Raw genomic sequence first — 144,179 nt, 5'->3', positions numbered from 1 at the left:
AGCAATTTCCCATAGTAGACAGATGATCGACACCCAATAAAAGCACCAGAGTCATCCCGCAGGACCATTCCCAATCCCGTAACATCTGCACCATTCGGAAAAGCCGCATCAATATTGCATTTGACAAACGATTCAGGAGGTGGATGCCACAACACACATTCAGTTCTGTTAGGAGATTTCCCATCATCAGGTTTCCTTCGAAACTTCACTGCTATCCACTCATAAAGATCATTCATGGCTGTATACACTGTATCCGAGGCATGAAGGTTGCAAGAATTCCACAACTTATTATTCCTTTGCTTCCAAATGGCCCATGCAACCATAGCAAACGTAGCAATGATCGGTTCTTGTAGCTTATCCAACATTTTAAAAAGCCATTCCCCTACATATTCAGATTCTGAAGCAGTGGAGTAAACCACTCCATGTAATCCAGCTTTATTCCAACAATTTTCAGCAAAAGGGCAGCTGACTAAGGAATGCCAAGTATTTTCAATTCCCGATCCACAGAGGACGCAATTCTGAGAGACGAGGACACCCCTTCTTCCAAGGTTATATCTTGTAGGCAAGCAATCAAATGGTTCGATTAGTCGTGGAGCCAAAGACAAAAACTTGTGTGAGACGGTATCACGGGTTGTATTTTGTGAGACGAATCTCTTATTTGGATCATCTAAAAAATTATTACTTTTTATGGTAAGAGTATTACTTTTTATTGTGAGTATCGGTAGGGTTGACTCATCTCACAGATAAAGATTCGTGAGACTGTCTCACAAGATACCTACTCGGAGCCAAAATAGCAAAATTTATTTTGGGTTAATCGATTGAAATGAGAACGAATTTATGATAAAACTATTTTTTTAAAAAAAAGGCTTTTAAATGGTTGAATTAATTATATCAAAATGAAAAAATCAATTGAACCCAAAAAGTATAAAATAGTTCCCCCCCGCAGGCTGACCTTGTTTGGTTAGCATGGTTCTAGTCAAGAATAACCCAAATTTATTATCATTACTAGTGTTTGTCTGCACGTGTTGTGTGCTTATATGTATCGTCTATTTTTTTACGTTTATACTTTTGGCAAAAAAGAATGAAGTGTTTGGTGTATTGAACAAAGAGTGACAATATATATTGGATAAAGAATAAAGTGTTTTGTGTATTTTTGTAAGAAAATAAGAGTAATTTAGGTATTCTGAAAAACAGATTCACTATTTTATATCTATCAGGTTCAGCTTTAGTTATAGTATAGTTTATTTTTTTAGTTGAATAGTGATTTGTTACAATTAGATCACGCTCTTAACTTAGTACTTTGGTGTCAAATGGACTACAATCCATTGACAAATTGATTCAAATTGTAAGTTCAATTTTCTTTAAACCAATAATCAATTTAAAAGGTACTATAGATGAGTGTCCGAATTGGTAGAGTAGGGTGAATGTTTTATCAATGATCAGAATTTCGATTTTTCCTATCAACATATTCTTGGACAAACTTGTCACAAATGACTTGCGCAATATGGTTTACCTGAGTCTGACTAATATGATTTGCGGGTTATTGTGTTAACCCAAGAGATTACCCAGTACATACCAAAAGATAATGTTTGCGGGTTCTAACATCGTCAAAAAAAATTCTGAACATTTTACACAAACATTATAACAAAAAAAAGAGCCTTTAATACATTGAGTGATTAATACTAGTGTCTCTCGATACACGATGCATGCATAAATATTAAAATATTTGTGTAAAAATTTAGAAATTATCTTAAATTTTAAAACTTTTTTTTAGAAAAATATATAACAGTTTTTTTTAACAGCTATTATGTTATAGTTTTTATGATCATTCAAAAATTCAAAACTATAGATAACGATGAATGAATTTTCAGTTGGGATATGATACTTATGAATGAAATTAAAATTTACTAAAATAGGATTTTATGATATGTTCTTATCAAATAAAAATGGAATTTTTTTGTGATTTAAGAAGATGCATTTTTTTTGTTTATCAAAATATATACATTGATATCAACTTAGTTATTATATATAAGTCTATCAACTTTAATCCTATTATCAAGGAGATAGGATAAGTAATTATTTTAAATTAATTATATTTATAAAAAAGTTATATTGAACACACAATTTTATATTGTTAAATACAATGTATGTATGTAATTGTGTATATTGATATTTGTTTATTTAAATTTTAAAATATTTGTTATGATAAGTCTATGTGGTCGACCGATAATGTCGACAAATAGTAACGATGCACATCTAATTATGAATGGTCACTCCAAAATTAAAATCCAAAATATCAACATGTCTTACAAACAATTAAAAACATATAAGTTGTGAGATCTTATTTTAAAAATAATTTTTAAAGTGTTTGGATGAAGTTATTTTAAACAACTTAAAGATAATAATGTTTTTGTTCTTATAAGATCTTTTTATTGTCAAAATTACCAAAAATGGAATAATACTATAAATTAATGTATGTGTATATATATATATATATATGTGAAAAAAATAGTTTATAATTTTTTAAATGTTAAAAAATCAATTTTATATTTATTTTTATAAAAATTGATGTTCTTTTAAAAAAATATTTAATATTATTTTTAATGTTCATAAGTAAAATTTTGATTAAAATATTTATAGTTAATAATTTACTCAATAAAATCTTTAACACTTTTCTTTTTATATCCTAACTGTCCAAACAAGAATTCTTGAACAGCGAACAACCAGTTCAGATATTCACGACCAAGAAGTGTTGGATTCTCTTTCGGATAGGCCCTGAAAGGAGAAGGAAGGATGGAATGCCAACAGGCGTCTATTATTGAATTGATCCGATAGTACCCATTTTTGGAACGTCCAGTGCCAAAGTCACTGAATGGGTAAGTCGTCAATCCCTGGACTATGTAATGTACTTTATCTGCTGGGTGACGGGTGGGCATTTTACCAGAGGTTTCTAATCTACCCTTGTGTGATTCCTGTTGAAGCATATACTCGGGGGTGGGTGCAGGGCGGACGATTTTAAAGCAGACTCCCCGTTCATTAGATAGAGAAGATCACCAAGATTGCGTGATCCGCTGCCGAACTTATTCCAATTCCAAGAGCTCGGATCGAATCGGTTTCGATCCGAGCTCTCTTATTGAATTGCTCATTCAACGAGCATTCTCAATATTATGCCTTGAAGAGGACTCGAACCTCCACGCTCTTTAGCACGAGATTTTGAGTCTCGCGTGTCTACCATTTCACTACCAAGGCATCTTGAAAGTGCATCCTATTCCATGAATATGATATCTATCTAGTGAAAATCTTATTGTAAATTCAACAAAAGTCAAATTGATAAAGTCGAGATTTAAGAAATGAAGATAATGAAATTTAAGAATATATGTGTGTGTAAAGATATTTTGAAGAATTGAAATACTAAAATAAGATCTTTTCAAAAAGATGTGGGGTATCACAACTTTTTTAAACACCTTGTTTTGAAGTTTGTTTGCAACTTTTTTTAATCAAACAAATTTTGAGAACTTATAAGTAATCAAACAATTTACAAGTTACTTGACTATATTTATGTGAAGAATTCATTAAGGAACACACCAAGTACATTATTTTATTTGATAACTTTTTTATAATTAATTTGATTTATATTTAAATTAGGGTTATACCGTAATTGTGAAAAATAATGAAGGACTAAATTACAATTTTGAAATAATAAATTTTAAAAAAGTGAAATGAAAACTGTTCAACTGAATAATAGGCATTTCGTAATAGAAAATTAAATGTGTTATAATATATAGTAAAAAAAAACAGACCGTGACATCAAATCTTTTGACACTATTACGGATTAACTTAATAAAAAGCAATAGATATGATAAACACATTAATTATAAAGATCGAGTGTTTAGCGCTTTATTAAAAGTTATAGGCTAGTAGTAATGGTGCAACTCAAATCTTTTAAACAGCACAGCAGCTCAAGCACCACGGTTCGATCGCTCCACCAAGCAGGGACAATTATTGCACCCAATAATTGCACTCCTTGCAATCAATGGAAATCGAACCCGTGACATTGGCTCTGATACCAATTGTAGGACCGAGTGCTTACCGCTTTACCAAAAGCTATAGCTAGTAGTAATGGTGCAACTCAAATCTTTTAAACCGCACAGCAGCTCAAGCACCACGGTTCGATCGCTCCACCAAGCAGGGACAATTATTGCACCCAACATATACATAAATATTTCTTCTGTCGATTATATAATATTATTACTAAATGGTAATATGTATATAGAAAAAAGTAAAATGTCGGGTAATTAATTTTAATTATGATATCTAATTAATTTTTTCTGGTCTAAACAAATGTAATTTTGGGGCGTAACATAATAAACTAAGCATATTTTTAATTAGTAAATGGTTTATAATTAAAATCATTTTTAGGTATATTAATATGTTCTTTTTTATCTAGCTTTAAATTATTTAAGTAAGTAAATGTGAAGAAAACTGGATGAATATATTTATTTAAAGTTCAACTTCAAATTAGGTTTGTTCAATACCAATAAAGACTCCATCCCAAGAAAAGGATGGTTCGTACATGTAGTTTATTTTATTTTTCTCAAACAAATATTTTTTTTAATCTATATATGCGAAACATTATAATATGAAAATCTTATTTTGAATAAAAAATGAGGCTGAAGAGAAAGCAAACATTTTGAGAGAAAATTATACATTTATTCGTATGAATCGTTTATAATTTTGAAAAAAAAAATTTGAGATGATTTTTTTAATCCATTATTATTGTTTCATATATTCTTACTATAAAATATTTTATATTAAGAAACTATTTGATACGAATGATGAGATATTAGTCGCTTATATATATTTGTACACAAAAACTCATATGAGATGATCTAACGAATCAATTTTGTGATACGAATATCTGATTTAAAATAAATCATGGAAAAAATAAAAAATTTGAAGTGAAAAATTATTACTTTTAAATGTAGATATGGATCGAGTCAATCAATCTCACAAGATCATACAACATTTGAGTCAAGTGCAACAAATTATTATAATTTATATATATGTCATATATCCTTCATTGTGTCATTCAAGAGCCAAATAATAATTATTTCATTATATGGTCATATAATCCGATCCACAGTCTGACAAAATTCAAAAAAAATTAGTATTGAATATCATAAATCTTATCTCAAAAAATATATATATCATATATTAGGATCGGAGTAACAATTTAGAGGAGGTGAATGAACTATTATAAAATTGTGACATATAATTGAAAACTCGGGTTGTATTAACAAATCAATTCAAAATTTCAATCAAACTGAGTAATTTAAGCTACTAAAATATCTAAGTGCATAAACAACTCAAGTTTCTAAGTAAATACGATATATACTAGTGCAACATATCAGTTCAAGTTAGAAGCTCAACAACACGGATGATAACAAATAAGATAAATAAAATAACTGAAAGTAAAGGATGACATAAGTTTGTTTATGGAAGTTTGGAGACTAAACTTCTATGTCTCTCTTTATTTTTACTCCAGAAGGATTCACTATAAGATTTGATCGGTACAACTTTTGTGCAAACTCAGTCCGACATATGACTTATCTCCTGCCTAATCGGATCTAGTACCACACTCTTTTCTAAAATTTTGTATTCAGAAACAAGTTTATGACATATACAATGATTCTCATAATATAATACAGCTCGTCTAATCAAAATAAATGAGAATACAAGGTGCAAAAAATGATTATTAATCGATCTGATAGAACTTTTTGTGTGTGCAAGAACAATTTATGAATAAGTCTAGTAATAGATGTTGTGCGAGTTGAGAATTCTTAAAGATCAACATAACATTTTTTCTTTGATGTTGATGCATCCTTCTTTTATAGGTGTTGTTCTCCAACATTAATAAATATATATGATACTCACTGATATATTGGATATCCGAAAAACCAGCAAAGAATGTCATATATCTTTGTCGTATTTCCAAAAATAGTAGCGCTTAATTCAAATTCCTTGTACAGTAGCTTAAAGTGGTGACCAACAGATCTTTATTATGTCATTATTGACAATTCTTGAAATATTCATGGAGATACTCTGTTCTTTATAGAATGTTTTCATATAAGTCCACAAAATGCGATCTGATATAACTTTGTGTGTGTGCAAGAACAGCTTATGAACAAGTCTTGTAAGAGATGATGTGCGACTTGGGATTGCTCGAAGATCATTGTAACTTTTTTTTCTTTGTTGCTGATGCATCCTCCTTTTATAGGAGTTGGTCTCCAAAATTAATAAATATATATGGTGTTGGAGTATTTCATGTTCTCAATCTTGATTTGATGTTAACAAAACTTGTTATTTTGTTTATAACAAATCTACCTTGCGTGCAGAAAGTTGAAACTGATCGGGTCGCAAATTGATCAGTTCCTGAAGCCTAAACTGGAGATGTTGATATGCCAATTGAAAGTGACAACTGATTGCCAAAATTGAACCTGTTCAACGGATTGTTCAAGTGATAGATAATTCATCAGAAGAACTTCAGAAGCCCGGCCAGCTGATGAAGTGTTCAACTGATGAAGAACTCAGCTGAACAAAGCAACTGATACAGTGAAATCAGTCCGAACTAATTTTAACAGACCAGTTCAGAGAAACAGTTCTACTAACCAGTTCAGAGCATCAGTTGTAACTAACCGTTCGCACATCACGACAGAACTATCAACGGATTACAGCCAAGCGCGAATATACAAGGTACATGCTCTAAGCTATCTCACAGACAAAAGTACAATAATGGATGTTGTAGCAAAGTTGAAAAGAGAAAAGCTTCCAGAACAGTTGTCAGAGTGACAAGACATGTCATAAGAAAGCATATGAGAATGCAACAGACATTATTATTGATTCTTCATGTACGGTCAGCGGAGCACCTATAAATATCAGACCAAGACCGTTGAAGATAACAAAACCAACATCGACAACAACAATAATACAAATGTGTGAAGAAAAATAAGGGCACACTTATTTCATATCAGCTTACTAGAAGCAACTAGCCCAGCTATGTGAGAACACCTTCGTGTTGTAATGATTAGATCAGTTCTCACATATTCACAAATAATCACTCACATATACAGAGAGTTGAGTTCATTGTTTAGTTGAGCGAGTCTTGCAAAGATGTTAAACTTGTGTCTGTAGTCTTTAACACATAGACGTAAAACAAATGTTGGCTGGAAGGTGTTGCCTTCAGTCTATACTAGAAGTTCAGGTAGGCAATAGCATAAGTCCTAAGCTGAGTGGGTTTGTACAAGGTATTGTATAAATCAAAGTCTTCTAGTGGATCCTACCGAGGTGGTAAAATGGGTGACGTAGAAGCAGTTGAAGTCTCCGAATATCCATAAACATATCTTCTGTCCCTAACTATTTAACTATTGTTTTAAAACTGATTTGATTAGTTCAACTGATATCAGCTCAGTTCTTCTCATAACTGAACTGATGCAAACCAGAATTGATCCACTTACCTCAGTTATTCAGTTTAAACACAAGCTAAAAGCTTAAAACTGTTCAGTTTCTTAGCGAATAATTATTTCGAGTATCTTCATCTTGATTTAAAAATCAAACTCGATTTAATTCATCGATGTATTCATTCTTAGAACACAAGCTATTACAGCTTATGGAGAATATTATGTTTGAAGTACCTTCAAGGGTGTCAAAACCGATCCTACATATGGTATTCACAGATATATTGGATAGCCAAAAAATCAGCAGAGAATGTCACATGTTTTTGTCATATTTTCGAATATAGTAGCTGTTTATTCAAATTCCTTATACAATAGCTTAAAGGGGTAACCAACATATCTTTATTCTGTCATTGTTGACAAATTTTGAAATATACTTCGAGATACTCTGTTGTCTTTAGAGAATGTTTTCAGATCATTCCACAAACTTATCTGATCTGATCACAGAAAAAATATTGACAGCTTGATTTCACTCGAGCTATTTCAGAATGCCTATCAAATCGGTTGAGTAGGACGGCTTGGTTTGTCTATAATAGTTTATCAGTCTTATCTTGTGCCAGCGTTGTTGAGCAGCATAGACGATGTTATTTCATCGATAGTATTGTCAGTTCAGTTCAATTATTCATGTATTTAATAATTTAACTTAAGTCACAATTAGTTTAGTTTTTATCACAAAACTTAGTTTCAAATTTATCTTAACAATTTCTTTTTTTTGGTGATGTCAAAACCAGACTATTGATTTAGGAATAAATACTTAACAAAATCTTAAGTAAACAATTGAACTATTTACTGATAAGATGCATAGATAACAAAAGACAAATGAAAATGATGAATAAATAAAACTCTATCGCCTGTTTTATTATTTTCTGAAAGGTTGATGTAAAGAATAGCTGGGTTTGTGTCTACTACTTGATCTGACCACTACCAGAATTTCCACCATGTGGTTTCTTGTGCTGAGATGAGAAAGAAGAAGGTTTAGAATGTTCTTTGGGATTTTTTTCCTTTTTTTGACATCAGCCTTGTCTCGTTGGAGAAAATCAACTACCTCAGAAATTTGTTTTCCCAACTTCTAAATATGACCTGTGAGCATATGTTCCTGATTGTCGATCCGACATACCGCATCAATATTAGATCTTTGAAAATCATTTATGAGCTCCGATAGCTTGCTTGATTTCATGTTCAACACTATGAGTACTTCAGATATTTGAGTGTCAAAGTGTGTTTTGAACAACTGCAAATCAAGTGAGGATGCCACTACGATCTCCTCTCAGGCCAGAAACTTCAGTCTACAATTGAGATAAGGACTGATGAACTAAGTTTACTTCGTGAAATTGTGGAAAGTTTGGTTCAAGCCCTTGATCAGTATTTTGAAATTGTGGAGGTGAGGTAGTGGAGAATTGTGCGGCAGCTCAACTTCTAACAAGTTCTGTTTTGTATTAAGTAGAAGACTAATATGTGGTTCAAGGTCATCTTAAATTTTTTATGTTGGAAGTTCTTGAGCCTTGGGAAAAACCTATTACTGGTTTCATGTGCTGTTAGTTTTTGAGGAGTGAGAATTGGAGGAGCTTGAAACATATTACAGATAAGGTCTTCAAAAGATGGCAGTTGCGGAGGAGATGTATCAGGTTTGTTCTGTTGTTACTTCATGTTATTGAGGAGGGGAATAAACATGATGTTGCTCTGTCGGGTCAATATGTTAAACGATTTGGACATGATGTATCTGAAGTAGATTCAACGACCACATGTTCTTGTTGAGAAATTGTTGTTGTGATTAAAAAAATCAGTTTCTTGTGGAATGAAAACTTGAACAAGTTCAGGAGCAATTATGTTGTCCGAAATTTGCAGCATCTCAACTGTTGTTGTCAATGGTATATCTAGAAGCTCGTCAAAAGAGTGTGAAGGCACTTGAACTTCTGTAATCTTTTCAACAAAAGAGATTTGTTTGTTTTCTTGATATAGTTCTAGTTCAGACATGGTTTGATCAGTGGAGAGATGTGATTTTTCGTGCTGGTCAATTTGTGTCAGCTAGTCTTCTTCTTGATCAAAATGTTGGATCCCGGTTTTCTACACGCACAAACGCACCGGAAGTTTTAAAATTTTTATTTATTTTGACAATTAAAATATGATTTGTTTGGGCGCTCGTATGATTTTAACATAAACATTCATAGGGAGTTGAAAATAATACCTTTGGTGATTAAATCACTTGGCTTCAACTAATCCGGTATTGGCGGATCTAGTTCAAGGACTCCTTTCTTCTAATCAGGTCCACGACTAGATGATTTGTTCCTCTTATGAGAGACGGCTCAATCCCTTTCTCAAAGTAAGGAGGCCGAAATTTCTTGCAACAGAGAAAAGGATGAATCTCGAGAGATCAGCAATTCTCGTTTTTTTGAAAAACAAAACCACCGAATTGCATTCTTTCACTAAGAATTAGAAATATTCTTATTTTAATACTAATCATTCATTTTACTTAATTAATTGAATTAATTAAGTTAATGAAAGATTCTTTAGGCATGAAAATCTTGGTAAATCTCGAATGAAAAACTCTGGAGAATTAGTGGAGGCTAGGTCAATTTTCTTTTCTTTTCTTAAAAACAATAGCCTTGATTAATTAATTGGGCTAGTCCAACTAGTTTAATTAATTAATCAAAGTCCACCAATAACTTTAATTATTTAATATGTTGGACTTGTACCCCTACAAGCCCACTAAATATATTTCCAATATATTTAATTTAATATTTAATAAACTCAACTTTTGAGCTTAATAAATTAAATGAATTATAATGTTGAATTTAATATTTAAATTATAAATTCAACTCCTTGAATTTATCACCTCCAAAATTTAATATTTAATAAATCCAACTTTTGAGTTTAATAAATTAAATTCTACAAATTAAACTCCTTGAATTTATTCTCTCCAAATTTTATAAATTCAACTTCTTGAATTTACTATCTTATAAATTCAACTCCTTGAATTTACTATATCATAATATAAATTCAACTCCTTGAATTTATTCTCTCCAAATTTTATAAATTCAACTTCTTGAATTTACTATCTTATAAATTCAACTCCTTGAATTTATTTCCTCAAAATTTAATTATCATAAATTCAACTCCTTGAATTTACTATATCATAATATAAATTCAACTCCTTGAATTTATTCTCTCAACGGGAACAAACGATCCAGTACTTATGTGACCCTCAATGGTTCAGGGATACAGCTAGCGTGGGTTCACAACTCTTTGTGATTCAGAATAATATTTATTCTTATTCGGGCTTACCCTAGTTAGCCTCATTCTTTTCATCAACACCTTGATTAAGAATGTCAGAATTCATTTATGATTGCACCCATCGGATCATGGTAAGAGTGTCTAGTAGCATCGCCCCATGATCCCCTAGGTATCACTGATAGTGCCTGCAAGAACCAGTCGATTATGATTAACGCACAGTACGGTCCATTCATCTCATATATCCCGATCGAATTTGCAACCATTGGTTCATCGAAGGTTGCATAATAATTCGATAACTATGTGATAACTATAATAGTGGCATCGCGTGTACTATTTGGAGAACTCCTTCTCCAACGTACATCTCGTACTCTGGCCAGAGATTCCATACACTATTATTTCGTTAGGTCACATAGGATATCCACACTCGTAGGTGAGCGGTGAATCCCCGACTACAATGCACTGGCTCCTATATGTGTCGCAACTGTACCCAACCTCGCCACCTGATGACTCTCCTAGAGCCGGTAAACGAGTCAAAGCACAGCCCTAGCATATAGAGCCTCAGTGTTGTCCCGGGTCGTAAAGACTAATGGTGTACAATCATAACCACGGACTTATCCTCTCGATGAATGATAACCACTTGGAAAGTCCGAGGGAGGGTTGTTCAGTATAATCATCATATGACTACCCATCTGCATGTTTGGACATCTCCATGCCCTTACCAAGAAACGCAGTACACAACATCACAGATGCTAGTCTCGAGCTCAAGCGGCCTTTATCCCTGTTTTAGGCGGCTGAATCGACTAGGAACGAATTTAGAATATGCAGTGTTTACAAATGAGTTTCAACATCGAATTACGATTCATTTGTATTAAAGAATAATTAAGGACTTTACAAGACCATAAAATGTTAAATTATATTAAAATAAAGATTGTTTATTTCACTTGAGTCAATAAATTCCCTAGCCAACCGTTGGCTTGCAGGGCATCTACTCTAACACAAAATTTTTGATATGTTCCTCGAAATCATTGTCTGATGGAATATCTTCGTTCTTCGATAGGAAAGGGTAGCTGTAGATCTATTCTCATAAGATTTACTCTCATTGACATCTCATGTGCGTCCATCTCCAACTGACTAATGACTGCAAAGTCATCGTAAGCTGTTGGATCCTGAGAGTTGAAATTCTGCCTTCTCTTGTTTATTAATAGTTTTGACCACTTTCATTTATCATCATTCCCAAAATTCTCCTCTTCATTGCTGCAGGAATCCATTGTGTCTCAGTCCATTCCAAAATTTGATTTTCTTACGCTGTCATTTGTTCCAATTTCTTCAAATTCTTGATATCTTATTAATTCCCAAACATTCTGTTCCTTGCCCACTTATCAAACTTTTTCAACTGAATTTTAACTCATTTTTTCACTTCTTGCATTGCCACATTGATTTCGTTGGAAGGTTCTATGAGGATCTGTTTTTCTTTGGCCTTGGGATCAATTTGAGGTAAACCTGATTCATGAGAAGTGATGTTGGTTTTAACAATCTTGATACCGAGTAAAACATTACTTAAAGCAACAGTTGGAATGGAGCTGGTCTGATTAGTTCATTGAAATTCTTTATCAGCTTGGTTCTTTTTCGAACGAGCTGGCGAGAAGAATTTGTTGAGTGGAAGCTTCTCATGATCGGAATCAGTCCTTTCTGGTTCAGATACTTCAACCACCAATTTTTGCTTAATTAATTGATGCCTTCTTTGAAGATTTTCTCTTTTTCTTCTCTTCGTCAGTTTCCTTCTTCACCTTCAACGGATCATCCTTTGTAATGATATTCTTGGATTTGTACATGACAATGAACTTTTTATTGAGAACTTTTTGGGAGAGCAGAGAAGAGGATGGTCTCATCTGAGCTCTACATTGTTCCAAGATACGTTAGATCATGACGACGAGTCGTTAGTGTTGTTATTTGGATGAGATATCATAGCCACCAAAATGTTGTATAAAACAACATACTAGTTGATCTTGATGTCGGAAGTAAAGAAAATCATAATTTATAGTCGTTCCACAGTGAAGGCATGAACGGATTCTGTTTTGGATATAAGTAGTTTGGCCACAATTTCATTTAGCAGCCGGCATTCACTTTTCATTTCTTTCTTCTTCCCAAAGGATTTGAGAGGAGCACCAGAAAGAGAGAATTTGATTTTATTTCTTCAATGGTTGCAGAGGGAACTTGTTGAATTCGATAATTCTTCTGTTGGCATACCAAAGGGGTCTATGAAAATATGTTGAGTGATGGGTACAACCTTTAGTTACAAATCCACTCCGACTTAGGACTTATCTCTTGCCTAATCGAAACTCTTAGCACGCTCTTTTCTTAAATTGATCTATTTAAAACAAGCTTCTGACAGTTACAGTGATTCTCACAATATAATATAGCTCGTGTAATCAAATAAGTGAGAATACAAGGTGCACAAAATGATCCTTAATCAATTTGATAGAACTTTGTGCGTGTGAAAGAATAGCTTAAGAATAAGTCTTGTAAGAAATATTGTGCAAGGTGAGAATGCTTGAAGATCAATGTAACAATTTTTTCTTTGTTGCTGATGCATCTTCCTTTTATAGGTGTTGGTCCACAACATTAATAAATATATATGATACTCACAGATATATTAGATGACCAAAAAATCAGCGGAGAATGCCATGTGTCCTTGTCGTATTTAAAAATTTAGTAGCGGTTAATTTAAATTCATGTACATTAGATTAAAAGAGTAACCAACAGATCTTTATCATGCTATTGCTGACATTTCTTGAAATATACTTTGAGATAGTCTATTGTCTTAAGAGAATGTTGTCAGATCAGTCCACAAACTGATCTGATCTCCTCACAAAACAAATACTGACAGCTTGATTTCACTCGTGCTATTTCAAAATGCATATCAGGTCGGTTGAGTATGACAGATTGGTTTGTCTATAATAGTTTATATGTCTCATCTTATGTCAGCACAGTTGATCAGCATAGACGGCGTTCTTTCATTGATAGTTTTGTCAATTCAGTTAATTGATTCATGTGTTTAATAATTTAACTTAAATCAGCATTAATTTAGTTTGCGAACACCAAAACTTATATTCGAATTTATCTTAACATAATAAATCTGAAAATTAAGAAATTATCTCACTTAAATATAATTAGTTATAAAAATCATATTTAAAATTAAATTAATATCTAAAGTTTTTACATAAAATTATTTAACAGGGAAAAAATATTGCTGAATTGTATTAACTTATACACTCGTGTATATGCAGAATTACTACTTTAAATAAATTGTTGCATATTTTTGAACTTATTTGAAAACAATTTATGCATATTAATTTTTCTTTAGCACTTGAAATTTATGATTTTAGTTTTGGAAGTTGGCTTTTTTTGGATTTTTATATTACAAATTTTCCAAGTTTGGTTTGCATTTACTAACTTAGATTTTTGTTTTGTTTTGGTCTCTTTCTCTTTAAACCATTAAATCTATCAAATGTTGTTTATTTAACACTAAAGCTCTTCTATGTGATTTATGTGGCAATAATAAAATATATATTGTACACATTAAAATCTATTCTAAAAAAATATAGGAAAACGTCAAAAAATTTTCCTCTCATTTTCAAATATTAGGTGTTGTTTTACTTTATTTTTGTTTGGATTTATTTTAATGTATGTAACATAAGCTTTATTTTCACCACATAAGCCATGCAAGAGATTATCAGTGTTAAATATAAATATTCGGTGGATTTAGTGACTTTGAGCGAAAGAACGACAAAAAAAAATGAAGTCAGTGGATAAAAAACAAAATTTGACAAGTTAAAAGATTAAAAACTCAAAACAGACCAACTTACGATACTAAAATCGTAATTTTCTCGCATTTTAAATAAGATCATATTTTATTTATTACTTTAATATAAAAAAAATTATGACCGTAAATCGTTGTAGTAAATTCAGGGATGTAAATGAACCAAACGGTTTGCCAACTATTCGAAGCTCGGCTCGATAAAAAGCTCGTTTGGGTTTGTTTGTTAATCATATCAAACCAAGCCCAAGCTCGATTTTGAGCTCGAAAATTTAATCAAACCAAGCTCAATCCTAAGGATATTCGGCTCGTGAGCTCGCAAACATGTTCGATAATAGGCTCGCGAGCTCGAGCTCGGCTCGATTAGGTTGCTCGTACTCGAGCTCGAGCTCGGCTCGTTTAGGTGGCTCGCAAACATGATTTTGGAATGTTCAATAATATACTTATTAATTTTTTTTTTTTTGCTCTTATTTGTGTCGTTTTGGTTATTTATGAATGAATTTACATTTTTATGTCTGATTTAAAATTAGTTTATAGATATATTTAATTTTTAACAAGCTCGATTCAAACTCAAACTCGAACTCAATTCTATGCTTATCGAGCTCGAAAACAAGACAAGCTCAAGACAGGCTTGTTAAACATGTTAAACGAGCTATTAATGAATCAAGCTCGAGCCTGGCTTGATTAACATGCTAAACGAGCTTTTAACGAGCTCAGTAATTTCAATACAAACCAAGCTCAAGCCTGATAATAGAAGCTCGAATCAAGCTCGAGCTCGAGCCTCAAACAATTTTAAACAAATCAAGCTCAAGCCTGATACTGTTTGGTTTGGTTTGGATCGTTTACATCCCTAAGTAAAATAGAAATGGGTTTTCCTTAAAAAAATTGAAATAGTTTTTAAAATATTAAAAATTTAGGGTTATTTTTGAATGGATGGATCTGAATCCCTTGATATTAAATTTCTTGATTTGTTCGATAGAGAAAATTCAATTGAATTTCAAATCTACTTTAATAATTACAACATATTTCAAATATAAATAAGATGAGTGTTATTTGAAATACATTGTTTAAATTCTTTTTTGGGTCAAATTTCTTCTTCCAAATCAAATCTCTACAAATTTCATATTGAATATTTTTTCCGAATTGTTAACGAATCAATACCAGATTACGAAAAACTAAAATAATGATTAAGATTAATTCAATCATCCGACAATAGTACCTGAGTTCCAACAAAAAAATATTTATTGTATTATATTTTATGAGTATATAAACATATGAAATTACTTTTTACTCCTTTTTATATATATATTTCTAAGAGATGGACCAAATCAAATTAGAAAAGGTAACCAACCTACTTCAAGGCAAGGTTAAAATAAATGGCTCCCCTATTTCTTCCAACGGCTAGTTAAAATCTACGTGATGCCCGAAATCCCGATCCTAACCGTTGATTCATCATGAATCCAATGGATTCTATTCAGAACTTGGAATATGACCGTTAAAAGGGTAGCGTCTCTTCAATTCCAACTTTTCATACCGTTCACTCTCCGCATAAACCCTTCTCCTTCATCACTTCTTGCAAAGAAAAAAGAGAGACAAGAATCACGCAGAAGAAGAGGGATTTCAATATTACATAGTGGCGATCGAAAACCAAGAAGGAGAGACACGAAACAGTCGTCTCCTAGGTGTTTTTGTCATCGGTTTGGGCTAGTGTGGGTGGAGTTTTTGGCGGTCCAAGAAATTACAATTCTGAAGAATTTGGACTGGGAGAGGTAGATTTAGAGATGGCTTCAAAAGCTGTTGTTCCGGAGCAACCGAGAGGTAATGTTTTGTTTGTAAGTTTGTGTTTTTGTAGTTAATTTATTTTTTTATTCTGAATGATCATGAATTCGGTTGATTTTGTAATGTGGTTGTGTTGAGTTTTGGTGATTACTGAAATGGGTCTTTGAATCTCTGAGGACCATTCGGATTTCCTTTCTCCGTCAACTTTCAGTATAATCTTGAAGGGAACATTTATGATCTGCGTGGATTTTAGTTTCTTGTGGTTCTTTTTGTTGTTTAGGAACTAATAAAGATGGATTCCTCGTTGACGGATATTTTTTTCCCTCTTTGATTTAGGATTAGGAGCAGCAAAGCAGAAGAATGGACAAGCCGAAGGCAAAAACCGGCGAGTTCTCAGAGATATTGGAAATTTAGCAATTGCTCCAGCTGTAGTTGAGGGGAAGGCCCAAAATCAAATCACTCGCCCTGTAATAAGGTCCTCGTATTTTTTACACATGTTCACACACTGAATGATTCTTGGCTCTGTGCAAGTTACATAAGACTGGAGAAAATTGATTCTTTTCTTTTTCTTTGAATTTTCAGGGGTTTTGGAGCACAGCTATTGGAAAATGCACAGGCTGCAACAGAAAAATACAACAGCAAGGTAGAATATTGAATTATATTTACATCTTGTCGGTATTGTTTATAGTTTCTTTTTCTTGAATCTTGAGTATTGCCACCATATATTAAGATTTGACTTTGTGCAGAAACCTGTGGTGGGAAAAGACTGTGCTGCGACAGCTGCTGTAGTACCTATGAAGGAACCACTCTTGCCAAAGCAAGAAGCTGTAATTGCCATCAGTTCTGATGAAAAAGAAATCTGCAAAAGTGAAAGGATAGTGAAGGAAGGATCATCAAAGAATCCCACCAAAACTCTGACTGCAATTCTTACTGCTAGAAGCAAGGTTTATAGTTTCGATCCAAATACCGGTTTCTTTATTATGTAATCGACAATCTACTATTCTCAACCCATACTTTTTTCAATCCTCTCTCTGACATGGACTGATTTGTTGATGTTTTACAGGATGCTTGTGGACTCAACAAGAAACCAAAGGATCTCATAGTAGATATTGATGCATCAGACGTGGAAAATGAATTGGCAGCTGTCGAGTATATTGAGGACATCTATAGTTTCTACAAGCTCGCAGAGGTGCATTTTATCTGTAGATTTTTCTAGAGAATATGGAGCCAAGATTTGGATTTAGAGAGCTGTGAATAATAGACAAAAACTCTCAATATTTCGAGTGTAACAGAAATATAGGATGATTAATAATTGCATTTTTTAGAAATTGTGAATCAAAGTTGGCAACATTAGCAAATATTCAAGTTTTTCCTTCCCGTGCCTTCTTTGCACATCTCATACTTACTGTTTTTCAACCAGGGAAACGCTCGAGTTCACGATTACATGGATTCACAGCCAGAAATCAACTCCAAAATAAGAGCCATCCTTGTAGATTGGCTAGTTGAAGTCCACAGGAAGTTTGAGCTGATGCCTGAAAGTCTTTATTTGACAATCAATATAGTTGATCGGTTCCTATCGGTAAAAACTGTTCCAAGGAGGGAACTGCAGTTGGTTGGCATTAGCTCAATGCTCATTGCTTGCAAGTATGAGGAAATATGGGCACCAGAGGTAAATAAATAAGTAAAATAACATAATCCAATCTTTATTATTTCTCATAAAATTGAAGAAAAAGTTGTACTTATTTTCTTTTATCCTTTTTTATAGGTAAGTGACTTTATAGCCATATCAGACAATTCATACATCAGAGAACAAGTTCTTCTAATGGAGAAAGCAATTCTTGGAAAACTTGAATGGTATCTAACTGTTCCAACTCCATATGTTTTCTTGGTTCGATACATAAAAGCTTCAATACCATCCGATCATGAGGTATAAAATTGTGTTTATCATATTAATATGTATCCACGCTTTGCCTTGCATCAAATTCCTAGACCTTTTCAAGTTCTACGTACGCCATTGAATTATTGTTTCTGGCGACTCAGGTGGAGAACATGGCCTTTTTCTTAGCCGAACTTGGTTTGATGAACTATGCCACCGTCATACCATACTGCTCTTCAATGATTTCCGCATCTGCAGTTTATGCAGCACGCTGCACTCTTAACAAGAGCCCCCTTTGGACCCCAACTCTTAAGCACCATACTGGCTATTCAGAAGATCAGCTGATGTAATGAACTTTACTATTTTTTCAACTTGTACACATATCAGAAGATGTTTTTCCCTACAATTTCATTGAAGTTGTTTAATATTTTGTTGTAGGGAATGTGCAAATCTTTTGGCCAGCTTCCACTCGGGTGTGGTGGAAAATAAACTTAAGGCAGTTGCTCGAAAGTACTCGAGCCCAGAGAGGGGTGCCGTAGCCTTGCTTCCTGCCGCAAAGGGACTTTTTTCCCAGCTTAAGAACACATCCGCAAACTAACTATTTTGGGTCGTGTTTCAGTAGAAAGATCACTTCTGGAATGATCGATCTGTGTTAGCCTCTAGTGTGGATTTTGTCAATTACTTTGTCGGGATTGAAATGTTTTTCTCAGGTTATTATGATCACCTGCTGTCCAATTAGATTCATCATTAGTTATGTCAACTGTAATTTCTTCTGCCTTTTGGCATCTGAACATGATATAATATTCTTCTTTATCTTCTTTCTACTATTTGATGCTAAAAATGCAACAACAAAATTTGAAGACAGCTCTGCTAAAAACTATTCATCTGTGAAATCTGAGCATATTTAAGTGGCTCATTCCCAAAAGAGCAACAATAAGAACCAAATTATAATGTTATTATATTCGTAAAATCAGACAACACGACGACCTGGTCTACTTACTAATGGGAGCAAGAACAAGTTTCTTCGACCACACCAGCTGCAGCTTTGTTGTAGCTATGTTCCCAAGTATTTGTTGGGGTCGCTTGTGCATGAGGAATATGCTTAGGATGTTTTTCCGTCTTGTCGCCCTTAATTTGCTTAAGTGCATGCTTAAGAGAGGGTAGCAACGCCTCCATGCATTCGGCTACCGCATTTGGATTTCCCGGCATGTTTATTATCTATTAACTATTAAATTCAGAAACAAGCAGAGAGAGAGAAGAAACGTGTTAAACTTAATGTAATTGATTAAATAGCGGGCTCTTACCAATGTCGACCCTCTTATTCCAGCAACAGAGCGCGACAACACTGCAAATGGTGTCACCTGGTGATCACATCATGGCAGTAAGAAAAGAGGGGAATGGATTTTCAAGGGGTTTTTGGCAATTTACACCCTAGAAAATAGGAACCTCAGCATAATGTCCTTTTTTATACAAATTCTACCCTAAAAAAAGGATATGCCTTGCACATTGCACCCTTCTACCAGCTTCCAGCTTTCAGGGTAATTTCATCAACTTACTCAAGTCCAAGTTCGCTATTTACCTTGTGAGTATCTTGAATCACTTGGAATTTTTTCATTTGCATTTACAGTGTTGGATTGAGTTTATGTTTTCAGTTTATCCCTGCATTGTCCTAGTCTTAGTCTTACATTCAAATTCACTATCACCTATTGCTACAGGAAAGTGACCAAAATAAATTACCTTGCCTCAAAAAGGCTGTTATAAATTGATATTCAGGCTGAAAATGCACAGGAGATCTGTAGAAGGGTGTTATCTTATATATATTTAAATTATAAGATAGCACCTCTAAAGGAAATCTATTTACCTTTAAACTCTCTTGCATCATAACGTGCTGTAAACCAGGTGTTTCCTTTTGTATCACTTCTTTAGTAGCTTCTGGTGTAACATCCCTAGGGGAGAAGCCAGTACCACCTATTTTGTTTTGCATGTTTTACTCAAAAATTTTCGGTGAAAAGTAACAATCCAGCAAAGTGTGTAGAAAGATAGATACACCAACTAGGAAAGAGTATCTATGCAATTACCAAGGGTCAGAATGAGATCCATTTTATCAACGTCGCTCCACCTCTCCAAGAATTCCTTGATTCGTGGAATTTCATCCAGAACGACAGCTGTTGTGATTACCTTTGCACCTCCTAGTTTTTCTGATGATGAATTCACAACAGATACCGCACGTGGACCACTAATGAAATTAAAAAAAAAAGTAACTGAGTCATCAGTGCTCAAAGCAGAATGGTGTGTCGCTCTATATTATTCACATAAAAGATGGAGTTTTCTAGTAAAATTATCACCATAGTAGCAAAAGTCATATCAAGGCAACGTTTCTCAATCGGCCGAAATTGTCACAAATTCTTCAGTACACCCATTATTCGCTTTCACATGGATGTAACTCAACTTGTGTAATTGTTCTAGCATCATTAAAGTGACCTTTCAGGAACAATGATCCAAAAAGATGTATCATGATGCACCTTTTTGTCTAATTCAATATTTATTGCTGAAGTGCCCATACAATAACAGTACGCTAGCAAGATCCAACATTGAGAGACTGCCAAGTAAATGATATACAAATAACTATCTAATTCAGCTTACATACTTGTAAGAATGACACGGTGATGCGAAATTACCTCCGATCAGGCCCTGCCCCAGATGCAACTGTATCACTCACTGTGAGGATAGCCACTCTAACCCCCGATTCTTCAAGCTTGCCAACATCTGCTTTGTTTGGAGCACTTTCTTGTGTTATGCACACTGAATTTGGCGTGGGTAAACTTCTGGTCACAGCAGTACAACTTAAATCAGAAATGAGAATTGCCGGTACGTAAGTTCCAGCAGGAATCAGGTTGCCTGTTGCTGGAAGCTCCAATAAGGCATTTGCAGATTTCATACTCAATAGTCGACTGCTAATTTGGTGACCAGTGCTCTCAGCAACAAATCTGTAACTCACAAAAAGAACAAATAATTGTTTTATCAAAAACGGTTATTGGACAAGGGTTAAGAACATAGGAGACTGCCAGTGTGTTTGCATAGAGAATCTTTCTTTGCCAAGTAAAGCAAACGCTCAATTAGACTTAATTTTGAAAGAGCTTTAAGAAAAAGGCAAAAGCAAGAAGTCAGAAAATATAGTTCTTATTTCTTCAACTTCAGTTTCTCTTAAAAACATGAAAAAAATATTTTTCTACCATCATATTCAAATAGAATATTTTCCACTATCATATTCAAATATAAATCAGCTTTTGTTTTTATTCAAGAAAGCACTTCACAAAACCAATCAACAAGTGTTCTTCAAGCTAAATGTGACTGTATAAAATACACACCCTTTACACCACCAAATACTTTTCACACACATCACACATTTACACGGGGAAAAACATATTCAGTACTCAAAATTTGCTCTCCTCACCCAGAATTTTTGGAACCATCAGATTCCCAATAAACAGTGGCGCGATGAAATTCTGGACGGACTGGATCTGCCTTTATTGACTGCTTAAGACGAGCATGTATTCTACCAAACAAGATCATCGACATTAAGAAAATTTCAGTTAAGTGAAAGATTTATAAATTAATAAAAATGATTAGTCGATACCAAACAGAAATATTGAAAGAGAGAGATCTACAATTCTTAAAAACCTTGGAAGGTGAGGGTGAGTCCATCCAAAAAGATGTCGAATTGTAGGAACCACAAAAAGATGGTAACAGACTAAACAACTCACTGGGTTTCCAGGCAAACCAAAAGCAAGAATCTTACTTCCAACACTGTTTTCAGTTGACCCAGGAAGAACCTCTGCAAATGTGATGGGCTTCCCAGGTTTCATGAAAACCTGAATGAAAAATCCAGTCAAAGAAGCAACTTTTATCAAAACCCTAAGGAATCATGAAATTAGGAAATATAAGGGGAAAATAAGAAACTTATATGAATTTAACTGCAGAGTACAATTATCAATTAATGCAAACCCCATCTCCTACAATTTCGCACCTATATTAAACCAAAGTAAAGTCAACTTCGAGCCAAACTTTGCATGGACTACCTTGTGAAAATATAATTTTCCTCTCTTTTCAAGTAAGGGTCTGACATAATCCCTGTCTCCCATTGAAACACCACCAGAAGATAATAAGATATCGATTCCAGAAGAAAATGCTTGATCAAAAACCCTCTGGATCTCTTTTTCATCATCACGAACTATACCAAGGTCAAGAACTTTGCACTGTTGATGTATTGCAGCAGCAAGAAGCATTGCACGGTTGGAGTCCCTAATCTGAAGAAGCACAGAGTACATTACGGCATAGGATACATTTTATGGAAAACCAATAGGGCCAATGTTATTTGTGAACTGTAACGTCTGGAACTTCTTTCCCACCAAAAAAATGGAGAAAGTAGCGAGAAGAAAAAATAAGATAACTACGGATAGATAGGACTTGGGAGGTAAATTAATGTAAATCAGACCATAAACTCGGGGTTTTTTCCTTAGAGAGTAGAAAGATTGGCTGTGACCATGTAGAGAGAAGCTTAAGCTGGTGAAACTTAAGACAACCGGGTGTTCTTAAAACAAAAAACAAATAATTGTCAATGGGCATGCACGCAAGATTGGAACTTTCACCCACATACATTAAGCTATAGGATCAAAGCATAAGCTAATTGATATTCGAGGACATAAGCAACTAATGTTTGTTGACTAAATTCATTTTAGAGAGGGGCAGGGGGGAGGCATAAGAAAAGGCATTAAAGGTAAGAAAACTTGAGAGGCGAAAGAATGATTGACAGTTCATTATGTGACCGTAAATGCATTTGAAGTTTGAACACAGCCTTTGTGAAAAGTCGATCACCAAAATGTCGACTCAAACACTTGCAAGCGGTAAATAATCACAAAAAGATAAAATTAATATGGAAACATTTCCACTACCTGACCACGATTTAAAGACTCATTTGTCGGCTCAACAAGTTCATCACCAGTCGAAAGCACTGCAATCTTGGGGGTTGGATATACCTGCGCGATCGAATTGTCAACAAGTTTTTAAGAACCTCCTCCTGTAAAAACAGAAAGTAATAGGTGGAGGAGGAAGAGAGACATGCACAGAATGGACTTAAATAAAAAAGGAATACCTTTACGTTTGTCACACCCAAAGCGGCCATTAGACCAATCTCCGCAGCACCCACTTGTTCCCCAGATTTCAACACCACTTCACCTTGAGCTATATCACTCCCCTAGCAAATGAATTTATGAGGAAATTTAATCATAAAAATATTCATATTAATGCTAAGGTTTGAATACACAAATGTAAGAAACAGCAAACATCTTCGTACCACTGGTCGAATATCACATCCTTGTGAAACTGATTTTAATATTTGTACTCGCTTTAAATCATCTGATGTACTCCCTACTATAGCGTCCTCTACTTGCACAACAGCATCGGAACCATCAGGAATTGGTCCTGGAAAAAAACAGGTTCAATAGTCAATCCAGTTACGCTACATGTCACCTTATTGGCTGGGTATTGGAAACAATGAAGCAGGAACTTTTGAAATCATTCTGAATCTGAACTAAGAACTCTGAACCTTGACCTCCAATACCACTTCACATGTCCAAATTCCATCCGGAATGTACAAACAAGAATTATTTGAAATTCTGAACAAACAATTTATGAAACAATAAAATGAGAAAATTCAACCAAAAATTGAACAGTCAATCTACAACAAAAAACTCACCTCCAGTTGTAACATATGCAATCGTTCCGGGTGTCACTGTGACACCAATTCCATCATTTCCAGCTCTTGACTCGGTAATTACAGGGTATTCACCAGGACCGTCTGATGCGAGGACAGCATATCCATCCTACATATATAACAAGATCAAAGTAATCAATTCCCAGAAGAACATGAAAGAATCAAATTTGAACATTCTCAACACCCGATGAATAACAATTTCAAGCATATCACTGAATCAATACCCATGATATGGTAAATATCCTACCAAATATCTAATTATATTTTAGAGATATTACAAAATATTAAGTGTGGATATGCGCTGATCCAGTTGCCATCATCATCCCACAAAAGAATTAGCGGAACAAAAAAGAAGCTCAGACACAATCATTTACAGTAGACAGAAACTGACCTTGATAGACGCCCGGTAAGGAGGAAGGGGGTCGCGAGAGATGACGTCCTGTGCCAAGATTTTGCCCAATGACTCGTAGATGGGCACCGTCACAGGCGGCCGCCTTTTAGCAACACTGAGCACTGCTTCAATGGCTTCCTCCACGGATATCATTTTAACATCACTGTCGCAATTCATCGCAGCTCCTTAGGAGATTGGGGTAAAAGAACAGCTGTTTTTTTCTTCTTTGACTCGGACTGCTCGAACTCCAAGAAAGATGCTCGTTTTCTTGTCTACTTCCTCAATTTTTTTTTTTTGGGAGAATTCTGTACAAGTAAACAAGTGGGATTTGGTGTTATTTTTTAGTGCTTTATTTATTTATTTAAAATAAACTTTGTGATTCCATCCATTTCATTTACTTCTTTGGAACCAAACCCAATGGTTTAGATGTAGTTCTGGCGTCAGTATCGGATGATTTTGGGGACGTGGGGTTATGCTTTGTGATTCACACAAAAATTCGTGTGACACGGTTTCACGTGTCGTATTTTGTAAGACGGATCTCTTATTTGAGTCATCCATGAAAAATTATTATTTTTTATGCTAAGATGATTACTTTTTATTGTGAATATCGGTAGGGTTGACCCGTCTCGCAGATAAAGATTCGTGAGACCGTCTCACGAAAAACATACTTTTGTGATTTTATTATTATTTAAATTTTCTGATTCAATCAATTTCATATTTTTTTATTGATGAATTGAGACATGTTTGATGCTCGTTCGAATGGAACCAAATCAAATGTTTTATATATAGTTTTGATGTTGGTATCGGATAATTTTGGTCTTGATTTATCACTGTTTGAACCAATTTGAACTGAAATTTAACCACATACAATAATTAAATTAATTAAAATTAATTATTTGATCCACGAACTAATTGTTCTACTATAAAAAAAATGTCATTGTATTTTGTATTAAAAAAATTGGAGCGGATTTAATAAATTTAAAAGTCTTATTACCAATAGAATGTAAATCTGAAAAAAAAAATTTAAAGAACTTTATTTGTATATGATTTCAGCTTCAAATTTAGTAAAAGATCTTGTAATTCTTTACCAGATTTCTTTATTATGAATATAAGTGAAAAAGTTTATTCAAACAGCTCAAGACTTCTAAGCCTGCTTCTTCATCTTATAAGATGGAATTACAAAGAGAAAACTTCGGTGAAATTTTAAACTAAACGTCCACTACTCGTTTTTTTTTTAAGTATGCTAGAGAATTTTTTTCTCTTTCTTCTTTATGCTTTCGGCCGAACTACAAATGTATACGTATATGTAATTTTTGTCATTTAAAATAAATCAATCAACCTATTATTTGAAAATCCAAAAGAATGCATTGCAAAACATAAAATCGTAAACCGTCAAACCAAACCTAAAACTATAATTTTTCAAAATAGCAAATATTCTTAAATCCTCTCAAAATCTCTCAAAAGCATTAAAGTCATAAAATCTTTAAAGTAATCTTTAAATCATAATAATGCGAAAAACTAGCAAAGGTCATCGGGTTATGTGCACTATCAGCCTATCTAGTTCACCTATCAAGTCTTCCATCATCAACAAAGTCATGCTCATCTGCATCATGTACACATAGTGAGTGTATTGACTCAGCAAACATTAACCATGATAACAAGTAATGCATATACATTCCCAAACAACAATGAAAGATACTTTTAATAAAATAGTTCTTCATGAACATGCATAAACTTTAAACTTTTTTTTTTCCTTTCATCATATACATATACCTTTCCTTTTCATTGAATTCAGATCGTTAATTGTGACTTTTGTTTCAGCTTTTTGTCGATGAATCCATCTACGTCTAACCATGGTACCAGGTGGCGAGGACATTTGCGACACTCTCACCCGTCAACTGAGCATTGGCCTTACATATTATCATATCGTTTCATTTTAGTTACAATCAAGTCACCTCCTTCAACCTTTCATTATATTCATCACTTATAAAAATTTCATGCTTATATATCATTTTTCCTTTAAATCAAGCATGCAACACATCTTTTAGCATTACCGTTTTCCATCATAAAATCCCATAAACTTTCAAAATAAACATTTTAACATTCATTATAGCATTCAGGGCACTATCAGGACGTCTAACATTTTTTTCAGGTGTAAAATCACCGTTTTTCCCCTGAATCCCTAAATTTCCCAAATTACCCTTGGACCTTAAAACGACGACCATAATCTATCCAAATTTAACATAACACCTTAAAATACACCCATAAATATTTCTTAGACATAAACTTAAGATCCTCGACTAATTTCCCATTCGTTTTAAAACTTGAACCTACGTCTCGATTTTAACCCGAATCGACTCGAAACTTAACCAAACCTTACCAAAATTGAACCATAACTTATTAACACCTAACCATACCCTATACAACCCAAATCCCCATTTAGAACCCTTAAAGACACCTAGAACCTTGCTGAAAAATTTTGCACTAAATCGAACCAAACCCTAGCTCGACCAAACGACACGTCCCTCAACTCCAGCCCTTAACCAACGTGACCAGCCCCTAACCAACCATACTAGGACAATGACCGGGCAAAAAAGCTGCTGGACCGAGCTTAGAGATGTTGGGAAATTACCCCAAAGCGATGCCAACCACGATGATAATAGCACCCAAAAATTCGGAATAAAATAATCAACAAGGACACAAAGATTTACGTGGTTTACCCAAGATAGGCTACGTCCACGGAGCACTGCAACTTTTATAACCGGAAGAAATATTACAACAAGTGTATACACCAATACACTAAATATCTCACACTCCCAAACCCGAGTATACCGAGAAAATAATTTCTCTAACTCACACAAGAGAATTCCCGCACTCAAGAAAAAAATACACTCTTTTTTTTCTATGCACTCTCTTTTTATCAAAGCTAAAAAGCTTTTGATTTTGGGATACAATAACTAAAAGAACTGAGCTCTATTTATAACTAATTCCTACGATCAGTTTTGTAAAACCTTTCGATGTGGGATATGTTTTTCTGAGTATTTTATTTTGACGTGGGCCCCACCTCATTAAAAACTCACCTAACAATTCTCCCACTTGAAGACTTGATTTCAATCATGTCTTCACACCATCAGTGCAGCAGCTCATACCTCCTTTGTTAGTTCAGGAGACCAACTGAAGTCAAACACAACTTCAGTTTTTCAATGATTACAGCCTTCGTGAGCATATCAGCTGGATTCTTGCTTCCAGGAATCTTCTCAAGCTTCAAGACTCCATTCATCCGATCTCTAAGGATCCTCATTCCAAGGATTTGTTTTGTAGCACCCAAATCCTTCAAAGCAAATTCCTTTGATAACTCTTTCTCAAGTTTATCAATCTCCTCCAGACAAGCTTCTGCTATCAACATATCATCTACATATATCAGTAGTATGATATAATAACCATCAAGCTTCACATAACAATAGTGATCAGCCTGATACCTCCGAAAACCATCATTATTCATTACACCATCAAACTTCTTGTACCATTGTCTTGGAGCTTGTTTGAGACCATACAAGCTTCTCTGAAGTTTGCACACCATTTTCTCTTTTTCTCGTACTTCAAAGCCCTGTGATTGATTTATTTCTTCATCTAACTCACCATGAAGAAACGTCGTCTTTACATCTAACTGTTCCAGATGTAAATCTTCTTTTACCATCAATCCAAGTACAGTCCTGATAGTAGTTAACTTTACCACCAGAGAGAAAATATCAGTGTAACCAATGACTTCCTTTTCACCTTTTACAACAAGTATTTCTTGTACCGCTTGCTACCGTCATGTTCTAACCGGTACTCTCACTTGCTATGTAAAATCTTTTTACCTTCAGGAAGTTCTGACAACTCCCACATGTGATTGGATGACAGTTAATCCATCACATCTTCCATGGCTAACTCCCACTGTTTCAAGGTCTCATAAACATCCGATTTATTTTTCACAAAATAAACCCAAAACTTCCTGCTCGAATCGTCAACAGTAGTGCCATAATATCTTGAGTGATCTACAAGGGATGTCACAGGAGATGGTCCACATACATCAGTACCAGCTCCAAATCCGCCGATTTCGGTTCTCTAACCTCTTTTGAAAAGCTCACATTTTTCTGCTTTCCAAAAAATACAGCTTCACACAGCTTGTGTTCAACGATCTTTAATTCCGGTAGCTTTCCGTTTGTAACAAGCATTTTCATTCCCTTCTCACTCGTATCCCCAAGCCTACTATGCCATAGACTTGAATTAGCTCCAGCATCCACAGCCGCTAATTTATTTCTCAAACTGGAAGTCATATAAAGTGTTCCAGTTTTCTTTCCACGAGCAACAATCATGGCTCCCTTTTTCACTTTCCAAGAACTATCACCAAAGGTCACCTTATGACCTTCGTCGTCAAGCTGTCCCACTGAAATCAGATTGTGTGTCAACTTTGGTACATGTCTTACTTTGTTGATTTTCCAGACAGATCCATTTGTCATCTTCATCCGGATATCACCCATACCAACAATTTCCAAGGGTTTTCTATCAGCCAGGAAAACTTTTCCGTAATCTCCCGCAATGTAATTATCGAATACATCACGATTACCAGTGGTATGAAACGAAGCTCCCGAGTCCATAACCCAAGAATCAACCGGGCTTTCCATGGATAGTAATAGAGCATCATGTACCTCCTCAGTAACAACATTAGCGTCGTTCTTTGTTGATTTGCAATTCTTCTTCAAGTGACCAGCCTCACCACAGCTCCAGCACTTCACATTCTTTTCAAAGTTGCTTTTGTCTTTTCCATTTCTTGACTTGGACCTACCATGCCATTGGTTAAAACTCTTTTCACCACTCCTGCCCCTTCCTCTGTTCTCGAGATTTAGAGCAGATCTCGATGATATTCCTTCACCAGAATCCATCTTGCGAACTTCTTCGGCAAGAATTTGATCTCTCACATCATTGAATTGTAGTTTTCTTTTTCCAACAGAGTTGCTAACCGCTGCCCGCATCGGTTCCCAATTGTCTGGTAAAGACGCCAAAAGAATAAGTGTCTGAATCTCATCATCAAATTTAATTTCAACCGATGTTAGCTGTGAAACAATCGTGTTGAATTCATTGATGTGTTTAGCCACCGAAGCATCTTCTCTCATCTTCAAGTTAAATAACTTCTTCATGAGATATACTTTATTATTTGCCGATGGCTTTTCGTACATGTCCGACAAAATGGACATCATCTCCTCTGTTGTTTTTGCTTCGGCCACGTTATGTGCCACATTATTCGTTAGGGTCAATCGTATTACACCTAACACTTGTCGGTCAAGAAACTTCCAGTCATCATCCTCCATATTTTCCGGTTTCTTTCCTGATAGAGGTTGATGCAACTTCTTGCTATACAGATAATCTCTAATCTGTAACCGTCAGAACGAAAAAATCTGTTCCGTCGAACTTGCTGATTCCCGGTCCCGATCCATCATCTCCGGCCATCACTTCTCTAGCCTTAGCAAAAAATCTAAAAAATCTTTTCTGATGTGGAAGATCAGACAAAGCTGCAACCACAGAGCATACTCAGAATTCTTAAGAATTTTCACAACAAGGCTCTGATACCAGTTGTTGGGAAATTACCCCGAAGCGATGCCAACCATGATGATAATATCACCCAAAAATGCGGAATAAAATAATCAACAAGGACACAAAGATTTACGTGGTTCACCCAAGATAGGCTACGTCCACGGAGCACTGCAACTTTTATAACCGGAAGAAATATTACAACAAGTGTATACACCAATACACTAAATATCTCACACTCTCAAACCCGAGTATACCGAGAAAATAATTTCTCTAACTCACACAAGAGAATTACCGCACTCAAGAAAAAAATACACTCTTTTTTTCTATGCACTCTTTTTTTCTATGCACTCTCTTTTTATCAAAGCTAAAAAGCTTTTGATTTTGGGATACAATAACTAAAGGAACTGAACTCTATTTATAACTAATTCCTACGATCAGTTTTGTAAAATCTTTCGATGTGGGATATGTTTTTCTGAGTATTTTATTTTGATGTGGGCCTCACCTCATTAAAAACTCACCTAACAAGAGATCCTATCACCCATAGCGCCCAAACCCGAGCCCTACATGGCTTGCGCGACTCCACCTAGCATCGATAGTCCTTCTCTTCACACCAGGTGCCTCTTGACCCATCTAGGACCATGACTAGCCCCCTTTAGAACCCCTGGACGTGATCCTACAGCAGCTAGCAGTCGTGCCCTTATAGGAACCCAAATTCGAACCCTAGTTTCACCTCAAACCATAAAAAGCATGCGGCCTTCTCCTAGCTCTGGTTCATCTTTGAACCGTGACCCCTAAGGACTCTTAAACACACTGAATTTCGTCTCTTTTGATGACCATACCATGGCAGCCCCTTTGTGCAACAAATACATGAATTTAAAAGCAATAAAAACCATGATTTTCCATGTATATGCCATAAAAAGAAAAATAATTGAAAGTGTATCATATTTTTCATGCAGTCATTTTAAATACACATAATATGGTATGACCAATGAGTGAAGGAAGATTAAAGCATGCTTTTACGTGAAAAATAATCCTTGACGCGAGGAAAGTTGACGGAGAGACAAGGGAAGAAGCTTGGTGAAATTTTCCTCAAAGTTCATGTGAATAGATTGAAAAGTGAGTGTGTGTGCGTGTGGTTGGCTGCTAGGGAGTGTCATAGTGTTTTTGAAGCTTGAGGCATGAGTTTGAGAGTTTAGGGCTTAGGAAATTCCAAAGCTTTGGTATATAATAATATGGTACAAGTTTAGGCGCAATAACCTAGGTATAGAAGGCCCATTAGACCCATTAGAATATAGGTAACATATTTTGTTTAGGATAGTTTTCGAAAATATTAGTCGAGTTCCCAAAAAGTCCTTATTTTCGTCAAAAATCGATTACCAGTTTAAAATACGACTTGACATGTAAAAACACCTCAAAATTTATCATTTTCGAAAATATCATATATTAAATAATTAAAAATAATCATTTAATAAAAATATTTTACTTTTTTATGGCCCCCGGTTCCCGTTCCTCGATCGCGTCTCGAATAACCTTTAAAACATAGCTTTATGCATTCTAGTAGAAAGCCTTCTTTTAAACATGTAAACATGTCTACTATGTTTAATTAATACAATTTACATAGTTAATTAAACATTTTTCATTTTCCTTAGATTTGCATGCACTTGGATTACATTATCGCATTTTGGACCCTACATAAACATTCTACATCTAATAAAAATTCATTGCGACCCTAATGAATATCCAAGTTGGTAGAGTAGTTGAGTGTTTGAATAATGACTAGGAGTTTGATTCCTCCTACCAACACCTTCTCGGACGAACATGTCGTACTTGATTTGCCCAATGTGATTAACCTGATTTCATTACCTCTTATTTTCGCCTTGTAATTTGGTCCGATATACTCCTTTTTGGTTAATTTTTCTTCTTGCTATAAGGACTACAAATACTTGTGGGATTAAAGGAACTACCTGTACTAAGGCGAGTAAATCTCTATTTCTAAAAGCTTATTTATACGCGTATTTTTTTTAATATTTCTTCAACAACCGTATTTTATATTTATATTTCTTTAATTGTGAAGAAATTTCAAGTACCAACCTTTCACGTAATTCTACCTGATCCCAGTAGATTATTTTTTGAAATTACTAAATTACTTCTAACAATATTTGTTAAAATTGAACTTGCTTCTTCATTTGGTGAATTATGAAGATGATGGGTCGGTAAAATGTGCGAATCTGAAACTGTCATTAAGTTATGGCAGGAGATGTCACAAGAAATATTGAGACATAACATGAATTGACAATAAGTCGATGTTAGAGTTAGACTATATTTTTTTAAGATAAATTTGCAACACAATGTACTTATGGAATACGACAATCGTCTTCCAAGTTACGAGGAATTATGTTTTGTGATAGGATAATTCCAAATCATAAAACCGGACGAACTTTTAGATGCTTTTCGAACTCTCTTTATGAGAAATATAAATATTATGCAACATTATGCAATGGACATAATATATGTATTCTGAAATTTTTGGTCGTCTAAAAACAATTTGATTATGAGATAAGAGTCTATTTTATACTTTTCTCGGGGTTGGAAGAGTTTTTAGAGAATAGATATGATTGTTGGCTTAAAATTAATATGATCTATCATATCTTAATTTAATAGTGTAGATCACATCACATTTGGTAAGCCATAACCATTTATCATATATCATGATCAAATTCAATCTGTTGTGTCCATTTTGAATTGGACGATCCAAATCACATCTCTTCAAGATGGATTACCTTCTTTGGATGCAAAACTTAGATCTAACAGATCTCCAATGCCAGGTGTCATCTAACAATCCAAATTCTATCTCCTTGATCTATATAAATTTAACATATTCGATCATCATCCAACGGTCGCTACCTAGTCCATGGCGCGATGGGCGAACTCACGTCCGTAGCTTTATGAGGCATGAAAGCCCTATAAAGAATTACTCAAGAGATTATCGAACCATAACTTTAAAGACTAAGTTCATATTAATTTTTTTTTTTTTTTGTAATGGGCTAAATGGACCATCAAGAATGTCTATGGGTGTTATTTCTGGAGGGAACATCTTTGCCAAATTTCCTGAGGATACTTATGAGATGCTAGAGCAGATGACTATCGACAATTACCAGTGGATGAGTGAAGGATCTATGATAAGGAAACTTGTTGTAGTCTCTGAGATAGGTTCATTCACAACATTCTCTGCCCAAATGTCAGCCATTGCCACACAGTTAGCAGCGACGAGCAAGGGAAATCAATCGACTAATGAATCAGCTGTAGTGGCTATCGAAATGACATCTGCTGATGAAGGTGCATTTATGGAGCAAGACTAGTATGTGATTAACTGTAACTTAAACAGCTATCGAAGTAACCTTTTACCCAATCATTATCATCTTGGTCACAAAAGCATGAATTTGTTTCTTATGCCAATAATAAGAATGTATTGAATCTTCCATCGAAGTTCAATGATCAAAAGAGTGAAGGTAGACAATCTTTATAGGATCTGCTGAATGATTTTGTATCTGAATCTTCAAAGAGACTCGAAAAGAGGGAGAATATGTTGGATAATATTGAGACTCATATGACCACTATGGGTGCCTCTATGAAATCTCTTGAGATCCAAATTGTTCAGCTAGCAAGTGCCATGAATAATTAGCAGATATTAGTTTTTCCTAGCAATGCCAAAGTGAATATGAAATAGCAGTGCAAAGCCATTACTTTGAGGAATAAAAAGAAATTGGGATTATGAACCCAATGGTGAATGATGATGAGAAGCAAGTGGAAGAAACTGAGGTTGAAGAATAAAAACCAAAGAAAGATGACAATAGTGAGCCTGTGATGCTGTTCAAGAAGCCACTGGTGCTTAAAGTTGTTCTACCCTACCCTCAACGGTGTACTAACAAAGCTTTGGATGAGAAATTTTTGAAGTTTCTTGATATTTTCAAGAAAATTAATGTCAATATTCCATTCATTGATTCTTTTTAAAAAAATACAAAAACTTGTGTGAGACGGTTTCACAGGTCGTGTTTTGTGAGACGAATATCTTATTTGGATCATCCATAAAAAATTATTATTTTTTTATGCCAAGAGTATTACTTTTTATTGTTAATATCATTAAGATTGACTCGTCTCACAGATAAAGATTCGTGAGACCATCTCACAAGAGACTTACTCTTTAAAAAATGACTAATTACGCAAAATTCATGAAGTGATTTCAAGGAAGATGAATTGGAGCTTGATATATTATTAATTATTTTATTTTTAAAACATAAAAAAATTTATGAAACAGTCTAACAGATCAATTTTATGTGACAAATATCTTATCTGAATCAAATGATGCAAAATCTTACATGTTATACAAAAAACATTATTTTTCCGTTCTAGATATGGACTGAATCAACTCGTTTGATATGAGACCTATTCGTTTTATAATATGTCGAGGTGATTATTAATATTTGAAGTTTGTCTATGATATTTTTTCTCTTAGTTAAATAGAATTAATTTAGTTTACCACATATATATTATCATCCCGATATAATAAATAATCAAATGTTTTATTATTATCATACATAATATTATATCAGTTAAATATTATTATGCTTAAAAATTTCACAAACAAAATTTAAAAAAATAAAAAAAATTTAAGTTGTAAAGGTGACCGAACACAAATTTAATTCGTCTCCTTTGTCAAGCCGATGATCAGAAATTCCCCAAATTCTTGTACAAAACCCTAGTCCACCTCCCTCAATCGACACGAAATCAATATTCTTTATCCTTCCGACAATCATCCACCGTAAATATTTGAGCCACTTTAACCCTGAAAATCGCAGACGGGTCCATTGATGTCAGTCGCGCCGGAAAAAATCCCGAATCAGAACTCTCTGATTTCACCCACGAGCTCTCGCTTCGTAACGGAGACGATTAATGGTTCTCACAGGTTCGTGATCCAGGGGTACTCCCTCGCCAAAGGCTTGGGCGTCGGGAAAGCACATTGCCAGCGAAGATTTCACCATTGGAGGCTACAAGTGGGCAATTTACTTTTATCCTGATGGTAAAAACGTGGAGGATAATTCTACTTATGTCTCTGTTTTCATTGCCTTAGCTAGCGATGGTACGGATGTGCGGGCACTGTTCGAGCTTACTTTGGTTGACCAGAGCGGCAAAGGGAAGCACAAGGTGCACAGCCATTTTGAGAGGTCGCTATAAAGCGGTCCATATACTCTTAAGTACCGTGGGAGCATGTGGTAAAGTCCTTTTGTATCCTAGGTCTTTTCTTTTCATTATTTGGCTTGTTGTTTTGTTGATATACCGTGGGTTGGGCAAGCTGTCGTTCATTGAATTTTCGTTTGGTTCTTGATGATGGTCTTTGTTTTTTATCCTGATTGTTTGTGTTCTGAACGATAGAAGTGTAAATTTTTTGGGATATTTGCTAAAGGAATTGTGTTTTAGATTGGCTTCTGTTGGTCTCTTGATGACCATGTTTTATCTTGACAATTGGGATCGGGGAAGGATTGTGGCATGCTTGGAATTCAAGTTGAGAAAATTATTGTATTCATTTTCTAAAAAATTTCACTGTAATCTATAGAGTTTAACTTTTGTGTTGCGCTGTTCTAGTTGATACCCTATTTGAAATATTGGACTCACCAACCAAGTATTTAGTGATTTCTTTACTCTTATGAAACCATATGAATGTTCAGTTTCACTATGTTGTGTCAAGAAAAATGTATTCTTAAAAAATTGGTAGATGTCATAACATTTATCAAACAAGCTCAGCGGAACAAGTAGTCAATCTATTTTTAAATGTGCTTCATCTGAATGCTATGGTTTGATTTTATTACGCTAAAAATTTGGAATAATCACTTTAGGAATTCATGACTTTGTGGGATTATAGTTTCTGATTGTAGGGTTAAATCATGGTTCTCTTTCGATGAAGTTTGTAGAACATGTGATTTCTGAAATGCTCGGCGCAGTTTCAGGTCTATTAATGTACCCTGTCTTTTTTATGGGGCTACCAAGGATGATTGCCTAGTTTAAATAAAAATGGGTACTTCTTTTCCCAACTCCTGTTGCAGTTTTTTGTGACAGCATATATATAGATTGTTCGGTGAATAATAATTAGTTTCATTAAATACTTCTTGATCCTGAAACCAAGCTAGGCAATAAACTCAATTTAGTTTTGGTGTTGTCTGCTAGTCACCCTGTGGCAGTGACTTGCATCTTCCATCTTCACCAGTGCAAAAACAATGTATGTGAGTGTAAACCAAAACATTCCCTGTGCTCCTTTTGGATATCATTGTCACTTTGGTGTCTGTAATCGTGTCATTATAGAATTTGGCATTTTATCCAGGTTAGATCAATTTCTGGATCTCAAAGCTCTTTTGAAAAATAGCTGGAGATCAACTTTTTTTTTAAGAATGAGCATTTGGACCACTTACTTTGGTTGTCAATTCTTGAGACGTGTTATATTTTGTAATCAGTACTAATGACTTGATAGATGCGGAGATGGTTAAGTTTTTTTAGTGAGTCCTGTAAATTGAAAATTTTGGGTGATACTCTATAAATTCCCTTCTTCGTTGCAAAATATTCGTGTGGAATGGGAGTCTAGATCACAAATAATGCGATAAGGATTGCTTTCTCTTGAAGAAAATGACGAGAACACACATTCTGAAACCTCGTTTGGAAGATTTTCCTATTTCTTAAATTTTAGAAAGAATTGTTAAGATTCTTAAGAAGTTCTCATATGTTGTGATTAATTTACTGAATGCAGGGGATATAAGCGGTTTTTCAGAAGAGCTTTGCTTGAAAGTTCAGATTATCTTAAAGATGATTGCTTGAAGATCAACTGTACTGTCGGAGTTGTGGTTTCTGCCATAGATTCTTCTAGTTTAAATTCGATTCATGTCCCTGACTCAGATATTGGGTCACATTTTGGAATGCTTCTGGAGAATAGGGAAGGTTCTGACATTGTTTTTAATGTGGCTGGGGAGAAATTTCATGCCCACAAGTTGGTACTTGCTGCATGTTCCCCCACACTTCGATCTGAGCTTTTTGATGGATTGGATAGCGACGAACAAGATATTATTGTTTCGGATACGGAACCTGAAGTTTTTAAGGTAAGGAATTATAACATTTTATATCCGTTGATGTGTTCCCAGTCCTGTTTTCTTATCTCTTACTCTGCTTTTTTTACTCGATGGTTAGTTGCTCTGCTGGAGGAGATATCTTTTTAGGATCGTCAATAACCTTTGTTTGTTTCTGCTGCTCTAAATGATTACTAAAGTTACATGATATTTTTAGGCTATTCTGCACTTTATATACCGAGATGCCTTGGTGGATGATGAGCTCGTTGCATCTAGCTCCTGTTCTTCTCCCTTGGTAATTGACACATTAACTGCAAAGTTGCTGGCAGCGGCTGATCGTTATGGTTTAGGAAGACTTAGACGGATGTGCGAATCTCATCTCTGCAAGGATATATCTGTGAATTCGGTGGCACAGATTCTTGCTTTGGCAGATCGTTACCATGCTTCAGAATTGAAAAGAGTTTGCCTTAGTTTTGCAGCCGAGAACCTGGCAGGTATAGGAATAAGCCCATTTTTGTGTATAAATCAATTTCCAGTAGTTTATGGTTATGAAGTCTTATTTGTCTGCATTTGTTCTGTTTTCGCTATGATAATTCCCATTCTCATCACGGTTGTTCCTGTGCTTACTCACTGTTAGATCCTGACTTCTCCAACCATTTAATGTAACTACAAAGACTACCTTGAATTTTTAACGATAACGAAGAGCACCCATAAATGTAACCAACATAAAAAGGGCTAAAGCTGGGGTGTGGCTGTGTAACTAACTAAATTTGATTGTAGTTCAAATTTATTTCATTTCTAAATTAAATGATTCTATTTGATGAGGTTACTTCTGTTGTTTGTAGCTATGTGCGTTTTAGTTTTAATTGTATTTTTAAAGTTAAAATCTTATAGGTTTCTTATTCATATTTACGCGAGCTCAAAATAAAAAATATAACTGGTTTGAAATTTAAGGTTAAATGAAAATGGTGCAATATTCATAATCTTTGGCTAATTTTTTTTACTGAAATCTAATTTTTTTCAGAAGCTTCAAAAACAAAAAAAATCCTGAAAAAATTCCTCAGTTTTTCATGTCCTCTTATCATACCTTTTCAGCTGTTATGCGTTCGGATGGCTTTGAAAACCTGAAAGAAAATTTCTCAGCTCTACAATCCGAGCTCTTGAAGACTGTAGCTGGCTGTGATGAGGATTGTGGTGGTGGTGGTGGCGGCGGCAAGTCTCGAAGTGTTTGGGCTCAGCTGTCAGACGGTGGTGATAACCAGTGGAAGGAGGGTAAGACAACGGAGTTAACTTTGGACTAAGGTAATGGATACTTCTTGTTCAGTAAATGAACGTTATTACTTGTGAAACCAAAAGGATGCTGAAACACAGTCCTCAACTTTTATAACAATACCAGTAAACTGAAATTTCCATATTTGCTGCAATGTTTAGAGATTCCGTACTTTAGCTGAGCAAAGCTCATTCAGGAACTGATTCTGGATAATTGTTGCTATCAAACTGTAATTGTATTTTTCAGGACAGCTTCAGAATCATCTATCCATGTATGTTGTCCAATCGATACATTTATTTACTCTTCTACCGAGGGCATTGTTTTTAATGAAATATAACTGATTTTCCTCTTCTATACTATTCACTTGTGGATCCTGATTTTGCTCTTGGCATTTCTGATGATCAATTGTGAATTCTCCTGTAATTAAATTACCAAATTCATTAGGTGTCGTCTTCGTGCATGGAAATTTGTTGTTTCCAATAAGATGCGTGTTTGGGTAATATTTGTAACGTTGTCTCATTTGATGAGATAATGCAATTAATGTAGTGTCATTTGGAATATGGAACCGAGTTTTGAGAAATATTTGAGTCCAGTGTGTTATGTGCTCGAAAGAATGTGGCATTGGTTCTTCCAAGTTTCTGGTTCATTCAAGCGCATGCATACCGTTCCATGGTTGTCATTGACCTGTTCTATAACAAGTTTTTGACACAAACAGAGGACCAGTGACCGTGCCCATGAGATGTCATGAGAATCAACGCGAACTGATCAATTGATAGCTCAACTGAAAGCAAAATTATACAAACACTGATAATATTCAACCAAGCTCCAAGAAATAATAAGACTCTGCGTGCAACTCCTAATTGCCCTTATCTTGGTTTCCGGATGACCTAAACAAGGCAACCAAATATCACGGAATGGTTCCAGATTTATGAAAAAACTGCAGTTCATAGCAAAATCAAGATGGGAACTAGAAAAGTGTGTGAGCAGGTATAGTAAGAGTTGCAGCAAATAGTAACAATAAAAAGTGACTAAACGGTGGGCATAGCATTCCATGAACATGAATCGGTCATATCCATTTGCTTGCAATCCTTGCTTAAATCATCACAAAGAAGTGTGCCTAGTGCATCTTTCAGCAAATAATGGTTGTTCGACTGATCTTTCTTAGGAGCAAAAAAGTCGGAAGCTAGCAAGAAATCTGGTGTGGAGAAGACCATCTGGTTTTTTACTTCAGTCATGTTGTGAAGTTTCATCAGAACCAGGTCATCCGCAGCTTCGTCCTTAACTTTACAGCATTCAGATCAACAGAAGAAGTAATTAGCATGATCACCAGAAAGAGAATAAAATAGGAAGAAAAAAACAAAACAGAAAAGAAACGAGAATTCCAGAGTCAGGGTTAACAATGAATATCAAGAAAATGCGGTATCAGAAATATTCAGACCTGGCATCGTCTCTGAAGAATGGAGGTCAGCAAATGAGTTTCTACTGATAGGGGTGCACTCACTGAACATGGACAACGAGGAGTAACATAAAGGAGAGATTGGCTCTGCGATTGCTTCCCATTCGGTTTCGTGGATATCATGATATGCGGTGTCCATCATATCAACTGGCATAATGGAAGCATTTGAAGCCTGATGGAAAGAGTTGTTCCTCGAGTTTTTCATACTATGTGATTCATACAGTACAGCATCCAACAATCCACTGTCTCGAGGTGAAAGATTACACGACTGAGCATTGTCATTTGGAAGAGTTTGGATCATAGTATCAACAGACTCGAGGGAAGGCAATGGGGACGAGGGTGAGCCCCAACTACCCGTATGAGTTTGGAGTGAAGGGAGCTCCAGCTTCATTGCCCAAGTAGGCTCAGAAGCAGAGGTGTTGCTATTTAAAATGGCATGGGTGACAGGAAGTGCACTTGAGGATGAGGCATGATCAGGTGTCGCATTATGATCATATGAATTATGATCAAAGGCGGAGGGGAACACAAAAGATTGAGAAATCTGCATAGAACCATCACTTTGATAATGATTTTCATCTGGTGCAGTGTTGCCTACAGTGGTATTCAAACCAGGGAACGAAGTTTCTGATCTTCGAAATTTCTTGGATGGATAAATCATGGAAAGGAAATATTTCTCAGGGTAAGCAGAATCGGGACCTTGTGATAAAAAGCTATTTGCAGGGACATCAAGGAAGCTTTCAGATGGAAGATCAAGAAATGCCATAGGATACAAAAGCTGATCTAGTTCCATTGTTTTAAATTCCACGGGAGGAAACTCCAAGTTGTTAATTGGCAAATAATCGGGATGATCGGCATCACCAGATGAGAAAGCAGTCATTTCTTCATTTTGTTCGTTCTCATTTGATGCTTGGAGACAGATATCAGGTGGATAGATCGGTAAGCCAGCACGCTGTCTTCTTTTGATTCTTGTATTCCAATAGTTCTTGATCTCATTATCTGTGCGACCAGGCAACTAAATAGAAAAAATAAGAACAAGAATATGAATGAGAAAAGGTATAACTGCAGGGCAGACAAATGTGCTAATGCCGTAAAGGTGTATCTGAAGTTGTAATATTAATATTTCGGTAAGCAGTAATACCATACACTATTGCCCACATAAAGCTGAAAATATATAAGAAAACCTAAACGTGCATTAACTTATTTGCCAATGATGTAACAAGTACAGATGGAGTTCTTAGAGTATGATCAGAACAGATGATTGGAATGTATCAAGCACATTGTCATGGAAACTAAGCAATGATAATAAAAAAAAGGTAATAGCAGACTAGCAAACTACAGTCGTAAGGAAAATATAAACAGTGAATATTTTTCTACCAAGAAATGAATGTTATAATTGTTACCTGGAAATGGACAAGTTATTTCATAAACTAGTTTAGAAAACACTAATGGAACCCAAATCAATAAACCCCGTTGTTTTGAGATCTAAAAACTGTAGTTACTTAAATTTTCTACTTACTTCTGGAGCTAGACGAGTGCATACATTTGAATTGAGTCAGATAACACATGTATTTTAGATATTACTTTTGACCAGCAATCTTCATTTCGACAGAAATCAGAAGTTATGATCGCCTTAACACTGTCACAATTTATAAAGAACTATACAGTAACATAAAGAGAGCATTTTCCTCAAAAAAATAGAGAGGATTTTAGCGTATAATCTAAGATCAATGGCAATTGTTATACACAATAAAATCATTAGTAACAAGTTCTTTAAGCCTGCTGCAATTAATGCAACACAAAAACTTGTATGAGACGGCCTCACGGGTCGTATTTTGTGAGACAAATTTTTTATTTTGGTCATCCATGAAAAAGTATTACTTTTTATGATAAGAGTATTTTTTTTTTATTGTGAATATCGGTAGGGTTGATGCGTCTCACATATAAAAATTCGTGAGACCGTCTCACAATAGACCTACTCTACATTAAAGTGTCTATTAATTTATGCAGTATCATCAAGTTTTCCTTGTAATCATGGGCTGTATTTTCCACCTTCCAAACAATAAAAATTAATAAAATCCAGGATATATTCTTTATTAGAGAACCTTCTCCCTCCCGTTCATTTGGGTTAAAAGATGCATGTCATGGACATCATGTCGTCTCATATGAACAAAGAACACATTTATACCAATGTTCCATTTCTTTCAACTCAAAAAACGTAAAAGCAGACCGGTTTGACATGTTTTTGGAACAATGTTTTTCCTATTATTAACAATATATACCTGTAATGCCTGTCAAAACGGTTTAACTCTGGTAAGGCCGTATGGCATGTATGAGATTAAAAGATGAAAAATGAGATCAGACATTTATCAGCTCACGAAAGTTACTAAATTTCGGGATTTCTTGAATTTGATTCAAGGAAACTGATCATCAAAGTTAAACAATTTATTTTCATGAAATAAGCATTACTATTTTTGAATATTAATGACACATGTATATCATTATAGTTTTCATTCCCAGACACATTTTAAGGCAACAAGGGAAATCTGCAACATGTTTTTACGTATAGATAAGATGATTTGAAAGGGTAGCACATACCTCAGCTGCCATTCGGGCCCATTTATTTCCCATCTTAGCATGAAGTTCAATGATATGGCGCTCCTCCTCCGGACTAAATGCACCTTTTTTAAGATCTGGTCTGAGGTGGTTTGCCCATCTCAAACGACAACTTTTTCCACAGCGGGCAAGTCCCGAGTGTTTCTGAACTGCATTCCAATTCCCTTCTCCGTGCTTGGTAACATATTCAACTAAAATTGCATCTTCTGCAGAAGTCCAGGGACCTTTTTTAAGTGGACCATTCGCTCCCATATTTCCACTGCTACTAATATCATCAACAGATGGTGAGTCCATGCCGTTCTTGGAATTCATCCATTCCTCACTTTCACTTGTCATACTCATCTTCAGTTCTTGAAAAAAAAAAACAAATAAAGAAAGAAAGTAAAAAGAAAATTCTAGTTTAGTACACAAAGCAGAAGAACATTAAAATAATTATTATAGTGTTAGGAAAATGATAGCGCGAGTGATTCCAGATAAACCATGACAATGGAAAACTGTTTCCCATCAACATAGAAAAAAACATAGCAACATTCTTTGGAAGAGACCATGCTAATAACAGACAAAGAAAATCAAAGCCAGGTGAAGTTAAAATAGATAACCGAGGCAGCACTTGAAGCCCAATTCTTTATTAAACCAATCGATTTCGAGAGATCTACAAATCACTAAATAATTCATCCACGAGTCATCAATCCCAAACCGAGGAAACAAACTTAACATAAACGTTTGAAGCCTTCAACTTAACTTGTTCACATGAGTCAAACTAATCAGATATATAAGAATCCAGAAAATGGTCAAAGTCAAAGCAGCTGTACTTGCTATAGCTACAGGTTTATTCCGGTTGTGTGGACAAACAAATCTTCATTTATTTCCGCAATTATTACTGCTATAGAACGACGACAACTCAAGCAATGCAAAAACACACACACACAAAGAAAAGAAAGAAAGAAGCTAATACTTAAAAAACCACCCCTTAGAGGTGACTGAATTGAATTATGTCCATCCTTTCCCCATTATCTCAACTAACAAGTTTAATAGAATCTGTAAAAGTTTTCATACATTCTGGGCTAAACACTAAATAAAGGACTCAAGGAGTACATATTACACAATGATTTGACAAAAGTCAGAAAATTTGTCAATCACCAACCTCTAAATCTACACAAGAACTCTTCATACTCTAGACAATAAGGCAATGCCAAAAAGCGAAGTCACATAAGAGCAATGCTAACAAAACAAAAGCACATCAATACTCACCGTTACATAACAAATAAGCAGTGTCGAAAGTTTAAAGATTCAAAAACAGCTGATAACGGAGTTTTGAACATAAGTATTGGCACATATACCATATAGATAAAAAAAACCAGTAAGAAAAGAGCTTGCTAAGTTTCAGGTCTATCATGCCCGAGATCTAAATGTCCAGAGCTGTGTTCTATGACTCTCTGTGCAATGAATAGTGGGTAAGAAACATGCGCAGTGGCAGACTTCACCAGACAAGCGGCAGTCTCATGAAAATAATTCCAACTTCTATATTTATTTTTTTCTAAAACTTCAACTTTCAACCCCATACTTATTTTGGGATTGCTCAGACTTCTAAAATACACAAAAGACAGAATTTATGAAGCCTATACCACAACACATATGTAAAAATATTAACTGTCATTAAACTCAGCAATACAGTTTACTCATTAATGCCAAATCTCAATTATGCCAACTACCTTGATGCGGAAAACTCTTGCAGGAAATGCAAGGCACTCCGCAGAAGCAAATGATCCGTCCCACAAGAACTCAATACAATAGCAAACAAATGCAGATCATTCCTAGAAGAATAATTTGTTAAATAAACGCTCAAGAAAAAGAAAAAAAGAAAAGAAAAGGAAACAAAGAAAGCTCAATTCTTTTCCTCCAAAAAATTAAGATCTCGAACACCTAGAAAGAAAAACAAAGAAAATCCCATGAGACGAAAATGTCACAAGATTCACTCATTTACCATGATGGAAAGAGAAACAGCGATGAAAACAAAAGGGGTGGTGAAATTTACAAAGAGGTGTCAGCTGATGGAATTGAAATTTGGGAAAGAAAAAAAAAAGATACAGAAGGCAAATACAGGGTGGGGCTAGATGGCAAGCTTGGAGAGAAAATAGTGGAGAGATTAAAGGGTTGAACAACAGCTCAATTGAAGATCAAACAACATACCAACTCTCCCAACCCAAAAATTTCTTTTCTAGTACCTTTACATGTGACCATTATCATGTGATTTATCAAGTAAAATTCCATTCTTGATTGTGCGTGTGTGAGAAAGAGGAGAGAAACCAGCTAGCAGTATGCCTAAAATTATGGACGACTTGTTTCACATGAGAGATGAAAGGGGGTATGACATTTGGGACGCTACCTATTTAAATGAACATTTAAAAATTATTATAAAAATATATTTTAATAAATCTGCTGTTTAATTATAACTATCGACTCCAATATATATTCAACATATTCTTGAAATTTTAGAAAATTTCGTTATTTTTCTCTATATTTTGTATTTATAAAAAAAATATAAAATATATTTAATTAATCATGAGTAATAGCTGAAAAATTAATTTAAGATTGGTAAATATATATATCAAGTGACCAGATGCATAGACTGCTCACAAAACTCACGATCTTAGATCCGATCCGTTCAATAAAAAATATTATTTTTTACAATATATGTGAATCAGATCAACCCATCTAGCAAGAGGTGTTCTCTAGGTTGCTCGTGTGTAATATACACACATATATATATTAATACCATTTAAATTCAAAAGGTGTTTAATGTTGTATTTATACAAATGATGGACAAATATATCTATATATACATCCAAAGTATTTAAATTCAAAACGTTTTTCATGTGATATTTAAATAAGAACTAAATTAATTTTATTTTTGAAGTGACATTAAAAGATATAGAGATAATTATTTAATATTTGAAAAAATGTAGATATTTATTTAATTGAGTAATTCTTTGATGAGACGATCTCACGGATTTATATTCATGAGATGGACTCACGTATTTATATTCGTGAGATGAGTCAACCCGATTCATATCTGTAGTAAAAAGAATGATTTTCGATATAAAAAATAATAATTTTCATGAGTCGAGTCAGAGATAAGTCTCATAAAAATTTGACTCGTGAGAATGTATTATGAGAATTTTTGTATTACTTAAAAATAACATATTATTAGAAGTTAATTAATTTTTTTTAAAAAAAATCATAAATAAAAAATTATACGTTAACAGTTGAATGATAAATTTTGAAATTTTAAAAAATATATAATATAATTAAATTTGATAAAAGAAGTTATCTGAACATTATGATTTTCCAATACATTAATTATTTGCAAGAGCATCTGTAGTTCCATTTAATTGAAGGCCATCTACCTAGAAAATTACCAGTTATATGTATTTTTAAAACTACAAAAGTTATCATTTCAATTTTTAAGTATTATTTTTTTGCTGATTTTTTCAAAAAAAATTAAGTAACTTCTAATAATATGTTGATTTTTAAGTAACACAAAAATTCTTATGAGACGGTCTCACAAGTCAAATTTGTAAGACGGATTTCCGACCTAATTCATGAAAAAATATTAAATTTTGAAAAATTATTATTTTTAATGTCAAAAATATTACTTTTACCAATTCTTTAGTTCTACATATTACACCGATGTAATTATACATAAATACATAAATACTACCGTGAAAATCACATATTCAAGGGGCAAAATGCTAATAAAAAGCTATCCATTTTTTCTCCAACTAAACTTTCTCAACTTCCATTGTTTACGTTTTTTTTTTTTTAGTCTTTTTTCTTTGTATTGATTTTGAAATTATGGGAGTACGTGTAGAAAATTCAATTAGATAATTCTATAATTTTTTTTGCCCAATAAGTCCAAAATCTTTGTATACACACGCATGCGTGTGCCGTGATTACTATTATATATAGATTGTGTCAAATGTATTTTATTTTTCATTGATTGGGATTTAGATATAAAAGAGATCAAGTAACGAATGCTAAACCTAAAAGAGTAAATTGATACGAATTTACATGATAATGAGACATCAAATAAGATATATGTTAATCGAAATTCGTCGAATAATCGAAAAGGAACACACATTACAAAATTTTTATGAGCTTAATAAATAAATATTCAGATAAATTAATTCAAATTTATTTACACACCTCTCACCTAATCATTGTTAATAGAGAAAATTTAATTTCTTCAATCAACACTTTCTAGAGTTAACATATCGTATAGGACTGACCCAATGCAATTTACTTGGATAACTTGATTTGTAAGCTATTCCGTTATCTCGAGAGTTTGCTATATATATATATATATATATATATATATATATATACACACACACACACACACACCCCCCAAATAAACATAGACATGATGTAATGTCCGAGATTTTATACTGTGTTAAATTACGATTATTGATTTTTAATCGAGATAATTATGAAAGGGCTAACCGGGACACGAAATGAGATCGCGTGTGAAAATTGATGTGCGAGGACAGTAGCATCAGGGCACATGCGCGACCGGATGCGCGCATATGCGCCAAACAGGCAGAAGACCTCGCGCATATGCGCGGAAGATGTCGCGCATATGCGCGGAGCCTATGCGAGGAACTCTAGAGAGTCTCGCGCATATGCGCGGAGATGAGTCGCGCATATGCGTGAGGCGATGTGCAGGATACGCGCGGAGACCGAGTGTCTCGCGCATATGCGCCGATTGGGGTCGCGCATATGCGCGAGACGTGGGCTGCAAAGGTTGAGCCACTCGTCCTCCTGCATGTACGATGTATATATAGTGTTGAAAATAAGAAAAGGGACGAGAGAATTGTTGAAAATCCTTACGCCTTTATATTGCGATCCGTCCGTCAGATTTTGAATCCGACTTCAACACCGTGTTCCTAGCAACGACAGCTACAACAGGACGTAAGTTTTGTGACATTTTGTTAAGATTTGAGATTATGCTATGTCCAGAATCAGATACGATTCATATATAGTGTTCTTGACATAGTAGACATCATAGAATCGAAGTCAGGTTAAGAAACAGATATCATATGGAATTGTTATGATTTTCAGAACGGGATTGACTGAGATGTGATGTCAAATTTATACGGTGGTTGATTATAATTATTGGAATTAGGATATACTGGTATGGTATCATCGGTATCGCAAGATTGTACTGTTGTACCGTCAAAATTTGATAAGACGGGGATGTTTTGATTTGAATAGAATATTGATACAGTATATTGATATTGTCATTGCCAGATTGAACATTGACAGGCTTTGAGTCGAGACTTCGATTATATCAGTGCGACAGAATAAAAGGTATAAATAAATGTTGATTCGGTATTGCACAACTCGAGTTAGGTTTGACTTGAGTTTCCCAAAATCACATACTTTATTTTATTGCATTGATATTTGCAGATTATCAGATTGATATGTTTAGTCTATTGAATTATAGTAGAGCCAGAGTTTGAGAGTAGGGCAGATCAGCCTAGCTAGGGCAGAACCGCCGAGTCTTTGTCAGAACCGCGAAGACTCTATACTTACGGTGTATCGATGAGCTTAGATGTAGATCGACGTCTATTGTAGACATTCGATACAGCATACCAAAGTCTAAATTAGATCGGGATCCCTAGGTTAGAAATAAGTTGAGATAAGATAATAAGTCATTGACTTAAATACAGATTCGTATTGGTTCATGTAGTCAGATTGGATACATGTTTTCATGATTTTTTATGCTTTTATATATGTTTTATATGATTGCATTGATACATTGTTTATACTGGGATATTTATATCTCACCGGAGTTATCTGGCTGTTGTCTTGTCTGTATGTGTGCATGACAACAGGTGGGACAGGTTCAGGGTCACAGAGGTGAAGAAAGATCGAGTTAGAGTGGAGACTACGGACTTGGACTAGAGTTAGGATTTAAACACTTGTTATATAGTTGTTAAACCTTAGTTGAGACTGATTGTATATAGTGCAAGATTTGTACTTTTAATACTGATGTGTATGTTAAGATGTATGCCATTACGTTCCGCATTTAAAAAAAATAAATTAGACCATGTTTATTATAATTAATTAAATTAGTCCCAATAACGATTAATAAGATGATTAGCGTCCGGGTCCCTACACATTAACTTTAAATCTATATGTCGAAGTGGATGAAAGTATAAAGACAATTTTTTAAAAATAAAATAATGAAGTTAGTGCATATGTATGCACAGATATGAGGATTTTTATTTAATTAAAAACAGGTTTTTTTTATTTTTAAAACTGAAGGTAAACTGCCTAGAAGAAATCTGGTTCCAAAAGTAAAAACCTGGAAATTGGAACTTGGAGGGTGGAAGGTATTTTTGGGATTAGAAAAAAAAAGGCTTATCCAAATTACAGTTTTTATTAGATTTTTTTCCCTTTAGATATAGTAATATATGTGTGTGTTTGTATGTATACATAAATATTAATTTTTGATATAAATTTAATTAAGATATTAAATTTTATATAAAATATAATTATGTTAGTAGATTTTTTTTTTAATATTTGCTTTTGAGATTTTTTTTTTTTTATATATAAAAAAAATATCTTTTCGATTTTGGTGGATGAAACAATCACTTTAGTTGACCCTTACTAGTAAATGACAAAATATGAAACAATATTTGTTGACCATGAATGTTACACACACATATATATATATATATATATTATGCTCATTTATATGAACATCGTTGAACTGTCACGCACATGTAATAAGTATAACAAATTTGTACATATACTATGCAAGTATATATATATATATAAACAACATATCAAATTGTATATCTATAAACACAAACTCCTATAAAGTCATATAACAGATCAATTTTGATATATACATGGACATAGCTAGCATGTGTATAGTTGGCAGCTACCCACATTTGGCCAATATATATATATATATATATATATTATAATTTTTAGACCTAAATATTAAATATTTATTTTTTATTATTATTACTAGTCTAGCTGCCCATATTAGACCCAAAAAAATAAAATAAAATTCTTTTATGATTTTTAGATTTGCTCCTAGACGTCTGTAACTTGTGTTTGTGAAATTTATGACACATCATTTCTGATTATCGTTTGATTGATGCCTTTTTTTGCTTAATTAATTATACTATATTGTTGCATATACTGAAAAAAGATTCTGGCTCTACTTCTAGTGAGATAGATCTTCAACCCGACCTGATCCATATAAAAATATTATCTTTTATGACAAAATTATTACTTTTAACAGTATGTATAGACGGAGTCAACCCGTTTCACGGACATAGCTATGTGAAATCGTCTAACATGATATCTACTCAATCTAAAAATAAAAGAAAAAGATAACGAAGTCAAGAAATAATCTAAAAGAAGGAAACAAAAAAAAAAAAGAAAATATTCTCAATCTCAAAAAAGGAAAATGAGAAGCAAAAAGTATAAATAAAATTCAAGAAGATACTGTCAAAACCACCGATCTTTATTATTTTTTAACCAAGACTCATTAAGATGGATGAGAACCCTCACAAAAAATGGGATGGAGGCTTTCTCACTATCTCTAAATATATATTATGATATTTTTTGATATCATGCATCATATATATATATTAATCTTGGGTGAGATTGAGATCACTCAAACCCAATAATTCTGGACCCAAGGAGTCGGCCGGGGTTCACAGGGTTCAGCTCGGGTATTGGATTGAAGGGTTTTTTCTCAAGTACCAACCTAAAGGGATGGATGACCTCGGACACTGGCCCAAGGGGTGTCAAGAAAGTTAAGTTAATGTCGTGGACAAGTATTTAAAGCTTGGAGTATTAGCGAATGAATCTTCATGAACGAAAGATGAACTCCACAAAACTCAAACCAATATATTGATGAATTTGCCACAAAAATACAACGGGAATGTACTATTTATAGTAAATGGACAAGAAGAAGGAAAAAGCGTATTTCCCTAATACAAAAGCGTGTAACAACTATTCTAATACTCCCCCTCAAGATGGAGAATGAATATTGTGAATACCCATCTTGGACAAGAGCTCTCGAAACCGTGTGGGAAGAAGAGATTTTGTGAACAAATCAGCAAGTTGCAAACCTGAGGCCACATATAACACTTTGATGATCCCAGCTTGTAACTTTTCTCGTACCACATGACAATCTATCTCGATGTGTTTAGTACGCTCATGAAACACAGGATTGGAAGCAATATGCAGGGCTGCCTAGTTATCACAAATTAAAGGCACTGGAGTATCACAGCAAACTCGAAAATCATTGAGCAATGAAAGCAACCAAACCACCTCACATGTTGCATTTGCCATTGACCGATACTCCGCTTCGGAAGATGATATGGAAACAATATGTTGTTTCTTTGACTTCCAAGATTTCAATGACTCTCCCAGAAGAACACAAAAGCCTGAAATTGAGCGTCTTGTATTAGGACAGGCTACCCAGTCAGAATAAAAAAAATAAACTCAGCTTGGGATTAGATGATGAGCTGTAGAACAAGCCCTGACCTACTGTCCCTTTAACATATTTCAGCACCGAATATATAGCTTGTAAATGTGTGTCTCTTGGCTTTGAAACAAATTGACTTAGCTTGTTAACTGAGTATGCTAAGTCAGGACGTGTGACAGTGAGGTAAAGGAGTCTACCAACAAGACGTCTATATACGGAAGGATCAGGAAGCAACTCACCCTCTTCTTCACTGAGCTTCAAGCCTACATCTAACGGCGTGGTACGTGGCTTACATCGAGTAAGTCCTGTATCAGCAAGCAATTGGAGAGCATAATGCCGTTGGCATATAGAAATGCCTCGTGATGAACGTGCTCCTTCAATTCCAAGGAAGTATTTGAGATCACCCAAGTCTTTTAGCTTGAACTGATTGTCCAGAAATGTCTTTAAATCAATGGCTTCTTCCTCATTGTTCGTGGCGATGACTATATCGTCCACATATACCACTAAGGCCAGAAACACATCTCCATGATTGCGAATAAACAATGAATTATCTGCATGAGATTGAACAAAACCAATACGAAGTAGTGTGGAAGAGAATTTGGCAAACCATTGTCTAGAAGCTTGCTTCAAACCATACAAGGACTTGTGCAATTTGCAAACCGCATTAGTAGGTAAAGGCTCCCCCTGTCATTGATATCCCGGAGGCAACGACATATACACTTCTTCAGATAAGTCACCGTGCAAGAATGCATTATTTACATCAAGCTGCATTAAAAACCAGCCATGAATGGAAGCCAAGGCTAACAAAGTTCTCACAGTTACCAACTTTGCGACAGGTGACAAGGTCTCAAGATAATCAATACCCTCTTGCTGTGTGTATTCCTTAGCTACGAGTCTTGCCTTATATCGTTCCAAACGACCATCAGCAAAAAATTTTGCTTTAGACACCCACCTACAGCCTACAACACGCTTGGTAGGGGGCAAAGACACAATGGACCAAGTCCCATTACTTTCCAAAGCTCGCAATTCCTCAGACATGGATTGCCTCCATTCAGGTTGGACAACGGCCTGAGAGAAGGTGTTTGGTTCGACAACAGATGATATAGTATGTACAAAGGATTTGTGAGATGGAGACAAACGATGATCACCAAGAGTAGAAGATATCGGGTGAGCAGTACAATTAAAAGAGGAGGAAACGGTGGTATAGCAATGAAAATCACTCAAATGACTTGGAGGTTTGATTATCCTATTGGAAAAATTTGAATGTATCGGGTCATGTTGAGCAGGAACATGAGAAGGTTCAAATTGTGTAGGTAAGACATTGTCAAAGAAGGAATCTAAATGTTAAATGAGGGATTCACTGTGAAAAGGAAAGCTGGTCTCATGAAAAATCACATCACGAGAAATGTATACTTCATTTGTAACAAGATTAAGGAGTTTGTATGCCTTAAAACCCAATGGATAACCCAAAAACACAGACTTAATGGCACGGGGTGAAAACTTAGTACGATGACTCAAGAGGGTAGATCCATAACACAAACAACCAAAGACTTTCAAATGTGAATAAGAGGAGGGTTTGAAATGTAATAGTTCAAATGGAGTTTTATGTGAAAGTTGGGGAGAAGGAGTTCGATTGATCAAATACACATCAGTTTGAACACAATCACTCCAATAAACTAAAGGAATGCATGACTGAAAAAGTAAAGCACGAGCCACATTGAGTATGTGTTGGTGTTTTCTTTCCACAACTGAATTCTGTTGCGGTCGTTCAACACACGATTGTTGAGAAACAATGCCTTCGCTGCGAAAGAAATTAGAAAAATCGAGCTCAGGCGCATTGTCTGTCCGAACAGCCTTGATCTTACGTTCAAATTGGGTGCTAATCATTTTGAAGAAAATGGAAAATATAGTAGAAACATCAGACTTAGCCTTGAGAAAGTAAAGCCAAGTGAATCGCGAATGGTCATCCACAATAGTGAGAAAATATTTATAGTCCTTCAACCCTTAAAGTGGAAAATGGCCCCCAAACTATCAAGATGTATGAGATCAAACAAATTTTCACTAACTGAATTGTTTGAAATAAAGGATAAACGTTTCTGCTTAGACAATGGACAAACATGACAGTCAAACTCCTTTGCGGGACATAAGGACCCAAGAGCTAAATTATTGTTTATGACATACAATCTGGAAAAAGATGGATGACCCATTCTAAAATGCCAAAGTTTACGTTGTGTTAAGAAAGCACTACAAACAGTAGAGAATGGTGGAGAAACTTGTGATACCAGGCTGGAGTTGGTCAATACATAGAGATTGCCAACTCGTCTACCCATCCCAATCATCTTGTTCTCGTTGAGTGCCTGAATTTGACAAGAGTCAGAAGAGAAAGAAACTGAGCAAGGGAGATTAGTTGTGAGTGAACTAATTGACAACAAGTTGAAGTGAAATTGAGGAACGAATAAAGTATTTTCCAGAACAAGATCACAAGACAAGCGAACTGAACCAATATGTGTGGCTGGTGCAGTGGAATTATTCGGCAATGTGATAGTGGAAGCAAGAGATGCATATGAAGAGAAAAGTGATAGAGAACAACAAATATGATGTGTTGCTCCAGTATCCAACACCCAATCACAATTCAGAATTGAAGTAAAGGCAAAGGATAAAGGATTTATACTACTGAAACAAGAAACAGAAGGCTCATGCTGTTGTGCAATTGAATTGGAGCCATATCCAAGTTGGAGTTGAGAACTAAGGAAGGCAATGAGTTGCTTGCAATGCTCAGGACTTGCTTGCAATGCTCAGGACTAAGTGAATCATTCAAACCATTTGAGCCTTTGTCACTGGAATGACAGACTGGAACAATATCATTAGAGGCAGAAGTTGAAGCTTGAACTTGATTAGCTCGGTTGCGATTATCTTCACTTTGCTTCTGCTTGTATTTGGGATGACTAGGTGGATATCCATGGAGTTGATAGCACTTGTCAGCTGTGTGTCCTAGATAGTGACAATAGGAACAAATCAGTTGTTTATCATTTTTATTGCTTTTACCATTTGGAGATCCTTTAACAAAAGCTGCAGCAAGAGAATGGTGCATAGAGGACTGTGGATTAGCAGAGACAGAACCACCATAAGCTTCTTTATGTATTGATCGCTGTCTTTCCTCCTGTACTACAAGTGAAAAAATCTTAGACATGACTGTAAGTGGATCCATCATTAAACTTTGAGCTCAGATTTGAGCATAGGAATCATTTAATCCCATCAGAAATTGTAAAACACAATCCTGATTTTGATAGTTCATCCATTCTTTCATCGAGCCACATGTACATACAGAAATCGGCTAGAAATCCCTCAATTCGTCCCAAAGAGTTCTCATACGAGTATAATACCCACTGATATCCATCGATCCTTGTAAACCATTCCGTGGAGCATTACTCTGATGAAAACGATCACGTAAATCAATCCAAATTTCATGCGTAGTATCTATGTACATTAAGCTATCTGCAATTTCACGGGAAACCCAATTAAGGATCCAGGAAATAACCATGCTATTACAATGGATCCAAGCATCATACAACAAATCCCCAATTGGAGGACAAAAAGAGGTTCCATCGACGAAACTCAATTTGTTTTTCGCCGTCAATGCCATAGTCATCGCACGACTCCAGGTGTTGTAATTGTTACCTGAGAGAGGATGAGACACCAGAACAAGACCAGGATTATCACCATTCTGCAAGTAGAAGAGGCTGCTAGAATCTTCGAATGCAATTCTTTGGCCCTGGCCTTGATTGGTGGTGGAACCTTGAACATTTGAGTTCGGAGCACCTCTCGCCATGGAAGAGAAGCAGAATTACTGCGAATTATTGCTCTGATACCATATTAGCGAATGAATCTTCATGAACGAAAGATGAACTCCACAAAACTCAAACCAATATATTGATGAACTTGCCACAAAAATACAACGGGAATGTCCTATTTATAGTAAATGGACAAGAAGAAACAACTATTCTAATATGGAGATTGCCCCAGGATAGCAGGGGTTGGTCATGGAAAAAGAGCTCCGTTGTGCGTCTCAAGTCAAGGAAGTAGAGACTAGCTAGCTAAGAAGTACCGATGTTGGATTTTTGGCCGAGCTCCAACTTGGGAGACCTCCTAAAAATAGATATCCATATCTCTTTGCAAGAGGATCTCGCAGGACAGTGAACTTACTTGAATTGAAGGGAGTTTGGTTCTCAGTTTAAGCATTGGTCTCTAGGATTTGTCGGGTTTAGTTCCACATTTCCCGGTAAATACTAGATTAATCAAACAATTTATCTAAAGTGGCTAAAATTAAATGTTAAAAATATAACATAATGGAGATGTTATTTATATTTTATTCCACATATTGTTTAAATGGACTTTATTTTGATCCTTAGCAAAACAAATGGAGAAAGTTAACGAAAAAAAAAACTTATAAAGACTAATTCCTAATTATTTTTTATTTTAATAAAAAGTCATTCTAAATGCAAACTATCAATATTTGTTCCGTGCACAAAAGCTTAAATACCTATTTCTTGAAATTGATTATTGAACAATGCAAGATAATTAAAAAAAATTAAAATGTAATATTATATGCCATAATTTTCAATATCACTTGAATTTGAATCCTGTAAATGCTATTCACACTCAGGGACTATCATTTTTTAGGAAGTAGATTATTTATTACATGAGAATTAAATATAAAATTTGAGTATATATAATTTTTTTTTTATATTTCCTAAACTTATGGGGTGGAGAGGGGTCGAACTTGAGGCACTAATATGGTAAAAGTAGGTGAGACCACTTAGGCCGAAGCCCGGTCTCAAATTTGTTTGTTTGTTTGTTTTTTTTCAGAAGCGCCCAAACATCGTTTGATTATTGGTGGATTTGTTTCGATTTTAAACCCGTGGATCATGAACTGGGTTGGTTATATTGAGACGTGTTATATTAGATTGTGATATTTCTATTAAGTATATAAATTAATAATTAAACTTCATTGCATATTTAGTTCAAATAAGGTTCCACAGATGTAATCTTGATCCACATTCACAAGCTGATTTTGGATTATTTGAGCGAAACAATTTATTTGATAGTAGTAATTTATTATAAATAAATTCATAAGATACTCGAGCTACATAAAATTTTCAATTTTCAAATAAATAAATAAATCACTTGACCATAATTTTTATTTTTTCTGGGGTTTAAATTTACCATTATTTTTATTTTGCCTCGTTCAGAGGGCGAATCGAGGCCGGGCCAAGAATTGATCGAAGAATCGAGGGCCGGAGAGAAAATGAAAAAGATACCAATTTTGTTGATGGGTATTGGCGGCGTTGGCCGTCAACTTCTCCGCCACATTGTTTCCTGCCGCATCATTCACTACAATCAGGTAGACCAGAGTGTATTTGTATTTTTTTTATATGTATACTTATTGATGAACTGTTGAATGCGTGCTTCTTGATTTTGTTGTGGGAGTATTCATTTGTTTGCTATGGTGTTGGTGAATTGGGAAATTTTAATGTTACAGAGGTTGAGGTTGAGTGTGGTGGGTGTGTGTGACAGCAAATCAATGGTGGTTGCACCCGATGTATACAGATCAGAATTGGATGATGAATTTTTGCTGCAAATTTGCGAAGTAAAGTCTAGTGGTTCTTCTTTGGAAACCCTCTCTGATGGTGGTACATTTTTTCCTTCTCTCCTAAGTCCTATCCCTGCGTTTATTGGGGGAAAAATGGGGACTTTTTTCTGTTGAAAATTCACCAATGTGTGCGCAGTTAGCTTTGAATATTGAGCATTAGGTGTGTGCCTTTGTGTTTCTATTCTTAGGTCAATGTCAAATATATTCAAGTAAAGAAATGGCTAGCAAAGCCATTGATATTGCTGCTTCTTACCGCAGAATGGCAACAGGTCTGTTTGCTTTTTTAGTTTTTGTTTGTTGATCTTGGTGAACAGTTCCACCGGTGTAGCATAGACTCTACCAAGTTGGAATGCATGATTTTTCTTTTATTAGTGCATTCTAATGACTTATTTTGTCACTTGTTTTGAGCTCTGTTTAGCCATAGCTCCGGCCGTCACAAAACATACATTTACTCGAAATGCAAGATATTTACATGATAGAAGGGCAGGTTAAGGGCGATCAAGGAATAGTGGATTGGTTCTTGTATATGCATTTTGTTTTAGCTACGGATTATACTTTGTGGCTGAATTCCGAATAGCGGATTGGTTCTTGTATATGCATTTTGTTTTAGCTACGGATTAGACTTTGTGGCTGAATTCCTTGTTGATGACTGATCAAAGAAATGATACGAGTTGGCACTTTTATATACCAAATTCTTTTACTTCCATTTTTCATTAGCTTGTTTGCTTTTCCTCTGTGTGCGTGTGAGTCATTGATGAGTGGGATTGGAAGTAATGTTGAAGATATAACTAAAATGCTTCACCCTTCTTTCAAGTCTTTTGTAAACTAAGGTACAAAGTTATAAGACTTTTTTCGCTGTTGCATTTGATATTGTGGATTATACATCAACATGTTGACTATAAGTCTGCATAATTTAACAGGACTGACATTTATTGACTGCTCAGCCAGCTGCAACACTATTCCACTGCTAAGAAAGGTTGTGGAGTTAGAATGTTGTGTGGTTCTGGCCAACAAGCAGCCCCTAAGTTCTTCGTTGGTACTGTGTATTTGTACTGGCTTAGCACATCTTTGGTATCTATCAGTCTTTTTGAGATCATAATTCGTTTAGATACTTGACAACTAAGCATTGACTTTTTAGTTCATCTTTCAATATTGTTGTTCAATGTATGTTGCAATTGTCAAGTAATCTGGGTGAGCTGTCTAATTTGCTACAGTATTATTAACCATGTAGTGATTTCCCTATTGGTTTGCAGGAAGATTATGACAAATTGATTTCACACCCTCGATTAATTAGGCATGAGTCAACTGTGAGTTACTTGGTTTCTCTTTCCATCAGCTTTAGTTTTATCTCAGGCATTGATTTGATATGAACAATGGAGTTTGTGGAATGAGGTTTTAGTTTCTTTACTAACTAGCGGAAAATTGACGAGGATCAAATCTATTTTGACCCTGATTCTAGCTTCATTTTTAAAATCCAAAATCTTTATTCTAGAAAAATACACATGTCCCCATGATGTCTTTTATTTGAATTTGAATAAAATCACTTTAGTTTTCTTCAAATTAATGGTGCAAGAAAATAATTTCTACTTTAAGGTATTGTTTACACAAATGTTCGTTTAGGGCACTATTACTCGGATAGTTTCCTTTCCTATTTTCTTGGCCTTGAAGTTTTTCATTAATCTCTTACGTGCCTTTAATAGTTAACGGGAGGCTGACTAATTATTTAATGTCTAGAATGAGAAAGTCAGATTATTATAATAATTCTCAAAAAATCCCTTATGTATCTGGTAAATATCAGTTAGTTTGTTTGGGGATAATTTTGCTTAATTGAGGTTAACATGGTACATCCCTTTTCTAGTGGAAATTTTGACAGGCATGTATTAAGATCTCCATCGTGTTTAATAGATTCATATACATTTTCTTTGTTAATAAATTTGAGTCTGTATTATCCACTATGTTGGCAATCTGGACTTCATTTATTACTTCTCATATAATGTGCTAGGTTGGTGCCGGTCTTCCTGTCATATCATCAATAAATCGTATGCTTTCATCAGGAGATGCCATTCAACGAATCATTGGAAGTCTAAGCGGTACTTTTTCCAACTTTACCAATATTTGCTTTCTTTTATTCAATTGAGGTTAAGATTTATAACCCTGCTTTATTTTGATCATCAAAAGATGCATATGATAATTATATAGTTCTTCTGATTCTCAGGTACACTGGGTTATGTGATGAGTGAAGTTGAAGTTGGAAAACCCTTTAGTGACGTTGTCAATGTGGCAAAACGCCTTGGATACACTGAACCTGGTAATGAAATGCAACCATACCATGCTATGTTTTTGTATTACTTTCTGTCAAACTTGAGGGCTTTAAACAATGTTCTGCACTCTGCACGGAGAAGAATAATAAGAACTCAAATTCTCTGTTATGCTATTCCTCTTGTCAGGTTAAGGATTTCTTTTTCCAGTTTGTTAATATGGACAAGGCTTTATTATGAGTAAGATAAATTTAGTCATTGTGTTTCCCCTATAGTGTAAAGGTCGGTGACATCTCACTTTTTGATATCTCTTGGACCTTGGTCATAGAAATTGATAGTGATTTGTCAAGATTTCTTGTGACAATGATACATTTTCTTTTTGTGATGTTTATTGATGGGGACTTTCAAACAGAAGATATTTTTACTCATTGGTCTTAGTATCTGGTCAAGGCTGCAACATTAGCCTTGAGTTGGATGACTCATAGTGCTTTTATTTATGAACTGATATGCTGCATTATGGTGGTTGTTTGGTTTTTATTAAATGAAACAAATGAACTATAAGAATTTCCCCTTTCAGAGCCACAGGTGAGTACTATGTTTTTTATTTTCTACTCAATATGAAACTGTTTGAGATCTTATGAGAAAAAAGGATTCAAATTGTATTTCTAATAGCATGCAGCTTAAAACAAAAATGAGGAACTAGTTTGGTTGTGCATTAATTGATTAGTTTTAGAAAAATGGAAAAGGGGCTCTTTTATCTCAGTTCAATTCCCCCAACAAAAACTCATATAACTGGATGGAAAAATTGGTTAAATCAATATATTTGTATGCCTTTCTATTCCTTGTCTTTTACCGTACATGGAATTACTTGGAGGGTTTGCAGTAACCAATATGTAGAAACCATACTAGAATCTTCAACTGCTTTATTCATATACGTTCGAAGGCATATCTTTGGGTTGATTTCTGTGTCTGTTTGGCATGTGACTGATTATCTAGTGCAATCAAAATATTAGAAAATAGAAACAAGAGAAGAAAAACGAAGCTCAAATAGTTTTAGATGCCAATTGCTAAGGTGTAAGAATGTTAGTGTCTACTATTCAAAAAAAAAAAAAAAAGAATGTTAGTGTCTAAAGGAGGAGAAAATGAGATTGTAAAATTCATTTGATGTATATGAATCAATCTGCCGACAGCTAGCAAGTAGCCGTACAAGCTGACAAATCAACAAATGAATTTTCAATTGTTGACTGGATCTTGTGATATAGGATTACGTAGTCACTGAACCTTTCTCAAAGGCTTCCAAGACAACACTGAAAAGACACAAGCCTCTGGGTTGGCAAATTTCATGCAGTTTTTGCCACATTTTTTTTTTAAAACAATGATTTTCCTGATTTTGAATTTCGTATTCGCTTTCAGACCCTCGAGACGATCTTAGTGGGTTGGATGTAGCTCGAAAGGTGTGGATGCCATCCCTTTTCATTTTGTGGACATTTGCTAATGTCATTCTTTTGATTTCAAAAAGTGGTAATTTTCTATGTTATCATAGATTGGTAGAATGATAATACTGCCTTACGCTGTCTCTCTGCCCAAAAATTTGGTGGTCCTCACTTTAAAATTTCATATCCTGAAACTCAGTGGTAACTCAATGTTGACTAAGATTTGGAACCAAAGGAGTTTGAACTCTTTTTCATCCATTAAATCAAAGTAATGGAAGTTTGAGGCTACTGTGATTGTCATCTTGCAGATGACCATGCTAAAAGGGCTGTCATGCATTTTCATTATTCTGTTTTTATTTTTTTTACAATTCAATCTACTTGATCAGGAATTCCTACTTGATGTATTTTCTTCAGATGCTATACTGACATATCCATTATTTTGGCTGCTAGGGCATTTGTGTTTGGTCTGCATTGTCATGGGAAACCATTGATTTACTTTAAGAAAATGTTATTTTTTTTGTATTTTCATTATAGGCTCTGATCCTTGCCCGCCTTCTTGGGCATCGTATCAGCTTGGACAACATTAAGGTTAGTACGTGTGGCATGTCTCCTGATGTTGCATTTTGTCTATCAAACTTGTCCACGATTAGATTTTTTTTGACAATAAAACCTTGTAGGTTGAAAGCTTGTATCCTATAGAAATGGGACCTGATTTGATGACTGTCGAAGAATTTTTGGCAAAAGGGCTTCCATTAATTGACAGAGAAATCAGACGTAGGATCGAAAAAGCTTCTTCAAATGGAAATGTTCTACGCTATGTTTGTTTGATTGACAAGTCCAGGTACTTCTTACTCCAGAGTGTTGTGCATAGCTGATTGTGGAAAATAAATACTGAGATCATACGTGTCATATAAGTCTTGATGCATGCATAGTTATGTGTTATTTGTTCTTACTTGGTAATTTGCTCGTCATCATGGCTTCAGTTGGTAATGATTAAAGTCAATACTTTGTTCATGCTGTTGCAATTAATTAGAATTCATCTGGCTCAAATTTAGATAAAACCAAGTTTGTCATTTGACATGCTGTTTTAAAACTGTAATAGGTGTGAAGTTGGCATACAAGAACTTCCAAAAGATTCGCCTCTTGGTAGATTGAAGGGAAGTGACAACGTGGTAAGCAAATTTTGTACCTTAACTTGCATGCCTATCCATGGCATTTTTTTCACTTGTCGTTTAATGTGAAAAGAGCTAGTCAATGTCATTGCACTCCAATTATAATATAATATAATGACAATTGATATCACGCTGTAAATATAATTTGACGTGGGGCATACCATGCGCCTGGTGATTGGTAATTAACTCCAACATTAGCCTACCTATGGGACACCATGATGTATAAAATTTAAAAAATCAAGTGAATCTGAATGGTTTCATCAAGCAGCCCAACTTGTGCTTTGAATACACTGGTGCTTCAAAGAAATCATTTTTTAATCTCAAAATCTATGTGCATTATCATACCTGCATAAAATTTCTGCACAATTCGCGATAACTTCTCATTTATAGAGGTTCTGATTTTGGTATTTTTCACCAATCTTCATGATAGTTTGGAGTTTATTTTTTATAATATGCGGCATTCACAGAGTGCTTTTTCTACATGCAGCTGGAAATATATAGCCGTTGCTATAGTGAACAACCCCTGGTTATTCAAGGTGCTGGAGCAGGCAACGATACTACAGCAGCTGGTGTCCTTGCTGATATCATCGATATGCAGGATATGTTCATATAATCTATCAGGTTAGCCTGATAAGGCAAATATGACTTTTTTGCTGTGAATTTTTTGGCAGGGTTATTGACCCTCTGAATGATGTAACTCTTGAATGTTCTTGTGAGTTATTATCCTTACTCCTCTGTACAACAGAATATACTTGCGTGGCTAAATTTGGAGTTGAATCATTTTTGAGTAACTAGCATGAAGTATGTACGACGAAGGTAGATACTAATTATATACAATAAAGGTTAAAAATTTAATACACGAAATCAAATACATGTTTAAATAAAATAATAAATGTAGTAGATGTCGAACAAACTCAATCACCAAAATTATAATTCTCATTGTCTATATAATCTATGTATGTCTGATGCAAAGTTACTTGAATTTAAAATGTGGTGTTATTAAATGCGTAAATTAGCATGATATCCTTAGCCATCCTTTGACTTAGTAAATCAGCCTCCATGTCGGATTTACATATTAAGTAGCATTAGGCTGTTGACATAGTGCAGAGATACCATTACAAAAAAAAATTCTAGTACAAGTTAAGAAAACGAGTAGTGAACATTTCAGAAATCATCTGTGCTGTTCAAGGAAGGAATCTTTATATCATCCAGAAGATATTCGCTGATTTGTTTAAACTACCGGCTGCTAGAATCACTGACTTTACTACTCTTCCAGAGGGCAACATTGAGCTTTGGAGTAGTGACTTCTCTCTCTCTGGCTTCCCAATTTCTTCTCCAACATGCCAAAAATGGGATCTGAAGATTGAATTCAGATTGATGACTGATATAGTGGTGAAGGGGATTCTCGCCAAGGCCAGTGCATATGACAAGATAACTCTGGAAAAATTTCTTGTTATGGCTACCATCACATCCAATCTTAAAATCAACCGATGTGATGTCTTCTTCAAGACATTCGTTGACATGATAAAAGAAAGAGAATCGGTCTGAAGGTTTGGCGGTTCAAATTTGCCATTTGCTAATTCAAGAAGGAGTCCAACCGGTGGGTATGGTTGAAGTTGGAAAGACCAAGTTATTTAACTGAACAACGGTTGAAAGGTTCATAAAGAAAAATAGTTCAACCAACGAGGAGATCCTTTATATCAAAACAGAGGCTGGGGTTGAATTTGTTAAGCAAAAGAAAATGGATGTGACTCCCAAAGACACTAAGAGAAAGCTGGCTCTGAAATCCAGCTCCGATGAAGAATCAAAGGATGATGTACCGGTTTCCCATGTTTTAAAGAAGAAACGATCAGAAAATCCCAAAGATTGTAGAACTGAGCGTTTGCCGCTTTACCAAAAGCTATAGCTGGTGTTAATGATGCAACTCAAATCTTTAGACCATATAACAGTTCAAGCACCACGGTTCGATCGCTCTACTAAGCAATGACAATTATTGTACTCAACAATCTCTCTCCCAATAATTGCACTCCTTGCAATCAATAGAAATCGAACCTGTGAGTCTATGACCTTGGCTCTTATACCAATTGGAGGACCGAGCGCTTGCCGCTTTGCCAAAAGCTATAGCTGGTGGTAATGGTGCAACTCAAATCTTTAAACTGCATGGCAGCTCAAGCACCACGATTCGATCGCTCTATTAAGTAAGGACAATTATTGTACCCAACACACACATAATTATCCCAAAAGTATAACTTAAAATGAATTTGGCTTTGTTCACCCTGGCAACAAAAGAGGAAGTGTATGAAATAATTGACCAATAATTCGAAATATAAATATCACGAGAACAAGAAGCAAGATCTTTATCTACTTTCACCTCAAATGAAGTGAAAGGGAAAATGCTATTATTATACATTCGTATTTTCCTTCGAAATTAAATAGTCATCAAAGAATTTTGCATTGAACACATTTAGTAATTCATGCGACATTGCTACTTAAACCAACTTAATTTTACCATTGTCAAGACATAATATTTGAGTTTCATATTCAGATCTTTTAGCACCACAATACCAACAAATAAGAATAGATGCTAATTGATGAAGTTCATCAAACTATAAATTATATTGAAATCCAGCCGCAACATCACACCAAAGGAAAAAAAGTATAACACATGTTACAAAGATCGTCAACTATATGGAAGACCAAGAGTTGGCAAAAATAGTTGTATATTTTATTCACAGATACCACGATGCATCGATGCTCTCAAAAATGTACTGTGTCTTTGTTTTTTTCTAACCATAACCAAATTCTAAACATTAACTTCCTCGGATGCATTACACCACTTTTCACTTACTTCTCTTTTCCTTTTTTGCTATATTACATTATCAATGTATTGACGTCGCTCGAGTATGTAGAAACCGACATATGTAGTATCCAAATTCTCCATTGCAAATTAAGCTATGAATATAAATCATAATCCAACCCAATTTGTCTAAGAAAACAAAAAAAGAATAAGAAAAAAAATATCATAGAAAGAATAAGAAAAAAAATATCATAGAGAAGAAAAATTTTATATTGGTATTGTAACATTCACATTGTTAGCAAATGCATTGAACCCAATGATGAGAAAAATCAATAAAATTGAAATTGAAATTGTTTCAAATAACCAGAGATAAAAATATCATTGAATAATTGGTTAAATAGTAGGTTTCTTGTGAAACGATTTCAAGAATTTTTATCTGTGTGACGGGTTAACCCTATCGATATTCACAATAAAAAGTAATACTCTTAGCATAAAAAGTAATAATTTTTCATGGATGACCCAAATAAGAGATCCGTCTCACAAAATACGACCGTGAGACCGTCTCACACAAGTTTTTACCTTGATTAAATTCTAATGTATCTTTTAATAGAACGTCTATGCCAAAGTATAGGTGCAAGCAAATTACATTTCACTCTATAACGATGACATAAGACATGAAAAAAAATGAAATATAACAATATAATAATCGCAAGCAAATAAAATTTGTAAAACTAAGAAACACAAATACAATACATATCTTAACAGGACTTCACAAAACTTCTTGAAAGATCCCGTCGACGATCTCCTATTTTTCAATTAGGACTAAAGAATTATATTCATTAATTTATTCGACAAAGGAAAAGAAAGAAGCCACAAAAGATGGCAATTGCATAGAGTACTGATGGGTTAAATAATATTTATAATTAGGTAAAAATTTGTGTGAAACGATCTCATGAAACGTATTTTGTGAGACAAATATCTTATACATAACTCATAGATAGATATAGATAATATATATTATAGACATAGAAAGGTGTTTGTTTTTTTCCGGAGCTTTTAATATTGTGGTCTGTTGGTTATTTGGCACTATCGCTCTGCATATTTTCTGTACGACAAATGGGATGGTAAGTGGTAGTGTTAACTGAATCTGAGCAGAAATTGACAAATACCATTGGAAGAGTAGTCAGAGAATTAAGTACATCAGAGCTGCCTCACTGATCCTGGAAAAGATAAGACGCTCAAATGATTTTCTTAAATGTGAAGTGATCAAAACTCAGCCACTTGGATACGATCGAAATAACAGCCGGTTGGACCTCCCTCGGGTAGAAGAGCCAGCATGACAGGGCCTTCGGCTCCCTCTTCCAGTGTCATTGTTCCCGTATTCCAATTAGTATCGGTTTTGACATATCCTGGATGTACACAGTTAATACACATATTTGGATACTTCTTTGCAAGAAGTCTAGTATATGCATTAAGAGTGGCCTTTGATATGCTGTAAGCTGGTAGCATCTTTTGCCACCCATTGACTTCAAGAGCATCCTTTTGGACATCTTGCAAAAACTTCTGCAGTATCACATCAATTTTCTCATCTGTTAGGTTATCAAGATCGCCAAGTACTTGTCTTATCTGCTCATTTGGGATACGCTGCATAATAACAGAGTAAAGATTAAAGATCAGTAGACTAATTTAGATTTTGCGTAGAAAACAGATGTCCAAGTCATCAAATTGATCTGACTTATGGCGAGTAGAGTATCTACGATGATAATATGATTACTTTTAGTTCACTCCTCAGGGAAGAGACATTCACGATTCTTGCACCCGTGGTTGAAAGCTCTAGTAAAGGAAGAAGAGCTTCGGTTACATTCTTGACACCATAGTAATTCGTCTCTAAGCATTCTTTTGCCTTTTCATAGGTTGTTATCATTGAATCTTGAACCATGTTTGTCGCCTTCCCCGATAGCTGCAAAGATAAAACAGATGCAAATCTTTTCATGTGAGCTAAATATGTCTGTAGATGAATTAATGTATCATCTAGAAACACTATTTTGGACTAAACATTTGGACTGTGTAGCGAGGATGCTTAAGCGATGTGCTTTCTATTTCTCACCCATGCTACAGGATCTATGTTTAAAGCCCTTAGTCTATCTATCAACTACAACTCCAGAAGCTCCAGCATTGTTCACCTGCAGAAACAGGTAAACTTGGATTAGTCTAGTCTGAAAGGGAAGCAGTTAGTCAGGGTTTGTACCAGAATTTTGTTTCTTGACGGGTTCAGAAACGCATAATTTGTGCAGTACTTGAGTAAAATAAATAAAGAAAAAGTCTGATATAAACTGTACAATGTTAAGATCAAGAATAGTTAGTCTCCATTAAGCATCAACATTAAATCTTGTCAACATTCTACAAGGAAAGACTGTGCGATGTACATGAATCCCATGTTAATACAGACATTGAAAACATATGAATCTATATGACTTATTTGTTGAGTTGATGTGGCATACATATATGATTGTTTAGATATTTGTGGTATATATTGTGGTTGTTTCAGACTGAGCTTTGCTCACCCCAGATGGGGCTGTTGTTGTCTTTGTATGTGGACAATGACAGGTACTCCAGGATATCAGGAGGCCGGAGATGTGCTTCTGGGGGAGTCACAGTTTGAGCTATGTATCTGGGTATGAGTTATTTGTATGTGATTGGTTTTGATTATGTGTGGGCATATTTTATGATACGAGATGAAATATTATTTTTAGTATTCAAATAAGTTACCTCAACCATAATTAACTCTACCCATGTATCTAGAAACAGAACTAAATTATTCTTGATTTTGAGTGGCAACTATTTAACATAAATCATTACACATACCAAGATATCAAGTCTTCCAAACTCGGTTGTTACGAACTTAGCCAAATCTGCGATGCTCTGCTTGTCTTGAACATCTAACTGATGGAATACTACATTCGAGAAACCCGATTCGATCACTGCTTTCGTGGCTTCGGTACCCCTCTTCTCATTTCTTGCTGTTAAAACAACAGTGACTCCAGCTTTTGCGAGCTGCCGGACGGTCTCAAAACCAATACCCTTGTTTGCTCCCGTCACCACTGCATACCTACGTGAAAACACAGTCAACCCTCAAAATAATGCTATCTATTGGTTCCGCAAAATGACTTCCAAGATCACCAAAATTATGGGATTCAGGTTGAATCAGAAATCAATCAAGTGGACTGGTAAATCAGAAATTTCAATAACATTTCACAAATTACTGGATCCTTCGAGCTGACTATGCTAGAAAATAAAGACCCATACAGATTCATAACATTTCAACAGATCCGAAACAAAGTATTCAATTTCAATAAAATCTCACTCTTGTAAACAAACCAAAAAAAAAAAACCATTCTTAATTCACTCGAAACCGATAAATTTCACGACCCCCGACGAATTTGAATCCGACTAGTACAGAAAATCGAATACATTTATAGAATTGGTCTTAATGGTGTTCACCTCATTGTTTGGTGACCCATTGCTGCAATTCTTGAATAGTTGCCGAGCTTCCAAGTGTGTGGCTGATGGAGATAATGGTGATTGGAGTGGCGGAGGTGCATGATGGTGACCATATTTAAATAATCTAGATACAACCCGACAATAGGGAGTGGTGGCTAATTTTATTTGTTTGTTTGTGTTTTTTTCTATCTATCTACACCGTATTATCAACAATGCGGGTAGAGATCTAAACGAATCAAATCGTTTGTGAGCTATTCGAATCTCGATTCGATAAAAGCTAGTTTGAGCTCATTTAATGAGGCTCGTTAAGATAAACAAACCAAACTCAAGCTTTACAGTATTCGGCTCATTAGCTCGTGAACATGTTCGTTGATAAGTTCTTGAGTAATCTTTTAGATGAAAAAATAATATTTTTGATATTTGATTTATTGATTTTGCATATTATTTATGAAATATATAAAAAAATCTATTAAATTTATTTATTATAATAAAAATAATATATTTTCTTTAAATATATAATTTACTTTTTAATTAATTTAATGAAAATTTAAATATATAATTCATATTTATTAAGCTTGTTTAGGCTCGATAAAGGCTTGAATAAGCTCGTGAGCCATGTATATATTCGTCAAATAAAGCTCGAGCTCGCTCGATTATAAACGAACCAAGCTCAAACATTCAAGAGTTCGGCTCGACTCGACTCGATTACATCCCTAAATGCGGGCGATGTCATACGGTTTCACATATCTTTATATATAATACTATCTTGAGAGACGGTCTCACAGATCTTTATTCGCGACTTACAATAGAAACAATATTTTTAACACAAAAAATAATATTTTTTTTATGGATGGACCAAATAGAAGACTCGTCTCACAAAATTAACTTATGAGTTCGTCTCACGAGAATTTTTGTGAAAGTGTTATTTCAAGATGTAGCATAAAAAAACCTAAAAATTAATCATAATACACTTATATTTATACATAAAATTTTAAATTTACTACGTTTAAATTTCCAATAGCATTGCTCTAAAAAACTTTCAATAGCATTACAATTATATAATAATGTACATTGTGTGTCATAAGTTTCAGTAATATATAATCTATTTTGTTTGGTCAATTGTTTTCTCCATTTGACAGATAAGTGAGATTTAAATAAATGATGAAAATCGTACGGGTTCGATTTTTTTTTTTTTCTGTGGGCATAATCGAAATATTTTGGTTCTTGAAATCTACAATACAGAGCATTTTTTTAGTTGTGTTGCGACAGCATATACGGAATATGCACCCCACCAGGGACCATAACTTCCAGCTATCATTTAGATCATATTTAAATTTGAGCGGGTATTTCATAAGTGGTCTCACGGATCTTTATTCGTTAGACGGATCAATCATGTATATATTTACAATAAAAATTAATATATTTGACATAAAAATAATAATTTTTCGTGGATGACTCATATAGAATATCCGTTTCACAAAATTGATCTGTGAGACCGTCTCACAGGAGTTTTTTACTTAAATTTAGGGTCTTAAATATTTAAAAGAATTTAATTATTTTTTACGAATAATATTTTATGAGTAAATCTTCAAATATAAATCGCTAGTACTCAGTCCTTGTGTCATGAAAATTATGTTGTCACTTCTTGATGTTTTTTTTTTTTTGCTTTGTTTGAATTCCCAAATAGAGATAATAACACAGCGATAGTAAAATTTCATTCATATCACGTTTATCATATGCTCATCATGTGTGTCGAGGAGTAATGTCTAATGCAACCATATATAGTGTCATCGTGGACCAATTGATGAAATTGTGATTGTTAGAATATAATATATTATTGTTAGCTCTCAAGGGTAGATTAGTCATTTATTCTTTTTGTGTTTACCCTAAGTATATAAACATATTATCTTTGTATTCTTTATTCAGTTTTACAATACTACGACTTGAGCTTTCCGCTCACTCTCTATTTCTTCATGGTATCAGAGCCTCCATCTCATGGATCTGTCAATCGTAGAGAATAACTGTTAATCTCATCCACAGCTTTCGCGGATCGAACTCCGCGGTGAGTTCGCTGGGGGGTGCGGGGGGCAGCGCGCCACCGCCCGGGGTTCGGGGCGGAGCCCCGATCGATTTTTTTTTGCTGTGTTCGTACAACTTTTCGTTCGTCTAGTTTCTCTTTGGTAATCGACTTCTTCTCTGCATCGTGTTTTGTTTTATTCGTTCGATTTTGTTTGGTTTTGGCATCATGGCTACTCGTAAAGACGATTCTCTTCAGTCAATTAGTGTTCAATTGGATGGAAAATAATTATTCGTATTGGGGTTATGTTATGAAGAATTTCTTGCGGGGAAATCGATGTGGGGCTATGTCACAGGTGTACGAGACAAGCCTACAGACCAGACGAACCCTGATTATGCTGTGTCATTGGATGTTTGGGAGGCAGATAATTCGAAGATTATTACGTGGATTAATAATTCTGTTGCGCACTCAATAGGTGCTCAATTGGCAAAATACGAGACTGCTAAGGAGGTTTGGGATCATCTGGCACGCTTGTATACACAGTCTAATTTTGCCAAACAATATCAATTGGAGATAGATATTCGTGCCCTTCAGCAGAAAGATATGAGCATCCAAGAATTTTATTCTGCCATGTCGTCACTCTGGGATCAATTGGCATTAACAGAATCTGCAGAATTGCGAGCATTCTCACCTTATATTGTTCGGAGAGAAGAACAGCGCTTGGTACAGTTTTTGATGGCACTTCGGAATGATTTTGAGGGTCTGCGTGGGACGATTCTTCATCGTAATCCTCTTCCTTCTGTTGACTCGGTTGTAAGTGAATTGTTAGCTGAATAGATTCGTCTTAAGTCTCACGTTGACAAAGGGACAATCCCGATTACACCATCTGTCTTTGCAGCTCCTCAACGACCTCAAGCTAATCACCAAACAGGTCAAATACGAAGGTTTCTCAAGATGAGTGTGCTTTTTGTAAAGAGAAGGGGCACTGGAAAGCTGCAATGCCCACTATTGTTGAGTAAAGGAAAAGTGCAGCCGCAACAGCAACAACAACGACCACACAACACTCCGTGGAAACCACAGCAGCAACATCAGCCATCTCAGAACAATCCATGGAAACCACAGCAGCAGCAGCAGCCATCTCAGAACACTCCATGGAAACCTGGTAATCCATCAAACCAGTGGACATATCGACCACCTCAGTCTAACAATGCAGTTGCTGCACCGTCTTTGGATCCGCATTTGTTTGAGCAGTTTCAACAGTTCCTCGCTTCACAGCCTCATGCTATGTCAGCTTCTTCACATATAGGTTTGTCATCCTCTGGCACTTCAGGTATATCTTCGTCCATCTGGGTCTTGGATTCAGGAGCATCTCATCATATGTCTCCTGATTTGTCATCTTTTGCTTCTTTGCCTCACAATTCTTCCATTGAAATTGTGACTGCTGATGGTACACCTATGCCATTAGTAGGTGTTGGTTCTCTTGTTACGTGTTGCTTATCTCTTCCCGATGTATACTATATTCCCAATCTTACACTTAATCTTGTTTCGGTCAGTCAATTATGTGAGTCTGGATACTTAGTCTACTTCTCTTCTTCAAATTGTTATGTGCAGGACCCGCGATCCCAGAGGCTGATTGGGACAGGCCGTAGACAGGGGGGACTTTATGTTTTGGATTATCTCAGAGTACTAGATGTTGCAGCATCTAGTGTGGATCTCTCTTCTTTTCGTTTGAGTCAGTCGTCTTCTGTTTTTTATTTATGGCATAATCGTCTAGGACACGTTTCCGCATCTCGTTTGAATTTTTTAGCGTCTACAGGAGCACTAGGAACTTTGAAAAGTCATGATATTTCTGATTGTAGTGGTTGTAAACTGACAAAATTTTCGGCATTACCTTTTTATAAAAGTCTATCTTTTTCTCCTACTCCTTTTGATCTTGTTCATTCAGATGTGTGGGGACCATCTCCTGTTCCCACGAAAGGGGGGTTGAGATATTTTGTTTTTTTATTGATGATTGCACTCGTTATTGTTGGATTTATCTGATGAAACATAGATCTGATTATCTTGCTATTTTCAATGATTTTAAAGCTCTTGTGAAAAATCAACATTCAGCTGTCATCAAGTGTTTTCGTTGTGATTTGGGGGGTGAATACACTTCTAATGATTTTTCGCGTTTGCTTGCTTCTGATGGTACCATACGTCAAACCTCGTGTAGAGAAACTCCTGAACAAAATGGTGTTGCCGAAAGAAAACATAGACATATTGTTGAAACAGCTCGCTCTTTCTTACTGTCTTCTAATGTTCCTAGTGCATTTTGGGGTGAAGCAATTCTTACTGCTGTTCACGTGATCAATAAAATCCCAACTTCACACAATTCAGGTTTGTCACCCTTTGAAAAAATGTATGGTCATGCTCCTGATTATTCTTCATTGCGTGTTTTTGGTTGTGCCTGTTTTGTTCTCCGACCGCAGATCGAGCGCAATAAGTTGTCTCCGCGCTCTGCTCTGTGTGTTTTCCTGGGTTATGGTATTGGTCAAAAAGGGTATCGTTGCTTTGATCCAATTAGTCAAAAACTTTATGTCTCTCGTCATGTTGTGTTTCTTGAACATGTTCCATTCTTTTCTATACCTGTTAGTTCGCATAATATGACACATGCAGATCTTATTCGTATTGACCCTTTCACCTCTGACACCGACGAGACTTTGCCCACGACCACACTAGAGACTCCTGCTCCTCCAAATCCCCCTACAACAACCCAATCATCTCCTGGCATCGCGGATAATCCTCCACTCCGTCAGTCCACTCGGGTTCGTAAGTCTACTCGACTACCTGATTTTGCTTATTCGTGTTATTCTAGCTCTTTCGCTTCATTTGTTGCCTCTGTTCATCGTCTCTCTGAGCCTTTATCCTATAGCGAAGCTGTTGGTAATCCACTTTGGGAGAATGCTATGGCTGAGGAACTGACTGCTCTTCATCATACTCATACATGGGATTTGGTTATGTTGCCACCCGGAAAGCACACCATTGGCTCTCAGTTGGGTCTACAAGATCAAGACCAAATCTGATGGATCTATTGAACGCTACAAAGCTCGTCTTGTTGCTAAAGGTTACTCTCAGAAGCATGGCATGAATTATGAGGAAACATTTGCCCCCGTTGCTAAAATGACGACAGTTCGTACTCTAATTGTTGTTGCTTCTGTACGTCGATGGAAAATCTCTCAGATGGATGTCAAGAATGCTTTCTTGAATGGTGATCTTCATGAAGAAGTTTTTATGGCTCCTCCTCCTGGTGTTGCTCACCAACCTGGTGAAGTTTGTAGACTTCGTAAGGCTCTTTATGGTATCAAACAAGCTCCTCGTGCTTGGTTTGATAAATTTTCTATAGTGATTACTTCGCTTGGGTTTATTCCTAGTCATCATGATTCCGCATTATTTGTCAAGTGTACTCCTGCAGGTCGTATACTTCTGTCTTTATATGTTGATGACATGATAATCACCGGTGATGATATTGATGGTATTGAGGCTTTGAAATCTGAGTTAGCTCGCTGCTTTGCTATGAAGGATTTAGGTTTGCTACGTTACTTTCTAGGAATTGAGGTTGCCTATTCTCCAAAAGGTTATCTTTTATCTCAGTCAAAGTACATAGCAGATCTGTTTGAGCGTGCACGTCTAACTGATAACAGAATAGTTGATACTCCTCTTGAGACCAATGCTCGGTACTCTCTGTCAGATGGACCTCCTTTGCCAGATCCTACCTTATACCGTACTATTGTTGGCAGCTTGGTTTATCTCATTGTGACTCGTCCAGATATTGCGCATGCTGTTCATGTAGTAAGTCAGTTTGTCACTGCACCAACTACAGTTCATTGGGCTGCTGTTCTTCGCATTCTCAGATATCTTCGGGGAACTCAGTTTCAGAGTCTCTTGTTTCCCTCTACTTCCTCCTTAGAGTTGTGTGCATACTCTGATGTTGATTGGGCTGGCGATCCCACGGATCGTAAGTCAACCACTGGCTTCTGTATTTTTCTTGGAGATTCTCTTATCTCTTGGAAAAGTAAGAAACAAGCTGTTATCTCTAGATCTTCTACCGAAGCCGAGTATCGTGCTATGGCTTCAACTACTTGCGAGATTGTTTGGTTACGTTGGTTGCTTGCGAATTTCGGTATTCTTCTTTGTCATCCTACTCCGTTATATTGTGATAATCAGAGTGCAATTCAGATTGCACGCAATTCAGTTTTTCATGAGAGGACAAAGCACATTGAGATCGATTGTCACGCCACTCGTCATCATCTCCAGCTTGGCACCATCACGTTACCTTTCGTTCATTCTTCTCTGCAGATAGCTGATATGTTTACCAAGGCACATTCCGCTTCGCGCTTCCATTTTTTGTCTGACAAACTCTCCATGCTTTTAGCTGTAGCATCGTGAGTTTGAGGGGGATGTTAGAATATAATATATTATTGTTAGCTCTCAAGGGTAGATTAGTCATTTATTCTTTTTGTGTTTACCCTAGGTATATAAACATATTCTCTTTGTATTTTTTATTCAGTTTTACAATACTACGACTTGAGCTTTCAGCTCACTCTCTATTTCTTCAGTGATGATTAAAAAACGAGAAAAACATGAGATCGATTAATTAAAAAAAAAGTATATATGATATCACATTCATCAAGTACACCAAACGATACCTTCTATATTTATATTATTGTATTCATCTCTCATTCATTCCATCCCTTCAATTAACAACGACAATAATCTAACATACAAATAAATATATGACTTTTAATTGTAAATTTTTTAATATACCTTTGTTCATTTAAGTTAACAAATTAAATCAGTAGTTTTTTTTAATGAGTTGTGAGGTCCAGGAATTTAATTCACGTAACATGAATGCATAATTATTGCATGATATGATTTATTTCATGATATTTTTAAAAGTTCATGCATTAAGATTTTTAGGTTTCATTTCGGGCTCGAACAAGAAACGGAAACCGGGGAGTTATTAGAAAAATTATTTTATGAAAGGAGTAATTTTTATTAATCAATATGGAGTGTTTTTAAGTGTATTTTTCAAATGTGGGTTTTTATTGGGTATTTTACCCACATGATTTTATTTTTATCCGGCATGCAAATTTTATCGATATCAAGGGAACTGGAGGTGCTGCACTTTGAGTAGGCAGATCTGGTGGGGTGACACGATCCGAGGACCTTATGATTTTCCGCACATTTATGATTTCATGTTATTGAGAGGATATGAGAATTGTATACACTGTTTTATTTTACTCGTTTTACTCCGATATATTATTATTGGTAATTGCTTACTGAAAATTTTTAAATGATGTTTTTTTTTAAGTAGGATTGCGTGAATGCGATTTATTTAAATGTTATTTCAAAAATGTGAGCTTTGTAAATAAAAAAAATTTCGCGCTTTTAAAATGAGTAGACGTTTCAGTTGGTATCAGAGCAAGGGTCCTGTATAGAGTTGTGTCACCCCCAACTTCTGCAGCTCAGTCTTCAAAGCCTCAAGTCTATAAGTTTTTATGTTTTAAATGTTTTAAATGATTTACTGTTATCACCTGCATGTTTACATGATATATGTTTTACGGGACATGTTTATCCGTCATTATGTTTTGAGATTAGATGCTTTAAAATTTTTATGCATGTTACAACATGAAATGAGAAATTATATGATTTTCATGCATGCTAGCTTTGTGGTAGAATTGGACATGAATAAGAATTTTGCTATTGGGCATTAGGAAAGGTTGGAAATGATTTGACTATATTAATTTCGATTAGTAGTACTGATGTTCTACTCGTGGGTCATATGTTAAACTTAAAAATTATGAATGACTTTGGGACTTGTAGATTTTCTAGGAAATTACTGATTGTTCGTGGTTGCTAGCCGAGTTAATTTTTGAGGAGGCTACTTGAGAGACCGAGACCGAGATGCGGAGTCGCTACCCGGAGTTATTCTGTACGTTCTAAATTTCGAGGATGAAATTTTATTTAAGGGGGGATAGTTGTGAGGTCCAGGAATTTAATTCACGTAACCTGAATGCATGCAATCTAGGATTTTATTTTAATTTATGTGTTTAATTATTTTTATGCATTTTATGCATAATTATTGCATGATAGGATTTATTTCATAATATTATTAAAAGTTCATGCATTAAGATTTTTAGGTTTCATTTCGCGCTCGAACGAGGAACGGAGACCGGGGAGTTATCAGAAAAATTATTTTTTGAAAGGAGTAATTTTTATTAATCAATATGGAGTGTTTTTAAGTGTATTTTTAAAATGTGGGTTTTTATTGGGTATTTTACCCGCATGATTTTATTTTTATCCGGTACGCAAATTTTATCGAAATCGAGGGGACTGGAGGTGCTGGACTCTGAGTAGGCAGATCTGGTAGGGGTGACACGATCCGAGGACCTTATGATTTTCCGCACATTTATGATTTCATGTTATTGAGAGGATATGAGTATTTTATACGCTGTTTTATTTTACTGTGTGATGTTAGAATTTTACTCGTTTTACTCCGATATATTATTGGTAATTGCTTATGAAAATTTTTAAATGATGTTTTTTTTTAAGTAGGATTGCATGCATGCGATTTATTTAAATGTTATTTCAAAAATGTGAGCTTTATAAAATATAAAAAAATATTTTCGCGCTTTTAAAATGAATAGACGTTTCATGAGTTCTTTTTTAATTCATTGTATATCTTAAATGAATTTGGACATTAATCCATGTTGAATTCATTAATTTATCAATGATTTTTCTTTGTTACTACTAAATTTGATTATTAAAATGAGTGGATTTCTTCATGGTTGCTAATGAATATTTAATTTTTCTATCTTATCTTTTCTTTTATTTTACATATAAATACATCACTTTTATAACAAATTAATTTTTAAATATGAACTAAGAAGCATCATACATGATGTAGATATTGAAATATGGTCAAGATTATTTGTAAGAATATTTTTTAACGTAAAATATTAATTGAACTATTCCGTGATTGCGGTTTTACAATAATTTCCTCAGAATATTTTTAAAATGAATTATTTTTAAATTGTGGTTTTGCTACTTGTACCTCTCATTGCTAAGGTAGAAAACATGATGCCGTATATGGATGTAAGCCACTTTATATTTAAAATATAACTGATAAAATTTGTGAGCTCTTCAACTCTATTTTTCAGTTTTTTCATACTATTATAAACACATTATATTATTTTTTATGTATTTTATAATTTATATTTATTAAATTTAAATTATTTTATTAATTAATATCTATAAATTTGTAAAAGTCTTGATATTTATATATAGATGGTAAGAAAGACTAAAAGTTGAAAAATTCTAATAAAATATTTACTATTTCATATATAACTAGTAAATTTTGTGACCTTTCAACTCTATTATATGTTTTCAACTTTCTTAGACTATTAGATTATTATAAAATATTTTTTTAGGAACTTAAGAATTTTTTATGTATTTTAATTATTTTTATTAGTTATTATCAAAAAATTTATGAACCCCTTGATATTTTTATGTAAATGATAAGAAATGTTAAATGATGACAAATTCCAATAAATTGATTTAAGTAATAATTAAATAAATAGTAGCTCAATAATTTAGTAATTTCACTAATGATTATTATGTATTATTATAATATTTTACATAATAATGTTTTTTCCTATTATTATATATTTTGTTATCTAATTTTCAGTTGCGTTCTAAACAAAATATAAATTATGATTGTATTAGCATTATTCTACTATGAAATCATCATATATATTGATTTGTTGTATTATATATATAAAAACAATTTTTCATTTTTTTACACATTAATTAATTTCTCATTATATTTGATGAATTTATATACATAAAAAAACTATTTTCCACATTTCAAAATAACAAAATTATTATTTAATATTACTCACTTATTAAGTTAACTAAGTTACCAATTCATTGTGCATTATTATTATGATTGCAACTTAATGGAGCTTAGGTGAGGACATAGAGTTGTCACCCCCTACAATTAATATTTCTGTTTAAATTATTATTATTAATTAAAATTACTTTGTGTTCGATGAAATTATTTGATTAGTGTGAATATATTTTATTTAGAGAAATGATTTATGAAATTTAAATAACATACATATCGGATTTGTTAGATGCAACAATTATCTATTCTAGGTAGAACAATCGAAACATAACGTTTGAGTTGCTTTATAATTTAAAATATTTTAGTTAACATTTCACTGTTATCATCGGTTATAACTTTTTTGTAAAACGACAAATGCATGATCATACAATTGGTATATATCAGAGCCAAGTCATGAGATCAATTCTCATAGATTTCAAGAGTGTAATATTGGGAGTGAGATTGAGTGTAATAATTATCCTTGCGGGATACATCGATCGAACCATGACGATTGTGCTACTATATCGTTTAAAATATTTAAGTTGCACCGTTACCATCATTTATAGCTTTGGTAAAGCGACAAATGTCTGGTCTTACAATTGATATCAGAGCTAATGTCACGAGTCCGATTATCATTGATTACAAAGAGTACAATTGTTGTGGTACAATAATTGTCTCTGCTGGATAGAGCAATCGAAACGTGATGCTTGAGCTATTGTACGGTTTAAAAAGATTTGAGCTAACGTTTAAATATTGTTATCACAAGTTATAACTTTTGGTAAAACGACAAACGCTATATCCTACAAGATTTATTTTTATCATGACTCAACTAATATTACATTAATTTAACTAAATAATAAAGTTTAAATTTGAAATTTTTTTTTAATATATTAAGTTAAACAATTTATGAAAATTATTCGAGAAAACTTTCATTGACAAAATGTTTCAGTAAACAAAATAAATTATTTAATTATTTTTTTATTTTTTTCAAACCCCGAATAATAAATTCTAAATTATAATTGAAAATTTTGAAATCTCTCGTCATTTTTCTATATCAATTCTTAATTATTTTTGTAATATATGACATTATTCACTAATAAAATATCTATCTGCATCCCTTACCTCGAGAGAGTTTTTTTCTAATATATTATATGCTCTTGAATTTTTATGTATTTTCTCCTATTTTTTATATCAAGTAATTATATCAATAATTTTAAAATTATTGATTACATCACATCTATTTTAATCACTCCATTTTTTTTTTCCAGTTTTTTGTATTTAATATACTTCAAAATTCAGACGTACATTCTTTCTCATTAACAATTAATTCACTCGGTTTCTCCACATTTTATATTACACACACACACACACATATGTATAAACCGAGTGATACTTAAAGAAACAAGAAAAATAAAATAGAGTTAGACCCGAAGCGTGAGCGACTCAAATAAACAAAATAAGAAGACCATAGGAAAAAAACACGCAAACATCAAAGAGATTAATCAAAATAAAATCCGACGACGAAAAACAAACATGGAAATTAATTATAATGATATGATTGCTGAATTTAATCGAAGAAAAAAGCAGAAAAAATAAAATAAAAAGATAAAAAAGACGGTGAAAGATTCGAAAATCATACAAGAAAAATATTAAAGAAACTAAATTATAGTTGTTTAAAATGATAGATAAGCTGTGAAATAATATTTGTTATTGAAATCAGCAATCGTTTGTACTCGAGCAAACGAAATGCAGAAGAATCGGCCGACAGGTTGTACCCATGATGTCAACCAAGAAGAAATCGAGCGACCCATTGATCGAAACAAGTGCAGCCAAATGATCTCATATAAGGTGCTTTTAACCTTCTTGATTGATATCTACTAAATTCTAAACACGGGGTTTTCGAATTTTGATATTTTTTTCGTTGGTTTGTTACGTATTTTAATTTTTGAATTGGGAATTTTCTATTAAACTTTGGGTATTTTTTTTATTATAGGAATTAAGGTTTTTAGGATATTTTCTTATGGGTTTATAATATTGATTCGAATTGGTTGAGTATATACGCTTTATTGTGGTGCAATAATTCCTAAGGTTAGGTAGAGAAATTGAAACGTAATGGTTGAGCTGCTGTAAGGTTTAAAATATTTGAGTCGCATTGTTACCGTCAACTATAACTTTTGGTAAAGCAGTAAGCGCAATCTCCTAAAAATGTTATCAGAGAGGGGTTTCTCGACCTCTTATATTCATATATTCAAATACGTATGTAGGCACATTCAACAAGATTTATATCTTCTCAAAAGAAGATTATAATGAGAGGAAAATACATATGTAGGCACATTATTCCTCCAAGACGATGACATGTGGAATGTCATCACAAAAGATCCAATGAAGATCCTCAAAGCAAACACTGCTATTGCTATCACTGAAGGTGGAACTCAGATGGTGGAAAAGCATCGGTCTGAGTCGACTATCGAGGATATGAAGAATATCAATCTAGACAACGTGGCCAAAGACATCATTTAGAAAACACTGGACAAGAACATGTTCATAAAATCAAGATGTGCTCCACGGATAAAAGAATCTTGGAGAAATTGACCCACTTGTACTAAGGAAATGACCAAAATAAGGAAAAAAACTCATCACTGCCATGCAAAATTTTGACAACGCCAAAATGAATCAGAGAGAAACTTTAGATGAATTTTATGAACGATTTAGTAGTATTGTTATTGAGCTTGTCGTTCTTTGCAAAAAATACACTAACAGTGAGCTTGCTTTGAAGGTAATGCGAGCTGTGCCCCAGGAGTAAGATGTAAAAGCGGTGGCCATTAGGAAATCAAAGGATCTCAACAAGCTCGAGCTGCATGATCTCTTTGCAGACCTCAAGGCCTATGAGTTCGAATTGGGTATCAGGATTGAAGAAAAGTCATCCACATCCTAGCCAACCAAGGCTCCAGCCGCGGTTGTTGTTGCTGTTGGAAATTTATATAGTCTTCGGAACTATTCCAGCTATAAAAATTATTTTGATCAAATCAGAAGCACAGCGGAAACGATTACATCATTTCATAAATTATAATCAAACATATGAATATAAATTAATGATGAATTTAAATAAAATTAGTTTCTAGAAAAACTAACCTTTTTGTAGTTTTTCTTTCTTTTTTTTTTTGTGAATCCGAGATCTGTAGAAACCACAGCCTTCCAGTATAATCTTTTCTATCGATACGGTAGTGTGTGGACACTCAGAAATATACAAACTTAGAAATCAGATTTTATTATTCTCTCAGAGAATATATCATGCTCGAATATATTTTCATCAAATGAAAATATATATATATATATTTTAAATGGCTTTTCTTCAATTGGTTTTTTTTTTTTCGTCTCCACCAATTTCATGAATTGTTCTATATATATAATTGTGATTCAGAAAACAATTCAACAATTAAAAACCATTTTTTATACGTAATTAAAAACCAATTTTTATACGTAATTTAGATTGCATTGATTTTAAATAATGAAAACATTTTACACATGTTAAATTCAACAATAATAATATACAAGTTATCAAATTTGATTTTTTTTTTATTCAATTGAGTTGATCAAATTTGAAAAAAACCTGTATATTTATGATATTATCACGATAATTAAATTTATAATTATATCATAATTATAATTTAAATATAATTAATAACTCATATTAAATTATATTTATATCTAAACCTTTGATGATATGGAAACAAATTTCCATTATCTCGAGTGATTTCTAAATTGCATTTCTTATCCGTCATTAATTTGAAAAGCGTACTGGGGACCATGGACTCATAATTAGAAGCTCCAATAAATTAGATAAATAATTAAACTCTTTAAATAATTTACCCAACTTATTAATTCCATAATTACTCCACTAAAAATATGAAATTGCACTCTTCTTCATTATGAAATATTTACTCTACAAAACGAGTAGTCCATTGATATAATCATTACATATGAATTAATCCTCCATAGACAATTCATAATTGAAGCTAGGAATTTTCCGTTTACCTCTTCAATTACTTCTTATCCTCATTTACCATTAATTCACCAGTGAGTGGTTCAATTTATAATTCAATTATAAATTAATTGGGCCCACACTCAGTTCTAGAATTAACAAATAAGAGAATTATCTTTCTGCTTCTCGCAAGAAGGAATGGATTCCATGTCTGTGAATTCATATTCCCAGCCATTAATTTCAAATGTAAATCTAAAATGCAAGTATTGAGAATGCATAATTGCAAACTTTAAACAAGCAAATCAAGAATCACATTGAAATGAACAGGAGTCTATAATCACTTCAGGATTCAGATTTATTCATATATGATCATCTTTGTGATTTAATTTAAATTTCATAGTAACGGAATTTATTATGAAATGTTTAATTAAACCAGTCCAAGTCCTACATAATCTCATTATATATAAATGTCTCCGTCTAGATGTCTCTACATCGACAGTCCGGATAAGACGGTCACATTCTTAATGTTCATGGGTCACATTAGTGATGCTTTAATTAAAGATCCCATAATTTAATTAATTTCATCACGGACTTAATTTAAGTTTATTATCCATAATTTTAATCCTCTTGTATATATAACTTTTATATATACTAAAATCATGGTTACATCCAATAAACTAGGGATTTTTCTATGATATTTAAGACAATAAATTTCATGTAAATATGTTCAATAATAAATGTCACTTTTATTAATAATATAAAAACATAGTCTAATAACAATGCTTTTAGGATACTATTCCAACAATCTCCCACTTGCCCTAAAGCATATGAGACATGTCTTTAAGTCCCATATTCATCATATGCCTCTCAAACACTTTTGCAGGCAGTGTCTTAGTGAATGGATCGGCGAGGTTGTCACCAGAGACAATCTTGAGAATGGAAACATCACCTCTTTTTACTATCTCTCGGATCAAATGATACTTTCTTTCTATATGCTTCGATCTCTTGTGACTACGAGGTTCCTTTGAATTAGCCACCGCACCACTGTTATCACACCACAAAGTGAGTGGATTATCCATATTTGGAACAACTTCCAAATCATATAGGAACTTCTTAAGCCATACAGCCTCTTTAGCAGCTTCAGAAGTAGCTATGTATTCAGCCTCCATGGTCGAGTCAGCTGTGCTGGATTGTTTTATGCTTCTCCAGATTATGGCACTGTCACCAAGAGTAAACACTGATCCAGATATCGACTTTCGAGAATCTCTGTCTGATTGAAAATCAGAATCAGTGTAGCCGTCTATTTTAAGGTCTCTACCCGAATAAACAAGCATGTAATTTCTCGTTCTCGAAGATACTTGAGAATGTTCTTTACCGCTATCCAATGATCCATACCAGGATTAGACTGAAATCGACTGACTATCCCCACAGCATAACATATGTCTGGTCTAGTGCACATCATTGCGTACATAAGGCTGCCTACTGCAGAGGCATAGGGAATGTGTCTCATGTCCTCAACTTCTTGCGATGTCTTAGGACACTGCTCCTTGGAGAGGATGATTCCATGTCGGGTTGGTAGATAACCTTTCTTGGAATCTTGCATTCTATAACGCAATAACATCTTATCAATATAAGAAGCTTGAGACAATGTCAACAATTTGTTCTTACGATCTCGAACAATTCGAATTCCAAGAACATAATTTGCTTCTCCCAAATCTTTCATTTGGAATTGCTTGGCTAGCCAATCCTTTACTTTAGACAATTTTTCTACATCATTCCCAATGAGTAGAATATCATCTACGTAAAGCACTATGAATACCACATTTCCATCTTTGATGTGTTTGTATATACAAGGCTCATCAACACTTTGATCAAAACCATAAGATTTAATTGTTGCATCAAATCTATGGTTCCAAGATCTTGAGGCTTGCTTTAGTCCATAAATGGATCTAAGTAATTTGCAAACTTTTTGCTCTTGACCTTGTGCTATAAAACCTTCTGGTTGCCTCATGTAGATTTTCTCATCTAGATGACCATTTAGAAAAGCTGTCTTGACATCCATCTGCCATATCTCATAATCAAAATGAGCAGCAATTGAAAGTAAGATGCGGATAGATTTAAGCATGGCTACAGGAGAGAAAGTCTCTTCATAATCGACTCCTTCTTTTTGGGTATAACCCTTTGCAACCAATCTTGCTTTAAAAGTCTCTACTTTCCCATCTGCACCTCTCTTTCTCTTATAGATCCATTTACACCCAATAGGTCTAACCTCTTCAGGTGTATCTACAAGAACCCAGACAGAATTAGAGTACATCGACTCCATTTCTTGGTTCATAGCTTCAAGCCACTTTTCTTTGTCAGGATCTTCCATTGCATGTTGAAATGACAATGGATCATCTTCCACCCCATCAGTGACTGCAACATTTGCCTCTTCGTCTTGACGATAGCGGAGGGGTAGTCTCACTACTCTCCCACTGCGTCGAGGTGAGATTATATCTTGACTTGGTTTAGTGGTATCGTTAGTGGTTTCCTTAACAACATTTGTTGTATGTGGAATGATCTCATCATTTAGTAACTCCTCGAGTACAATCTTACTTCGAGGTTTGAAATCGGTCATATAATCATTTTCAAGAAAAATGGAATTTGTCGATACAATTACCTTTTTTTCTTGAGGATCATAAAACCAACCTCATCTCGTTCCCTTGGCGTATCCCACGAACAAACACACTTTTGAACAGTGGATGCAATTTCCCAGTCTTTCCTTCCAGCACATGTGCTGGGCACCCCCATATGCGAAAATGAGATAAACTAGGTTTTCTCCCGTTCCACAACTCTAGAGGTGTCTTATGGATTGACTTAGATGGCACTGCATTCAAAATGTAAGTGGCCGTCTCTATTGCATAACCCCAAAACGAGATTGGCAGTGAAGAGTAGCTCATCATAGATCTCACCATATCAAGCAAAGTGCGATTTCTCCTTTCAGCAATACCATTTTGCTGAGGGGTACCAGGTGCTGTGAGTTGGTATAAAATACCATGCTCTAGCAAATAATCTTTGAACTCAGTATCAAGATACTCTCCGCCTCGATCGGATCGAAGACATTTCAAAGATTTTCCTAGTTGCCTTTCGGCTTCCACATGAAATTCTTTGAACTTTCCAAAAGTCTCAGATTTTCTATGCATGAGATAAATATATCCATACCTTGAGTAATCATCTATAAAAATGACAAAGTACTCATAACCACCTCTAGCTTGTGTAGTCATAGGACCACATACATCACTATGTATAAGCTCTAGTGGTTCTTTGGCCCTATTGTCCTTTGCAGAGAAAGGTCTCTTAGTCATTTTTCCTTCTAGACAAGATTCACAAACAGGAAGAGTGTCAACATTTAACTCTCTTAAAGGACCATCCTTTACAAGTCTGTTTAATCTTTCTAAGGAAATATGTCCTAACCTTAGGTGCCATAAATATGTTTTATCTTCATGAGAAACCTTTTGCTTTTTAGTTTTAGGATGTTCTACTTTAAATATTTCGACATTAAGCAGTGGTTGTTCATTTAGTCTTAGAATATATAATCCATTTTCCATTAATGCAGTACAAATCATACGTCCATTTCTTAAAATAACAATCTCATTATTATTAAAAGAAAGCGAATAAAATTGTTCATGCAATTTTGATACAGAAATCAAATTTCTCCGAAAACTAGGTATAAAATAAACATTATTCAAAACCAAATATTTATTATTAAATCTGAGTTTAATAACTCCCACTCGTGAATGACCCATCGACAAGCTCTTCATAAGAACTAAGTATCTTTCTTCTTCTCCTTTAGGTCAGCGAGATACTTGGGACAATTTCTCTTCCAGTGACCATCAATCCCACAGTGAAAACATTTTCCTTTGGGCTTTGCAGTGTTGCCTTTCTTTCTGTCATTGGAACTCTTCTAATTCTTTTGCTTTTTCTGAATTCCTTTTCCTTTCCTTTTATTCTTCCTTTTCAAACTAGATTTGGAGGAAGATGACTTATTCTCGACAACATTTGTCTCACCTTCTTGAACTTTTCCAATGGAAATAGCCTCAAAGGTTTGCAACTCGTTGAGCAATTGTGTCATGTTATAATTGAGCTTGTTCATGACATAGTTGCTCTTGAATTGCAGGAAGGTAGGAGGCAATGATTCTAAAATCATACTCACTTGTGTACCATCATCTATAGTCGCACAATGAGTTTCAGCTTCAGTGAAGTAGTTAACCATGTTCAAAACATGCGCACCAACTGATTGCCCTTTTTTCATTTTAGCATTCATAGCATTCTTAATGGCCTCATGCTTAGATTGACTAGATCGCTGGTCAAACATTGCTTGTAGAGAGTCCATTATCTGATAAGCATTCTCTACATGCTCGTGCTTTCATTCTAAGCACGTCATTCATTCCAGCTAACAGGTAGCCTTTTGCTTTATTGTTTGCCGCGATCCATCGATCATAAATTTCTCGTACACTACGAGAAGCATTCAAAGAGGGCTCGGGAGGACATTCCTCCGTTAAGACAAACTTGAGGTTCTCACAGACGAGGGCAATGTTAATGTTACTTTTCCATTTTAAAAAAATTTTCACCAGTCAACTTTTCATTAAGTAAAGCAAGAACGGGACCGGAAGTCATGATTGCTGAAATATAAAAATGACATTTAATCAATTGAACAAATATCATATAAATTTAGGAATAATAAATATGATGTACGATACAATATATTTATTTCACCAATTCCGAGGAAATTTAATCTCGCATTTAACAAGTAGCCTTAGGGTCATACAAATTAAATGATGATTAAATTGAGACTATCTCTATTAATAAATAAAACACTAAGATATCTCATATCTTCACTTTTATTTATTAATTACCATTTAATTTAGCCTAGATACATTTAAACAATTTAATTGCATCTTTATGAGTGTAACCCACAATTTCAGATTTTAAAACTCAATTCATAATTGCCACCTTAGGGTATGTAAAGTATGAATTTAATTAAAATCTTATCCTTTCGGAAACTAAGCCTTGAATTTTGATTTAAATGAAAACCTTCCTTAGGGAGGACGTCTTATGCGTCACTAGGCGCCATTTAAATCTCACGTTGCTTTTGTTAATAGTGGAGGCCGTAGAATTTATTGTCATATATTCTTCTCCCACTCATTATAATAATTAAAGTTTCTCAAACTTTTAATTATTTAATTAATTAAATCATCTAATGATTTAATTAAAAATTACAATCTTCATGTTTTTTTTTATTTAAATACAACATGTGTACATTATCACATAATGAATATATAAAATTTAAATCTTATTTAAACATGATACAAGATACAAAATTAGATAATGTTGAAACTCGTAATTTTCCTTATTATCATTAATTGAAAATAAAATTAACAAATTAAATAAACCGTTTATTTAATTTCAAATTAACTTTATAAATCAATTAATTGTAAAATATTTTAAAAAAATAATAATGATGTAATTTAATTGGGCCCAAAAACGTTGCATCAAGTTAACTTCTTGACCCACAAGTTAATGATGTATTTATAAATCAAACTAACTTCTTGACCCACATTTTTTTTTATTTAAACAAAAAACGTTGCATCAATAAAAAATTCAATGATATAAATTAATTGGGCCCGATATAATTATTATATTAAAAACATGCTGGACCCAATTATTATTATTATAAATTTACGTTTACGTTGCAACAACCTTTTGTCAAAGAAGAACTATTCTTTCTTCTGTGCAAAAAAAAATCTCTTGTTCCAACTCATGTAGGACACGATAATATAAATATATATTTTATCATCTTATTTGATTTGTTCTCATAATTAAGATAATCAAATATCCTCGGCAATTAAAATTTTAACAACTAAATTTATAAGCTTCAACAATAACTCATTATCATAAATTTAAATTCTCGTGATTTATATTCATATGAAAACAAAAGCTCTGATACCATTTGTTGGAAATTTATATAGTCTTCGGAACTATTCCGGCTATAAAAATTATTTTGATCAAATCAGAAGCACAGCGGAAACGATTACATCATTTCATAAATTATAATCAAACATATGAATATAAATTAATGATGAATTTAAATAAAATTAGTTTCTAGAAAAACTAACCTTTTTGTAGAATGTACATTAAATGAAGAAAATTAAAGAATTTCCATGTTATCTAAACAGTGGTTGTTTCGGACACATGAATGGAGATTTCAAGCTGTTTTCAAAATTCATTTAATGCAAATAAACCAAAGATCACTTTGGTGACAACTCCAAGGGTAAGGTTGTAGGTAAGGGTAATGTTATCCATGAACAAAGTTATTATCAAGGATGTGCTGCTAGTTGAAAATCTTTGCTACAACTTGATTAGTATTATCATGTCGTGTGATAATGGTTATTTTGTTGAATTCTACAAGCACACATGCGCTATAAAATCTAGCAATGATGACATCATGCTAACCCGACTAAGAGAACAAAACGCCTATAAAGTTGGATTGATGAACAAATTGTTGCTCTTACATGTTTTGTTGCTTTAAATGCTAATAAACATTGGTCGAACGATACATATGCTTGATCGACACAAAATGATTGACTAGAAACATAGAATTAACTTCAAGAGCCAGTACACTAACAGGCCAGTGTCCAAATCTGGGTTAAGAACTATACGAACCGCCTCCTTGGAATCAGAATATATACAAACAGAAGAAACACCCACCTGTAGACAAAGATCCATACCACAACGAATAGCCAAAATTTCAGCTGCAAGGACACTACCGGGATTACAAATGATAAGCGCATGGACACCTCTAGTTATACCCTGTGAATCTCTAATTTTCGCTCCAACACTGAATTTATTAAGCCTAGTATCGAACCTCACATCAACATCTAGTCGAAATAAGTTAGGGCTAGGCGGATTCCATAAATGATCTGTTGAGATTTGTCAAGTACATATTGAGATAGCATACTTTAATCTAGAATAGCGAACCGAATCTAGAAATGCATAAACCCAATCTACTCTAAATTTCATGTTGTTCTCGATTTTTTTTTTTTACCTCTTGGCTACCACACCATCAATTTCTCCCTTATGAATCTTTAAACATTTTACGTTCATGTTATTTCAGCTCTTTCTTTCTTTCACGGACTTAAATCAGTTGCGCACATTGAAGAACACCTAGGTTTGTCTATCGATGAAAATAAATTTTGCTTATTTATTCATTCGTTTATGCATATGTATATATTGTAGCTAGAAATGAGTCAGTTTTAAATAATGGCTAGAGATTACTTGGCATCTTAACTCAAGTTAAAATAGAATTTGGGTACAAAATATTAAGTTTTTTTTCATATTATTTGAAATGTTACGCAGAACACCGAAATTCTAATTTTACTCCACAAACCATTACAATACTGAGGTCTCCATGTGAAGAAGTACCATACATAAATTTAAATTTGGTGTTAATCACTAGACCCACTACAATCTGACAACAGTCATATTTAATTAACATTATTATTCATTGACGCATATTTGAATGTGTGGACGAAACCAAATTTATATCCTAAAAAGATCACGCTATGATATAAATTTGGGGTTTTGGCTTTATTGTAACGATCCATTACAGGCTCAGTGGACCGCCCATACGGCCCACTGCCCCGATCGACCCAAAGCTATCCCGATCTTGGGCTCCCTCAAAGGGGCATTTTTCCCTCACGGGCTTTCCATAGGCATCGTACGGGTTACTCATAGAACTCCTCCAGCTCATGAACTGGAGTCTGTGCCTTCCCAGAATCGAACCTAAGACCACATGGATATATAGGTACTTAGCACAATCTTGGTACCAATTGAGCTACTTACTACCTATATAAAAGAGTCAATATTGAACATTGTGAATTATCATTTATGCCTTTTGACTTTAAATAATTACTATTTACTACCTATATAAAAAAGCCAATTTTAAATATTGTGAATCGTCATTTATGCCATTTCACTTTTAATAATTATTAAAGAGCCAATATTGAACATTGTGAATTGTCATTTATGCTTTAAAAACTAATAATAACATCCACGTTAGGGTAACTAACAACTATGGATATTTTTTAAAATCGATTTACTCAATATAAGACTTCGGATTTCTCCTGAGAGTGTAATGAATTAATAATTTCACTATGGCATTTTATTCCTTTTTCGTTTCCTTTATTATTTGTGTAAAGTTCTTGGTGCTAAAGTTGCATCTTGTATTATAAAATTTATTTCATCATATGAACAAATGTTATCATATTATTTTTTATAAGTCATTCAAAGAAAGAATCTTATTATTGAGTGGTTGTTTTTATCTTTATAATTTCGGCTCTTGATATCCTTATTTAATTTAATTTACACAGAAAATCCAAATATTCATGTTATTAAATTTAATAACCATCTTTGGAACTCAAATAAATTTAATTTTTGAGAGAACAATTTTTCCCATATATTTACTTTAAACATTTCTTTAAAGTTATTATTAATTACATGCATACTTAGAAATACGTGATGTTATCTTGTTTTTGTGTCTTTTCACATTATTATTACTAATACTAATCATATGTAAAAAAAAAAAAAAAATCGTTCTTCATTTGATAATTTTCATAGCTTAGACATGTCTTTGGAACATTGCATTTAGTCTGAAGTAAATAACTTATTGATATCTGGGAATTGTGCATATTCAACTTGGAAGTTTCTTCGTATCTGAAATGGGTCGGAAATATTCCGAACCATACTAAAAAAGGCAAGAATAAACTGAGTATTGATCCATTCATATGTTAATATCAACCACCTTATTAACATTCTTTTTGTATTCATCATGTTTTGGTTTCAGCCGGTTATTTACTCACCCCCGTTTCACTTGGTGATGAAGATGCTCGGATATTGGTAATTTATCCTGTTGTTTTATATTACAAGAATAGTAATTTAATTTGAACTTGTTCTCTGTGCAAATTTTGTAACGTTTATCAGGAAAAGTAATATTTTAGATCTTTATGTTGGTCTGCTTTTGGTTTTGATCCCGTATGTTCTCGTATTTTTGTAAAAGTACAATGACTCGGAGGATTTCAACTAAAACGTGGCTGCTCTCTCGAGACCCGGCGACTATTACTAAATCCAAATATTCATCCAAGTTATTGTGCATTTTCCAAAACATGACAACACACATCACTAAAATCAAAAGGCAGGCAACATACAGGATGAAAATGCTAATTTTTCCAATATTTATCGATCTTATCTTTAAAAAATTCTAAATTTCATTTAAAGTCATAAAATGTTGATCGTGTGCAAAGCAAAGCTAGAACTAGAGGTTGTGTAACTCAGTATACCACAAGCAAAAAACGTAGAATATCTGAAACGAAGCTCGGCACGTTTGAAGAAGCTTCGCGGCCGAAAGCGACTAGACAAGATGGTACGTACATTTGTACAAAAATGGTTATTACTTAAATGATATTTTTTGGGATTGAAAATACTAATCTATCTGAAATCCGTGTGTCATGCATTGATATTTTTTCCTCCTCTATTATTTTTTTAATTCAGATAAAACAGAAGTCCAGGAATTGGGTTCAATGTTGACATGCCAATATTGTGATGCAAAAAAATTCGAATTTGAAAGCGTAACATTTTGTTGTGACAATGGAAAAATTAGATTGGCAGAAACAGACATACCAGATGAGCTATATATGCTCTTTTCCGATAATGTCTCAAGAGAAGCAGTTGGTTTTCGTAAAAAAACTAGAGCTGACAATAGCATATTTGCTTGCGCTTCTTTTGGAGTTATCATGGATAAAGAATTAGTATCTTCCATTCTGTGGTATTTACACGTTCCGGGGTCAGATTTTCCACACACTTCCTCCTTTGATTCCTCATGATGACAGACCATCGTATTTCCAACTGTATTTCTGGGATAATACGAATGAATTGAACAATAGATTGAATGTTTTGGACAATGCAGATCTCTCAGGAGATACTATGGAGCTGTTGATTGGAGTTATGGAAAAGAATCCATATGCTCAATTATTACGAAGAATAAATGATTTTCCTTCTGTTAAAGATTTAACTCTTCAGATCTGTAAGGATGCATGTTTATATCCACGATGTTATAATACTCCTACTGCTGATCAAGTTGCTGCAATTTGGGTTAACATATTCCTAATATATTATAACGTATTGTTATAATACGTTGAAGGAAATAATCCTAATATTCCGTATGACGGAGATATAATCATCCACGGTACAAATGGACGTCAACATAGAATCAAACATTATTATGGGTGCTATGATGCATTACAGTACCCCCTGTTGTTCCCAAAAGGAGAAAATGGTTGGCATCAATACATCCCCAAATTCAAAGATGGGAATGCAAATCTTCAGCATCAACAAGAAATTTTGCAAGGGGAAGATTTCTCATCATTGGATTCAATACTAGGAAGAGAACAAACATGTATAATTTAACACTTTTTTATGCGTATTTCTCATTTTGTCCTTTGTTAAAAATATTCCAAAGCAAGCCATTTTCGTTATATTGTTAATGTATTTTTTGATATTTCCATTTTTACTCAGAATAACGTAAAAATTATTTGTGTATAAACTTAAATATATCCAACGCTATTTATCAATTTTAATCATTCTATTTAGCATTGCTGCAAGAATTTAATTTATGAAGCTGAAGGTAATTTCTTTCGAAGCCAAGGACTTGATCTCATGGTATAATCTATAGTAAATTTTAATCTACACTTCATTTATATTATCGTGAAATAATATTCACACCTTTAGAATGTCATTATTTTGTACACATGAACAGGTTGGAAACTGATCAAAATAACAACAACTTGGATATGATGTATATGGAAAAGATGGTATCAAGTTCGAAGACTGTCATTATTGCACAGTTACAAAAGGAAATACATACTTTAACAGAGGTATACATGATTTGATCTTGTCCTTATCTACATCATTAGCATATAAATTCTTAACAAGCAATAGGTTGCAGTATTTCAAAGATTGAGAACAAATCAACCCCATGGTATGAAGCATGTCAAAACTGTCTGAAAGCAATCACAAAAACAACTGAAGGAAACAATTGCGTCCACTGCATCGACTTCAACATTAAGATCATTCCAAGGCTTATAAGATGATAATCACTAGCACCATATAATTACAAATAAGATAATTAAATATTTACAACATACAATGAAATATAAACAGGTATCGTTTATCATTAACTGTACAAAAAAATGATTTGATGGCAAGGATTACTTTGTTTGAGGATATTGCTGCGATATTGATAAGCTTCCAAGTACGAGAGTTCATTGACAAGACATTGAAGGTAACATATTTCGTAATATAACAACAGTTCATCTTCAATTTCACATCGATAAAAAATAGCATTTCTTAATTTCAGGATGAAATACCTAAACAATATCTCCAACAACTTGAGGAGCAAAATACTGTCAGACACAAATTCTTGTTTAAGTTAGACAACAATGTAAAACAAAATAATGGTACAAGTGTCCATCATAGCGGAAGAATTGGTGACAGATAAAAAAATACAAGCCAACTCCGAAGATGTTAAGAAAAGGAAGAATACTTCAGTTTTAAGTTCAAAGGAAAAAAATAGTTCACCACATACCAGAAAAAGTAAGGAAAAAAGGTCAACATAACAAGAGCACAGAGAAGCTGAAAATCCAATCAAGTGACCTAGGAGATGAAGAGAAGCTATCAACATTCACTCACAGAAGCCGTAAACAAGCTAAAATCCCAGAGACACCAGAAAAGCAAGATATAAAGATAAAAAAGGAAAAACTATGAAGGGTTGTAATATTGTCTATTTATAAACTTTGAAAATAATCTATTTTGCAATAAAATATTATTATCTTTATTATTGTGCCTATTGTTTATATTATCGATAATATACGTTTACAACCTTACTTACTATCCCCACGTGCAACGCACGTGTCTTTACCTAGTTTTCTAGAAATATACCTAAGTGGATCCAGGAACTATTCATGAAATATGGGCAAACAACTATTATTTGTCTAGATGATACATTCTAGAGCTCTATTTTTTCAGTGCATCACCAAAACTAGTCGGAAAAGGTTCACACGAAGCTTTCCACGACATCAAGCTAAGTAGACCATACATGAATATTCAGAAGTTCATAAAGGATCCTAGAGAATGAAACACCTCTTATTTCATCACTCACTGAAGATATTACCTCCACCAAAAAAGCAAGAGGACTATAGATAGGCAAAAACTTGTGTGAGACGGTCTCACGAGTCGTATTTTGTGAGACAGATCTCTTATTTGGGTCATCCATGAAAAAATATTACTTTTTATTCTAAGAGTATTACTTTTTATTATTAATATCGGTAGGGTTGATCTGTCTCACAGATAAAGATTCGTGAGACCGTCTCACAAGAGACATACTCTTATAGATATGTGTCACAGAGATGGACAAAATCATGTTTTCATTTATGTTTTATCAAAATTCTGTAAATGAATATTTTTTGTTGAAAACTATGACATGAAAGACTAAAAGTTTGGCATAAAATATATTTGAAAATTTAAGAGACAAAATCATGTTTTCATTTATGTTTTATCAAAATTCTGTAAATGAATATTTTTTGTTGAAAACTATAACATGAAAGACTAAAAGTTTGGCATAAAATATATTTGAAAATTTAAGAAATTTTCTGTAGAATAGCAAGCTGCTGGGAGTAAATAAACTCTCCAAAAATTCGGTGACATAGCTCATGTGAGAAGATGGATATAAGAAATATGCCCAGAATGCCCGAATTAGGAAGAGCAAGAATTTTGTAAGGGTTTTCGGTCCAAATTTGACCGAAAACATACTACGGAGAAAGTCCAAGTGGTTAGAGACCATTTATGTGTATAGGGAGAGGGATCTGGGATAAAATTTCATCTCGATGGAATTCTCAACCTGACCGACTCGACCCAACATAATATTAGAATAAGAGATGCACTATGCCCTTCATTTATTTAACAAAATTTATCCTATAATTTGTAATTTATGTATTTTGTAATTTGTATCCGGAACATTTTAATCTCATGTGTTTCTAATTGAATGTTTTTTTTTTTTTACTTTAGAAATACAAGTTTCTAAATAGTATTTTTTAAAAATAAAAACAATTTTTTTTTTAGTTTTTTGAACAAAAACTCGACAAGGAAAAAATATATATTAGGATATCATCTCTCTACCCTACGGGATCCCCAATATTCTGGTCCCGACACGTGATGGGGATGGGATTGGAAGAAAAAAAACACAAGCCTACTAGAACCGTGCACTGTTTTTTTTTTATTGCCCTACTACAGCTATATTGGATTTCTGCTAGAAATATTTCACCGACATCGATGAAATTTCATCGATTTTTCCACAAACACGAAAGGATTTGATTCACTAAAGGAGATTGTAATAACTCAATCATATGTCTACTAACTAATAAGATATTACATGAACAGAACAGTGTGAACACCTATTTCCTCCCATGATAACATGGGCGAAGGCGAGGGCGAAAAATAATTCAGTAAATTTTTTGACAACGCCAAAAGCTCTAGCAAAATCTCAATAAATAAGGATTCAATAACAGAAGTATGGGAAGAACGGTGAGACGGGTTGCTTCCTTTTCCATGTCGGGATGACTTGAATCACGGCAGTTGATTCGATATTATTTGGCCATTGATTAACCAAATAGTGAATCTACAAACTCCTGTAATCAATTACGGTGACTTCGTCTTCAGGTGCATCCAGGTCATTATAGCTGCAACATTGTTAGATATGGGTAAGGTAAGAATAAAACGTAATTCAAAATCTGTTTTCGCTACTCAAAATCTAAACTGAACCTTCTGAGACGTCGAGGATCCTGTCGAAATGTTGGGGGTAATGCAATTATGGGGCAGGTCCACCTAACTGGGGACCTGACCTTCCATTTCTACCACCTTCAAATGGGGATGGGCCTCCATGGTCTCGCAACATGCGCATCGCTACTTCAGGAGGGGCGGGAACAAAAGGCCCAAGCGGACTGCAATCCATTATTATATATACCCGCAAACAAAAATATAAAAATGAAATATGAATGTCATGATAATCATTTCGATTACAAGGGAGAATATATAAACCTCAGAAGAAAGAGGGAAAAATGTAATTTTCATGGGGCAAGGGGAAAAGGCCTTACCCCGCACCAGGAACAGGCATCAATAAAGGTGGAGCTATGTCTGAAGGGAAGGAAGCCACAGCTATGCCTTGCCCTCCAAAAGCATCAAATATTGGTTCATCACCATTGCTTCCCGGGGCACCATCATTGTTGGATGAAAAATCCCCTGACTGAAGTTCGTCAGATCTATCAAAAGGATTTTCATCACGTTCTCGGCGGCCAGGTCCACGCCTATGAGGCTTCTCCTTCTACAAAGACATGCCAATAACTTGTGACAGTGTACCATAAAGGAATTATGGTGCTCATGAATAAATCATACCGGAAAAGATGGTTGCATGATAGGAGTCCCTCCAGGTGCATTTTCGTCACTGTAATAAATGACAGTTATAAACCTCAAGCAGATTGCCAAATAAATTGACACAGTACAATTAGTGCACACTTACTCCATGTAGTTCTGGAAATATAATTCTTCACGCACTTTTGATGTCAGTTCCATTACCACTTCAGGATGTTTTAACTTCAAATGTTTGTGAACAAACTCAGCAGCATGGAAGAGCTTTGTACAACCCTTTGCTCCACATCCATACTTCCATCCATATTTTTCATCTCTAATTTTGCGAACATGGGGATCCAAAGCTTCAGTAGCCGCAACATCTATCTTCTCCTTTGCAGTCATTATTTCCAATAGATCCAAACTCTTCAGTCTCTCTTGCCAGTGGGAATCCAATTTGTTCTCCCAATCCTTCCCATTTGCATCTGCATTCTTGCCATCAATTCTAACATGCCGGAGACCTTTGGCTTCATTTGATTCAATCAATCCATAATAATCAAGCCCATGAATGCGCCAGAGATAAGTGAGAAGAGTGTCTAGAAGCTCAATTCCCTCAAGACCCTTAATCGTACTTAAGCCACGTATAATAATGACTGGACCACTTGAGCTGCTGTGGGTTTTATCTCTACTCATTCTATCATTATCAGCTCGGCATAAAACATTATCTTCGATCCCCTTTTCTGCATCAAGCTTCCTAACAAGAGACTGTGTTCGTTCAACATCAACCTGTATTCTTCTCGGCTCAGAACTGATGGGATGAGCCTTTGGGGCAGCCAAGAGATCAGAATCCTTAGCACCAACCCGACCATGCCGTCTTCGTTTGCCACCCACATCTGCATCATCATCAGAATTAGGTTCACCGGACTGTTCTGCCCGGTTTGAAGAAGGATTGAAGCTAGGACCTCTGCTCACATAGAAAAGTTATTCACATTAATTCAACAAAACATAATAAGTAATGTGCCTTAAATATGGAAACATCATGAGATTATCTTACAAATCCAAGGTCCCATTCTGCAGATCAAGCTGAAAATCCTTGGCCAACTTCTTTGCAACTTCATTCCTCCTACGATGAAGATGCTTCAGAAAAATCAAATGCAAACCAGGAATACAAGAACTTAAGAAACAGGCATCTAGTAAGCAGTCCACAAGATTCATGAAATGTATCAAATGGCCTAAAGTAAACTTAAAAAAAATAAACATTATATGCTAACCGTTCTATGACAGCAAGTAAGTTTGTTGGATGATATTTATCTTTCAACCTGAACAAGCAAAGAGACTGAGAGAAGAGGCACAAAAAGCTGGATAAATATTGTAAAATGAAGACAAAGATTATCTGTACCATTCTTCATCTTTATGTGCATTAAAATAAGCTCTTTTCTGAGTTGATATGTACTCTGACTTGTATTCTTGATACCTGATCATGCTCAGCATATTAGTTTCATATTATTATTATTATTATTATTAGAAATAAAAGGAAGTGTAACAAAAATGAAAGGAAATAACAAGCATAGAATAAATAGAAAAATATGAAATAAGTTTGAACTGCCATAAAACCGACACATTCAAAGTCTGACCTGCGCTCAGCTTCAGTTGGCAGAATATCATCTTCAAGCTCCTGAATGAACTGCTTATAAGACATCATTCCTTCCCTGAAAAGACAACTCTATGTCATTTTATCTAGCTTAAGGTATAAAGCCATACACCATATCCCAAACAAATTTTCTTAAGAAATATGATTAGCTTAAATTCAGATCCACATGTATATCCAAATTGGCAAAGCTAAACCTTCTGAAACACCCGTTCTAAAGGTTAAAAAAGAGCCACATAAAATTTACGAAGACCTTGATAACAATATTATCAGCTCTTAATACAAATAAAGAATGCAGGTTCATACTCAAACAAAGTTCACTTCTTCAATTTTCATGTGTTAATTCAATTTACCAGTGTCATCTAGCTAGCTAATCAGCACTCAAGAGTCCACAAATGATAGAAAGACAGCAACTTACATACAACTGGACACATATTGAAGCTGAGAATGATGACGAATGCGCAAAGTCAGACAAATCAACATTCCAAAAGAATGTAATTATACCTTTGGGGTCCGCCAGCAGGGAAAGCATCAGCAAAACCTCCACGACCTGGATCCCAATCTGCAGGAAAAATACAGTAAAAAATGAAGATATGATCAAACCAATAGAATTATCTAGGAAAACCACAAAATATAATACACAAAAACCGACCCACAGAAACATGAATGGCCAAGGAACAAAACAATCTGTTGTTCTCGTAAAGAATAAAGGCAAAATTTTAAAGTCTATCACCACTATAGGACCACCTTGATAGCCTCCAGATGACCGGCCCATATGTCGTCCATGAGGCCTTTCATCCAAATAACCAGGTCTACCCCCCATCTCACGGTCGTATCCACCAGGATAATCATATGCAAACCTGAACAAAAAAGCTCTATTACACCCACACTAGAAATCATGATCAGAAGTCCCAAGTTGCAAAACAAAAGAAAAAACAATAAAAAAAAAGAAAGCATTTCTCAATCAAAAACATTACTTAGCAAGCACACACACAAAAAATATGCCAAAAACTGGATCCAGATATGATGACTATGCATGGCATCCGAATATCCAAATCATAATTTTCTCACGTAGGTCATTTAAGATCGGAACAGCTGAATTCAGTATTGATTGATGCCTCCGTTCCATATGGAGGCAATACGGACAAGAGTAGTGGGTTCTGATATAACAGTGGCAATAGCGAGTTTTCTTCCATCCGCCACTGGATATATGATACACATGAAATTCACATTGCAATGGCTATCATGTTATAACTTATTGCTAGCAGTCAAACCTGTACTTGTCTAGAGGAATAACGGCATTTTAACAGCAGCAATTTAACTACTATATTTTCTTATTATAGTACTTATAGTTAACGAATTCATGCTTGTCTGATGTTCTAGTTTATTAAAAAAATTCTGTTGCAGCCATCACCACGGTGCACTAAAACTTGGAACTCAGAAATTTCCCAGCAGCCTCCGCCCAAATCACAAAACAACAAGTTAGAAGACAACTAAAGGGGACACAGCTAATGCAATAATAATCAGGAACAAAAATGGCACCGACACCCAACTTATACCATAATTTCAAACCTAAACCAGTGACTTCACCACAAGAGTTACTATTCAATCAAAAGATCATATTTTTTTACCATCCAAAGATAGTGTGAATCTGCTATAGTTTTTGAAAGAAACAACTAAACTAGTATACTGACATGGCCCTCCAACTGTGCGCACAAATTTTATATCCGGGAAGCTCACCTTCGATCACCATGCCCAAACCCTCCTCTAGGACTACCTCTCCTTCCTTCATATCCATCGCCTCTCCTCCTTTTATACGGTGGAAAAGGAGGAGACCGCCGAGGTGGAGGCGAGTGAGGCCCTCCTCCACGTCGTTCTCTATAAGGGGGTGGTGGAGGACTGGGACTCGGCCTGCCCCGCTTGTGATAATCCCTCTCTCGGGGCGGCGGAGGCGAGCGATTCCGATCATAGAATTCACGCCGCGGCGGTCGATCAAAATCCCTGTCTTCGCGCCGTTCTCGAGAGCTACGGTCACGCTCTCTAATGCCTCTGCGCGGCTGCGTAGGAGGAGGAGGAGGAGGCGATGACGCGGCGTCCGCGGTAGCGTCGGGAAGGTCAGTGGTGGTGGGTTTGGTGCTGTTGGTGGTGTCGGGGTTCTCTTCTGGTCGATGATCGAGGTTTTCTTCGGTAGCATTCAAGACTTCAGCCATGGCGATCAGAATTGCAGCAAAACCCTAATTCCAGGACCGCGAAGAATGCGAGATCTGAGGTCTCAAGAGATATGGATAATATGTTATCCTGTTAAATTACCTTTATAGCCTTCCACTTGTCTGCTAAAATATAAGAACAGGGGCATTCTTTTTATACAAAAATGTTCAACATGTTTGAAACAAAATAAGATTTATTTTTCGAATAAGGCCTGATTTTATAAGAATTTGATATATTTTTACCTTCACAAATCGTAAAAAAAAATTAGAAAAATATTGCATATTGACAACCGATGCACACACAATAATGTATAAAATATGGAATAAATATAATTGTCTTCAGGGAGTATGTTTGACAGGTAATAAGGCTGCAGATCAATTGATCTGGCACACAAATTTTTCGAACCAGCTTAGAAAAATGTTTATTTCGAATTCGAGTCGAACTCTGTTTAATTATTTTTCGAGTTGAATTCAAACCCAAAATATTTGCTCCATTGTTCACGTGCTGCATTGTAAACTTTTATTTAATTTTTTATATTTATTTTTTATTATATTACACAATATATGTTAGGACCAGGACCAGGACCATATATGTTTGTAGAGGAAGGTGAACAAACACCTAAACTTTTCTGTTTTCTTCTCCGCGATGTATAACAAACAACTAAAGGAATTTTAATTGAGTAAGTCTCTTGTGAGACCGTCTCACGAATCTTTATCTGTGAGACGGATCAATCCTACCGATATTCACAATAAAAAGTAATACTCTTATCATAAAAAGTAATATTTTTCATGGATGACCTACATAAGAGATCTGTTTCACAAAATACGATTCATGAGATCATCTCACACAAGTTTTTTTCATTTTAATTTTGATGGGACAAGTTCGTATCACTGATTAGTTAGCTTTATATATAATGGATCACACATAGCACACACATGCAGAAATAAAATAATAACGTGGAGAAATCCCCCTCAGATAGGTCCATAGGAAAAGAAATACAATATAATCACAATACAGATAAACAGTGAATAAATAATGAAATCTATATATATATATACGAATTGGTGTGCAGGGTATCATGAGCACCGCCTACGTGGCGGTGCATGATTGGTCAGCCTTTTTTTAAAAAAACAAAACAAAAAATTTTGTGTGGTTGTGGGCGTGTCACGTAGGCAGGCGCCCACAGGTGTGCAGGAAAAGAGTGTGCAGGATATCATTGCTATATATACATATACATATATATATACATGTATATGTATATAGCCTAGAGTCTTCTAAATATTCTTTTCCCTGCCATCAAATCTTCACATCTCCAAACAAACAATCCCCACTGAGGTCGAGGAGTGAGGAAGTGAGCCAACGTCCAATATGTTTGAAATAACATAAATCAAATGATTTCAACAATTATATTGCACGATAAATGTTAGGATCATATATGTATTTTGAATATATGAATAAACAGTTGAACTTTCCTGATTTTTCTTTTGTGAAATATTACTCAAGTTTTTTATTGAATGCTAGGTACAACAAATAACTAAAGAAATTTGAATAGTACGGGAAAAAATGTATTGAACTTAGTGAACTGATATAGGCAACTGAATGGATGAATAGCGATGATCATCAAGGAATGACAGTAAGTAAATAAAAAGAAAGTGCACAAATTTGTTTCTGAAAATTCGAGGACTAGGACGTCTACGTCTCTCATTCTTCATTTGCAGGAAGCATTCCACTAGAATATTTTGATCAGTACAATTTCTTTTATAGACCCACTTTTGCTAGGTCTAAAAACCCTAAAAATTAAGTTGCAACTTCTATTAGACTTTATACACGGTTATTTTTTTCTTTCAAAATTAGGCTTCTGACAGCTTACAAAAGACTCACTACAACAAATAATCTCGATTACAAAAAAATGAGTGTGTAAAATAAGGTGTACATAATTGATCATTTATGATCAGATAAGTGGGTTGTTCAACGTGTGGTGAAGATAAATCTTGAGAAAGATTGCAAATTCTTGAGAATGTCTTTGTGTGTGCAAAAGATCGGTAGACTGAAACGAAGAATGTTTTGATCTCTTTATAGACGATGTTTCCAATTTTAACATTTTCTTGAATGGCACACAACTGTATTGATTAGCCAAATTATTTTCGAGAATGACATGTGTCATTGTCTCCATAATAAAAACTGTGTGAGACGTTAAATATCCTTTAACGCTATTTGGATTCGACAATAAATTACTCTTTACATGTGTTAGATGCGAGAGAATGATATTTTAATAATTTGTCTTATATGGGAACATTCTCAAATTAAACTCTAATATATCTGGTCGGTGTCCACAGAATGTTTAGCTAGCAAGGTCTGAAGGTACCATAAAATCATTCCGGTTGAATGCATTCTCTAAGATAACCAAACCAGACAGCTTGAGTTCTTCTAGAGTTGTAGTCCGGATGAATGTAAAAGTACAAGTTCATGAGAGTCCGGCTCGGACTTTAATTAGTTATATGCAACTGGCAATATGTTTGTTATCACCAAAACGTGCTCAAATTTTATTTGACAATAAATATACTATTAAGAATAACACTCTTACTCCAACTTCACTAATCCTAATATTTTGAATGTTACTATTTTATTGAGTCAGTGATTTCTATAAAATCGATGCATATAAACGTAAACTCTCCTTTAGCTCCTCGATCTTTGATATTTCAGACACTCCTATCATGGGGCAACTGTTCAACGGAAGGCTGTGCAATTGAATTTTAGATGATTTATAAAAAAAAATGAGTATATTCTCTTTCTTTTTTTCTAGTTTTATTTATTCTATTTGTTTTTCATTTCCATGGTTTGACTATTGAAGACTTAATGGCTGCTGTGGGGGCTTTATTGCCTGAGATGTGATTTTAACATTTTATTTATATTTTTTTGAATTTTTTTTATCTTTATTTTTAATTTTCAATATGTTCTTCGAAGAAAATAAATTGCTGAATATTTATTTTGAGTGGAATAGCTGTTGAATTTGTGCAATTTTTCGTGGGGTTTACAATTTCACATATTGAATACAGGAATGTTTTGCGCCTCCTTGGTCTTGAGCATAAATTGAATCCAAAAAAATACCATGTGTTGGAAAATAGGCTTTGGCCCAATTAATATTCGGAAAATAATCCATATGAGCTCTGTTTGAACTTTATCAGAAAATTAAAATCTATGTTTTGAGTAGATAATTTTAGAATATTAATTTGGTCAAAATCGATTTGATATAAATGATAAATTAATTTTCGAATATATCCCATTAAAGGCCCAACAATAAAATATATGGAATGTGTAGTTGTCTTTTGTGAATTTGTCGCACATTGTGATTTTATAGAAAACGACTTGGTTTTTGCATTATAAAACATAGGCTTTGGGTGGCTTGATTTGTTTGTTTATGTCATGGCTTGATTTGAGATTTGAACCCTATTGATTTGGCTTTAACATTGAGTCGTGTTTGAGAAAATGTGTCCTTGAATTAGACCCTAAATTAAATTTATAGTAATCGCCATGTAGGTGCCACATGGATGTGAACTGAAAGGCACGCGAGTGCCACATAGACAAATTATGCTTGTGTGGCCATGTGATCCACATAGATGCCACATCTGCTCTATGTGAAAATCCACTATGAAGGTTCATAACCCTTCAATGTAAAGACATGAATGAAAATGGCTTGTCTTTTCATGTATGTCATATTATCTAAAGGTTGTAGGCATTCATAAAAAACACACGACTTTCCAACATTTATTACCTCTAGCCATTGAACTTTGAAGGACGCATTGAAAAGTACTTGAATGATCTTCTTATGCTTGAAAGTCTTCCAAGCACTCTAGACATCACTATAGATTGTGTAAGTAATTTTTGGAGGTTTTGGTGCTTAGGGAACCCAAACGCTATTATTTATAGGCAACTCGTAACCACCATCGAGTAAATTTGAATTGATTGTGGCTTATCAGGATGTGATTCTTTATCTTTCAAAAATATGTTAAACTTATAAAGATAGAATTTTGCACATCTAATATTTTCAAATTTATGAACATTAGATAATATTAAGGGTTTGCATAATTAAATCTTAGTAATTATCATATGGGCCACTTGATATGATAAAATTTGGTATCAAATTAAAATCTTTTTAGCATTCTTCCATTTGACCCATATATATCTCATCATTCACTAAAGAAGTAAAAAAAACACATGAATCAAGGCGATGGGTCCCATAAAAGTGATTTTTATATTCTACGTGTCACAATATATCGCGTTACTCAACAATATAATTTAATGAATAAATCTTGTGCTTATTCAAGGTCCATCTTTATTGATATTTCTCAAATCAATGAATGTGTACACAATAAAAGAAAAATGGCAAAATATCATAACGTAGTTTCATTAATAACAGAATTGTTCTTACAACAAAAATTACATAGAAGAATGAAGTCTCACTCTTTCTACATGATCATTAAATTTATATGGTGGCATGTGTTTGGTCACTGGATCATCAATCATCAATTCAATGTTAATGTTTTTAATAACAACTATCTTATCTTTAACATGTTCTCTTATGACTAAGTATTTAATGTCGATATATTTGCTTCGATTTTCACTTTTGTTATTCTTAGTAGTAAAACAGTAACTAAATTGTTACAATATATTCTCATTAGCCTAGAAATAGAAATAGAATCCACGACTCTAAGCCTGAAGTGAAACTCTCCATTCATACATGTGAAGTAGTCTCAAAACAATATACGAACAAAGCCTCCATAGGGGAAATAACAGTCAAATATTTCTCTGCACTTCTCCAAGACACATCTCCACCAATTAGCAAGAAAACATATCATAAAGTTGATTTTCGTGAATCAATGGAGCCAGCATAGTCTGAATCAGGGTAACCAGTCACTTTCAAATTATCATTTCGTAAAAATATAAACATGCAGTCTTTGGTCCCTATAAGATACATCGTCACTTTCTTTGCATATTTTCAGTGGTTTCAATTCGTCTTACTTAAGCATGCATGTCCGATATCTATCCAATGGAGTAAACACTTACACCTGACTGGAAAGAATCCATCAAATTTGTGGGCCCAGTCACAAGTGGTCATCCAATGATATGTCTAGTATCTAAAGAGTTGGAGGACTCCAACATGATACATCCACTACTCTGATCCAAGAGGTGGGCCGAGATACGCCAGATGTCGAAGCCATTAATATCACAGTGAGTCAGAGGCTAATAATCAGAGTAGAAAATCCAAGTGTAACAACCCTCTCCAGAATCATCTCAAAATCATACATAGAATTCGGCATGACGCTAGATAAATAAAGGCGAGAATAACCTCCTCAATGTCGACAAAGTTAATTGGTTGTATTGATGGGTCAACAAAGTTGAATAATAAATGCAGTGTACAAGATTGACATATGCAGTGGTTGGGTAGTAAAATAATAATTGTAGCTGAAAACGAGTATACAAACGCGTTTTCACACGGACGAGAAGTTCGTTCTGAAATCATCACATTTTCAAGTTCTTATCTCAACTCAATACATTCTTATTTGAGTGCTTAGTTCTATAATATTTTTGAGAAATTTTGTTCTCCTGTATTAAGAGAGTGTGTATTCTCTTTGGAAACACAATGAGTGAGTTGTAGACCATAAAATATTATAGTGGAATTCTTTTCATCTTACCCATGGTTTTTACCATAATAATTTTAGGGGTTTTTCACGTAAATCTCGGTGTCCAATTTATTCTTTATTTTCATATTTATTATCTCAAATTGCCGCACATGGGACCAACAAGTGGTATCAGAGCTTTGTTTTAAAATTTCTTAAAATTCTGAGTATGCTCTGTGGTTGCAAGCTTAGACTGATCTTCACATCAGAAAAGTTTTTTTTGAGATTTTTTATTAAGGCGAGATTATTTTGTCCAGTTTATTAAAATTTTTATAGACATTTTAAGAGTTTGAGCGCAATCAAAGATCATATACTTCATCGCTCATCAAGTATGCATTCAATAGAAAGATATCCGATCATTTGAGATCATCGTGCTGCTAAATCATATTGTTTTATTTACATCAGTAACATGTTGGTTATTCAATTAATACTGCTGTCTGGTGAACCGAGGGTTCTTAAAATCCAAAAGTTTAAAGTGATCACTAAGAGTTTTCCATGACAGGTAGTGTGATAAGTCCTATTGGAGTGAGCTGTTGCAAATGATTTTGTAAAGCCAAAGTCTTTTAGTGAAATCCTTCCTGCAGAGGAAGAAGGGGTGACGTAAGAGTGTTTTCTTCGAACATCCATAAAAAACTTTGTGCCTTTACTTTTCACAAGCTCTTACATTTCTAACCATATATTGTTGATTAGAATGCCAACCGTTTGAAACTATCATTAGAAATATTGAACCGTTTTTCGCACTTTTCAAGTGGTTCATATTTCTTATCGTTTGAGAAAAACTTTCAACCGCCTAACAACGGTTGAAAACAAATTTAAAAAGCAAATATTTTCAAAGAGTTTATTCACCCCTCTAAACTCTTTCAAGATCCCAACATTATGGATTCCGGTGCGACATGGCACATGAAGTCTCAAAGAGAATGGTTTGATCATTATGAACCAGCTCAGGAGAATCTGTATTTATAGGAAATGATCATGCCTTGACAATTATTGGGGTCGGTACTATCAAAATAAAAATGTTTGATGACACCATTCGCACCATATATGAGGTATGACATGTGAAGGGACTAAAAAAAATCTTTTGTCCTTGGGCAATTGGATGATATCGAGTGCAAAACTCGTATCGAGAACGAGATCATGAAAATTATAAAAGGCGCTCTTGTGGTTATGAATGCAGAAAAAGTTGCTGCAAATCTATATGTACTTTTGGGAGAAACACACAAAGAAGTGAAACTAGATGTTGCATCAATTGGTTCAGGAGCATAGAAAGCTCGGGCATATGTCAGAATGAGGGTTGAAAATTCTCTCAGAATGGAAGCTGCTTACGAGGCTTACAAAAGTGTCATTATCTTTTGTGTACATTGTGTTTTTAGTAAACAACACAGATTAAAGTTTGACACTTCCAATGCCCAAAGAAAAAAAGCATATTGGAGCTTATTCATTCGGATGTTTGGCAAGCACCGGTTGTATCCCTAGGAGGAGCGAGATACTTTGTCTCATTCATTGATAATTTCTCTAGGAGATGTTAGGTGTATCTAATCAAGAAGAAATAAGATGTTTTCTCGATATTCAAATATTTCAAAGCGTGGGTTGAACTTGATTATGAAAAGAAAATCAAATGTCTGAGGACTGAAAATGGAAATGAATATACCAGTGATGAATTTGATGTATTTTGTCAATACGAGGACATCAAAATATAAGTGAAACATGGGGTTGAAGCAGTTGCTGACATTCAGAAATTCTTTTACGTGTGATTACTCGTGAGATTCGTTCCGCCTAATGGGCCAATTGACATCACAGGGTACTGCGTTGCCCCTTGTGTCCACTCATCGTTCAATATGTGGTTTGATCCGTTGTAACATCCATAAATTATATTGTATACAGTTACTGACATGATTCGTCCCTTCTAAAAAAGCGCGACCCATTGACATCAACATGGTACTTCCCATTATGTCCACCCAACGCTAGAGTTGGCGCTTTTGTGACATCTATAAATTCTTTTGTGTGCGGTTACTCACGAAATTCATCCCACCTAAAGGATTCACAATCCGACCCATTGACACTAGTAAAATATCGTTCATGAAATGAGACTCGCGACTGCTATATTATCAAGAAATAAAATTACATACGGGAAATTACCTGCTCCACCTAATTTTTCCAAAATAAAATAGAACACACACTTACCAATTTGCCTGTATTCAGATTTCTCTCCAAAATCTCGTACATACCTGAATTATTTTTCCATATAAAATGTATAAATTTATAATTTGAAGCACCTGAAAATCCCTAGCAACCGCTATAGTTTGTTGATTCGCGGATAATTGGATCGGCGAGTAAATTCAAGAAAAAGCGGGGAATCGGCAATGGAAGCTGGGAAATTCAGTATAACTGCCGAAGATTTGTCGACGATCGGCGGCATAGCTACGGTGTCTCTGCTGCATTCTTTCATTCCAACCCACTGGCTGCCATTCTCCATTGTGGGCCGCGCGCAGAAATGGACCCTTTCTCGTACTCTCCTAGTCAGTGAGTAATGCTTTAATTATTGGTTTTGTTTTGGTTATTTATGGAACTTAGGGTTTTTGTTTATTTTATTTTTGCGAAGAATCTTGAGAAATATATGATTTTGTTAATGTTAGGGAAAAGGGGTCTTCTGGGTTTTTGATTCTTTTGTAAAATCTGGTGGTGTATTTCTTGGTTATTCGAAGGAGAAAAGGGTAAAAAATGATTTCTTATAAGATTTAGTTAGTACAGGGAAATTGTGAGCTGTTTTATGTTCATGGACTTCTTTTCTTGGATTTTTGGTGTGTGCATGCATGTTGTTAACGAAATCTGAAAATATGTTCAAATGGGGAGATCCCCCTGCCGCCTACGGGCCCAACATTATCGAGAAGCGGTCGCCTCTCCTCTTTCCTCAGATATAAACTTTGGACATGCGTGATGTGTAAGCTTCGCCAAGAAGAGCATCGAGGGGAACCGAAATTGAAAATTTTGGGGAACTATTCTCGTTCTGCCACCGGTTTGGCAAACATTACATCAAGCTACCATTTCAAGAAAATTTAAGGAGTCGCCCGGCTTGTCGTCTACCCGCACCAGACATTTATTGTATGGAAACTAGTCAGTCATTGCTATGAATGCAGAACTAGTGTCCACTGTCCAGTTTAGATTGAATTTGATGTTCTGAAATAATCTGGATGATCATGTGTTGTTTAAGCATGGGGTTCTTGTGAAAAGTAACATACTTGTAGATCTTATGCTTTTATTTTCAGAAATTGTATCGGTGTTTGCTTGTATCTCGTGCTATTTTCTGATCACTGAAGCTGATCTTTTCACTCTAATTCGCTTTTCACACACAAACCTTGTTGAACTCGAATCAAGACCCAGGTTTTGATGAACTAACTGCTCTACTATTTGGCTCTTTGCCATATTGGTGTAATTTTTGTTCTTCCTCAAAGAGATTTATGGAATTGCATTCTGTAATTTGAAAGATAAGAAATATAAGGAAGAACTAGCAGCATAAACGCACTTCTGCTAGAAATTATATTATGAAAACCGGTACTTCGTTTAAAATCAGTTGATAATAATAGCAAGCTTTTTACTTAAGCTACAAAGTTTTGATGCATCTAGAACTTAACCTTCTTCTGATTTAATGGACAAAAGCTACACATTCTTAAAGACATGTAGGCAGACGACAGGAGCATTGAATTAGTTAATCTTCCCTATGTGGTATCTTCTAAAAGTTGGTGATGAAATGCCACAATTTTGCTGGACCTCGCTGCATTAATCTTTCTTATTACTTTGATGATGATTATATAGTTGGTTTACGACAAAAATATACATTTACAATCCTCAGTTTCGGTGCTCTTATCACATCTGACTAGTCATTATTTTTCTCAGGACTAATCCTTTAATTGGGATGATTTCATAAATATAATCCCGATTATGCCAAATTTTGATATATAATTAGGTTTCATAGTTTTAGTGGTCTGTTAACCAGTTCCTGGTCTGCAGCTGCATTTGGAGCTGTATTACATGTGATATCCACTTCGCTGCTTGGTATAACAGCAATCACCATATCAAACACTATAGCAGGAGAGGAAACCTGTGCATAAACTTGCATCTTTGTTACTCGTTATTCTTGGTGGCAGTTACATAATAATGTTTCTGTCTGGAAAGGGTGGTCACAGTCATTCTCACAACCAACCTATGGAAAAAATGGCGGTTGCCGGTCTTGTTCTTGTCCCTGCATTATCTCCTTGTGCTACCACTCTTCCAGTTTTCCTTGCTGTTGGAAACTCATCATCGATGATGGTACTTGCCATCATTGTTCTGTTATTCAGGTATCATTTTGCTTTTTAATTTGTAGTTTTTGCTTACATTGTTAAACTTTTTTGTAGTAACCGCACGAGCCTATGAGTCTGCCATTAGAAAGATAAATATACTAAAAGTATGACAAATACCAAATAAACTATTTAGTTGTGGCTACTACAATAAATGGTTTATGGTCATTTTATTACATACTTATGGCCAGTTTTTTGCCTTGCAGCGATGATCTGTTTCTACTGGCTCTAGATCTCCTTTTTCAAATGTGTTCCGATGTCATTTTCATGTATTTATTTGAATGACTGCGTTTGATCATGCATCTAAGTAAATGACACCGTAGAGCTATTGGTTTCCAGGACATTTGCCTTGAGGTCAAGACACACTGTGGTCCAAAAGTGTGCATCAGATTTTGATTTATAACAGGACCATGAGATTTGAAATGTTTTTCCTCCTGTGTGATCAATGACTATCGTTTGGAGACGATCTTACCTTTAGTCCATTTGTATTTGTGCAGGGAAACTATTGTTATTTTTCTGTCTTTCATAGCATTTAATTTTTAAGGTTATCATGGTAACACAGGTGTCTAAACAAGTTTCGTCAATAACCTGACGTATAGATTTTGATGCTAAATTTGGCAATATTATGACTACCTATATAACTTGGTATTATCTTGTCACAAAAACGCTAGGCTTACTACATTATGATATTGTTTTTGCAGCACGATTATGGTGATGACCTCACTAGTCGCACTCTCGTTCTATGGTGCGAGTCAGCTCAAGTTCCACTGGGTAGAACGGTATGACAAGCTTCTTTTAGGTTCAGTTCTCTGTCTGGTCGGAGTTTTGACCCTTATTTTCCATGATCACGATGGAGATGCTGGACATCATCAGCATAGGAAACTCATCACTCTGTGAGCGTTACGATCTCTTATTTTGTCTTATTCTGTTCCAATTCGCGAAAAATACAAAGAATGTTATGTTTTAGGACCGAGCTAGCAATGTAAAACTTCCTTTCTTGATATACGGACCACACTGTGATGAATATTAATTTCTTCAAGTTCTTGCTTTTCGTTACCTATTTCATGTTTTATATTGCAAAAATGTCATTTAAACTAGCGATGAATCATATGTTTAATAATGATCAAGGCACTTTTAAACCAGGTGACGATGTGAACATAATTTTAAATTTAAAACAATAGCTTCAGTGTTTATGTCATCACATTGCAGCAGCTCATTCACATGAAATCAAACATCTAGACATATTCGTAAGTTTGCATCGGTTCTATTAAAAGATATCAATCTCGGTCAAAAATTGAAATCAGAGACATAAAAGGAAATACAAAAACATACATATCCTTAAAATCCATAGGGAAAAAAACATATTTTGTCTCAGTTGACTCTGAACATGAGAAATTCTAGAGGGCCACTCTTTGGTCTACATAATTTCCTCCAACTCTCCCATGCATTCCCCCTCCACCAGCTTTCGAAGTTCACCAGAATTCAGCGCAGATTCGCTCCAATTCTTGACATAAAAAGATTGACATTTTAAAACTAGATGAGATAGCTTGCAAAACCGATTGATCTCCGGAGAAAAATCTGGATTCCCATCCACTGATTTTTTTGAGTAATCTTTCTCGCAAACTATAAAATTGAATCTGCTTACTCCTAAGAGAGTACGTGAGTAGCCCCCATGTAGAGACATTCTAATTTGTATATATATATATAAAAATCATTTTTTTGCAATATAATATGCACTAAAATATTATTATACATTCATCATATCGTACTAGATTATATTATATTTTCCATAATTTTTTACTTCACACAACTTTCCATACGTTTATTCTTATTTATCCTTTATTTAATTATTTTAACTATCATTAACATTTTTGCAACTTACTAAAATTTAATTATTGAAACATATTTCATAATTAAATATAGGCAAAAACTTTTGTGAGACAGTCTCACATGTCGTATTTTGTGAGACATATATCTTATTTGGGTCATCCATATTACTTTTTATACTAAGAGTATTATTTTTTATTGTGAATATCGGTAGGGTTGACCCGTCTCACAGATAAAGTTTCGTGAAACCGTCTCACAAGAGACCTACTCTTAAATATATTATGTATATGGATTGGATCGTTTGTATTTTGCACGTCTTGAATAATTTTGTTGTTGTCGAAACGCCGTATTGGGAGTTGAAAAGTGTAACAAACCAAAACTAAAATAAAATACAAAACAATATTTGACAGGTGGGGATATATCTAATAAGATAACAATGATCTAATTGCTGCATAAAAGTGATAATAAATAGTAAAAATTAATAAGGATGCATTAATATTTTTTTTAAAAAAAGACACGGTTTCGTCAAGCATAATAAAATAAAATATATGCTTACACTCACACGCTAAAAATAAATTTGGCGTTGGAATGATCATACCACTCACGGTGTTTCCAAAGAGAACACACACTCTCCTAATTATACAGGAGAACAAACACCACACAAACGTTATAGAACTAACCACTCAAATGACATAAGATGAGAGAAAACTCGATGAAATGCTAATATGAAATAAAATAAAGGAGTTCTATTTATAGAGTTCCCTCATTACCATGAAACTCGTTTCCATCTTTTTCCCAACAAGTGATCCGCAACCACTGCATTAATTTTGCCGACATTTTTCTGGCTCATTATATTGCGGTAATAAGAATGCTACTTAGATAGTAAGCAACTTTGTATTTTAAGAGTCAACCAAACATGTTGAGGTTGATCGTCATATTACTCGACATCATGACTAGAAGTAGCATCTTTATTTACAATTTGAACGATCTGTTTTATTATGATCTAGCTTAATTCAAACTCAAATTATTATATTGATCCAGTTTGTTAATTGGATTTACTTAATATATTGTTTCACTGCTGTTTACTTTGCTAAAAACTAATAGAAGTTTATTTTATTTTAAACAAAATCTCAATACCCTTATTTCCCCCCTTTTTTATATAAAAAATACAAGAAAATAGTGATAGCTTACAACCTCAATCTCAACGCCAAGTATGTAAAAGTTTATTCATTTATTTTTCAAAAAACACACTGAAACGCATATTTTTTTATCCCAATATTGTTCAAAAAACTCGTGTGGATATTCTTATGTTTCCCATATACATGCATGTCCTCTCTCACTGTGTGTGTGTATGAGAACATTTTCCGGTAAAGGATTGATTAATACGTGATTTCTCAATGTGGATAATCCATAATTAATTTTATCCAAAAAAACATTTAGTGGAACATATAATTCTAATGTACCGACTTTAACGTCTCTGATGCTATAAATAACCCAAACTTTGCACGACTAATCTTCACTTACTCCTTTTTATCTTTACGTTTTCTTTTCTTTTTTTCCTCTCAGGTGAGTATTTGCTCTTACTTTCCCCTCAATTTGTTCTATCTTTTTATAAATATTAATGAGTTTTGCTTCATTATCCAACCTTTCCTTAATCAGCTTGTGAAATCATAAAATTTTAAAAACTAGTTTTAACTCAAACAAGATCGTTTTGCTCGGGCGAATCCGAGTTTGCGTTCGATGTCGCAATATCTGAACCTCAGAAGGGTTTCATTCCATGACAAAAATCTGTCGATTAAAATTTTGAAGTGCTATATTTATTACACTTTCTTTCAGTTTTTACGTCCACATATTGTGTCTGAAAATATGTATTATGTTTATATAGAGTGCACTTTCTTTTCAGTTTATTAATAATTTTAAGAAATAAGATAAATGATTGCACGTAAGGTTTTTGGATGTTATTATATTTTTATTGTTAATTCTATATGCTAAAATTTTTAATTGAACTTGTTTTTTCAGAATTCAAACCAGGTCAACTAATTCAGACCAATAGGAACATAGTTAATTAGTTGACCTATCGAACAATGAAGACAACATTCATATACCTCCCAACACTGGGACTCCTTGCCCTCCTCCTCCTCCTCCGGGTCGAAGCCACGACCCGTGGACCGAAACCGACCCCCGTGTACAAGGACCCGACGCGATCCATCAAGGAGAGGATAGAGGACCTGATGAGTCAGATGACTCTGAAGGAGAAAATATCACAGATGGCCCAGATAGAGATCACAGATCTGACCGCGGAGATCATGCGAGATCACGCCATTGGAAGCGTCCTCAGCGGCGGAGGCAGCACCCCTCGGGAGCGTGCCACGGCGAAGGACTGGGTGGATATGGTGAATAACTTTCAAAACGGGTCGTTGTCGAGTAGGCTTGGGGTTCCCATGATCTATGGGATCGATGCTGTGCATGGACACAATAATGTATATAAAGCAACTATTTTCCCTCATAATGTGGGACTTGGTTGCACAAGGTTGGTACATTAAATTTTATTTTAAGTATTAGTTTATAAATTATTTGAGATATTATTCTCTCTAAAATATAAAAAATTAAATAAGTTATTTGACTATTTCTTATCCGTTTAAAATAAATTTGGTTAATCATAACTTATTTTTTAAAATCTTATTTTAACATTTTAAAAATATCTCTAAACGTTTTCAAAAAATATCTCAAAAATTTTTATTTGCATCATTTTTCATAGTTCCACATATTTGTTTTAAAAAAATATGATAATGAAAAGATCTTATAAATGCTTTATCCTATTTAATGTATATATTTTTACATCTTGTTTTTAAGACAATGACTTAGGTTGCGTTCAGATCGATAAATTTCAAATATATTCAAGTATATTTTTTGTTGTTTATAGAATTAAGATAAGAAATTTCAAACATGTTTATATAGTATTTTATGTTAATTTGATTTCAAAATCACCCATCAATAAAGTCGTTTGAAATCCATGCTTAATTTTTTCTGGTAACTGGACTCTATGTATTTCAATCAAATATCGTCATGTTTTATGAATTTCTATATTCATATAAAGTTTTCAAAATAATTTGATCTGTGAATTTAAGCTAAATGGTGCATGTGATTGATGATGTAGAGAGAGCCAGAGCTTGTTAGGAGAATTGGCGCAGCCACAGCCCTTGAAGCTAGAGCCACCGGAATTCCCTATGTCTTTGCTCCTTGTATAGCCGTATGTATACTTTATCGATGTTTTCAAGAAGATTAAACGTGAAATTTGGATATTTTTTTACGTTTTTTCTGATATTCCCATCGTGGTTTCACAAGAAATAAAATTTAAGCTAACTAAGTTTCGCTTCGAAAATTATGGTTTTATAGGTATGTAGAAATCCAAAATGGGGCAGATGTTATGAGAGTTACAGTGAGGAGCACGAGATTGTGGAACAAATGACAGATATCATCAATGGTTTACAGGGAGAAATCCCTCCCCATACCAAAAAGGGTGTCCCCTATCTCGGTGGCAAGTAAGTTTCTTAATCATGTTTTTCGAGCTATCCGTCTATAAAAAAGAATTTTTGCAGCTCGTAAGCTCCTAAAATAGTTTATAAGATGTATGAGTTTATAACGATTTTCTTGCTTACTTGGCTAATCTGTGGTTGTTTTTTGAAAATAGAGACAAGGTTTTGGCTTGTGCCAAGCACTTTGTCGGTGATGGAGGGACGGTTAATGGGATAAATGAGAACAATACAATCATTGATTGGCAAGGATTACTCAGACTTCACATGCCCGGATACTATCAATCCATAATCAAGGGTGTTTCCACTATCATGGTCTCTTTCTCAAGTTGGAACGGAGTGAAAATGCACGCGAATCGCAATCTCATCACTCACTTCCTCAAGGGCACTCTTAGATTCAGGGTATGTATAGTTTGGGATGGACTCAAGGATCTATTTGAATCGTTTAATCGTCTTGTGCTAATTTTGCGATGTTTTGGAATTTACCAGGGATTCGTGATCTCAGATTGGCAAGGAGTAGACAAGCTTACTTTTCCCATACATGCAAATTACTCAGACTCCCTTTTGAAAGCAGTAAATGCTGGCATTGACATGGTTAGTGTGACTTGCTTCAATTCAAAAAATATATCACAAAACTTGTTACGTACCTGCATGTGTTTTTATAGGGAAGAAATTTGTAGTTTAACATCGTGATCGATGCAGTATGTTGAAGCGATTAAACGTGGATGTTAATGTGTCGAAAAATACAGGTGATGGTTCCTTACAACTATACCGAGTTCACCGACATTTTGATGTCCCATGTGAAGAACAACCGGATCCCGGTGAGCAGGATTGATGATGCTGTTAGAAGGATTCTGAGGGTTAAATTCACTGCGGGGCTTTTCGAGAACCCTATGGCTGATTATAGCTTTGTTCAGTATCTTGGGAGCCAGGTGACCACTTTATTCCCCTCTTCTTCAACTTGTTCTCTTGAGATTTATTGGAGAAATTGCCAATAGCCCTTTTCTTCTAATCCCCAAGAAACATTAAAAACTACAATTTTTAAATGCTTTTTTACTACATAATTGGGCAGGCTCATAGGGATTTGGCAAGAGAGGCAGTAAGAAAATCACTGGTTCTCTTGAAAAATGGACAAAAGGGTGATGGCCCTGTAATTCCACTCCCTAAGACGACATCAAGAATCTTAGTTGCTGGAACACATGCCAACAATCTCGGACTTCAATGTGGTGGCTGGACTGTCACTTGGCAAGGACTTAACACCACCAATCTCACAGCAGGTTAAATATACATACATAAATATTGTCGTTTCGATACATAAATCGAGCTAAGCCAGACATAGTCCAACAATGATTTCATTCTTTGACATGACAATCTTCTCTTTTGAATTAGGGTCCACCATACTAAACGGAATATCGTCAGCAGTCGATCCCAGTACTGAAATAGTGTACTCAGAAAACCCCGACATCGATTTCGTCAAGGAAAACAAGTTCTCATATGCCATTGTTGTTGTGGGAGAGCCACCTTATGCAGAAACAGCTGGAGACAACACAAACCTAACCATTCCTGAACCAGGACTAACTACATTAAAGAATGTGTGTGACCATGCCAAATGTGTTGTCGTTCTGGTTTCCGGTCGTCCTTTGGTAATCGAGCCTTATCTTGGAACGATAGATGCTCTGGTGGCAGCATGGCTGCCCGGATCCGAGGGCCAGGGGGTGGCAGATGTGCTGTTTGGGGACTACGGCTTCACCGGAAAGTTGGCGAGGACTTGGTTCAAGAATGTGGATCAGCTTCCGATGAACGTTGGGGATGAGAATTATGATCCATTGTTTGGCTTTGGTTTTGGAATTGAGACTGAACCTGTTGGAGCAAATAATTAGATAGGGTTTAGTGCTGTTTCGAGGTTGCTTGTATATCTTTATGCAACTGAAGAACAGAGTTAAATGTATATTGTAAAAAGTGTGTGTATATATATTGTATAAATAAATTGTGCTAACACAAATAGTGTTGTAAATATCATTCATTGAATTATATAACAAAATTATTATGCAAATTAAATAGCAAAATTTTTTCTTGCCTATGTTATTAGCGGTGCTTATTAATAATTTCATAATACCTTGAATAATTTTAAAATATATCATAAATTTTTAAATGAACTAAAGAATTCACTGAAATTATTATTTATCGGTGTAAATACAGTCACATGGTATAGGAACGAGTGCTTACTGTTTTACCAAAAGCTATAGTTCTTTTATATCGTACATCAGCTAAATTAGTACCAAGTTTCGATTGTTCTACACAACATAGAGTATTATTGCATCCAACAATCTCTCTCCCAATAATTGCACTCTTTGCCATCAATGAGAATCGAACTCGTGACCTTGGCTCTGATACCAATTTTAGGACTAAACGTTTGTCGATTTACCAAAAATTATAGTTGATGATAACTGTACAACTCAAATCTTTTTAAATGGTACAACATTTATGTGAGAACCTGAATTTCCAGCAGCTGCTAGCAATATTCAGTAGCAAAGGAAAATTTCAGCAGAAGCTAACAATTCCAGCATCAGCTAATATTTCAGAAGCTGGTATTTTTCCAACAGATAGAATCCAGCAGCAGACAGAATTCCAGCAGACAGTTACTAATTCAGCTTATGACTTTTAACTGAAGCATTTAACACAGAATAAAGGCTGTTAATGGCAGATTATTGCCATTAATTGAGAGGCTAACAGTCAGAAGTTTGCCTATAAATAACACCCTCAAACATCTGAATTGATGTTACCCAAATCTTGAGTTATCATTCGAACTAAGAGAGTGTATTTTCGAGCTGAAAAATCTATTAGCAAGAGCAAGCAGATTCCAGACTTCAACAACCGAAACTCTAGCAAATTATGGTAAGTGGGCTTATGTATATATATCTTGAATCCAGTTTGATGATTTATGTTTTAAAGCAAAGTTTCTGTCTGTTCGATTTCTGATATTTGATTTTTGAAGCACTAAAACTTAGTGAACTAATGGTAGGAATATATATTCTGAACATTACTGATTACTAATTACTGATTACTGGCCTCACCCCTTAGAGAAGAGAACATATATGAGGCTGATATCAGTTTAGCCATGAAATTCACAAACGTGCTCAGTGCTTACTTGATAATTTCTGATTACTGATTACCGAATACAGATTTCTGATTACTGATTTCTGAATACTGATTTCTGTTCTGAAAATAATAATTTCTGTATATCATTCGGATTATTGTTTCTGTTTAAAAATGGTTTTGAAAACTGGGAGTTATTCCCGCCCCCGCTTACTGAGTGACAACCATATCACTCACCCATCAAACTCATCTCAGATAAGAACGAGGAAGAATTGTTAGAAGAGGAAGAGCAGACTCAATTCTGGGGCTGGTGAAGAAGACTGTTCTAAATTATGTTTCCGCTGTACCTGTTAAAATGATGTTATGTTTGGTTTTACATTTCCGCTGTAAAACATTTGCTTTTTGAGTTGTATCAGACAATGAATATTATGAATAAAAGACTGGTTTCTGGGGAGGAGGAACTAGAAATAATAAGGTCCGATAGACTTCTGAAAATAACTCCTGAAAGTTACTGAGATAGACTACTGAAAATAAACTACTGTAATAGACTACTGAAAGTAAGCTACTGTAATAGACTACTGAAATGAGTAGAAAAAAAAAATCAGTAGGCCAAAATCAGTGGACCGGAACCAGCAGATAACGAAAAACAGTAGCATCAAAAACCAGTAGTCTGGAACCAGAACCAGCATATAGAAATCAGTAGAATCTGAATGCAGAAGACCTGGTCATTAGACCTGGAAAGCAGCAGACATGTTCTAATAGTGCTGGAAAGCAACAGACACTGCTGTAAAAGCAGCAGACTGATTGCAGTAGCATCAGAATTGCAGTAGACAGTGAATTCCGGCAAGCGCATGCAGTAGACCTTGCAAATGACATGGAAGTTGAGGTATTTTTCGCGCAAACTTCAAACGGCTATAACTTTTGATCCAGAAAGAATTTTGACTATTAAAAGATACCGTTGGAAAGTTCTCGACGAGGAGAACCTAACCTAGAACCAAAATTTTGTTCTAGTACCGTCGACGAACTCCAAAATCCTTTGTTTAGATAGGGATATCATCATTTCCGTAAAATTTTCCAATTTTTCGAAACTTTGAGGAATTTTCATTTCCAAACGGCTTAGTATTTTGCACCAAACTTGGTACACTTCATGTCTTGATGTGAAGGATTTTTAGTAAATTTTTCACTCAATTCTAATACCGAAAAAATTTTGAGCTATTTCTTCTATTAAATGTATAGGCAGTACTGATTTTATTCATTCCAGTATTCGTCTATAACTTGATCTGTATTTTTGAGATCATTTCTGAACATTCACTTCCATGTTTTGGATGTAGGATATGACTGACCAGAGTAATTACATTAAGAGCTTAGAGAGGAAGCTAGGGAATCTCAAAGAATATAACTACTGCTTATAGCTGAACAAAGATGAATTAGAGCGTCGAGCAGAACACTTAAGATGTGATGTTCAATGTTATGCTCACTATCTGCATGAAGCAGAAGAGAGAAATAGGAAGGCTCAAGAAGAGTTTGAAACCTCCAAAGAGACTGTTGCAGAGTTCATCGAGTTACGTGATACATTAGTTGAGAAGATCCAAATACTTAATGATCAAAATCACCAACTCGTACACCAGCATAATTAGTATAGTGAACATACTGATGCTCAGATTCAAGAGCTGCAGGACACTGTTGAAGTTCTTAGCGACCAGAATGCAGGTCTGCATGGTCATATTGAACATTTGGAAATAGTGATAGCCAACCATCAAGACGAACCTGAGGAGGATCCCGAAGAAGATGGAGTCGAAGAGGATCCAATGGACTTGGGATTAGGAGAAGTGATAGATTAGACATTCAGTAGTAGCTTTTTGTAATAGCACTTGTTCTATTTGCATTTTGTTAGCATTTTCAAAGGTTATTTGTACTTGCACTTTCTTGGAAAATCAATAAAAATTATTTCTATCCATTGGTTTCATATTTAAATTTTGAAGCAATTACTCGATCATTGTGATTCCTTTGTTTAGTTTCTTTTTCTGCCATCAACCTTAGAACTTTCATATTTTTAGGAAATGGACGAGAGACTTGTGAGAAACAACCGTAACCCTCGTTACAATAACCGCAGCAATAACCACAATGATGAAGATGCACAACAACCACCACAACCACCACCAGCATTTGGCCTCAGTCAGGTGGAATTGATGGCTATAGCCACGATTGTGGCAACCACGCTACAAGGGTTAGTGAACCCTAATGCTAATCAGCCACCGCCACCACCTCCAGCTCAGAATGAGACTAAGCAACACTTTGAGTCTCTACGAAGAGCAAGAGTCCCAAACTTCGATGGAAGCTACGATCCTGAGGTCGGACAAAATTGGATGAAAGAGGTGGAGAATCATCTTCGACTACTTGAGGTTCCACAAGGGATCAAGGTAGATGTGATTACACCTTTTCTTGTGCATAAAGCAGCCAAATGATGGGAAGGAGTCTCACCAGCTATGGTAAGGGCGGGACCTATCACTTGGCAAAGATTCCGAGAGGCATTCTGAAGCAGTACTTCCCGACAGCAGTTCGAGTGCAGAAGCTGTCAGAATTTGAAAGCTTGGTTCAAGAACCAAACATAACAGTGGTGGAGTATTCATCTAAGTTCCACTCATTGGGAACCTACTCCCCAACCATCATGGGAGACGAGGCTTTGAAGATACATCGTTTTAAGAAAGGATTGAACAGCCGCATTCAATCTACTCTTGCCGTTATCGAGCCCAATAGTTTTGATGAATTTATGGGAGCCGCCATCAGGGCTGAGAATGACATCAAGAGGCGTGAAGGTGAGAATAAACTCAAACGTCCTCAGTCAAGCCAATACCAACCAGGACAACAATTCAAGAGGCCTAGGTTTTCAAGCAATCAATTCACCAGTGCTCCAGCTAAAGGAACCATTTCTTCTCCATCAAGCAAAGAAGGAGTCAAGTGCCAAAATTGTGGATTCACTCACACTGGTGAATGCCGTAAGAATTCTGGAGCATGTTTCCGTTGTGGAAAGATGGGCCACCGCTTTGCTCAATGTCCTTTTCCAGATCCAAGTGATGGTCCAGTAGGTGGAACAACTCCAAACAAGCCTAAGGAGAACAAGCCAAATGCTCGAGTCTATGCTTTCACTCAAGAAGAGGATGACAACTCAAATGATGTCGTAGTTGGTACCACTCTAATCAATAATATACCTCCTTATGTGTTATTTGATTGTGGTGCTACGCATTCATTCATGTCTAAGAGATTTGCCAAGAAATTATGAGCTAAGCCTGATAACTTAGAAGAACCATATAGAATAGCAATTTCTGCTAATCGAATTTTAGAAACTCGCACTCTATATCGGGATATTAGTGTTCTCATAGAAGATCAGAATTTCAAGGCAAACCTGATTCAACTAAACATGGTGGAATTCGATGTAATTCTTGGAATGGATTGGTTAGCCAAGAATCATGCTTTAGTAGACTGTCATGGGAAGACGGTAACCATCCAAGCTCCACACCAAGAGAAACTTTTATTTCATGGTAAGACAAAAGAACGAAAGACTCTTCTTTCTGCTTCTCAAACTTGAAAAGCCATGAAAATGGAGAAGAAATTTACCTAGCTATGTTAAGTGAGGTAAAGAAAGAAACCACACTTACACTAGGAGAGATTCCGGTAGTACAAGAATTTCTGGATATCTTTCCTGAAGAACTCCCTGGCGAACTTCCCGACCGCGAAGTGGAATTTGAGATTAATTTATTGTCCAATGCTACACCAATCTCAAAAGCACCGTACCGAATGGCTCCAGCAGAGTTGAAAGAACTCAAATAACAACTTCAAGAATTGTTGGAAAAGAAACAGATTCGACCAAGCGCATCTCCGTGGGGAGCTCCTGTCCAATTTGTGAAGAAGAAGGACGGAAGCATGAGATTGTGTAACGATTACAGAGAACTGAATAAGATTACAATCAAGAATAAATATCCACTTCCAAGGATAGATGAATTGTTTGACCAACTCAAAGGAGCTACAGTCTTTTCCAAGCTCGACTTAAGGTCAGGCTACCACCAACTCAAGGTGAAGACAGACGATATTCCGAAGACAGCCTTCAGAACAAGGTATGGACACTATGAGTTCATGGTGATGCCGTTCGGGTAAACAAACGCTCTGGCAGTCTTCATGGATCTCATGAACAGGGTGTTCAAACCATTTCTTGACAAGTTTGTTGTGGTATTCATCGACGATATTCTGGTATATTCGTCAAGTGAGGAAGACCACAAAGAACATCTTCGTCTCACCCTCCAGACGCTGAGAGAAAAAGAACTTTACGCCAAATTCAATAAATGCAAATTTTGGCTAGAGAGCGTCACATTCTTGGGACACATAATATCAGCAGCAGGAGTATCTGTGGATCCTAAGAAAGTAGAAGCAATCTCCGATTGGCCTAGACCGAAGACTGTAACAGAAATTCGAAGCTTCTAGGGATTAATAGGATATTATCGAAAATTTGTTCAAGGATTCTCTTCAATAGCAATACCTATCACCAAACTCACACAGAAGAACTCTAAATTTCAATGGACTGAAGATTGTGAGAAAAGCTTCGAGACTTTGAAGAAGAAGCTTACCTCCACACCAGTGTTGGTATTACCTACGGAAGACAAAGACTTTACTGTGTACAGTGATGCATCTAAAGGAGGTTTAGGATGCGTACTCATGCAAGATGGAAGGGTGATTGCATACGCGTCGAGACAATTGAAGCCGTATGAACAGAATTACCCAACGCATGACCTCGAGCTAGCAGCAGTGGTGTTTGCACTAAAAATTTGGAGACATTATTGTTATGGAGCCAAGTGTGAAATTTTCACTGATCACCAAAGTCTCAAGTATTTGTTCACTCAAAAAGAACTAAATATGATACAAAGACGGTGGATTCAACTCATGAAGGATTACGACTTGACGATAAGCTACCACCCAGGCAAAGCCAACAAGGTAGTAGATGCTTTAAATCGAAATAATACGAGTAAAGTGATCCTGACATCACTTTCAGTACAACCATGTCTTCAAGAGATAATCAAAATAAGTCAAGATAGAGATTCCGTTTTGGTAAAACTAAAAGAGCAAGTTAAAGAAGGAAAAACACCAGATCACGAGACGGATAAAAAAGGAATCTTGTGGATGAAGGGCCGATTGTGCGTACTAGACATCGACAACTTTCGACAAGAAGTAATGTCTGAAGCACATAAGTCAAAATTTTCAGTCCATCCTGGCAGTACCAAGATGTACAGAGATTTGAAGAAAAATTTCTGGTGGAGTGGAATGAAGAAGGACGTGGCAATGTTTGTTTCTAAGTGTCACGTGTGCCAACAAGTCAAAGCAGAACACCAGAGACCTGATGGACTTCTTCAACCATTAGAAATCCCGGAATGGAAATGGAAACATATTTCTATGGATTTTGTAGTTGGTTTACCCAAGTCGAGACAAGGTCATGATGGCATCTGGGTAATCGTAGATAGACTCACGAAATCTGCGCATTTCTTACCTGTCCGTATGAACTATAATTTGGACAAGCTAGCCACATTGTACATGAATGAGATCGTACGATTACATGGAGTTCCAGCTAGCATACTATCCGACAGAGATCCTAGGTGTACATCTCGATTTTGGAAGAGTTTTCAACAAGCTATGTGGACAAATGTTACTCTTAGTACGACGTATCACCCTCAAACTGATGGCCAAACTGAGAGGACAATACAAACTCTAGAAGATATGCTGAGAGCATGTGCTCTAGACTTCAGTGGTAATTGGAGCGAACATCTGTTCTTAATTGAGTTCGCGTACAATAATAGTTACCACAACAGTATTGAAATGGCACCATACGAAGCTCTGTATGGACGAAAGCGTCGATCACCAATGTATTGGGATGAGGTAGAGGAAAAAGCCATTGTTGGACCCGAAATGATCCAAGAAACAGTGGATAAAGTCGCTTTGATCAAGGAGAGATTAAAAGCTGCACAAGATCGACAGAAAAGCTGGGCTGACCTGAAAAGAAGACCCGTGGAATTCGAAGTTGGAGAAAAAACGTATGTGAAAGTGTCACCCATGAAATGTGTAATCCGATTCAATAAGGCTGGGAAATTGAATCCTAGATACGTCGGACCCTTTGAAATTCTTGAGAAAGTGGGAACACTTGCTTATAGATTAGCACTTCCACCCGACATGTCAAGAATTCACAATGTATTCCAAGTTTCCCAGCTGAGAAGATATATTTCCGATCCAAGTCATATTCTAGAAGTTGGACCACTTCTGGTTGAGGGAAATCTAGATGAAGAACTGAAGTATGAAGAAATTATGATTCGAATTGTGGATAACAAATACCAAATACTGAGGCGACGAACTATTCCATATGTCAAAGTACAATAGTCCAACCACACCGAAAGAGAAGCTACTTGGGAGTTGGAAGAAAAGATGCGAGCACAATACCCTTATCTCTTTGAGAATCATGTATAGCCAAGTTTCGAGAACGAAACTTCTCATAAGGAGGGAAGGATGTGAGAACCTGAATTTCCAGCAGCAACTAGCATTTTTTCAGCAGCTAGCAATATTCAGTAGCAAAAGAAAATTTCAGCAGAAGCTAACAATTCCAGCATCAGCTAATATTTCAGAAGCTGGTATTTTTCTAGCAGATAGAATTCCAGCAGCAGACAGAATTCTAGCAGACAGTTACTAATTCACCTTATGACTTGTAACTGAACCATTTAACACAGAATAAATGCTGTTAATGGCAGATTATAGCCATTAATTGAGAGGCTAACAGTCAGAAGTTTGCCTATAAATAACACCCTCAAACATCTGAATTGGTGTTACCCAAATCTTGAGTTATCATTCGAACTAAGAGAGTGTATTTTCGAGCTGAAAAATCCAGTAGCAAGAGCAAGCAGATTCCAGACTTCAACAACCGAAACTCTAGCAAATTACGATAAGTGGGCTTATGTATAAATATCTTGGATTCAGTTTGATGATTTATGTTTTAAAGCAAAGTTTCTGTATGTTCGATTTCTGATATTTGATTTTTGAAGCACTGAAACTTAGCGAACTAATGGTAGGAATATATATTCTGAACATTACTGATTACTAATTACTGATTACTGGCATTACCCCTTAGAGGAGAGAACATATATGGGACTGATATCAGTTTAGCCATGAAATTCACAAACGTGCTCAGTGCTTACTTGATAATTTCTGATTACTGATTACAAATACTAATTTCTGATTCCTGAATACTGATTTCTGTTCTAAAAATAAGAATGTCTGTATATCATTCGGATTACTGTTTCTGTTTAAAAATGGTTTTGAAAACTGTGATTTATTCTCGCCCCCGTTTACTGAGTGACAACCATATCACTCACCCAGCAAACTCATCTCAAATAAGAACGAGGAAGAATTGTTAGAAGAGGAAGAGCAGACTCAATTCTGGGGCTGGTGAAGAAGACTGTTCTAAATTATGTTTTCGTTGTATCTGTTAAAATGATGTTATGTTTGGTTTTACATTTCCGCTGTAAAACATTTGCTTTTTGAGTTGTATTAGACAATGAATATTATGAATAAAAGACTGGTTTTTTAATTTTGTACTTCTGAGGCTTGTTGTTTTCGAATGTAAATTTGAGAGCAATGTCGGTGTCAACCAACCCCCGTCCCGGGACGTGACAATTTCAAACACTATGTTTCAATTACTCTACCCAACAAGAGTAATTATTGCACCCAACACAGTATAAACAATATATATATCTCATTTCAACCTTCAATCCTAAAAAATAAATTATTTTATTATTTAATTACTGCACTCATCTTTTGATAAGTTTAAAAGATTATAGATATTAATAGGCTAAAACATTTTTATTTTTTAAAAAACCAAACATATTTAACTCATATGTTATTAAAACTTAGACATATCTATACCTCTCTGGTATGTGGTTTTATGTCTGATTTATAAAAATAAGGGGTATAAAATACTATATATTTACTTTTTAAATTTTTTATGATTTTTGTAGCAAATGATTTTCAATACAACTTCTAATCTTCACTTTTTATAAATTTTATTATTTTTAAATTATTTTAATTTAAATTACAATTTTATGTTTTTGTCACATTTGGGAAATTAGTTTATTTTTAATTATTTCATTTTATTAGATTGTATGAAGATGCAATATCATTCAATTGGCTCTTCATGAATTGGCTCGAGCCAATAGGAAACATTCATCATACAGTGTGAGAGTATTAAGATAACCCTAAGGGAAGTGATGCTCAACACTATGCATCGATTTTTCTTGTGGCATATTCTATCGAAACTAACCCAAAAGCTCAAGAATATGTGGCTGATTTTGACAAGGCAATTTTTGAATTCAAAGATAATGATGAATGACAACATTACAATTGGTATTTTTGAGTGAAAATAGGTTGAATTTGTAAGAAGTCATGGAATGGAAAGAAGATAATGACAGAGAACTTTATAAAAAAAAGGCAAATATGGGTGCCTTTCTGCTCAAAAGATGGATGTTGCTTGCTAAATTTTAAGTTCTGATTACTGTTCTGAATACTGATTTCTGAATACTGATTCATGTCCTGAAAGTAAGAGTTTCTGTATATTATTCGTATTGCTGTTCCTGTTTGAAAATGATTTTGAAAACCGGGAGTTACTCCCGCCTCTGCTTACTGAATGACAACCATATCACTCACCCACCAAACCCATCTCAGATAAGAATGAGGAAGATTGTTAGAAGAATAAGAGCAACATCAGTTTTGGGGCTGGTGAAGAAGACTGTTGTTTTTCAATTCTAAGTTATGTTTCCGTTGTATCTGTTAAGACATTGTTATGTTTAGTTTTACATTTTCGCTGTAAAACATTAGTATTTAAGTTTATAACAGACAATAAATTATTTAGTATTATGAATAAAAAGACTGGTTTCTGAATTTTGTACTTTTGAGGCTTGTTGTTTTCGAATGTAAATTTGATAGCAACGCCGGTGTCGATCAACCCCTGTCCCTGGGGCGTGACATTGGAGGCCATCCAGGGAAAGGTCAATGAAGGAACTTTTGACATGGACTTGAATCAACCAGCCATTGGGACACAATGCAGCCAAGTGATCAACTAGTGTGTGAATGTAGCTAGAGAACATGTGTCGAATATGATAGTATAAATGATCGACGGTCCAAATTTTACATTAAATTTTCATATATGTTAATATAAAATTTAAGTTTTGGTGACAATAAAATCGAACGGATTTGAACAAAACAATTGAGCTGATCCGGATAAACCAGTCATTATTGAGACACAATGCAGCCAAGTCAATTAGTCTTTGAATGGAGAGAGCATGTGTTCAATGTAATAGTATAAATGATGGTCCAAATTCTACGTTAAATTTTCATTTAATGTTAAAGATAAAATTTTGGAATTAAGTTTTGGTGACAACAAAATCAAACTGATCTGAACAAATAATTTGAGCTGATCTGGATAGAGTTAAACAAACCGAACCGAGATTATTGAACTAAGAATCATTAGGACGAGTCAGACCGATTAGTTTGGAACCAGTTCAAACATCAAGCTCATACTGAGAAAATCCAACCAAAACTGTTAATCCAGCTTGATTCTTTGATAACAAAAACAAAAAATTTAAAAGAGTATATTCACACACCTCTAAACTCATTTTCGATCATAACAACATATAAATACTAAAATGTTGTAACAAAATAAAATGGTGCTTATATAAAACATGCATTTTAAAGTAAAACATACAACAAAACAATCCATCACGGATTAAAAAATCATAAAAATAGCTAAATATAACAAAATGACCATAAAATTTTTTTGTTTATCTCCCAAACAAAAGCATGTCGCCTCCATGCACTTCTTCTATGCCACATATCATCCCCTTCCATAGATAGAAGCAGCAACAGATAATCAAGGCCAGGGTAGCCATTCCCCATTTTCCAAAGAGCACTTCCAGATCCTTATATAGAGCATTCTAAAGTGGCAGAATGATTCAGGCTCATTGGACTAGAGAAGATGCGATTAGTATAGAACAAATATGTAAAATACTAAATCCACTTTGTAAGAAAAATATGACACATGTTAAAAGAAGTATCGTGTAGGAATTGCCGACGGTCATTGCCTACATATTTTGACGAAACTTGCGTACGCAACCTCAACTTTAGAAAATTGAGATGCGTACGCGTTTCTTCTTTTGACATTCAGACTCTCGATTTTTCTCGTTGATGGTATGAGATGCCTATAAATAGAGAAGATTGAGGTCCCTAAGCACACATATCTCATAATAAATATACACCATCTACAGAGAATGCGAAATGCTTAGAAGGCTTCAACCGAAAGAAAATCAGAGAAATCAAAAATTTTCAATGGCCGGAGGTAATTCTAGATCCGCTTTCGCATATTATATCATGTTTATATATATGTGCAGAAACATGATTTTTGAGAAAAATTCTAACATTTGGTATCAGAGCAATGATACCACTGCCTTGAATATTTTGCTTCGGGGAATTTACGTATGAAAAATGAAAGTTGAAAAATGGATAAAATAATATTAAGATACTTACCTTATAATTGTGTTCTCGATCGGAGTTTGAAGTTCATCTATGAAATCTCAAAAATTATAGATTTGCTTTCTGAAATTTTTTTTCGAGATGAGGAAATTTTGTTGAGAGCAAAAATATTTACGAAGGAATTGTAGAATAAAGAGGAAGGATGCAATTGAATGAATTAATCAGTTGTATCATATGCAATGTACTGAACTAAAGCCCACACGTTTTTTAAAAACTGTCGGTTGATTTTTATTTTTTTTAAAAAAAATTAATTAATTAAGCGGGACCCACGTCAATTTGTGACATTGTCGGTTGATGGAGTTTTGTTTTGTTTTTTTTTTAATTATTATTATTTTAAGTAAGAACAATAATAATAATTAAATAATAATTAATGTGATATGGAATTATATGTATAATTCGGTATACATATAGCATTTGGTTAAATAATTTGTACACATTAAAATAATTCCAAAGATCGACGTAATTTCTAATACATGTTTAGAAATTATTTTTGCATGTTAGATATAATGTCAAATATTATAAATAAATGTTTGATGTGTATATGCAAATTTAATATTATGTTAGCATTTATTCTTGAAATTTAAATGCAAATGATATTGAAAAATATTTTGATAAATTAATATTTACATTGTGTTCATATTAAATTATATTAATTTGTTTATAATTTGAAATGAATATATCAAGTAAGATGTGGATATAATATTATAAAATATTTCAGATGTTCACAAATGAACAAATAATCCTCACTTTATCACTACTCTGATAAAAGAGAAAAACTGATGAGGAGCCCACATTTTTACGTAAATGTGATCCTCATTTTATCACTACTTTGATTGAAGAGAAAAACTGATGGGGAACGTATTTGTTCATATTAAGTATAAATGTGAATATAAAGTTATTTAATAAAAAAAATTTGGCTTATAAAGATTCACATAAATGTGGATAATTAAAGTGAATAATAATTATAAGGTGACATGAGAAAACATGATCTGGGGAGTTCTTTATAGATCGGTTTAAACTGCCTTGACTAGCCACTGGTCTTTCTAAGGAATGTCGCTCTGACTAGGAGATAGGTATTTAAAGGGCCTTAGCACTACCTATTTTTCCTGGGAGCACTCTTGAAAAATGTTGATTATGTTACTAAATAATTATTATATAAAGTATTAAAGTAAAACCAAAATTTTGTCATGTGAATCGTATAATTTTAAATAATTGAGGAATAGCCACAACATCCTTAATTATGAAAAATTATGCATTAAGTGGATTTGGATCATATAATGGACATCAATTGTAATTAATTATATAAACATAATAAATTTTACCCCTACATGGATTTTTATTATATTTATATAACTAATTAGGTTAAAATATCAAATTATATTTTTCTTAATTTTCCCACATGAGTTAAGGAAAATACATTTTGATAGTTTTATCATAAAGTTACAGAAAAATCTTATTGAATTAAAATTTTAGCTCACAGGCAAATTTTATGTCACTAGATTTTTAAAACATGAATTACATTGGTAAAACATGATATTGTCTCAAAATTTTAAGCATATGATATTTTGTGCAGTTATGCAACCTGCGAGTTTTTCTGATATGAAATGCGCATTCCCAAACTAAAGGGACGATAACTATAAAATATGGAAAGAACGAATTCTTCTTCAATTGGGGTGGATGGATATTGATTATGCTATACAGAAAGACGAACCATCTGCTATTACTGAAAACAGCATTCCGGATGATGTTGATCTTTATCAAAAATGGGAGCGATCTAATCGACTCTGGGTAATGTTCATAAAGACCAAAATCTCTGCTGGTATGCGTGGTTCTGTCGATCAGCATAATAATGTCAAAGAATTACTGAAGGCTATCGATAAACAATTTCAGTCTTCAGATAAGGCACTTGCCAATACCCTAATTATGGAATTCTCTTCATTAAGGCTCACCAGTGTGAGAGGTGTGCGAGAGCACATCATGAAAATGCGGGACATAGCGGCTCGACTCAAGACACTTGAAGTGGAAATGTCTGAGACTTTTCTTGTGCACTATATTTTATGCACTCTTCCACAACAATATGGACCCTTTAAAATTTCTACAATACACATAAGGATAAATGATCGATTAATGAATTAATGACCATGTGTGTTGAAGAGGAAGGAAGGTTGTTGATGGAAACGAGTGATAATGTATTTATGACTACACAAGGAAAGTATAAGAAGCAAGCCAAAGTCAAGGGAAAAGGGAAAAGAATAATTCCACCCCAACCTGACATCAAGAAAGAATCCAAGTGTTTTTTCTGTAAAAAGACGAGACACATTAAGAAGGATTGCAATAAATTTAAGGACTGGCTTGAAAAGAAAGGTATTCCTACTTCATTTGTTTGTTATGAATCTAATATGGTTGATATGATTTATAACACATGGTGGATTGATTCTGGTTCTACAATCCATGTTACAAATACCTTGCAGGGTATGCAAAACCTAGGGAAGCCAATAGAAAATGAGCGGAGCATCTATTCGGGAAACAAGATGTCTTCGTATGTGGAGGCTATTGGGACTTGCTGCCTAGTGTTGAATAGTGGTTATATTTTAAAATTGAAAAAAACTTTTTACGTTCCTAGTTTTTCTAGGAATTTAATTTCAGTTTCAAAACTTGTACTCTTTGGTTATTCATTTCGGTTTTTGGATAAATCAATAAATTTGTTTTATAAATCAAATCTTATTGGAAATTGTACAATGGTTGATGATCTTTTCTCTATTTCTTTAGAAAATAATAACACCACTATGCATGTTCAAGGAGGTATCAAAAGATGTGTTATAAATGAAGATTCATCTATATTATGGCACAGGAGATTGGGACTCATCTCCATAGAGAGAATTAAAAGATTAGTAAATGATGGAGTACTCAGTACTTTAGATTTTACTGAGTTTGAGACTTGTGTGGACTGCATAAAGGGAAAGCAGACCAATAAGTCTAAAAAGGGTGCCAAGAGGAGTACAGAAATATTAGAAATCATACATTCAGATATTTGTTGTCCAGATATGGACATGCGAAGTCCGAAATACTTCATCTCTTTCATTGATGATTACTCACGATACATGTATATCTACATGCTTCATAACAAAAACGAAGCACTTGAAGCCTTTAAGGTTTATAAGGCTGAAGTGGAGAAGCAATGTGGAAAACATATTAAGATCGTGAGAACAGATAGAGGTGGAGAATATTATGGTAGATACACTGAGAATGGACAGGACACCTGGTCCGTTTGCGAAGTTTCTCCAAGACCATGGGATTTTTGCCCAATATACTATGCCTGGTTCTACTGACCAGAATAGCGTAGCTGAGAGGAGAAACCGAACATTATTGGACATGGTGAGGAGCATGTTTAGTAGCTCTAAACTTCCTAAATCCTTGTGGACTGAAGCTCTTAAGACAGCTGTGTATATATTAAACCGAGTTCCAACTAAGGCTGTCCCAAAGACGCCATTTGAGTTATTTAAATGTTGGAAACCGAGTTTGCAACATATACGCGTTTGGAGATGTTCTTCAGAAATAAGAGTTTACAACCCACATGAAAAGAAACTGGACCCAAGAACTATAAGTGGATATTTCATTGGGTATGCCGAAAAATCCAAAGGGTACAGATTCTATTGTCAATCTCACAACACTAGAATTGTGGAATCAAGAAATGCAAAATTTCTTGAAAATGATTTGATTAGTGGGAATGATCATTTAAATGACATAATTCTTGAGAATGATCACATTAATGATCAACCCTCTTATTCAAATGACAGATTGGTCGTTATTCACACCCCTCAAGACCAAATGAATGTTAGACAACCAGTTACTGAAGTTCCACAAATTGCTGATGAAAATCCAGTAGATCAACTTGTTAATGAAGAACAACAAGAAATTGTTGATCAACCAAAAAATCTTAGGATATCTACTAGAATAAGAAGATCAGCAATATCTAGTGATTATGTTGTGTATTTACAAGAATCGAATTTTAACATCGGAGCCGAAAATGATCCTGAAACGTTTTCACAAGCCATAAGTTGTAATGAGTCAAAACTATGGTTTAATGCTATGAAAAAAGAGATGAATTCTATGAAAGTTAATGGAGTTTGGGATCTTGTTCAGTTGCCTGATGGTATAAAAGCCATTGGATGTAAATGGATCTTCAAAACATAGAAAGACTCATTAGGCAACATTGAAAGGTATAAAGCAAGACTCGTTGCTAAAGGATTCACTCAACATGAATGAATTGATTATAAGGAGACTTTTTCTCTGTATCTAAGAAAGATTCTCTCCGTATCATTCTAGCATTAGTTGCACATTTTGACTTAGATTTACAACAAATGGATGTGAAAACGACTTTTCTCAATGAGAACTAGAGGAAGAGGTTTATATGAAACAACATGAAGGATTCTTTTCTAGTAATGGTGAGCAATTGGTTTGTAAGCTTAAAAAATCTATATATGGATTGAAACAAGCTTCCCGTCAATGGTATTTAAAATTTCATGAAGTTATCTCTTCATTTGGATTCGTTGAGAACCCCATGGATCAATGTATATATATCAGAAGGTCAGTGGGAGCAAGATTTATTTCCTTATTCTATATGTGGATGATATATTACTTGCAACCAATGATAAGGGTCTGTTATATGAGGTGAAACAATTTCTCTCTAAAAACTTTGATATGAAATATATGGGCGATGCATCTTATGTAATTGGCATTAAGATACATAGAGACAGAATTCGAGGTATTCTAGGTCTGTCTCAAGAAACCTATATCAACAAAGTTTTAGAGAGATATCGGATGAAAGAATGTTCACCAAATATAGCTCCCGTTGTGAAAGGCGATAAATTCAATTTGAGCCAATGCCCAAAGAATGATCTAGAGCGGGAACAAATGAAAAACATTCCTTATGCTTCTGCTGTCGGAAGCTTGATGTATGCTCAGGTTTGCACTAGACCTGACATTGCATTTGTTGTTGGGATGTTGGGAAGATATCAGAGTAATCCAGGTTTAGACCACTAGAAAGCTGCAAAGAAAGTCATGAGATACCTTCAAGGGACCAAAGATTATATACTTATGTTCAGACGAACTGAGAATTTAGAAGTAATTGGCTACTCTGATTCAGACTACGCTGGCTGCATTGAATCACGAAAATCCACTTCATGATATATTTTCATGCTAGCTGGTGGAGCTGTATCTTGGAGGAGTGCAAAGCAGACATTGACTGCTACTTCCACTATGGAAGCTGAGTTCGTAGCTTGTTTTGAGGCAACCTCACATGGTGTATGGTTGAAGAGTTTCATTTCAGGGCTTAAAGTTATGGATTCCATATCTAGGCCATTAAGAATATATTGTGACAATTCAGCTGCTGTTTTTATGGCTAAAAATAACAAAAGTGGTAATCGAAGCAAGCACATCAACATTAAGTATTTAGCCATACGAGAACGTGTTAAAGATAAGAAGTTACTTATCGAGCACATTAGCACTGAATTGATGATTGCAGATCCTTTAACTAAAGGCATGCCACCATTGAAATTTAAGGATCATACAGAAAGAATGGGACTTGGTTTCTTTATGTAATTTTGTTGTAAAAACAAATTTAATGAAACTATGATGTGATATTTTCTCATATTTGTTGTGTACACATTCATTGATTTGGGAAATATCAATAAAGTTGGACCTCGAATAAATATATGATTTATTCATTAAGTTATTTGAGATATATAATACATTGTGGTAAATGAAAGATAATAATCGTTTTTAGATCACCTATCGCCATGATTCATGTATTTTATTTTCTCCTATAGTAAATGAGATACATGTGTCAAGTGGGAGAATGTAAGAAAAATATGACACATGTTAAAAGAAGTATCGTGTAGGAATTGCCGACGACCATTGCCTACATATTTTGACGAAACTTGCGTACGCAACCTCAACTTTAGAAAATTGAGATGCGTACACGTTTCTTCTTTTGACATTCAGACTCCCGATTTTTCTCGTTGATGGTATGAGATGCCTACAAATAGAGAAGATTGAGGTCCCTAAGCACACACATCTCATAAGAAATATACACCATCTACAGAGAACGCGAAATGCTTAGAAGGCTTCAAGCGAAAGAAAATCAGAGAAATCAAAAATTTTCATTGGCCGGAGATAATTCTAGATCCGCTTCCGTATATTATATCATGTTTATATATATGTGCAGAAACATGATTTTTGAGAAAAATTCTAACACACTTAACACATGAAGCCAACTTAAACCTTTTTTTTTAAATTTGTTTTTAAGGAAAACTGGTATCTCTGCGAACTTCTCGTAATATGCTGTGCTGAAAGAAGTAAGTTGTGAGGTTTGAATAGAAAGATTCATGGACATGATGTGAACCACTTGAATTAATTTTTCGAACCTATCCGATGTTATTCCCTAAATATTCCGAAAGAGTGATTTCACGGCCCACAATATATATATTTATTTATTTACATAAGTTTAATTTGATTTTGTTCAACGATGATAGTTGAATATAATGAAGAAAATTATTAATATATATTATGTTATTTATGTAGGATAATAGTGGTGGAATAAATTATTTTTAATATTTAATTATTTTTTGTGATACTTAGTTTGTTATTTTTAATTTTTTCCCTTATTCTTCTCCTCACAGTTAAGTAAATACGTATGGATTCATAGACCCGGATCACCTATGCACACATTGAATTTTTTTAATTTTTTTAATTCTTCTTTTTTTTCTCTTTTTTCCCTCTCTTTTCCGACTTTGTTTTCCGTCCATTTTTTTTCTCTTCCACAAACATTATTCACACAGTTTTATATGAAATAGTATAAACATTTGTTTTCTTCTCGGCTATTTCATCTCGTCTTCTTTTGTCCATTTTCTTCTTTTTCTTGTTTTTCCTCTCACTCAATTTTATTATTTTATTTTGCAGGAAATACTATAACATACAATGTTCGATTTTTTCTTCCTTTAAATGCCTAATTCTTTTTCTAATTGTTTAGCTATCGAATTTTTTATTTGATTTTGTTGGTTTGTATTTTTATGTTGCTATTGATCTGAAACAAGCCAAAAAATTTATTGATACTTTCAGATTCTTGATGGATTCTAGTTCAAATATCGAATTCAAGCCTAAGATTGGTATGGAATTTGATATTCTACACAAGTCTTGGAAGTTTTGGGTTGAATATGGTGGGAAAACTGGATTTGGAGTTAGGAAGCATTATTTTAACAAGAACAAGAACACCAGGATTTATAACTTTATATAAATATGTTTGTTGCAAAGAGGGTGTTCGTAAAAAAGACAAAAGAGAATCATCGACACTCAATCCTCGGCTTGAGACTCGAACAATTTGTAAAGTAAGAATTGACGTCACATTTGTGGATAATAAATATAAAGTTAATGAGTTTATCGAAGAGCATAATTGTAGAACCCGTAAATTGGACTGCGTATAAGCAATGCATAATTCTAGTATTTAAAATTAAAATGATTCTTATTGTATGAGTATTTAAATTCTTTTCTTTAAATTTATTTATTTTACGCAGTAGTTTAATTGTTACATTTTTAGTTAAATAAGTGAGGCCGGACTGGAGATGGAGTATTGAGATAAGTTAATAAAGACTTATTTAAGTAGTAATAATTTAGCATGTTAGTAAATATAATTTAAAAAGTTGGCATGCATGCAAGTTATTAAACTTCTTTGGTATTTTATTTAAATGTTTTAAAGCATTAAATGCATGTTTATTTCATTAATTTATGTTTAATTATTTTTATGCATTTTAGGCATAATTCATGCAAGATAGGATTTGTTTCATGAAACTTTAAAAGTTCGTGCATTAAGATTTTTAAGTTGCATTCGATCGAGTAACGAAGACCGGATAATTTTCAGAAAAGTATTTTATTACACGATTTATTTTTTTAATTAATTTAAAGCATTTTTAAATATATATTTTTCGAAAATGGGGGTTTTGGATATTTTTACCCGCATCATTTTAATTTTTAGCGGTACGATAATTTTATCGAATCGAGGGACTTTTTAAGGGTTCGGCTAATATTTTCAAAATCTTTTCAACTCGAAATATTTTTCGGGAGTGTGTTTGAACTTAATGGACCTACTTTTGAGTTTATAGGGCTTAATTATCTTTTAATCTTTTAATTAAACAATTTAGGCCCATAAACTATTTTGTTATCTATATAATTAAACCTTTAAGCACCATTAACCCTAAACCTAATTCCACAAAGCAGCCGACACCCTCATTCAACACTCGCCACCCTCGGTTTCAGAACTCGGCAGCCGAAAGTATCGGCCTCCTTCTTGTTCTTGCAAAGAAGGCTTCATCCGGGTCTCCATTTCATCGCTCTTGCTCTTCAATCGTTAAGGCATGCTTTTACTTTTGTTCCTCATCATATACGTCCTAAATATTCTGTAAAACATGTATGTACACGTGCATATCTCATACTTGCATGTGGGTGTGTTTTTGGTGGGTTTTATCATGAAACTTGCATCATATTTGCTTCATTTACTCACGTTTTCTGAGATATGATGCAAGGGGCTGCTGTGTTGGTTTGTCAAGGGTAGGGTCAGATCGGGAGTGAGAGCTGTAGGTGCAGGTGCGTGAATTTGATCGGGTTTGGTTCGTAAACGTGAGGCTATGCAGATCGAGGCTTGGTGCTAAGGGTTCGGTCATTGGGCTCCTGTACACCAGCAGCGTGAGGATCTTCTCCAGTCCTGTACCTGAGGGGTCTGAGGCGGGGCTGGAATGGTTCGAACAACGCTGGGGTCGAAGGATCAAATAACCGAACCATGTTGGAGAGGGTAGCCCCGGGGGGGGGGGGGGGGGGGGCAGGCGTGATGCGTTTTATGGAATTCTTAGTGGTTAGGAGCGTGCATGGGGTCAAGGTCTTGGTTTCGTTAGGTGTCTTAGAGGCTGATCGAGGTACTTAGTAGGCTGGATCATGGCGGGGGAAATGGGTTTAGCGTGAGGCGTGAGTTGTAGGGGATAAGTGCAAATGACTTGGTGAAATGTGATAGGACCGAAAGAATTCTGCCAAGTTCTGAAGATTTCAGCCGTGGATTAGCACCTTAATGGAATTGATTTAGGACCTATTAAGTGTTTTTAAAATGTGGTATAAGTTGGGAAGGTTTTGGTTAAGTTTCGGTTCGATTCGGGTTAAAACCGGGACCCCGGTCCAAGTTTTAAAACGAACCGATTAAGTTTGAGATTTGGGCTCGAGTTTACGTCTAGGAATGCTTTTAAAAATATTTTGGGACATTTTAAAAAGTTTGGTAAGCTTCGGGTCAATTTTAGAGGTCCAGGGTTGAAACTATAATTTTTGGGTTTCCAGGGGCAAAATGGTCATTTTGCACCCGGGGTGAGATTTGGTCCTGGCAGCGCCCCGAGCATAAATCATGATATTTTTAAATGTTCATGCATCACGATTACGATTTTTACGCTATTATAATAATTATGGTGCATGCTTGGTTTAAAGGAATTAAGAGAGAAAAAGTGAGAAAGTGAAGAGCACTCCGTCTCCGCCGCGCCGCGTCGTTATTTCTTTTGTTTTCTGTCAAAACAAACCAAGGCATGTTTATATCTTCTATCACTCTTCAATCAAGCCATATAGGTATTTTTAAATATCGCAAGTACATGATTTTAATGCAAGAAAATCGAAATTGTTCATATTTAATTATGTTGGTTAATTATATTACGTGCATAAAAAATATTCATTTTTGAGATTTATGCGATATTGCTTGTGGCCATCTCACTATCATGGGAGCATTATTTCACCCGGTCGCCAGTTACCGGTTAGTTCAGTTATGTACCACCCAGTATACTGTGGCATTAGTCTGATCAGACGTTCATTACTTTACCCAGTCGTCAGTTACCGGTCATGGGAGCATTGTATTATCCGGTCGCCAGTTACCGGTCAGTTCAGTTCAGTGCAGGGGCCACTTGCGTAGACCATAATCTCAACAGAAAATTATTACATGCTATTTCAGTACAAGGCTCCAAGGAGCAAACATTTTCACTATGATTTTCAGTTCAGTTATGCACGTATTATAATTGCTCATGACAAGTTATTTTCACATTATGCCTCATGACATGATATTTTTATCGCATGCTAATCTTACTATATTATTTACTCGTTATTTACGATATATGCATGCTGAGTCTTTAGGCTCACTAGACTTGATTGTTGTAGGTACTGATGATGTCGGGGCCGAGGGCGGGGACCAGTGAGCTAGCTTGGGTTGGCAGTAGTGGCACCCGATGACCTCATTTACAGCACTTGCCATATTTTTATGCTCAAACATTTTATCAGTTGTTGGATACTTTAACTTGTTATTTTGGCGAGTAATAATTTCTTCCGCTGCTATTTTGAACATTTAAACTTGATTTATCAGTTGATTTTGTGAATGAGGCAATTTTGATTATTTTAAAAAGAAATTTTTTAATTTTTCCGCAAATTTTCAAACACGAATTTTCGGGCCATTATAATAATCACCCACTCCATATTCAAGAAACAGTTCATATGTTGTCTTCCCAACATAAAATTACAGAAGTTCAAGCCTGTGTGATTGATTTGGCAGAGGATGTTGGGCTTAAACAAAAATCAAATTTTCAGTTGATGAGTAAGCATGCAGGGGGAATAGATGGTCTTGGTTATACAATGTTGGATGCTAAAAATTATATTCGATCCAGAAGACAAAGAAGTATGGTATATGGGGAAGTTGTTTGTCTGATGCGATATTTTCAACAACAATTATCTAAAAATCCATCATTTTACCATGCTAATCAGATGGATGTGGAAGAACAGATAACTAATGTTTTTTAGGCTGATGCGAGAATGCTAATCGACTATGAGTATTTTGGTGATGTTGTGTCACTAGATACCACGTATTGTACGAACCATGCATACCGACCACTTGCTATCTTCTCAGGTTTCAATCATCATAGAGGAGCAGTGATTTTTGGTGCAACACTTTTGTATGATGAGACTGCATAATCATTTAAATGGTTGTTCAAAATTTTTTTAAAGGCACACAAGCAAAAAAAGCCTCTCACTATCTTCACCGATCAGGATCAAGCTATGGCAAAGGCCTTACAGGAGGTGATGCCTGAGGTATTTCATGGATTGTGCACATGGCATTTGAAAATGGCATCAAACACTTGGGAAACTTGATGAAAGATGGTTCTCATTTCCTAACTGATTTTAAGAGATGCATGTATGGCATTGATGATGAGACCCGATTCGAGGAGGCTTGGAGTGTTATACTAGTACAATATATAAATATTCAAGAAAACACATGGCTGCAATCCACTTACAATATAAAGGAGAAATGAGCAGCTTGTTATATGAACAAGGCTTTCACACTTGATATGAGAAGTACACAACTAAGTGAAAGTGTCAATTCTGATATCAAGAGTTGTATGAAACCCGACTTAGATATAATGCAATTTTTTAAGCACTTCGAACATGTCTTGGAGGAAAAGACGTACAATGAGCTAAGATGTGAATTTGAGACACGCCAAAAATTACTGATTAAAACTAGAGAGTTCTCCTATGTTGCGTCAACTTTCTGAAATTTATACCCTCACTATCTTTCATCTATTTCAAGTAGAGTTTGTTTTGTTCGCAGCTGCTTACATAAAATATAAAAATGAAACTCAACCATTATTTGAATATGTTGTCGGGCAAATTGATAAAGAAGGAGAATGGATGGTGACATTTAATCCTAGCACAAAGATGATTTTATGTAGTTGCCGAAAATTTTAGATGACTGGATTATTGTGTTGTCATGCTGTGAAAGTATATGATGTACATGACGTAAAAAAAACTGCCAGAGCATTATATTTTGAATAGATGGACGAGAAAAGCTAGGAGTGGAGTGGTACACGATTGTATGGGCAATGAAGTCGAAGAAAATCCTAAACGAGAAAGTACATAACGATATAGAAAACTTTGTATGATGCTCGTAAGACTGGCAACCGGAGCCTCCGTCCACCCATCAACTTTCTCTTTGGTGCATAATTCGGTATGTGATCTAACCAAGCAAGTCATGGAAATGTGTTTGACTGAAGTGAGCCAAGACAACAATGGTGGTGTCAGAACATCATCGATAGGACCTTCTATGATACAAGCAAAAGGATTCAAGAAAAGAAATGATGTGAAAAAGTCAAGAAGGTTGAAGAGTTAGGTAGAACTTCAAGCAAAACGAAGAAAAACAAATTTGAGAGTCGAGGTAAATTAACTAATGTTAGTACTCTTTTGAAATAAAAATTATCTAGATTTCTTATTTTTACAATCATTGTAGGACATCGGAACACACGATGAATTACCCGTATCTTGTTCATCATCTCCGGTACCTCATACATGTCTTCAAACAACTGGAAGTCAATTCAATTTCTCTGAATTATTAATGGTATGAACTTTGATGATATCTAGAAATTTTTTAGTGGGTAAAAATTTTAAGCCAAAAAAATATTAATTCTCATATGGTAAAATTGATTTTATAATATTTATTCTTATTTAATGTAGACACAATTTGATCATTCTCACCATTCTCTTGAAGCCATGGATTTCAATGGAGATATATCCAATAATGCTCTTGAGTAGTTTTTTATTTAAAGAATAGCCGATTAACATTGTTAGTTGAAATGAAGTTTCAAAATGTATGAATTATTTATTTTTGATGAAAATGTGGTGTTGAATTTTAGTTTTTGATATTGCATGATGGAAATGTTCTAAATTTTAATTTCAGCATTAACATGTTAATAGTTTTATATTGTTAAAAATTTTGTTCATTGGAAAAAAATTAATAATACTCATCAAATTCGAAAAAAATGATACGGTTTTTTCACATGTAAAAATTTAATATAGTAATTTTTAATTGCAAAATTATTAATTTAACATAAAAGACTTAAAGTGTTTATATTATTTCATATAAAATTGTCTGCTAATGTTTGTGGAAGATGGAAAAAAAAGGAGAAAAATGGAAGGAAAACAAAAGAGAAAAAGAGAGGGAAAAAAGTGAAAAAAAAAGAAGAATTAAAAAATAAATAAAAAAAATTCAATGTGTGCATAGCAAGATGTTGTGCAAAGTAGGTGATCCGGGTCCATGGATTCATCGAAATAATTCAAATTTGGGGAAAATAAAATTGGAGGTGGTAATGAGATATTTGGGTTGGGTAGAATATGATTATCCGATCTTACGACGGGTATGATGATGATAATGAAAATCGAATACCCGAAAGTATAAAGACGGTAATGAATGTGAAGCATCGATCAAAATTGTTGGCGGACGCAGGACGATGCTTTAATTTGTAGCGTCCTCCAATAGGGGTGACATTTTACAGTAGTCACCCCATTATCTTACTTAATTCTTATAATTTATTTTTTTTAAAATTAATTTTTAAAAATATTAAAAGGATAGAATGAAATGTTATTAACATCTTTTGAAGTATTACAATAGGACTAACTCAGTACACTTGAAAAATGAGAGATTGAACCAGGAAAATGTTAAAAAATGTTTTACACAAGTTTTGTATAGAAAATTTTAAACATTATATTAAATTAAAATTAGAATATTTTTTTAAAAGATTTGTTATAAAAATTTATGGTGTTTCATGATATTTTTAAATGAGCGGTGATATTATCGCTTAAATTGGATAAAATTGAAGTAATTTCATTTTTTCTGTTATGGATATATGCTATATATACAAGACAACATTGACCTAAATATCCTTTAAAATTTAAAAATTATTATATTAATCTCATAAATTTTTCGTGGTTTGCTTTTGAGTAGGACTCATTTATTATGATTCCACTAAATTTTTGTAATTAGCTTTTGAGTAAGAATCATTTAATTTTTCCTTCCAACTTCCTAGAGCCTTTACATATGAGCTTACCTAAACCTAAAGTTGCCCCACCCTTTCTATTGATTATTTCAAAAAGATAAATATGTTATGTCTATTCTATTTTATTAAGATTGAGCACATAATAGTAACTACCTAGGATGACACCAACTTTTTTCTTCCAATTTTACCCTTATATGATACTAATATTACACTTTTGTTTTTTGTTATTTTGTTTTTGTTTTTAAATTTCAACACACACTTTTATTTTTTATTTTTGTTATTTCAAAAATTCATATATCAATTTAGTCACTCCATAAATTATCAAATTACACTTTAATCCATCGATAATGATAAAAAAAATTTGTGTACACACGCATCGCGTGTGCTTAGTAACTAGTGTATAATGAAGATTACACACGGTTACACATTACTTTAAATTATAAAACTATCTCGAATGCATTTTAATTGAAATAACTCTCAAACATTTATTGTTTAACCTTTATTGTGAGTATAAAATTTTTGTAATTTAAAAATAATGATCGTGTATGTAACTTTATTGTACGTATAAAATTTCTCTTTCAAAAATTAGTCCTACAAAATTTCTCATCCTACGTTGGCGACTTGGCGTAGTTTATGTCTTTAATTTGTAAAAAAAAAAAATTGCAGATAAAAAGTTTTTAATTTCAAAATTTTTTTAGATTTAATGATGATTCTTTTTTAGAAAAATAGAGGCAATATGATATTTGGATGAAGTTTAGAGAAAGATATATATGTTTATTAATTTGAAAGAAATTGCAATAGGAAATCTAAGATGGTTGTGGATACAGAAATTCAAACGTTTCTTTTTAAATCTTTGTATTTGGACCAAAAAATCTGTTTCGAAAAAAGCAAGCATCTAGATGCCGATGACTAGTAACTCACCAGACGCCAAATTTCAAATTTAAGACGAAATATCAGGTTCGAGATCCAGTTATATCAAACATCTCTCCAACTTAGAAATATTTCCAAATTTTAATATGAATTCATATTTGAAAATAAATTTGATATATACATGGTAGATGTTCATTTTGAGTTGAAGTTTATACGATATAAAGGAGATAAATTGTGGCTAGATAGATTTTATGAATAAAAACACGACAAACATTATAAAAATACTAATCTTTTTTATCGTTTTCTCGTACACATTTTTTTCTTGGATCATAATCAACACTTCCGAGGGTTT

General features: G+C 34.5%; 11 protein-coding genes, 1 long non-coding RNA gene and 1 pseudogene across 20 annotated transcripts; 7 read left to right on the top strand and 6 right to left on the bottom strand.

The window, feature by feature from the left end:
• The first annotated feature begins 16,080 nt into the window (after positions 1–16,080).
• Positions 16,081–19,031, top strand: LOC142555191 (G2/mitotic-specific cyclin S13-7-like). The gene is made up of 9 exons (XM_075665925.1): positions 16,081–16,377; positions 16,675–16,813; positions 16,921–16,981; positions 17,085–17,282; positions 17,402–17,527; positions 17,759–18,007; positions 18,104–18,265; positions 18,379–18,560; positions 18,653–19,031. The coding sequence occupies exons 1-9, from the start codon at positions 16,341–16,343 to the stop codon at positions 18,810–18,812; spliced, it is 1,314 nt and encodes a 437-aa protein (XP_075522040.1). The 5' UTR covers positions 16,081–16,340; the 3' UTR covers positions 18,813–19,031.
• Positions 19,032–19,065: 34 nt separating this feature from the next.
• On the bottom strand, positions 19,066–24,671 carry LOC142555190 (molybdopterin biosynthesis protein CNX1). The gene is made up of 13 exons (XM_075665924.1): positions 24,379–24,671; positions 23,970–24,096; positions 23,568–23,695; positions 23,367–23,468; positions 23,167–23,250; positions 22,294–22,521; positions 21,896–22,086; positions 21,669–21,770; positions 20,893–21,201; positions 20,293–20,450; positions 20,076–20,182; positions 19,519–19,575; positions 19,066–19,432 (listed from the first exon to the last, which is right to left on the bottom strand). Exons 1-13 carry the CDS (start codon positions 24,553–24,555, stop codon positions 19,214–19,216), a joined length of 1,989 nt encoding a protein of 662 aa, XP_075522039.1. The 5' UTR covers positions 24,556–24,671; the 3' UTR covers positions 19,066–19,213.
• A 9,964-nt stretch (positions 24,672–34,635) lies between these two features.
• On the top strand, positions 34,636–38,614 carry LOC142555189 (BTB/POZ and MATH domain-containing protein 4). The gene is given in 5 exon segments (XM_075665923.1): positions 34,636–34,958; positions 34,960–35,222; positions 36,746–37,091; positions 37,276–37,552; positions 38,154–38,614. Coding segments are annotated over 5 exon segments (1,230 nt in total). The 5' UTR covers positions 34,636–34,820; the 3' UTR covers positions 38,360–38,614.
• Positions 38,615–39,311: 697 nt separating this feature from the next.
• Positions 39,312–44,745, bottom strand: LOC142555188 (transcription factor MYB33-like). 5 transcript variants are annotated; one of them, XM_075665919.1, is made up of 5 exons: positions 44,623–44,745; positions 44,110–44,211; positions 42,380–42,747; positions 39,767–40,796; positions 39,312–39,610 (listed from the first exon to the last, which is right to left on the bottom strand). In XM_075665919.1, exons 3-5 carry the CDS (start codon positions 42,737–42,739, stop codon positions 39,357–39,359), a joined length of 1,644 nt encoding a protein of 547 aa, XP_075522034.1. In that variant the 5' UTR covers positions 42,740–42,747; positions 44,110–44,211; positions 44,623–44,745; the 3' UTR covers positions 39,312–39,356. The 5 variants fall into 5 exon arrangements, with proteins under 5 accessions (XP_075522034.1, XP_075522037.1, XP_075522035.1 ...); XM_075665922.1 differs by having other exon boundaries at positions 42,380–42,739; XM_075665920.1 differs by lacking the exon at positions 44,623–44,745 and adding an exon at positions 44,382–44,610 and having other exon boundaries at positions 42,380–42,739.
• A 9,504-nt stretch (positions 44,746–54,249) lies between these two features.
• On the bottom strand, positions 54,250–54,744 carry LOC142504395 (uncharacterized). The gene has a single exon (XM_075617269.1). It carries the CDS (start codon positions 54,742–54,744, stop codon positions 54,250–54,252), a length of 495 nt encoding a protein of 164 aa, XP_075473384.1.
• Positions 54,745–56,059: 1,315 nt separating this feature from the next.
• LOC142555187 (homoserine dehydrogenase) lies at positions 56,060–62,222 on the top strand. 4 transcript variants are annotated; one of them, XM_075665916.1, is made up of 12 exons: positions 56,060–56,316; positions 56,490–56,602; positions 56,754–56,834; positions 57,486–57,601; positions 57,819–57,872; positions 58,568–58,655; positions 58,781–58,873; positions 60,237–60,277; positions 60,791–60,844; positions 60,934–61,097; positions 61,359–61,428; positions 61,916–62,222. In XM_075665916.1, the coding sequence occupies exons 2-12, from the start codon at positions 56,497–56,499 to the stop codon at positions 62,039–62,041; spliced, it is 993 nt and encodes a 330-aa protein (XP_075522031.1). In that variant the 5' UTR covers positions 56,060–56,316; positions 56,490–56,496; the 3' UTR covers positions 62,042–62,222. The 4 variants fall into 4 exon arrangements, with proteins under 4 accessions (XP_075522031.1, XP_075522029.1, XP_075522030.1 ...); XM_075665914.1 differs by having other exon boundaries at positions 56,071–56,316; positions 56,455–56,602; XM_075665915.1 differs by having other exon boundaries at positions 56,074–56,316; positions 56,490–56,605.
• A 3,140-nt stretch (positions 62,223–65,362) lies between these two features.
• Positions 65,363–67,885, bottom strand: LOC142555186 (short-chain dehydrogenase/reductase 2b-like; annotated as a pseudogene).
• A 2,194-nt stretch (positions 67,886–70,079) lies between these two features.
• LOC142504394 (uncharacterized) lies at positions 70,080–70,580 on the top strand. Its single transcript, XM_075617268.1, has one exon. The coding sequence runs from the start codon at positions 70,080–70,082 to the stop codon at positions 70,578–70,580; it is 501 nt and encodes a 166-aa protein (XP_075473383.1).
• Positions 70,581–85,592: 15,012 nt separating this feature from the next.
• Positions 85,593–86,021, bottom strand: LOC142504393 (uncharacterized). The gene has a single exon (XM_075617267.1). It carries the CDS (start codon positions 86,019–86,021, stop codon positions 85,593–85,595), a length of 429 nt encoding a protein of 142 aa, XP_075473382.1.
• Positions 86,022–92,687: 6,666 nt separating this feature from the next.
• LOC142556551 (uncharacterized) lies at positions 92,688–93,635 on the top strand. Its single transcript, XR_012822649.1, has 3 exons — positions 92,688–92,819; positions 92,903–93,334; positions 93,473–93,635. It is a non-coding gene; the product is annotated as an uncharacterized LOC142556551 (long non-coding RNA).
• A 1,430-nt stretch (positions 93,636–95,065) lies between these two features.
• On the bottom strand, positions 95,066–100,063 carry LOC142555185 (serrate RNA effector molecule-like). The gene is given in 13 exon segments (XM_075665912.1): positions 95,066–95,475; positions 95,558–95,598; positions 95,601–95,736; positions 95,890–96,116; positions 96,188–96,236; positions 96,312–97,103; positions 97,194–97,262; positions 97,411–97,458; positions 97,539–97,613; positions 97,774–97,848; positions 98,292–98,349; positions 98,535–98,647; positions 99,528–100,063. Coding segments are annotated over 13 exon segments (2,214 nt in total). The 5' UTR covers positions 99,998–100,063; the 3' UTR covers positions 95,066–95,414.
• Positions 100,064–107,714: 7,651 nt separating this feature from the next.
• On the top strand, positions 107,715–111,063 carry LOC142555184 (uncharacterized). The gene is given in 4 exon segments (XM_075665911.1): positions 107,715–108,193; positions 109,679–109,770; positions 109,772–110,007; positions 110,709–111,063. Coding segments are annotated over 4 exon segments (684 nt in total). The 5' UTR covers positions 107,715–108,033; the 3' UTR covers positions 110,905–111,063.
• A 2,285-nt stretch (positions 111,064–113,348) lies between these two features.
• LOC142555183 (uncharacterized) lies at positions 113,349–117,326 on the top strand. Of its 2 annotated transcripts, XM_075665909.1 has the most exons (9): positions 113,349–113,400; positions 113,854–114,364; positions 114,994–115,084; positions 115,231–115,376; positions 115,526–115,769; positions 115,857–115,961; positions 116,117–116,299; positions 116,440–116,644; positions 116,757–117,326. In XM_075665909.1, the coding sequence occupies exons 2-9, from the start codon at positions 113,919–113,921 to the stop codon at positions 117,245–117,247; spliced, it is 1,911 nt and encodes a 636-aa protein (XP_075522024.1). In that variant the 5' UTR covers positions 113,349–113,400; positions 113,854–113,918; the 3' UTR covers positions 117,248–117,326. The 2 variants fall into 2 exon arrangements, with proteins under 2 accessions (XP_075522024.1, XP_075522023.1); XM_075665908.1 differs by having other exon boundaries at positions 115,526–115,961.
• Positions 117,327–144,179: the final 26,853 nt, after the last annotated feature.

Source organism: Primulina tabacum, chromosome 9 (genome assembly GCF_025594145.1).
Source record: "Primulina tabacum isolate GXHZ01 chromosome 9, ASM2559414v2, whole genome shotgun sequence".
NCBI classification, from domain to species: Eukaryota; Viridiplantae; Streptophyta; class Magnoliopsida; order Lamiales; family Gesneriaceae; genus Primulina; species Primulina tabacum.
The sequence above is the reverse complement of the archived record's forward strand: the minus strand, read 5'-3'. Positions and strand labels throughout refer to the sequence as shown.

Coding starts and splice junctions, on each gene's coding strand:
- LOC142555191 (XM_075665925.1), top strand. CDS start 16,341: ATGGCTTCAAAAGCTGTTGTTCCGGAGCAACCGAGAG. Junction 16,814..16,920: donor ATCACTCGCCCTGTAATAAG/GTCCTCGTATTT, acceptor TTGAATTTTCAG/GGGTTTTGGAGCACAGCTAT. Junction 16,982..17,084: donor CAGAAAAATACAACAGCAAG/GTAGAATATTGA, acceptor GACTTTGTGCAG/AAACCTGTGGTGGGAAAAGA.
- LOC142555190 (XM_075665924.1), bottom strand. CDS start 24,555: ATGAATTGCGACAGTGATGTTAAAATGATATCCGTGGAGGAAGCCATT. Junction 23,469..23,567: donor GATGTGATATTCGACCAGTG/GTACGAAGATGT, acceptor TTCATTTGCTAG/GGGAGTGATATAGCTCAAGG. Junction 22,522..23,166: donor AGTCTTTAAATCGTGGTCAG/GTAGTGGAAATG, acceptor GTGCTTCTTCAG/ATTAGGGACTCCAACCGTGC.
- LOC142555188 (XM_075665919.1), bottom strand. CDS start 42,739: ATGAGTATGACAAGTGAAAGTGAGGAATGGATGAATTCCAAGAACGGC. Junction 40,797..42,379: donor GGGCCCGAATGGCAGCTGAG/GTATGTGCTACC, acceptor TTTTCTATTTAG/TTGCCTGGTCGCACAGATAA. Junction 39,611..39,766: donor TTCTTCAGAGACGATGCCAG/GTCTGAATATTT, acceptor AATGCTGTAAAG/TTAAGGACGAAGCTGCGGAT.
- LOC142504395 (XM_075617269.1), bottom strand. CDS start 54,744: ATGGCGAGAGGTGCTCCGAACTCAAATGTTCAAGGTTCCACCACCAAT.
- LOC142555187 (XM_075665913.1), top strand. CDS start 56,221: ATGAAAAAGATACCAATTTTGTTGATGGGTATTGGCGGCGTTGGCCGT. Junction 60,845..60,933: donor TCAGCTTGGACAACATTAAG/GTTAGTACGTGT, acceptor AAAACCTTGTAG/GTTGAAAGCTTGTATCCTAT. Junction 61,098..61,358: donor TGTTTGATTGACAAGTCCAG/GTACTTCTTACT, acceptor AAACTGTAATAG/GTGTGAAGTTGGCATACAAG.
- LOC142504394 (XM_075617268.1), top strand. CDS start 70,080: ATGTGGGGCTATGTCACAGGTGTACGAGACAAGCCTACAGACCAGACG.
- LOC142504393 (XM_075617267.1), bottom strand. CDS start 86,021: ATGGACTCTCTACAAGCAATGTTTGACCAGCGATCTAGTCAATCTAAG.
- LOC142555183 (XM_075665908.1), top strand. CDS start 113,919: ATGAAGACAACATTCATATACCTCCCAACACTGGGACTCCTTGCCCTC. Junction 115,085..115,230: donor TCTTTGCTCCTTGTATAGCC/GTATGTATACTT, acceptor ATGGTTTTATAG/GTATGTAGAAATCCAAAATG. Junction 116,645..116,756: donor CACCACCAATCTCACAGCAG/GTTAAATATACA, acceptor CTTTTGAATTAG/GGTCCACCATACTAAACGGA.